Source organism: Podarcis raffonei, chromosome 5 (genome assembly GCF_027172205.1).
Source record: "Podarcis raffonei isolate rPodRaf1 chromosome 5, rPodRaf1.pri, whole genome shotgun sequence".
In the NCBI taxonomy this organism is placed as follows: domain Eukaryota; kingdom Metazoa; phylum Chordata; class Lepidosauria; order Squamata; family Lacertidae; genus Podarcis; species Podarcis raffonei.
Genome location: NC_070606.1, coordinates 101,303,232 through 101,442,851, shown reverse-complemented (window position 1 = coordinate 101,442,851; position 139,620 = coordinate 101,303,232). Strand labels below are relative to the sequence as shown.

Sequence of the window (139,620 nt, the reverse complement as noted above, 5' to 3'; positions counted from 1 at the left end):
CTTGATCTGGCAATAGCTGTTTCTCAAAGTCTGAGGGTCATTTACACCTCCGGTGCCCCCTTGCCTCTAACCAGGTCTTTGGTTGACCCTTTTAAAATGTGGCTCTTTGGGGGGATGTGTGTTATTGGGTTAGTGTTCTTACTTTGATTTTATATATTGTGATCTTTTCTGTGAATTGTCCTGACCTCCGGGTATAGGTCAGTATATACCGTATTTTTCGCCCTATAGGACGCACCAGCCCATAGCACGCACCTAATTTGGGGGGGGAAATAAAGGGGGGGAATTTATTTCCCCCCCAGGCATGGGGCTGGGGCGGGGGAAGCCTGAGCTTCCCCCAAACCCAGCCCCCAGAACAGGCAGCTCTCCACAAGCCGTGGGAGCCCAGAGCCGTGTTCTTATGGCTTGCGGAGAGCTGCGCGAAGCTAAGCCTGGGCGCACTGCGCCTCCCAGCTGTCCCCCGAGCTTGCGGGGCTGGCAGTGGGGAGAAGCACGCTTCTCCCCACTGCCAGCCTCCAAACCAGATCGGTGGACAGCGGGATGGCGTGCTGTGCCTCTGCGCTGTCCCCCAAGTTTGTGGGGCTGGCGGCGGGGAGAAGCGTGCGGGGAGAAGCGTTCATTTTTGGAGGGGAAAAAGTGCGTCCTATAGGCCGAAAAATACGGTAAATTCTATTAATAATAATAACAATAATGATGATGATGATGATGATAATAATAATAATGGGCCCCCAGGGAATCTTGCTGCCTCTGGGGGGTGCTCTACCAAGTGGTACGGTCCTAGGTTTGCTATATTTCAAAAAGTGAAAATCTGGACACAAAAGTTGTTGAGCTTTTCCCTGGACATCCCGGCGATTTCTGCCCGGACGCTATTTCCGATGGTCAAATCCCGACTCTGTCATATGGCAACCCTCTACAGCCCCGCCCCTGCAAGCTGCTTGGCTCCTCCCCTCCCCTCAGCTCCGCCCACCAGAGGCTCCTCCCACTCTCTGCTCTAGCCCCGCCCATAGAAGCCTCTTCCCATCATCCTGGGTAGCCAAGTGAGCCTCTGAATTATCCCCGGAGATGCCATGTGCTTTCCAGAGGGGTCTGGCTGTGGCTGGGAACGCAACCCCTGGATGAGGGCTGTGCTTGCTGTTTCTGCCGCCCTGCCAGGTCATTTATTTATTTATTTTCCAAAAAAAAAATTGATTTTCCAAAATTTTAGACAGACAAACAAACATAAATCTTAACTGTACTTGATCTCATCTTAGTGACATTGTTTAGTGACTTCCTCAAATCCCCCTAGCTGAATTTCAGTGTATATCATTGTAAGTTTTCCAAAATCAATTTTTCTCATAAAATTAACTTAATCACTTAACATCTTTCTTTCTTTTTGTTTTAACTTTAAACACATTATTTTCTAACATCACATAATTAAATCCTAAGCCTATCTGATATTTGCAAGTTTTTCCAATTAAATTATCTTAGCGTATTTAAGTCAATAGTCTTTGAATTTCATCCAGTCCTCCTGGTGCTCCTCCTTGCCAGGGTGATTTATTGTTCTGTTTTACTGCATTAATGCTCCACCAGCTCCCACCCTCTTATGCGGGGGTCAGCAAACTTTTTCAGGAGGGGGCTGGTCCACTGTCCCTCAGACCTTATGGGGGGCCAGACTAAACATTGGTGTCTCTGGTTGCGAACGGGATCCGTTCTGGAGGCCCGTTCGCAACATGAGCAGAACGCAACACACCGCGGCATGTCTGTGCACGCACAGGTTGCGATTTACCGCGTCTGCGCATGCGCATGTTGTCATTTTGCGCATCTGTGCATGCGCGAGCGGCAAAGAGCAGTGAAACCCAGAAGTAACCCTTTCCGGGACTTCCGGGTCGTCGCGGGATGCAACCTGAAAAAATGGTATTATTTTCTGTTAAACAATAAACCTTACTATTTACCAACTCTTAATTTAGCAGCTTTTATTACAGCTTAATTATATTCTGTAATATGTAGGGTCAGTGACCTCAGCCTTTTTATGAGCGCAATAAACCAGAGGGGCCCTCTGCCCAAGAGCTTGCCAGCTGCCTGCTGGTTTCCTGCCTCGAAAGAAACATTTGTGAATTTAAGCTCATTTTTAAGATACAACCTTGATCAAAAAATATAAGCCTTGATCAAGAATACAGGCTTTGATCAGATGCCTCAGTGGGGGACCCAAAACGAATTCCTATGCCCCACAAATAACCCAGAGCTGCATTTTAAATAAAAGCACACATTCTCCTCATGTAAAAACACTCTGATTCCCGGACCATCCGCGGGCCAGATTTAGAAGGCGATTGGGCCGGATCCAGCCCCCGGGCCTTAGTTTGCCTACCCCTGCTCTTATGCATCACCAATGCTGGCTGGCAAGACTTGGAGGATGGCATCCTTCAAGGGACGTGTTTCAGAAGGAGGCTGGGGTGCAGGGCGTTGGTGGAATCCCAACACCCCGAAATAATAGATCAGAAAAACGAATGCGTCAGTCGTGGCTTCTGAGCGGAAAGGGAAAAGGGGCTGGACTCTGCCGGGAACAATGTCTCAGCAGAGGAGTTTGGTCCTGCGAGGAAGGCTGGCTGGGGCCGAGGGTCGTGCGGTGGCTCAGAGCCTCACCTGCAGCCCCAGAAGCTCCCCGTTCGAATCTCACCTCAGCCACCTGCAGCTTTGAGAGCAGCCAAGAGTGAGGACAGCTTTCCTCCCTCTTTTTTTAAAATAACTTTTTATTCAAAATTAAAACAAATCATATTATCCAGAAACATATCATCCTTATTTCCCCCCATTTTCCCTCCCTCTCTCCTCCCACACAAAACCCACCTGCCCCCACCCCCGACTTCCCTCAGTTCCAGTATTTGATTTCTCTAAAAATGCTGTTTTCTGTATGTTACACAGTTGTATAGATCCTCAACTATTTCGCTGATTAGTACCAATAAAAAGTTTGTGAATGTTTATTCAAAACCAGCCAAGGAGTCCAGTTCGCTTTGTTGCTTCTTAAAATACTTTCTAAAGGGTTCCCATTCATCTTTAAAGTCACAGTTATCCTTGTCCCGTAGCTTGTATGTCAGTTTTGCTAGTTCTGCACAGTCCGTCAATTTTTCTTGCCATGATTCTTTAGTTGGAGTTTCTTCAGTCTTCCATCCTTGTGCTATTAAAACTCTCGCGGCCGTTGTCGCATACATGAAGATGTTTTTCAGCTTTTTTGGCAGATCTTTCCCTACAATCCCTAACAAAACTTCTTCCGGCTTTTAAACAAATGTTAAATGGAACAGCTTTCCTCCCTTGACACTCGCGCCCATTGTTTGGTTTTCCAGGCGAGGTGCCTCCAAGTGCAGAAGATCCGATATGCCTGGGACTTTTCTGCCAAGCGGTTCGTGAAGGTCGGGTGAGTCACCTTGCGCCCGGCTGCCGCCTGTCGCCGGCAAAGCACTGGGCAGGAACAAAGGCTCTCTTGTGGTTCTACGGCCGGTCTCCTTCTCTTGCAGGGTCCTCGAGGAGACACACACCTGCGCAGAGATCCATGCAAAGTTTGGGTCTGGGCTGACCAGCGCAGAGCAGGGCATCAGGTACTAGCTTCACAGAATCCTAGAGTTGGACGGGACCCCCAGCGCTCATCTAGTCCAGCCCCCTGCAAAGCAGGAATCAGAACATGCATGCATCCAATATGAAAGAAGTTGTGGTTGGTCTAAAATCAGCCGCTCAAAGCATCACCATCATCATCACTTTTCGTTTGTATACCGCCTTTCTATCTTACAATACTCAAGGCGGTTTACAAGCTGAAGAAACAAAGAATGTACACCTTATAACAATCTAATGCAATACAAAAATGTGATAATAAAACAGCTTTAAAATAAGCAATCAAATAAAGTAACATTCAACAATCATATATGGAATAATAATATCAGCATATAAAAATTAAACAGAAACCCACTCTTAACAATTACAATAAATAATTTCAAAACTACAATCAATAAAACAATGACAAGCCACAGAGCATAAAATAATACAAATTGAGAAGCAGAGACTGGAGGGTGGGGCAAGGCAGGTGGAAGGAGGCCTTCCTGGTGGAGTCTCTCCCCTCACCTTGGCAGGAGCAGCGGGGGTCTCCGAAAGGGCAGGCAGGAGCCCCACACAGGGCTAGCTCAGTCGGTAGAGCACGAGACTCCGAATCTCAGAGTTGTGGGTTTGAGTCCCGTGCTGGACAAGAAGATTCCGGCATTGCAGGGGGTGGGGCTAGATGGTGACCCTCGTGGTCCCTCCCAACTCCTATGGCCCTCACATGCCATCCCTCTGAGGTGCAAGCCCCAGAGTGTCGGGGGGGGGGACAGAACCCCCATGGAGGTCCCTTCTCCAAGGTGGCACCAACAAGACTGCAAGCAGGCATCCTCCAAAGGGCACAGCTGGGTCATGTCCCTGATGAACCAGCGCCTTACGGGGTGTGGAACATCCTCCTGACGTCTGCCCCCTTTCTGTCCCTTAAAGGCTCCTGCCTCCCCCTTGCCCCCTCCGGAGTGGGAAGGGGGAGCAGGTGCCTCAGGAGCCCCTTGTATTTCAATTAATTGCTTGTGATTTTATGTAAACTGTGTTACTTTGGCTGTTGTTGGCCGCTCTGAGCCTGGCTTGGGCTGGGGAGGGCGGGATATAAATAAAATTATTATTATTATTATTGGTGGACCAGCCATCCCATGGACTCCCTTTTCTCTCTCTTGCTCATCCGCAGGAGCGTCATCTGTGGGCCCAACGCCATTGACGTTGAGATTGCACCAATCTGGAAGCTGCTCTTCAAAGAGGTGCTTCTTCCTGCCCAGAGGCAGCTATCTTGGTTTATCTATATCTATCTTGCTGCAAATACTCTTATCTTTTTTTTCTACAGTGGTACCTTGGTTCCGAAACTCAATCTGTTCCCAGAGTTCATTCCAAAACTGAAGCATTCCAAAACCAAGGCACGCTTTCTCATAGAAAGGAATGCAAAATGGATTAATCCGTTCCAGACATTTAAAAACAACAGCTAAAACAGCAATTTAACATGAGTTTTACTCTCTTGCAAGACAATTGATCCATAAAATGAAAGCAATAATCAATGTGCTGTGCTATAAAATAAATAAGACAGTATTGCAGATGATAAAAATTAAAATTAATTTTTTTCTTGCTTTCTCTGATGATAGTCATTGTTTGGGTGGGGGGCTTTTATCCATTTCCGCAGTCACACAATCAATCAATCTACTGAACTGGATTCCACACAGTCACAAAAACAAATTAACTGAAAAACCCTCAAACACAAAATAAATAGCAAAACCAAAAGCACCAAATACAGTGGTACCTTGGTTCTCGAACTTAATCCGTTCCGGAAGTCCGTTTGACTTCTGAAATGTTTGAAAACCAAGGCGTGGCTTCTGATTGGTGCAGGTGCCCCAGAAACAAGAGCCGACAGCCACATCGGTAGTTCGGCTTCTGAAAAACATTTGAAAACCAGAACACTTAATTCCAGGTTTCCGGTGTTTGGGAACCAAGGCTTTTGAGAACCAAGGTACCCCTGTAAAACACTTTGAGAGGGTTTTTGTTTTGTGGTGTATAAATCTTTACAAGATGTCATGTTCTTTATTTATTCTTTATTAAATTTATGTACTGTACCTCCCCATCACAGGGCGGTTTATGGTATCAAGGCCCACGAATGCAGAACATAATAGGCAGCTGAATAATCGTCCTCTCCTGCCTCTTTCCTTGAGGTCCTCCTTGTCTCCCGCTGGTTGGGCCCCGTTAGCTTCTCCCCATCTCCAGGGTGACGCTGCCCGGCTGGGAAGCCAAGGCAGGCAGATTAGCCCTTTAATCAACAAGAGATTTAGCCTGCTCCCGCCAGAACACCCTGCTCTCAGTCCTGCCACCATCGCCATTCGGAATTTGGAGATTTTGGGAACTGACCGAGAGCCAAGTCGGTCTCATGAAAGCCTGGCTTGCAAAGAGGCCTTCGGGGAGGAAATAGGCCCCCCATGCTGGGCCAAATGGGAGGTGGAGGGGCGGCCTTTTCTGCATCATGGTTGACCAAAGGGGGGGAAGCAAGTTCCCAGGGGGCAGGGAGGCTGAGCCCCAGTGGGGCACCCCAGGAGTTGCCCATCTCCCATCAGCCCCAGGACGATGCCAGCATGGCCAGGGGTCAGGGAGGGGAAGAAGGAGAGGAGTTGGAGCCCCCCACCCACCCAATGATCTTGACTTTTCTGCAGGGCAGAAGGATTCAGAGACTCCCCATTTCCTTCCCCTCCAAACAGACAGCCCAGTCCTCTGAAAAGCACCCTAGTTTCTGGTTCCCCCACGTCTATTTCTTTATTTTGTTTAGTTCATAAAAATGATATACCACTTGATTGCAAAACAACAACACCACCCTCAAAGCAGTTTGCAAAAAGTTTAAGCGATCAAAATCCAGAGAAAGTGCTTGCATGCCAGAGAGAAGGTTTTGCTTGGGCTAGTTTGGTCTCGCTAAGAGAGCGCCGCCAATGCGTTCAGGGTGGGGCGAGGCTCCTGCTCTTGGTGGTGTGGCCAAGGGGTGGGTCGTGGCAGAAAGCCGCCCGAAAGTGCCCCTCACCCAGCCCTCCCTCTCTTTTCTGTTGCTGGGCAGGTGCTGAACCCGTTCTACGTCTTCCAGCTGTTCAGCGTCTGCCTGTGGTTTGCAGAAGACTACGTTGAGTACTCCGTGGCCATCATCCTCATGTCTCTGCTCTCCATCTCGCTCACAGTGTATGACCTCAGGAAGGTGAGCAGGAGGGAGGGGCCTCGCCCAGGCAGGCAGGCAGGTGTGTGTGTGTGTGTGTGTGTGTGTGTGTGTGTGTGCCTCATCGACCTCAGGCAGTGCCGGAATTACATATACAGTGGTACCTCGGGTTACATACGCTTCAGGTTACATATGCTTCAGGTTACAGACTCCACTAACCCAGAAATAGTGCTTCAGGTTAAGAACTTTGCTTCAGGATGAGAACAGAAATCAGGCGGCGGCAGCACAGTGGCAACGGGAGGCCCCATTAGCTAAAGTGGTGTCTCAGGTTAAGAACAGTTTTAGGTTAAGAATGGACCTCCAGAACAAATTAAGTACTTAACCCGAGGTACCACTGTAAGCTAAACAAAGTCAGGGCCCCACTCTTGGCCCCCCCAAAAAAAATTAAAGGAAAAAAACACCTGGATGTACATTCCCAAAATATAAGATATCATCATCATCATCACTATTATTATTAATTATTATTATTATTATTATTATTATTATTATTAATACCCTGCCCTCCCTAGCCAAGACCGGGCTCAGGGTGGCTAACACTAAATATAAAAACGATTGAAATACAGCTTAAAAAACAGGATTAAAATACAAAATTAAAACATTAAAATGTAGCCTCATTTCAGTGGAAACTAAATCAAAAACTTTGGGGGGGATAAAAACATCAAGTCTTCACCAAGGCTAACTATCCAAACTGGTCCTACATGGGCCAGAAAAAAGCCAGGGAAGTCCCCAAAAAGGAGTTCCAAGATAAAAAAACAAATAAAATAAAACCTGCATACAGCAGTTTTTTGTTGTGTAGGCTCCTATGATGCAAGTCATGGGCCCCGCCTGCTCGCCTGGTCCCTGCAGGATCTGATCACAAGAGCAGGACTCTTCCCTCCTGTGGTTTGCGGCAACTGGCACTGCCTCCAGCTGGGAAGGGCGTGTGGCCAGCAGCCATCCCTGGCCCTCTCCCCCTTCATGAATTTGCCCAGTCCTCTTTGACAGCCATCCAAGTTGCTGGCTGTCTCTGTCTCCAGTGGGAGGGAGTTCCGCAGTTTAACTTTGTGCTGCGTGAAGAAGACTTTGCAGCTGGAATCCTGCGAGGTCGGAAGGGCCCCCTTCAAAGCAGGGAGCTCACCTCCCCACAGCTGCTGCCTGGGCTGTAAACTGGTTGGCTGGGATTCCAATCCTGTTCCCTTTCCTGGCGCTGGAAGTGCAGCAGGGAAACGGGGGCCGGGGGCCGTTGGGCGGCTCCTGGCTGCTTCCCAGAGAGATGCACCTCTTTTCTTTCCATGTCCACAGCAATCCGTGAAGCTGCACCGGCTGGTGGAATCCCACAATGGCGTCCTGGTCAAGGTCCTCAGGAAGGAAACAGGTGAGCCCAGGACCAGGGCAGGTCCCTCTCCTTGCTGCACCACTCTGGGCAGGGAAGGTCTGGATCTCCTCTCCCCCTCCCTTCTCTGCCTCCCCTCCACCTCCACTGCAGCCCAGGAGTTGGAAGGGATCCCCAAAGGTCCTCTAGTCTAGCCCTCTGCAAGGCAGGAATCGTGGCTGAGGTTGAGGTGCGGAAGGGAACTGTCTTATGTGGGAATGTTGTAGATACTAGGAGAGGATACAGCGGTACCTCGGGTTACAGACGCTTCAGGTTACAGACTCCGCTAACCCAGAAATAGTACAGTCATACCTCGGGTTAAATGTGCTTCAGGTTGAGCGTTTTCAGGCTACGCTCCACGGCGACCCGGAAGTAACGGAGTGTGTTACTTCTGGGTCTCGCCGCTCGCGCATGCGCAGACGTTCAAAATGATGTCACTCACATGTGCGGAAGCGGCGAATTGCAGACGTGGGTTGCATTCACTTCAGGATGCGAACGGGGCTCCGGAACGGATCCTGTTTGCATCCAGAGGTACCACTGTACCTTGGGTTAAGAACTTTGCTTCAGGGTGAGAACAGAAATCGTGCTCCGGCGGCGAGGCTGCAGCGGGAGGCCCCATTAGCTAAAGTGGTGCTTCAGGTTAAGAACAGTTTCAGGTTAAGAACGGACCTCCGGAATGAATTAAGTACTTAACCTGAGGTACCACTGCATATTGATTTAATAGTATCCTTCCTCTCTCACACTTGTGAGTCAACAGCAGAGTGCATTCCCCAATACACACAGCAGTGGAGGAAGCTGCAAGGGCGCCTGGGGCGGTGCACCCCTGGGATGGGGCGCACTGCGGGGCGCCTGTAGTCTGCCTGCCTCCTCCCACTCAGCCGCCCTATAGTTGGGGGGGAGGCAGCAGGTGGACTGTTTGGGCAGGAGAGACACATGGCTCAGGTGCACTACAGGCTCCGTGGTGAGTGCCACCCGGCATTTTGTCACCCTCCTCAGTGGTGACACCCGGGGCGAACCGCCCCCCCCACACCTCCCTTCCTCCGCCCCTGAATATCTAGCAGGAAGCTAGTTGGTAGATTCATTTGAATCTCTTTACTTTAGCAATTCAATCTGGCTTCGTTCAGACTGGAGTATATTCCTGGTAAGACCCCTTTTATCCCTCCTAAAAAGAAGAAAGATACAAGAAGCTTCTTTTTAAAGTAACAAGAAGTTTACTCACATTCAGTTCACAGTTGGATCCCTGAAGGCAGGCTTCAGCTTGCAGTTACAGATACAGTGTGGCTGACATCCTTGTAAGGATGGGCTCATGTGCTGCTGGCAGAGAGCCAGCAGTGCAGTCCAAGAGAAGAAAAGGCATCAAAAGAGAAAGGGTGACTGGAGCTTTTGTGGGGTCTGCAAGGGTCACACCCATCTACCTGGTCACTAACAGTAGCAGCAGAGAAAACATGATCCCCTCTTTATTTTCAGCTTTCTTGGGCACATGAAACTAACCACAATTACCTTGAATTTCTGCTTAACCCTCAAGAAAGAAGGGCATTTTTGCTGGCGAGGTTTAATTCAAATCCATCAGACCTCCTTTGGGGAAGGTTCTCAGGCAGGGTGGAAGGAGAAAGAACTTGCCCACGTGAAGACCACCTGGCGGAAACTCTCACACATATGGTTCTCAGTTGTAAACTATATGCTGATCTCGGTCAGCAATTTTTAGATCAACTCTGTATCCCCAAATGGAAACCAGAGTCAGAGGTCATACATTTTCCATCACTGGGGAATGATCAGGAGCTCACCAAGTTAGTGGCTGAATATCTCTGTTTGGGGTTTTTTGTGGTCGAAATACACTGCCGATGTCTGATCTCCCTGGAGACCAAGAGATGTGATGACAGACTGCTCTGCCTCCTTTCTTTTAGCAAATGTTTTGTGGCACTGGGGAAGTGGCAATTCTGTATTGATCTGTTTTGGATGTTTGAATGTGATGCCAATAAAAGGTTTGATGATGATGATCTACCTGGACACATGCAGCGGAGGATGCTCCAGGAAGTTCAACTGCCTGGACAAACATCCCCCTGTCTGTGTCCACTCTACGCAAACAAGGAATGTTGTATTTGGCTGCTCCAATGGATTACCTTCCACATTTTAATGCACCTCCCCTCCCCACCTGGCAATACGCAGGGGCCCTTGATATGGGTGTTTCTGTTTGCCCATCTGCTCAGCTCCAAGGAAAGGAACGTTTTGTCTTTGTTTAGGTAGGACAATGGAGTAAAGTCAGTAAAGGACTGGGACATTTGCAGGGAAACCAAAATGCCTATTTACAAAGCTATTGTACTTCCCACCTTACTATATGCTTGTGAAACATGGACCACTTCTAAACAACATCTCCAACTCCTTGAAAGATTCCATCAACGGGGTCTCCAAAAATTTTTACACATCGCTTGGGAAGACAGGCGAACTAATACCAGTGTACTGGAAGAAGCAAAGATCACCAGTGTTGAAGCAATTATTCTTCAACATCAACTTCGTTGGACTGGTCATGTTGTGCAGATGCCTGACGATCGTCTTCCAAAGCAATTCCTCTATTCCAAACTTTAAAATGGAAAGCATAATACTGATGGTCAACAAAAGAGATTTAAAGACTGTCTCAAGGCAAATCTAAAAAAATGTAGTATAAACACCAACAATTGCGAAACACTGGCCTGCGAACAGCCTTGACCAAAGGTGTCATGGGCTTTGAAGACACTCGAACTCAGGACGCAAGGGAGAAACGTGCTAAGAGGAAGGCGCACATGGCAAACCCTCACAGGGATCAACTCCCGCCCGGAAACCCATGTTCCCACTGCGGAAGGACGTGCGGATCCAGAATTGGCCTCCACAGTCACTTACGGACTCATTGTTAAAACCGTGTTTATGGAAGACAATCTTGCTTGGCTACGAGGGATCGCCAAAGAGGAAGAAGGAAGAAGGACAATGGAGGCTGCACAGTTCAGTTAGGGCAGGTGCTGCTACACTAACAGATCAATTTCCTCCAAATGATTAACCATGGAACCGGAGACCTGATCTGCAGCCCAGGGAGAAGCCCAGTTGCTGCTGCCTGATTTTAAGCAGAAAAACCTGAGGTTCCGAATGCCAGAGGAAATGTACTGATGTGCTAAATACTTTGGTGGTTCTTTGTTTAAATTCACTGGTCCTTCCTGTGCAAGGAGCTCATGTTGGCAGGGGACCCGGGTTCTAATCCTTGCAGCTGCCTCAGGGCTGTTAGCAGAAGCTGCCAGTTGGCTAAGGGTGCTGGGAATTATGGCTGGGGGGGGGGTAAACTACAGTTCCCTGAATTCCCAGGGTGGTGGGGGTAGGGAATATGCTTTAGACGTGTGGGGTGTGTGCAGCCAGAATCGAGAAAGTGTGGGGCATGGCAGACTTTCCTGAGTCACCAAGAGGGTTGAGAGTGAAACTGGCACAGCAAGGCTGCGGTAAATAACAGTTTGCAGACAAAGTCCTCATGTGGAAGCAGGGAGGGGCATTTTCGGTTTCTATCAGTTTCTCCATTTCCCACATTTCTGCACCAGTCTACAAATTTTGTTTGTTAAAGTCCAGATAAAAATTCACCAGTGAATAGCACATCAGTATGCAATTTTGCCCAACGCACATTTCTGCAAAGCAATTTCTGGCTGTTGCTTTGAGTAATATATGCACTTAGGATCACACATTACCCAAGCCTGAGCCGTTTAAGGCTTTAAACACGAACGGGAGCACCTTGGATTGGCTGCCGAAATGAACTGGCAACCAGCCCAGCTGTTTTGAAGGGGGGGTTATACAACATCCAAATTAACTTCAAGTGGAATAAAGCTCTTGTCCGTCTAGCACAAGAAATCTTCCTTTTGCAGCTAGGAAAGTGACTGGGAAATGCACAGGAAAGTGTGTGATGCACAAACAATTACAGTGGTACCTCGGGTTACAGGCGCTTCAGGTTACAGACGCTTCAGGTTACAGATTCCGCTAACCCCGAAATAGTGCTTCAGGTTAAGAACTTTGCTTCAGGATAAGAACAGAAATCGGGCTCTGGCGGCGCGGCAGCAGCAGGGGGCCCCGTTAGCTAAAGTGGTGCTTCAGGTTAAGAACAGTTTCAGGTTAAGAACGGACCTCCGGAATGAATTAAGTACTTAAACCAAGATACCACTGTAACAGGAAGACCTCCAGTCGCCCCACAAGTGAGTTGGGGTGAATGCGGGGGGGAGGGGCTCCTGCCCCACAGCTTCTACTCTGCTCCTCTTGATATTCCAGAGAAACCTTTGCCTCTCTCCACTCCAACCAGGTGTCCAAGAGGTGGAGTCTCGCCATCTGGTGCCCGGAGACACCCTGGTTTTGGGAGGGGGCAAAAGCCTGCTGCCCTGTGACGCCGTCCTGATCCACGGCCAGTGTGTTGTGAACGAAGCCATGCTGACAGGTGAGGAGGAGGAGGGTGGTGTTGCCTCGTGCGGCTGAGGGGTGCTCCCAGGGCGCAGGGGTGCCCTGCCTGGGTGAAGGTGCCCAGGGAAGCTGGCAGCCCCAGAGCCAAGCGCCAGGAGCCAGGCTCAGCAGCGCAGGAAGAGGCAGAAGCTGCCATAGAATCGGGGCCGGATTGAGATTGGATGCGGCCCTCAGCTCCTGAAGCTAATTGGGCCCTTTACATGTCCAGCTGTCCTTTGTCAACAACAAATTGTCGCTGTTTTTTTCATGTTGAATACATGCTATATGGTAATTGATGGACCTCATAGGTATCTCAGGCGATTTGCACATCACAAAATATGTATTTTATCAAAACAATTGTTGAACTGAAATGCAATTAAGAAGATTAATGGTGAAATAATTATTAAGCTCTAACTTAAAATTATTTTTTATTCATAACAAACTTAACAATGCAAACACATTGGAATTTGGCAATAACAAAAGTTCATTTAGCAACGCAATTTACAAAGACTCAGAAACAAGTCTCTAGAAACTTGCTATAACATGAAATAATAATACAGTGGTGCCTCGCAAGACGAAATTAATTCGTTCCGCGAGTTTTTTCGTCTAGCGAATTTTTCGTCTTGCGAAGCACGAAATCCCATAGGAATGCATTGAAAATAAATTAATGCGTTCCTATGGTCAAAAAAAGTCCAAACAAAGCCAAATTTGGTACAACAAGAGTTTATTAAGTGCTCTTTAAAGTCACACATACTGTAAAGAGCATTTCAAAAATTTAAGGAACAATAAATTAAGTTTCTAAACATGACAGAAAAACATTTAAAAATCAACAAAGTGTACCGTACATTTTCTAAGACTCTGGGGGACCACTCGAAGAAGGTTCCTCTTCCACTCTTTGCTTCTTGCTGAAGAACCTGTCCATGGTCTGCTGCTTCATCCGCCTTTTCAGCACCTCCCTGTAAGGCGACATGACCGTCGTATCAAAGGTGTTCACAAGGTCATGTGCCACGTGCTTGTCAGGGTGGTGCCGCTGTGCAAAAGCCTGCACATCCTTCCACTTCAGGCAAATGTCCCTCAGTTCTTTGGAGGACAGCCGTTCCTCAGTTGCTTCCTCCTCTTCCAGCGAGGCCTGCTCCTGCGCAGCCTCTGCCTGCAGTTCGACCAGCTCCTGGGTGGTCAGCTCGTGGTCGTGCTCCTCCACCAGCTCGCTGACGTCCTCCTCTGTGACCTCCAGGCCCATGGTCCTCCCCAAGGCAACAACGTCCTGCACCACTGTTGACTCTGGTGCATCAGAGTCACTTGGTGCCACACAGTCCGGCCACAGGCTGCGCCAAGCGCAATTCAAATTTCTCTGGCTGACCCCGTTTCAGGCCGTGGTGATCATCTTCAAGCAGGTGACGATGTCGAAGTGGTCCTTCCAGAATTCCTGCAGGGTGATGGTGGTGCAATCAGTCACCTCGAAGCATCGCCTGAAAAGCTCCCCCAGCCCCTCCCCAACTGTTGCAAACCCCTCCCCAACTGTTCCCCCAGCCACCCACCACACAGAAATTCAAACCCAGAATTTTTTTCGTCTTGCGAAGCAGCTCGAAAAATGGAAAACCCTTTCGTCTAGTGAGTTTTTCGTCTTGCGAGGCATTCGTCTTGTGGGGCACCACTGTAGGTGTAAATATATGATGCAAACTACTAATAATTATAAATAGCAGAATGTAGGCACCCTATATATAGAAAGGAGCAAAGCAGTGATATTTTAGGGAGCAGGCTAGCAGGCGGGGGCCATGAGTGACATCATAGGAGCCGACACAACACAAAACACGGTTGCTCTATGTAGGTTTTATTTTATTTGTTTTTTATTTTATATTTTAGAAATGTGCATCCAGGTTTTTTCCCTTTAAATTTTTTTGGGGGGGCCACCAAGAAAGTGGGGCCCTAAGCTAGAGCTTTTTAGTTTATACATAAATCCGGCACTGCACAGAATCCTAGAACTGGGAAGGGATCCCCAGAGGTCCTCTAGTCCACCCCTTTGCCCCTTTAATGCAAGTCTGCTCTCCTCCAGGAGAGAGCATCCCAGTCACCAAGACCTGCTTGCCTGGGGACGACCAGGACAGCGGCCGGCCTTGGCGAGAGAGCTGTGCTGAGGATTTCCGGAGACACCTTCTTTTCTGTGGGACGGAGGTCATCCAGGCCAAGGGTCCAGTGAGAGCCGTCGTTCTGCGGACCGGTGGGTGACACCATTGGCCGGGAGCAGGGCGTTGGGGGAGGGGGGGAGGGGGCTTCTGCCCCATTTGCTGAGCGTCACCCTGTCACCTCCTGGATTGTAGAACTGTAGAGTTGAGAGGGACCCCCAAAGGCCATCCATCCCAACCCCCGGCAATGCAGGAATCGCAGCTCAGAAATCCCATCTCCTTCCCTCTCTCCTCCGTCCCTAAGGTCAGTGCAGAGAGGCCTCTGGGTTGGCCCAGTCCAGGCACCAGATCTGAACTGGGAGGGCACGGGGGCCCTTCTCCCAGATGAGCGGGGGGGCTCTGGCATGGGCTCAGGGCTTTCCAGAATCCCTTAACGTAACCGACCCCCCCATGGACATGCTCTCTTCATGTGCCCCTCCCCTTTGCCAGAGCACATGGTGCAGTCCTGGGTTTTGGTCTGCAAAGAGGGAAGGGGGTGGTATTCTGCCCTCCATCAAGCTTCCTAGCCCAATCCATACAGGAGGAGCCAAAAGGAAGACAACTTTGCTATGTTTGAAATTATGTAAATCTTTTCATCTTGTAAGCCGCCTTGAGCATTGTTTTAACTGTGGAAAGGCGGCATACAAATAAAAAGTGATGGTGATGATGATGATGAACTTGCCAAGGTTTATTTGTTATTCATCTACAAAAATATTTATATGCCTCTAGTTCACAGAGGGGACGGGACGCGGGTGGCGCTGTGTTCTAAGCCACTGAGCCTCTTGGGCTTGCTGTTCAGAAGGTTGGCAGTTCAAATCCCCGCGACGGGGTGAGCTCCTGTTTTTCGGTCCCTGCTCCTGCCAACCTAGCAGTTCGAAAACACGTCAAAGTGCAAGTAGATAAATAGGTACCGCTCCGGCGGGAAGGTAAATGGCGTTTCCGTGCGCTGCTCTGGTTCGCCAGAAGCGGCTTAGTCATGCTGGCCACATGACCCAGAAACTGTAACCCTCGGCCAATAAAGTGAGATGAGCGCCGCAACCCCAGAGTTGTCTGTGACTGGACTTAACTGCCCTTTTGCCTTAGTTCACAGGGGAGAAAAAGCAAAGTGGTTCACAGTATTTATTGCATAAAGGCATATAGCAAAAACCATATTTTTTTTAAAAAAAATTAACCATCAATTAACCATTCAGAGAAACCCAGCCTCCACTATCTCCATATTCCACTTCTCATCTTCTGCCCTGAACCCTCACTTCTGGAACTGCACCCCCAAACTCCCAAGACCTCCCTAACCCCACCCTCAGCCCAGCCCCACATTTAGGGACTTGTAACTCAGAGCTTAAAAGAACCTTTTAATGAGGGTGAAAGAGGAGAGCGCAAAATATGGTCTGAAGCTCAACATCAAAAAAACGAAGATCATGGCCACTGGGCCCATCACCTCCTGGCAAATAGAAGGGGAAGAAATGGAGGCAGTGAGAGATTTTACTTTCTTGGGCTCCATGATCACTGCAGATGGTGACAGCAGCCACGAAATTAAAAGATGCCTGCTTCTTGGGAGAAAGGCGATGGCAAACCTAGACAGCATCTTGAGAAGTAGAGACGTCACCTTGCCAACAAAGGTCCATATAGTTAAAGCTATGGTTTTCCCAGTAATGTATGGAAGTGAGAGCTGGACCGTAAAGAAGGCTGATCGCCGAAGAATGGATGCTTTTGAATTCTGGTGCTGGAGGAGACTCTGGAGAGTCCCATGGACTGCAAGAAGATCCAACCTCTCCATTCTGAAGGAAATCAGCCCTGAGTGCTCACTGGAAGGACAGATCCTGAAGCTGAGGCTCCAAGACTTTGGCCACCTCATGAGAAGAGAAGACTCCCTGGAGAAGACCCTGATGTTGGGAAAGATGGAGGGCACAAGGAGAAGGGGGCGACAGAGGACGAGATGGTTGGATAGTGTTTTCGAGGTTACCAACATGAGTTTGACCAAACTGCGGGAGGTAGTGGAGGACAGAGGTGCCTGGCGTGCTCTGGTCCATGGGGTCACGAAGAGTTGGACACGACTAAACGACTAAACAACAACAACAACTCTGAGCTATTGGGCATTGAGGCTCCCCTTTTGCTGTTTGTATTTTGGGTGCTCTAGTTGAACTGTGGAACTCCATCCCACTGGAGGCAGCAATGGCCACTCATCTTGATGGCTTTAGAAAAGGATTGTGCAAATTCATGGAGGAAGAGAAGACTAGCCAGGATGGCTGTTGGTCTGTCCCCAGATATTATTACATTGTATCACATTATTATATGAGGCAGCCATGCTTCTGAATCCTGTGGGAATGTTCAGGGTGGCAGGAGAGGATATATTGTTTATTAATATCCTTCCTAACTTGTGATAGCAAGATCCTTTACTTAGCAGAGGTCCATTCCCCTTTTACATGTATACCAGATAGCTGGTTGCAGGCTCGTGTGAGCCTCTCACTATTATACAATTCAGTCTGTCTCAGATTGAATTGTACAGTGGTACCTCTGGTTACCTACTTAATTCGTTCCGGAGGTCCGTTTTTAACCTGAAACTGTTCTTAACCTGAAGCACCCCTTTAGCTAATGGGGCCTCCTGCTGCTGTTGCGCCACCGCTGTGCCATTTCTGTTCACATCCTGAAGCAAAGTTCTTAACCCGAGGTAATATTTCTGGGTTAGCAGAGTCTGTAACCTGAAGCGTATGTAACCTGAAGCGTATGTAACCTGAGATACCACTGTACGTTCCTGGTATGTTCCCTTGAATCCCTCTTAAAATAATAAGGATGTGACAATCTTATTCAAAATCAATAAAAAAGTTTACTCACATCAGTTCACAGTTGGATTCATGAAGGCAGTTGTTGTTGTTTAGTCGTTTAGTCGTGTCCGACTCTTCATGACCCCATGGACCAGAGAACGCCAGGCACCTCTGTCCTCCACTGCCTCCCGCAGTTTGGTCAAACTCATGCTGGTAGCTTCGAGAACACTATCCAACCATCTCGTCCTCTGTCGTCCCCTTCTCCTTGTGCCCTCCATCTTTCCCAACATCAGGGTCTTTTCCAGGGAGTCTTCTCTTCTCATGAGGTGGCCAAAGTCTTGGAGCCTCAGCTTCAGGATCTGTCCTTCCAGTGAGCACTCAGGGCTGATTCCCTTCAGAATGGAGAGGTTTGATCTTCTTGCAGTCCTTGGGCCTCTCAAGAGTCTCCTCCAGCACCATAATTCAAAAGCATCAATTCTTCGGCGATCAGCCTTCTTTATGGTCCAGCTCTCACTTCCATACATAACTACTGGGAAAACCATAGCTTTAACTATACGGACCTTTGTTGGCAAGGTGATGTCTCTACTTCTCAAGATGCTGTCTAGGCCTGTCATTGCCCTTCTCCCAAGAAGCAGGCGTCTTTTAATTTCGTGGCTGCTGTCACCATCTGCAGTGATCATGGAGCCCAAGAAAGCAGACTTAGTTACAAATATGTACATGTGGATCTACCCCATATGGGGGAATAATCCCAGTGCTCCTGCCAGCTGACAGCTAGCAGAGCAGTCCTAGCTAGAAGCTGGTCAAATGAAGATGGGAGTCAAAGGGAGAGAGGTGTGCTTCGTGACTCGTCCTTTTGTTACCTGAACAGGTAAGGCCACACCCACCTTCTATCACATGCAAAAGGAAGGATGCTCCAGCCAGGAGGAACAGGAAGTTTCTACTGGCTGGACCAACATCCCCTTGCATGTCCACTCTAGGAAAACAAGGAATGTTGTACTTGACTGCCTCTCATGGATCACATCCCACAAATCCCAGTTGCTGGAAAACAAAGGCGGGGAGAGTTGTCCTTGTGCTCAGATCCTGCCTTCAGGTTTTCCCCACTGGGGCATCTGCTCGGCCACTGTGAGAGCAGGGTGCTGGACGGGGTGGGCCACTGGCCTCATCCAGCTCAGGCTCTTCTCAGCTTCTCCTGCTCTGCCTTTCCAGGTTTCAACACAGCGAAAGGCGACCTGGTGAGGTCCATTCTGTACCCGAAGCCCCTGAATTTCCGCCTCTACAGGGACGGCATCCGCTTCCTCCTCTGCCTCATTGGGATCGCGGCCATCGGGATGGTCTATGCCGTCTGCGTCTTTGTCCTCAACGGGGTGAGTGGTGGGTGCCCAAAGAGCGGATCTCCTGTGGGATCCTCCGGGGGAGGGGGGAACCCTGCTCAGAAACCCCTCCCTTCAGAAACCAGGGAGACACTCTTTGCGCAGATGCAACACACACACACACACACACACACACACACACACACACACACACACAGTTTTTATTTATTTTCCATTTAATATTATACATTCACATCATTATTATCTACTTTTCCTCCCTGGCTCTTTAGAGCCTATCAACCTCCTTCCCTCCAGCCTCAGGGCTTTCAAAATTAACCCTTATATCATTGCATTTTATACATTTTCCAGTTCTAATTACACTCATTACAAAAGGGCTCAAAATTTAAATAAAGGTAGAGACATAGAAAATTTCTCATTGCAAGTCTTCAGACACCCCTGCTGGTGATGTTAATTGCTATAATAATAATAATAATAATAATAATAATAATAATAATAATAAATAATAATTTATTATTTATACCCCACCCATCTGGCTGGGCTTCCCCTGCCATTCTGGGCAGCTTCCAAAAAAATATTAAAATACTGTAATACATCAAACATTAAAAGCTTCCCTAAACAGGGCTGCCTTCAGATGTCTTCTAAAAGTCTGGTAGTTGTTGTTCTCTTTGACATCTGGTGGGAGGACGTTCCACAGGGAGGGCGCCACCACTGAGAAGGCCCTCTGCCTGGTTCTCTGCAACCTCACTTCTCACAGGGAGGGAACCGCCAGAAGGCCCTCGGAGCTGGACCTCAGTGTCCGGGCAGAACGATGGGGGTGGAGACGCTCCTTCAGAAATACTGAAATATCTTTCAAATATTTCCTGCAATCCTTTTGGAATACTCGATCAGGCGGGTTTGGGATTTTTCCCATCAGCTTCGCCAGTTCTGCAAAGTCCATCATCTTCATCTAGATGTGACGGCTGAGCACTTTGCATCGTGGCCATTTTGACATTTTGGTTTTAGTACTTTTGCGGCAGCACCATATTGCTGGTTTCTCTGAGACGCCTGAAAGTTCATCAGAATCTCATATTAAAATGAAGGCAGGAGACTTTTATTTTTCCAAACACATTCCAACTTTTGCCCATGTGGCCATTTCCCTTTTCCCTCTGTTCCTTGTATTTGTTGACAGGAAAACACATGGTCCTTGATCCCCTAAGCAGTGGCGCCGCCATATGTGGAGGACTTCTAAAAGGGTAAAAGAGTATTGGGAAATGATCCATAATGAATTGAAAAAAATGTTTAAAAGTAATTTCCCCCCAAAACCCAGAGTCCTTTCTGTTGGGGATAATTCAGGCTGAAATTCCCTGGTGTCAAAAAAGGTTATTTATGCATGCTACCACTGCAGCCTGTGTTTTGTTGGCCCCCAAAATGGAAATTGAGCCAGGTCCCAACCAAAGAAGTGTGGCAACTTAAACTGAAAGAATATGCACAACTCGCAGACTTAACATATAGAATATGACAACAAGAAGAACATATGTTTAGAGAAGATCAGAAAACGTTTATTGAATATATGGGAAATAAGTGTGTATAGCTGAAAATGTTGGCAGCATTAAGATAAATTCAACAGTGTAAATTGTTTTTGATGGATGCAATAAATGGTATAGTTTCTGTAAAATATGCTGGGATTTATGATATGTAAAATGAACCATGGAAAGAGAAGAAGGGAAGTCATTGATATCTTAAGGATGTAAAAATGAGTATTTTAAATTGTAAAACAGATATCTATCTATCATCTATCTATCTGTCTGTCTATCTACTGGGGGCCCCTGAATTTTGAACCCTCTACTTGGGCAGCCTTCTTGGTTGGTATCATTAGGGATGTTTTTTTTGTTGGTTAGTTTTTGTTACTATTATTATTATTATTATTCCTGCTGTGGAGGCAGAGCATAGCCATTGTGGCTGGTAGGAGCCCTGGGTTTCACGTGGCCGTTCCAACCTGCCCTGCTGCTCTGGGTGCTAATTCTGCTCCCTTCCCTGAGCCAGGAGGAGGCTGGCGAGGTGGTGAAGAAGGCGCTGGACGTGATCACCATTGCGGTCCCTCCCGCCCTGCCGGCTGCGCTGACCACGGGGATCATTTACACCCAGAGGCGGCTGAAGAAAAAAGGGATCTTCTGTATCAGCCCCCAGAGGATCAATGTGTGCGGCCAGCTGAACCTCATCTGCTTCGACAAGGTGCGCGGGGAGGGGGAGCCCGGCTGGGGAGTCAGCAGGGAGAGGAAGCCCCCTTGGCCTGGAGGAATTTGGGGGTCTTTAAGGCTCTTGGCTTGGCTGATGGGAAGCCGCAGAATGTTCACAAGCAGTTGAGGTATGGCCACCCCAGCCTAGTGCAACACCCTCCTTCCGTCCAGCGTCCAGTCAGAGGCTTTAGGGAAGCCAATCTGAATTCCGACTGATCTTCAGAGCTGCAGTGCTCCTGCTCCCGGAGGATAATATTTCTTCCCACTTTGAGACAACTAGTAGTAGTACAGTCATACCTCATGTTACACCCGCTTCATGTTACCTTCTTTCAGGTTACATCCCACAGCGACCTGGAAGTACCAGAAAGGGTTACTTCCAGGTTTCACCGCTCGTGCATGCGTGGAATGATGTCATGCACATGTGCAGAAGCGGCGAATCGCAACCCACGTGTACGCAAATGCGCTGCTGCGGGTTGCACTCTTTTCATTTTGCGAATGGGCCACTGGAACGGATCCCGTTCACAACCAGAGGTACCACTGTAGTAGCAGTATTTCATTTCTATACCGCTTTATATTTTAAAGAAAAATCTTAAAGTGGTTTACAGCGTATTAAAACATCCATAAAACATTCCAAAGAAAGTCAAATATAGAGCATACAGACAAAGCTACATAATTCAGAGAAAATTAAATATTAAAGATTTCAAAATAAAACATTACAAGGGAGGTCAACATGTTTAACACAAAGTTAACCAAAATAAACTTAAACATTTCAAAAAACACACACCACATTGCTAAGTGAAGTCAAATATAAAATGCACATTTCAAACAGTGTAAATGCCTATGAAGCTAAACCACACTTGCTCTCAGCCTCCGGCCTGCGTCCGAAGGAGCACAGCACCCAAGGGAGAAGGGGCCCTTGAGCGCCAAGTGGGGAGCCCTCTAGGAGCCCGGGGGGTTACCTCCATGCTGAGCTCTGTGGATGAGGCCCCTGTCCCCCAAGGAAGGTCCCCAGGCCAGCTGCCCTTTCCCCCATGGCTCCTCTTCCTCCTCCTCCAGCTTCAGGTCTTGCAATGCCTTGTTTTGTCCTTGCCCGCCATCCTGGCACCCTCTGACCAATTCCCCTGCCCCTCCCCAGACTGGCACCTTAACCGAAGACGGACTGGATCTCTGGGGGCTGGTCCTGGCCAACGGAAAGAGGTACCTGCCTGTCTTGTATTTCTACCAAAGAAAATCCCCTGTGTTGCCAAACAGAACACACTGAAGAACACCAAGCAACACGTCGGCTAATAATATACTGACAGTATTTTTTATAACAGTACAGTGGACCCTCTAAGTTACGTACCGCTCTGGATACATAACTTTCGGGTTATGAATGCGGCAAACCTAGAAGTGTATACTTGGGGTTTCGCCCTGCGCGCATGCGCAGAAGTGCTCTGCACACCGCATGCGTGCGCAGAAGCGCTCAATCATGCCACACACGTGCGCAGAAGGGGTTCCTCTGCCTGTGGACTTTTCGGGTTGCAGACGGACCCCCGGAATGAATTGAATTCATATCCAGAGGGTCCATTGTTTCAAAATTCATACACAGAAGATGTATAATATGTGCATGGAGTCACAAACTAATAAGGATCAAATCAATGTTCCATGAACAGGAATGGCAGGAGTCGGAAGTCACTGTCAAAGATCACTGCAAAGGAGGCAGAAGGCCTTTCCACAGTCAATGTCCTACAAACGTGAGAGGATGGGTCGCGATAGGGTGCTCCGAGCACAGCAGCAGACAGGACAGGTCTTCCAGGATAATGAACTGTTTCAATGATAATTCTCCATCTGTTAGCAATAATATAAAATGAAATCCATTATGTTCAAATACAATACAGTCATACCTCGGGTTACAGATGCTTCAGGTTGCGTTTTTTCGGGTTGCAGACCGCCGAAACCCAGAACTACCAGAACAGGTTACTTTCAAGTTTCGGCGGTCACTCATGTGCACAAGCGCTAAATCACACTTTGCACATGCACAGAAGTGTCGAATCACAACCCACATGTGCGCAGACGTGCTGCTGTGGGTTGTGAACGCTGTGAGTTGCGAACGTGCATCCCTCACGGACCACGTTCGCAACCCAAGCATCCACTGTACTGAGAATGAAATGTCAGTATATTATTAGCCGACGTGTTGCTTGTTGTCGTCTCATATTTCCATGCAGCTCTTCAGCTTCCAGGGTGGTTTAGAAGGACTAATAATATTCTGCACTGTGCTAAGATTTCTTCATTGCGGGGGTTGGACTTGATGATCTCTGGGGGCCCCTCCCAGCTGGACGGTTCTGTGATTCTTGACTCAGAGACTTCTTGCAGGCTCAGAAACACACCTGGGCCGCCCTTCTCCAAGGCAGCTGTTGGGCCGCTCCCTCTGGGCGCCCTGCTTGCCTCATGCCCCCTGCTCTCCTCTCTCCCCGCAGCTTCCAGGCTGCCCACTGCCTCTCCTCCGCCCCCCCGCTGCCCTGGGGCCTGGCCTGTGGAGCCATGGCCAGCTGCCACTCCTTGCTGCTCCTGGACGGGAAGATCCACGGAGACCCACTGGACATGAAGATGTTCGAGGCAACCGGCTGGGTGAAGCTCTCTCTTGGCTGTGCAGAAGCTCAGGGCTCCCCTCGGGGGGGGGGGGTGCCAGCGCTGGAGGGGGGGCAGTGGGGGGGGGAGCGCTGCTTGGCAGGCCAGGCTGGTGGGAAAGCCCTTTGCACCGGGTGGCTCCTTCAGGAGAGCATCTTTCTGCCCTGCTCTCCCCTCCTATGTTAATCCTAAATGGGATCTGCTGTTGTATTTAACTTGAATATACAGGAAATTGAGGATTCCAGCAGAGAAGATGGACAATGGGCAGGTGCCGTGATAGTCAGGCCTGGAGTCAAGGCCCAACAGGTGAGCCCTGGTGTCTGTCACTCACCTTGGACAGGTAGAGTGGGGGGGGGCAGGCAGATCAGGCAACTTGCTGACCCAGAAGTCCGTCTCCCTCCACTTCTGCATTCATCTGGGATTAATGAATCTCTTCCTGGCCAAGGAGAGGCAGCGACTAGCCCAAGGTCGCCCAGGGAGTTTCACGGCTGAGCAGGGATTCGAACCCAAGCCCAGCACTTTAACCACTGCCCTTGCTCTCCAGGTTCTAGATTTAAATGCCCCCCCGTCACTGTCAGGGGGGCTTCGGAGTGTGTAATTATAATCGGGAAAATTCTCCATGTGGGTGGGGGGTTGAATAATTCCCTCCTCCCGTGGTGACACGGCCCTGATCCAAGTTGTGCCCCCTGGGGTTGCTCCAGGGCATAGCTGTCAACTTTTTCCTTTTCTTGCGAGGAATCCTATTCGGAATAAGTGAATTTCCCTTTAAAAAGGGGAAACGTTGACAGCTCTGCTCCAGGGCCCCTGCCGTCCAACCCCTGGGCCCCCTGGCCAGGAGCCCCTCTCCCTCCTCTCTGCACCCGCTGCCCTGTTCCTCTTGCCTGTCTCCCCAGGGTGCTGCGGCCGTGGGCGGCATGGCCATCTTACGCCAGTTCCCGTTCTCTTCAGCCCTGCAGAGGATGTCTGTCGTTGCCCAGGAGTTTGGTGGGGAGCGCCACGTCTACATGAAGGGGGCTCCCGAGAGAGTGGTTGGCTTCTGCTGGCCAGAGACAGGTGACCGACAGCTTTGCAGGCATTGCCCCTTCACCCCCCACCCCATGCCAGTTTGGGGCAGTCGTCTTTGCGGAGAACCTGCTCAAGGCCTCTCAGGACTGGGACTTGCCCCACCCCTCCTTGGTTAGCCGAGTTTGGAGACCCGCCCTGAGCCAGGATCCTGCCCTGCCATGGAGGGCTGCTCTCCTTCTAGACAGGCAGAAACGGAGGAATGGAGAGGCTCTGGCCTCAAGCACTCTGCACATGGGCAGAAGGGTCTCTCAGGAAAGGCAGAGATGCTTCTGAATCTCAGTTGCTGGAAAGAGCAGGAGGGAGATGCGCTCTTGTGCTCTGATCCTGCTCACAGGTTTCCCTCCGGGGCTGCTGTGAGCAGGGCCGGATTGAGGTTTGATGAGACCCTAAGCTACTGAAGGTAATGGGGCCCTTTCTATGTCCAGCTGTCCTTTGTCCACAACAAATTGTCACTGTTTTTTTGTGTTGAATATATGCTATGTGGTAATTTATGGCCCTCATAGGTATCTAAGCGATGACAAACCTAGACAGCATCTTAAAAAGCAGAGACATCACATTGCCGACAAAGGTCCGTATAGTTAAAGCTCTGGTTTTCCCAATAGTGATGTATGGAAGTGAGAGCTGGACCATAAAAAGGGCTGATCACTGAAAAATTGATGCTTTTGAATTATGGTGCTGGAGAAGACTCTTGAGAGTCCCATGGACTGCAAGAAGATCAAACCTCTCCATTCTGAAGGAAATCAGCCCTGAGTGCTCACTGGAAGGACAGATCCTGAAGCTGAGGCTCCAAGACTTTGGCCTCCTCATGAGAAGAGAAGACTCCCTGGAAAAGACCCTGATGTTGGGAAAGATGGAGGGCACAAGGAGAAGGGGAAGACAGAGGACAAGGTGGTGGGACAGTGTTCTTGAAGCTACGAACATGCGTTTGACCAAACTGCAGGAGGCAGTGGAAGACAGGAGTGCCTGGCGTGCTCTGGTCCAGGGGGTCACAAAGAGGTGGACACGACTAAATAACAACAATAGGTTATCTCAAGCCATTTGCACATGTTGCCATGCCACCAGTCCATGCAGAATGTAGGCACCCTATATATAGAAAGGAGCAAACCAGGGGTATTTTAGGGAGCAGGTGAGTAGGCGGGGCCCATTATTTACATCCGAGGCGCCTATACAATACAAAATACTGTTGCTGTATGTAGGTTTTATTGTATTTGTTTTTTATCTTAAATTGTTTGAAATGCACATCCAGGTTTTTTTCTTTAATTTTTTGGGGGGCTCCAAGAGAGTGGGGCCCTAAGCTGGCCCTGCCTGTGAGAGCAGGGCCTGGGGCTGGAGGGGCCACTTCTAGCAGACTCTCTTTCTGTCCTTGCCTTCCCAGTGCCCGACACCTTCACCAGCAAGCTCCAGCATTACACCTCTCGGGGCTTCAGAGTCATTGGGCTGGCACAAAAAAGTCTGCCGGCGGGAATGGAAGTGGCTTCCCTGACGAGGTAAAAGAGAAAGCCTGTGTGTGTGTGTGTGTGTGTGTGTGTGTGAGAGAGAGAGAGAGAGAGAGAGAGAGAGAGAGAGAGAGAGAGATGGATTCCCTGAAGTGGACGGTGCCGACCAAGGCTCTCTGCCTGAGGTCCTTCTAAAACAGGGGTCAGCAAACTTACCGCGCCTTGGGCTGGTGTCTCCAGCGCCGATTGCGTGGCGGGCTGGAGGACAGGGGAGCGTGTACCCATACGCGTGCGCACATGCTATTTCAGGTGCACTTCTGAGTTGAAGGAGCACCGGAAATAGCTTGTGGGCATGTGCACGGGCCTCCTCTGACCCAGATGTGCACCGGAAATAATGCTTGTGCATGCGCAAATGATGTTTGCACATGCGCACAAGTTATTTCAGGTGCTCCTCTGACCTGGAAGTGGGCAGCTGCACAGCACAGCGCCAGTAAGAGCGGGCGGCGGAGTTCACCATGGGCTGGATAAACGAGTCCCTCGGGCCTTATCCGGCCTGTGGACCTTAGTTTGGGGACCCCGTTCCATTCTAAAAACTAGCTAAACCCAGAGGGAGTCGGGAGAAAGTCATGGGTCCAGCAGAGCCAGAAAGCAAAGCCCAGACTCCGTAGCAGCGCCTGAGGAGTTAGAACTCGCCTCTGAGGCTGGAGGTGCTGCCTGTTTTTTTAAGGCAGCAAAATCCATGTGGTTGGTTGGTTCCCACTCCCTTGCCATTTCCACATTTGGAGACATTTGGATTATGCAGCCTTGAAAACTCATGGAGTCATAAGCCTGTGGGGATGGGTCACCTAGTTCCAAAGCCTGCAATGCTAGAATCTCAACTCAAGAAACCCTGGCAGGCAGCCCTCGCAGGAAGGAGAGTCCTCCGCCATCTCAGGGAGGTCCGTTCCCCTCTCTGTTACCATCCAACCGTCATTCCTGATGTTTCATCAGAATCTCCTTCCTTGGTCATCTTGGCTGCCCACTTCTGCACACAAGCAGAGGCTGGATGGCTGCTGCTGTGAGGTCCGTGGAGGCAACTGGTTGCCCGCGGTGGGAGGCAGAATGCCGGACTGGGCAGCCCTCCCTGGCCTGATCCAGGAAGGCTCCCAAGAAGAGCTCTGCAGCAGGACCAGACCAAGGGCTTCCCAGGTCCAGCATTGGCCTTTTGCAATCTTCTCTCCTAGTTCAAGGGCAAAGGCCTGACTTATTTTGCTCCCTGCCAGCTTGGCCACTTCAGGATGCGGCCAGCTGGATCTCCGTAGCCCTGACCCGCCTGCTTCTTCCATCCCAGGGAGCAGCTGGAGTCTGGCCTGACCTTCCTGGGACTCCTGATCCTGGAGAACCGGCTGAAAAGCGAGACGAGGCCCGTCCTGGAGGAGCTCAGCGCCGCTTGCATCCGGAGCGTGATGGTTACAGGTGGGATAGCCGGTTGCGGGTGCTGGAAGCCAGAGAAAGAAACGGAGGGGTCCTTTCGGTACTGAGCTCCCTGCCCCAGTTTCAAAGGCCCCTGGGCTGTCAGAGCTCTCCAGAGGTGGCTGGGAATCCTTTCCCCCAGCACCAATCAGCCTGCAAAGTGCTTTACATCCCTCGTTTCATTTATTTACCCCAAGGCTGTCCCTCAAGCTTCCCAGCTGTGCACGGCCTTGAACCCGTAACGTGGGCCAATAAACCTGGAACACTTCAGCTTGGAACGGGCTCTCAGAAGAACATGCAGCCTGCCTCTCTCCAATCTGTGGGAAAGTTCAGGGATGCAGGAGAGGATATATTGTTTGATTATAGCCTTTCCAACTTCTGTAAACAGGTTCACAATTTAGCAGAGTAACATTTCCCTTTTTAAATTCACAGCAGATGCATTTGCTCAGGCTCGCTAAAGCCTCTGTAAAAACTGTTCTGGTATTTTCCCCTTATTCCCTCATAAAAGATAAGACATGACACAGCCTTCTTTAAAAGTATAAAAAGAGTTTACTCACACATCATTCTGTTCACAATCGGATCCCAGAAGGCAGACTTTGCTTAGAAAAGTAACATACACCTGGAAACTATCTCATAAGGAAACAGTCCCTTTGTCCTCTCTTGACTGGAGGCCAAGAGGGCATCTTTGGCTAAGCAGATGTTGCTTCTTCAATGTCAAAGAGAGAGAGATGGCTGCCCTGCCCTGTGCTTTTGTCGTTACCTGCACAGGTGAGGCCACGCCCACCTCTAGTCACATGCAGAGGAAGTCTGTCCCAGCCCAGAAGGAAACAGGAAGTTGACCTGCTGGCTGGACAAACATTCTTCCCCATGTGTCAACATGTTCACTCTAGGAATGTTGTACTTGACTGCTCTTGTGTTTCACATCCCACAAAATCCAATCCCTTGTCATTGTCTTCTCTCTCTCGGGCTGCCCGCCATCATAGAATGGTAGATTTGGGAGGGGTCCTCTTGCCCAGCCCCCTGACACGTGGCCATCCAGCCTCTGTCTAAAAGCCTCCATGAAGGAGAGTCTGCCCCCTTCTGAGGGTGACCGTTCCGTTGTCAAACAGCTCTGATAATAATAAATAAATTAATAATAATAATAATAATAATAATAATAATAATAATTTTTATTATTTGTACCTCACTCATCTGACTGGGTTGCCCCAGCTACTCTGGGCAGCTTCCAACATACCGTATTTTTCGCTCTATACGAGGCACCAGACCATAAGGCGTACCTAGTTTTTGGAGGAGGAAAACAAGGGAAAAAAATATTCTGAATCCCAGAAGCCAGAACAGCAAGAGGGATCGCTGCGCAGCGACCCCTCTTGCTGTTCTGGCTTTTGGGATAGCTGCGCAGCCTGCATTCGCTCCATAAGACTCACACACATTTCCCCTTACTTTTCAGGAGGGAAAAAGTGAGTCTTATAGAGCGAAAGATACGGTTTATAAAAACATAATAAACATTAGAAAATTCTTCCTGCTGCCAGAAAGTTCTTCCTGACGTTTAGTCTGAAGGAGCGCAGCCTGTTCCCCCTGGCAGAGCCGAAGAATTTGTGCAGAGTGCCTCCTCTGGACGTCAAGATCCCAACGTGCAGGGGATGACGCCCCTGTCTTGACTTTCCAGGTGACAACATTCAGACGGCAATCACCGTCGCCCGAAATGCCAGCCTGATTCCTCCGGGCAGCCGAGTGATCCTTGTGGAGTCGAGCGGCCAGCCTGGGCTTCCCTCGCCCTCCGTCACCTGGGAGCTCCTGGAGGAAAGCAAAGAAGACCAGGGCGACAGCAGCGAGTCCAAGGTAAGGGTCCCGGGGGCTCCCTGGAGGGGGTTCCTTCTCGCCACTTTTGGATCTTGGGTGGGGCTGGCAGAGCAGAGCAAAGGATGCCAGGCAAAAGAGGGCATGACCCAGGGGTGTCCTAGCTGCCCTCAGCACCTTCTGACGCAGCACAGAGCCCCCGAGTCTGGCCTGGGCATTCGTCCCAGGGCACCTCTGTTCTTTTGGTCTTTGTTTTAATTAATCTTTATTGGTTTAAAATCAACACATACACACAAAGAAAATTCAGAAAAAAGAGCAAAGAAAAAAAGAAAACAAAGACACGACAAAATTATACAAAAGGGGAAAATATAGAATACATCATTTACAAACAAACAAACAAACAAGAATATGTAACACTGCTTCACAAATGCACAAAAATATTTCCATCATCAACTTTCGACTTCCTTGATGTGGGTCCTTTGTTTCCTCGATTCCTTGCCTCTGATTTTCCAATAGATTTGATCTATACTAAATCTTGTTTGTATTCTTTTTACCTTATTTCAATTCGAGAGTTATTCGAACCATTCTAAAGTTTCTATACAGGGACCCTGTTCTTTTAGATACTGTTTATACATCTCCCATTCCTTTTTAAACTTTTGGGTCAAGCGATCTCTATTCCCCCCCGACATATGCGCTAATTCCATGTATTCTGGGTGACCTGCCTCTGCCTGGTGGGATCCTGGTCTGAGGCCGCAAGAAGCAGGTGCCTCATCCCTTCCTCCTCTTTTGCAGGAGAGATACCTGGAAGTGGGAGGAGGAAGAGGGCCTGATCCTGCAAGGGGCAGGTACCACTTCTGCCTGGATGGGAGAACCTACGAGGTCCTCAGTCAGCACTTCAGGCACTTGCTCCCAAAGGTGAGTCCGGACCCTGGGGGCGTCTCTCTTGGGGTGGGGGCACAGCACATTCAGACAGAGCCCTTTTTTTGGGGGAGGGCAACAGAGCCTCTGTTTGGCATGCAGAAGGCCCCTGCTTCTGCCCTCTAAGGCAGCATCTCCAGGTAGGGTTGAGAGAGCTGCTGCTGCCAGTTGAGTGGGCAATACGGCCCAATGCTCTGACTTGGAGCAAGGCAGCACCCTGTGCACCATGCCGTGCTTCCGAGGAGGCTGGTCGGATCCAGCCAGGCCTGGGAGCCCCCCCCCCCAGGCTGCCTCTGCCCTTTTGCCCGCCCACCTGGGCGCTGGCAAAAGCCGCTGTGCCCGACTCCTTCCCCAGCCTGCCCCTGAGGCTGGGCCTGGACTCTGCGCCCTCTTTCTCCCCGCAGCTTCTCCTGGACGGGACGGTGTTCGCTCGGATGTCTCCTCCGCAAAAGGCCAGCCTGGTGCAGGAGCTCCAGAAGATGGAGTGAGTGAGCCCAAGCTCAGGAAACACACAGTTGGGGGTGGGGTGGGGAGGCAGTGTGGTGCAATGGTTAGAGCGCTGGGAAAGGCCAGGGTCCAAATCCCCATTCAGCCCTGAAGGCCACCGGGTGGGAGGTGGCCTGGGCGCCCGCTCTTGGCCTGGTCTACCTCACAGGGTTGTTGGGAGAATAAAACGGGGACTTGGAGAACCACCTTAAGGTGCCCTTCAAAACCTCCAGAATTTAAGCCACGTGTATTGAGCTATTATTGCCACCTGGCTGCAGCAGAGGGAATGCAGTGAGCCTGCTCTAGATCATTATATATATTATATATTATATATTATATATTATATATTATATATTATATATTATATATTATATATTATATATTTACTCCAGGCAGCTTACAGATAAAAATAAGAGCAGCTAAAAACATGGGGGGGGGAATCATTAAAAGACAATTAAACATTGGTAGAATTAAATCTATCTCTATACCATGTGGTTGGCTTTCCTGATTTTTGTACAAGTGCCCAGGAACATTAGCAGCAGAGGACTGTTAAAGGGCTTCTGTGCCAAAATTCCTGCTAGTGTTTCCCGTTCTCTGCTCAGAAGGCAAAAGTTGTGCTGCAATTTGCCAACGCCTCACCTGACCTGCGTGATGTTGGGCTTAGCCAGGCTTCCTTTTGTACTGTGCTTTCCAGCAACAGACTTCAAAGCTCTGGGTTTTGTTTGGTTTGGTTTTTTGCCCTCCGCATAAACCCACGTTATATTACCACTGAATCAGAGCAAATGTCAATCTGCCGAAAATGCCGTTGCCGTTTGCTCTGATGGCGGGTTTCCCCGGGAAAGTGCCAGGGCAAATAATAGTAGTAGTAGTAGTAGTAGTAGTAATAATAATAATAATAATTTATTATTTATACCCCACCCATCTTACTGGGTCTCCCCAGCCACTCTGGGCGGCTTCCAACCAAATATCAAAAACAATACAGTGTCAGACATTAAAAGCTTCCCTCAACAGGGCTGCCTTCAGATGTCTTCTAAAAGTCTGGTAGTTGTTCTTCTCTTTGACATCTGGTGGGAGGGCATTCCACAGGGAAGGCGCCACTACCGAGAAGGCCCTCTGCCTGGTTCCCTGTAACTTGGCTTCTCCCAGTGGGGGAACTGCCAGAAGGCCCGCAGCGCTGGACCTCAGTGTCTGGGCAGAACGATGGGGGTGGAGACGCTCCTTCAGGTATACAGGACCGAGGCCGTTTAGGGCTTTCAAGGTCAGCACCAACACTTTGAATTGTGCTTGGAAACGTACTGGGAGCCAATGTACCGTATTTTTCGCACCATAGGACGCACCGGACAATAGGACGCACCTTGTTTTAGAGGGGGGAGAACAAGGGAAAAAAATTCTTCCGCTCTCTGCCCAGCGCCCCTTCAGCGAAGCGGCAGGAAGCGCTGCGCAGAGAGTGGGAGAATTTTCCCCGTCTTGTTTTCCCGCTCTAAAACAAGGTGCCGTTCAGGCGGCTACCTTGGAAGCCTGGAGAGCTAGAGGGGTCAGTGCGCACCGACCCCTCTCGCTCTCCAGGCTTCAGGTTCCTTTCGACCTGCTCTTTGGGGCTGGCGGGGGGAAGCCCACCACCAGCCCCAAAGAGCAGGTCAGGGAGCAGCGGAAAGGCGCAGCAGAGAGGCTGCTGCCATAGTCACGCGTCACTTCTCCAGCTGGGAGAGGATCGCGGGGCTATGGCTTCTTTAGCCCCGCACGCGCTCTCCCGGCTGGAGAGGTGACGCCACGGCTATAGAGGCTCCTGCCATAGCCGCGCGTCACCTCTCCAGCCGGGAGAGGGTCGCGGGGGGCTGCTTTAGCTCCGTGCGCGCTCTCCGGGCTGGAGAGGTGACGCGCGGCTATGGAGGCTCCTGCCATAGCCGCGCGTTACCTCTCCAGCCGGGAGAGGGCCGCGGGGCTAAGGTGTCTTCGCTCCATAGGACGCACACACATTTCCCCTTCATTTTTGAAGGGGAAAAAGTGCGTCCTATAGAGCGAAAAATACGGTAGGTCTTTCAAGACCAGTGTTATGTGGTCCCGGCGGCTGCTCCCAGTCACCAGTCTAGCTGCCGCATTCTGGACTAATTGTAGTTTCTGAGTCACCTTCAAAGGTAGCCTCATGTAGAGCGCATTGCAGTAGTCCAAGTGGGAGATAACCAGAGCATGCACCACTCTGTCGAGACAGTCCGCGGGCAGGTGGGGTCTCAGCCTGTGTACCAGGTGGAGCTGGTAAACTGCTGCCCTGGACACAGAATTAACCTTCGCCTGAACAGGTTAAACAACCCTGAACACTCTGCTCAGACGCGGAGCTTTAAAGCACAAATGCTGTGCCAAGAAAGACGATGCCAAAGGAAGTCTGGGTGAGCCCTTTCTGCATGTCTTTGCGTGACTTTCCCCCCTTTCCTTCCCCAGCTACTTTGTGGGCATGTGTGGAGACGGTGCCAACGACTGCGGGGTCAGTATACTGAACTATATTTTGAAACCTTCCAAAGGGGTCCATCATCTCCAGGGAGGGGCAGCCTCTTCCAGGCCAGGTGCAGGACAGACCAGATCCATGGGCAAATGTCACCTGCAATTGCTCCTGAGCAAGGCTGAGAGCGGTGGCTCCTCCGAGTCCATGGGCTGCTCCGGAGCTCCCAGTTCCTTTCTCCCTCCTGGGCTGCAGATGCCTGTTTTGCCCAGCGATGCCCATGGAGCTGCCGCTCTGCTCTCCTCTTTTAGGGCAGCCTGCACTTTGGAACTCCTTGCTGGTGGGTATCCGCCAGGCGCTTTTGCAATTCACTTTCTGGTGCCCACTTAAAGCCCTCCTGCTTAGACAAGCCTGTTCAGGTGCTTGGAAAATCAATGCAAGCTTCAATCTGTTGTAGTCTGCTGCTATTTTAACTTTTCAAAAGTTATACATAATAATATATATATATATATAAGTTTTTGGAAAAAAATATACATATAAAACAAAACCATTTCAAACATTAAAATACCCTTAGACCGCCTTCCCTCCCTTCACGGGTTCCATCTTTAAGATTAAATTTACTGCATCTTTTACCCTTACCTATCTATTATATAACCATAATTACCATTAAAAAAATCACATTACAAGTGTCTTTACATCCCTGCCAAAGATTTTTAACTGTTTACAGTGGGCTTTAAAATAAATTAGAAAATACTTGATCTTCCTGGTTTCGGATCTTTCCCATCAGTTTTTCAAAAGTCTTAGGAGTGCTGCTGTCAATTTATCTTATTGATAATTTTACTTGCTCTGTCTTTTTTTTTGTTTTGCTTTGTTGCTGTTTTTATTTTTATTTTTACAATCCTAGAATCGTGGATTTAGGAGGGACCCCGAGGACATCCAGTCCAGCCCCCTGCAATGCAGGAATCTTTTTAGCCCACGTGGGTCTTGAACCCACAGCCCTGAGGTTAAGAGTCTGATGCTTTACCCGCTGAGCTAACTAAAATAAACTCCCAGGCCTGGCACACAGTTCCTTCCCCCACGACCGCCCCAGAGTACTGCCAGCTGCTTCGAGGGGTTGCTGGTCTGCCGGTTCTGCAGAGCGCAAGGTGGTGTGTGTCTGGGGTGCTGGCAGTCGCCCAGGGGTTCCTGCACCGCAAGCGCATCCTTCCTTGTCCCAAGTCCTGAGACTGCTGTTGCCTTTCAGGCCCTGAAAGTGGCCCATGTCGGAATCTCCCTCTCTGAGCAGGAGGCCTCGGTGGCTTCCCCCTTCACCTCCAAGACCCCCAACATTGAGTGCGTCCCAGAGCTGATCAGGTGAGCCCCAGAATCCTGTGGGGAAGGTGGGGCCCTCTATCCCCCTGGTGAGCAGAGTCAAGCTGGGGTGGGGACACAGTGTTGAGATTTCCATTCCCCCTTTAAGTAACAGACGTGTGGGATTGTTACGTGTCACGTGTCTGTTTACATTCCAGCAGAGCTTGCTGGGAACTTCCGTTGTGTATAGCTTTTGCTTTTCCCATTCCCTCTGAGACGACATGAGAGAGAGAGACGACATGTTTCTTTGTCCTGATTTATGATTAATAAATCCGTAGTTGTAGCATGCTTCCACAAGCCTCAGGCCTATTCTGTGTGTGCAGTTCTCTCTGCTGATAGCATGCCCTGGCTTTGAAGCCCGGGGCGCTGATTTACGTCGGAGCACGGGCTGATGGAAGGAGACGGCACAGCTGGGGCTTGCCATCTGGTCTCCCAGCCCCCTGCATGTCGACACGCAGAGTGGGGGGGCTGAGCTGGCACAGGTTGGCAGGAGGCCATGCAGAGGGCTGGAAACCCCCCAAGAGGCCCCACTTTCCTCCTTTGCCTGGTTCCCAGTTCTCTAAGTTGGAGGGGATCCCAAGGGTCCTGTAGTCCACCCCTGCTGCAACGCAGGCCTCTCCAGGCCCTCCTTGCCAACCCTTCTCCCTCTCCTCCTTCTCCCCGCAGGCAAGGCCGTTGTGCCCTCGTCACCTCCTTCTGCATGTTCAAATACATGGCTCTCTACAGCACCATCCAATACCTGGGAGTCCTGCTCCTCTACTGGGTACAGGGCCAGGGGAAGGGGGGGCACGGGGAGGGGTCTCTCCGATGGCTGGGTGTCCTCCATGCCTCATCCGGAGGGCAAGGGAGCTGCTGCACTCCAAACCAAGGGATTCTACCACCTTCGGGAGCTTTTACCCTCCAGAAGTTCTTCCTGATGTTGAGCCGAAATGTCCTTCCTCTCAAGTTGACTCCATTGGTTTGGGTGCTGCCCTCTGGAGCAGGGGGAATCCGGCTGGCTCCAGGCCCCCTTTCCAGCCAGCACAGAAGGGGCCACGTGTGCGGTCATGAGAAGCAGCGGCGGGTGGGGCGTGGGGGGTCCCTGGGCCCTGGACCCTCAACCTGGCTCCCTCCTACTCTTCTCTTCCAGCAACTGAACTCCTTTGGGAATTACCAGTTTCTGTTCCAAGACCTGGCCATCAGCACTCTGGTTGGCATGACAAGTAAGCTCTTCCTGGCGGCTCCGGGTTAGGGTGCCGGCCCCTCTGGGCTCCGGGGGGCCTTCTGGCTGCCCCAGGGACGTCCCCACCACCCACCTCTCTCTTTGCAGTGAGCCTGAATCATGCCCACCCCAAGCTGGTTCCTCACAGGCCCCCCGCCCGACTTACCTCTCCGCCTCTGCTGCTCTCCCTGGTGCTGAACCTGCTCCTCAGCCTGGCCATGCAGGTCTGTGGCTTCGTCTTGGTGCAGAAGCAGCCCTGGTACTCCACCAGAGACCTCCTCAGGTAGGGAGGCCTGGCTGCTGCCTGGAGATGGGCTGGGGGACCCTCCTGGGGGGAAGGTGGGGGAGAGAAGGCTGGCTCCTGGCATCCCTGACTCCATCCCCGGGGTCCTTTTCAGCGCCTGCTCTCCTGGGAACAAAAGCGACGCCGCATTCCCTGCCTCCCCCAGCAACCGGACGGAGGCCGATGTGGACAACGGGTACAAGAGCTACGAAAACACGACCGTGTGGCTTCTCTCCACCTTCAACTGCCTCCTGGTGGCCCTGGTCTTCTCCAAGGGGAAGCCCTTCAGGCAACCCGTGTACAGAAACCGTAAGAGCAACGAGACCAGCTGGTGGGGTTGTGGGTGGAGAGAGACGTGGTCCCTCGGAGACCCCAAGAGCCAGGATCCCCACCGGAGGCTTCGTGCCTCCCTCCCGAGAGTTGGAGGTGGGCTGCATCCAGACCCTCCCCGCCTTCCAGAAGCATCGCAAGTCCTCTCCCTTTGGGTCCGCCTTTCGACAATGCTTAGTCCGTTTTTATTTTGACGTGGTTGGTTAGAACTCTAGGACCCTCATACCTACGGGACCGCCTCTCCCGATATGCCCCACGGAGGACCTTAAGGTCCATAAATAGCAACACCCTAGAGGTCCCAGGCCCTAAGGAAGTCAGATTAGCCTCAACCAGAGCCAGGGCCTTTTCAGTGATGGCTCCGGCCTGGTGGAACGCTCTGTGTGCTGGTCCCGTGGGTTACCCAAGAGGTGAGGTCCAAGTCCGTTCCGTGGTCAAAGGTGCAACGGGGAGGCAGTCGGTAGTAGCTGAAGCTGGGTGCAGGGCAGGGAGTCGGGTGAAGTCAGGAACCGGCTTGGAAGCAGGGAGCCAGGGCGGGTCAGGAGCTCAGGCAGGAAAGCAGGACAGGGTGCAGGAAGGAACTAGCAACCAACAATGTTGCTCTTGGGACTGGGGTTGGCCGGCTTTTATCTGCCCTGAGGCACAGGGCGGCCCCGATCCTCTGGTGACTCGCCTCTCCTGGCCTGGAGGCCAGCACTCCTCCTGCGGGAACTTAGTTCCCTCCGCCTCTCTGCCCTGAGCCTCTGCAGCTCAGGAGAGGCTGGAGGGTTACCGGACCCAGAGGCAACCTCAGCTTCCTCTGACGGGGCTGATAGTGGAGCACCTGCAGGCAATGGGTCCTCCATCACCTCAGGAGCCAGAGCAGACTCAGCTGGTGCCTGCACCTGAGGATCCAGCACAGGTGAGGACCCTTCAGGCTCATGCCCTAGGCCCGGCTCAGCTGGTTCTGGAGGCCGGGAATCCTGTGCAGGCTGGGATTCCTCAGGTTCAGCCTCCGAGTCCAAATCCCAGACCATCACACCCTGTCTCATGAGAGCAGGGCCCTGCAGGATCTGATTTCTTTCCGCAGGGCCTGTAAGACGGAGTTGTTCCACCTGGCCTTTGGCTTGGAATCAACTTGATCCCCTCCCCTTCTTTCCTTTTTCCTTCTGTGATGGAACTCCTATTCGGGGACTTCCCTGGCTTTTTCTGGCCCACGTAGGACCAGTCTGGATAGTTGGTCTTGGTGAAGATTTGATGTTTTCATCCCCCAAAAGTTTCTGATTTGAGTTTCTATTGAAATGAGGCTGCATTTTAATGTTGTGATTTAATCTTGTTTTTAAGTTGTATCTTAATTAATTGTTTTATATCTGGTGTTAGCCGCCCTGAGCCCGGTCTTGGCTGGGGAGGGCGGGGTATAAATAAAATGTATTATTATTATTATTATTATTATTATTATTATTATTATTATTATTATTAAACCATGAATCATGGAATTGTAGAGTTGAAAGGGACTCTGTAGGGAAGCATCCATGACCGAGGGCCATCCAGCCTCTGCTTAAAAAGACCCATTGAATAACAGAACCATAGAATTGCAGTGTTGAAAGGGACCCCGGGGGGTCATCCAGTCCAACCCTCTGCAACGTAGGAATCTCAGCTGAAGCATCCATGACCGGGGGCCACCCAGCCTCTGCTTAAAAACCTGCAAGGAAGAAGAGTCCACCACCTCCTGAGGAGACCCTTCCCCTGTGCAATGGCCCTTCCTTTTGGAAAGTTCTTCCTCATCTCTATTTGGAATCTCCTTCCTTGACTTCAGATCCCTCAGTTCAGATCCCACCCAGAAAACAAGCCTGCTCCCTGCCAGCTCTGCAGGCTGCTGAAGCCCCCAGGCCCTCTCTCAACTCCCCGTGATTCCTGCATTTCAGGGGCTTGGGGACCCCCCGACTCTCCAGTTCCATGGCTCTGTGCCCCCCTCTCCCCAACGGCCTTCCTCCACCAGTTCACCCCCAACCGTCTTTTCCTTCCAGATGTCTTCGTCCTGGTCCTGGGGGCGCAGCTGGGCGCCTGCCTCTTCTTCCTCTTTGCCCACATCGAGGGGCTCTATGCCACGATGGATGTGAGTAGAAATGGCCCCCCTCGCCCCAAGTGCTGCAGCTCGTCCCTAGTCCCCCCCCCCCCCCCGCTGCCCCTCTGGGGGTCTCTCGGTAGGCCTGGCATAGAGACCCCTCCCTCAAGCCCTGCAGAGCCACTGTGGGCAGAGCCCTCTTTCAGGCAGCTTATAAGGTTCCTATGTGGGAGGGGCCCCACTTAACACCCCCCCTCCCTTAAAATAATCCTCCTGCCCAGATGCTTAGGAAGTTATTTAGAATTTTAACCTGGTTTAGCATTTTAACTTTTCACACGTTTTAAAGCAATGTGAATTTTTCGGGATCATTTTTTTCTTTTTTAAATAAACCACTTTGAGGGTCCCCCCCTTTTACTGTCCAGCACTGTATAAAACTTATGAAAGAAAGAAATACTTAAAAAAAAGTACCCCCCCCCCGCAGGATCTGATCCCCTGTGCATCTCCTTCCATTGCTGTCATCCCAGACGTATGTTTAACTGGGGTTTGAAAACAGCACAATTAATCACTAGCTCCACCCCTGAGTGGATTGAGGGCCAGATTCAGGGCAGGTGGTGGCCCCCAAGCCATCTCAACAACCTGCAGTGTGCAAAGGCAGCCACTAGGTGGCCTCATAACAGAAGTTTCCCCTCTGCTCCTTGCCTTAGATTTTAAAGCAAGAGAAATTATGTACCGTTGTGTTTTGCACCGCTTTTAAAAACACCCATTTTTAACTGTTTTTTCGGTGCATTTGTAAATTGCCTCGAGACACGTGGAGAAGGCGATTCAGGAATATTAGTTAATAACAAGCATAAAAATGAAGAATGGTATCTTTGTAACACTGATGCTCAGGAGAGCTGGTGGGCTTAGCGGTTAGGAATGCTGGGCTAGGGACCTGGGAGAGACCCAGGTTCGAATCCTGCCTCCCCGCTCACACATCAAGCTCTCCCTGGGTGGGCCAGTCCCTGCCTCGCAGCCTGACCCTACCTCACAGGGCTGTTGTGGGGGGGGGGTTAGAGACGGGGAACCAATGCCCACCCCCTTGAGCCCTTGGGATGAAAGGCAGGGTATAAGTGCAATACATGAAATTAAATTGAAATAAATGATAACAGCAACTGATGCAACTACACCCACTGGAGTAAAATAGAGCACCCCAGAGGCAGGAGGGGGGAGACTGCAAAGTGGGCATGGAAAGGGGGTCTTTGGACTGGGCATGCTTGGCAGGGGGCATGGCTGGCAGTGCCACGCCTGCCCTGGATGTGCCTTCTCCCCCTCCATCCTCCCATGTCTCTGACCTGCTTCTGCCTCCACCCCCCCAGCTTGTCTGCACTCCCATCCTTTGGAGATTCTCCCTGCTGGGCCTGCTGCTGATCACCTTCGCCGTCTCCCTGGTCGTCGAGGTGAGTTGGATCCATTGGCTTCCCCCACCTGGGCTGCTCAAGGCCCCCTGAAGGGCTGCAGGGGGTGTGAGAGCCCAGGCCATTCCTCCTCCTCCTCTTGGGATACGCGTGGGAATGTTCAGGGAGGCAGGAGAAGATATATTGTTGAATAATATCCTTCCTAACTTGCGCTAGCAGGTTCTATAACTTAGCAGAGTTCTAACATTCCCCTTTTAAAATGTGCAGCGGTTAGCTTCCAGCAGGCTAGTTTTAGCCTTTCAATATAAGATTCCTGGTAATCCCCTTTAAGGTAAAGGTAAAGGGACCCCTGACCATTAGGTCCAGTCGTGGACGACTCTGGGGTTGCGGCGCTAATCTCGCTTTACTGGCCGAGGGAGCCGGCGTACAGCTTCTGGGTCATGTGGCCAGCATGACTAAGCTGCTTCTGGCGAACCAGAGCAGCGCACGGAAACACCGTTTACCTTCCTGCCAGAGCAGTACCTATTTATCTACTTGCACTTTGACGTGCTTTTGAACTGCTAGGTTGGCAGGAGCAGGGACCAAGCAATGGGAGCTCAACCTGTTGCGGGGATTCGAACCGCCAACCTTTTGATCGGCAAGTCCTAGGCTCTGTGGTTTAACCCACAGCGCCACCCACATCCCTGTAATCCCCTTTACTCCTCTTTAAAAGGAATAGACACGACACAGTCTTGTGTAAAAAGTATAAAAGAAGTTTACTCACATTCAGTCAGTTCACAGATGAATCCCTGAAGGCAGACTTAGATATAAACAAGTATAAACATGTAGAATCTATCCGATAAGGAGATGGTTCCTTTGTGTTCTGTTGGCTGGAAGCTGAAGAGATGTTGCTTCTTCTATAAATGGAGTCAGAGACAGAGAGAGAGGGCTTTGTGACTTGCCCTTTTGTGTTACCTGGACAGGTAAGGTCATGCCCATCTCTGGTCACATGCAGAGGAAGTCTGTCCCAGCCCAGGAGGAAACAGGAAGTTTTTCTACTGGCTGAACCAAGCATCCCCTTGCACGTCCACTCTAGGAATGTTGTACTTCACTGCTACCTGTGTTTCGCATCCCACAATACAGAGCTTGTCCCGGCTGCACCCCAAGAATGGCAAGGGGGTTCTTCCCAACTGCAGTTATCGTGGCTGCCTGTGTTTTGAACGGATCTCTTTGAAATCCATACAGTGGTACCTTGGTTCTAGAACTTAATCCATTCTGGGAATCCGTTCGACTCACGAAACCGTTCGGGAAACCAAGGCACGGCTTCCGATTGGCTGCAGGAGCTTCCTGCACTCAATCAGAAGCCGCGTAAGCCGTGTCGGACATTTGGCTTCTGAAAAACGTTTGCAAACCGGAACACTTACTTCCGGGTTTGCGGCGCTCAGGAGCCAATTTGTTTGGGAGCCAAGTCATTTGAGTACCAAGGTACCACTGTATTTTAATTCTGCTCGTGTTCAGTTACATTTTCATGATCATCTCAGTTTTTGGCACTTTCTGTTTTATCTGCAGAAGCTGCCTTGATTCCTGGGCTGGGGGAAAAGCAGGCTATGGATAAATATAATCTATCTATCATCTATCTATCTATCTATCTATCTATCTATCTATCTATCTATCAATCATCTATCTATCTATCTATCTATCTATCTATCTATCTATCTATATCTATATCATCTATCTATCTATATCAGCTTTATGCCAACAGCCATTCGTCCGAAGGACACAGGATAAAAATGCAAGATGAAAACACAAAACACATGACTCAGTAACAAAAACAAAAGCAATCACTCCATTCCCACACACAAATTATTATTGTTACTACTACTACTATTATTATAATTATATGAATATGGGGCCTGCTGAGGCTTCAGTTCTGCTTGCTCTGCCTTTTCCCCACGCAAGGGCCTGATCCCCCCTTCTCTCTTGCAGGAGGCCGTCATTGAGAACAGAGCCCTGTGGGCGCTTCTGAAGAGAGCCTCTGGCTACCAGTCCAGGAGCCGATACCAGAAGCTGCGGAGGGCCCTGGAGAGGGACCCCTCTTGGCCGCCCCTCAACCGAACGGACTCCGCAAGCCCCGGCGTGGTTCGCGTGGCTGGCTTTGGGGCGGCTTACGGCAACCCGGCGTTTGTGAGCCATGAAGAGCCCGTCTGCGGGCCGAGCGTCTGAAGCGAGGTTGCCGTGTCTGCTCCTCAAGGGCCGCCTCCTTGCTCCCTGGTCAAAAGCGGGTGCCATTAGCAGCAGCAAGGGACAGCCCTGAGGGCAGGATTCCTCGGCCGACGGAGAGGCACAGGCCTTGGCTGCTGCTGTTTGGACAAAGCTTGGGAGGTCAGAGCCGGCTCTGCCACTAGATGCCATCCGAAGCCCTCAAGATGGCAGCCCTGTGCGTGGCCGGCTGGCCGGCCGGCCTGCCACCTCCACCACCAGCACAGCAGCAGTGCCAGAATCGAGTCTGAAACGGCACGAGATCCTGCGGAGCCTGTGGGTTCTCTCGCGATCTTGCCCCAAATGGGCACTGATGCCAACTCTGCTTCTCTGCCCATGGTGGAGGTGGCAAAGCAGGCAGAGAAGCAGGTTCTGCATGCGAGGAGTTTATCCTACGTCACTTCACGCTGTTACCCTGCCCTGCTCCAGAGCAATCTCCTGTCACCCCTAAGAAACCTTGATTTTTCTAAAAAATAAAAAAGAGTGTTGCAGAAGCACACCAGATGCAGTTTACTGGCACAGCCTGAAGTTCTTCCTTTGCAGCTCAATCTCACGACAGTCTGGAAGCAGCCTTGGAATCAGACCATAGTTTGTGGCAGTGGGGTGGGGGGGCAAGGAGAGTTGGGGGACGGCGACTCATGGATGAGTCTCTGAATAAAGCTTCTTCCTGGGACTCGCAGGTGGGGAGATGTGCTTGCGATGTCCCTTTGGGGCTCCTGGTTGTCTACTGGGAAAAGAGGTTGCTGGACCACCTGAGCCATGGACCTGATCCAGTGGAACTCTGTGTACAGAGATAGACTGAGACAGCAGAACCTCTGTGGCAGGAGTAGCCTACCTCTGAATCCCTGTTGCTGCGAGGACAGGATCCTGGACCGGATGGGATCCCCGCTTGGGCCAGGCCCAGCTGCTGCAAAGCTCTCTGAAATATACTCGGAGTCGAGTGTGGATTTCATGCTCTTTATTCAGCTCATAGTGGTGAGGAGGAATGGAAGTTCCCCCAGAATGTCTGCTTTATATACATTATTTACACAATGGGCCCAACGTGATTGGCTAATTCTGGGATTCTCCTGTAGGCCAATCAGGTTGCAGATTCACTTCCACCTGGAGCTGGATTGGGTGGCTCCTGTGGACCAATCAGACTGCTGCATTCTAGACCCTATTGTTCTAGGACCAATCAGACTGCTGCATTCTGAATCCTATTGTTCTAGGACCAATCAGACTGCTGCATTCTGGATCCTATTGTTCTAGGACCAATCAGACTGCTGCATTCTGGATCCTATTGTTCTAGGACCAATCAGACTGCTGCATTCTGGATCCTATTGTTCTAGGACCAATCAGACTGCTGCATTCTGGATCCTATTGTTCTAGGACCAATTAGACTGCTGCATTCTGGATCCTATTGTTCTAGGACCAATCAGACTGCTGCATTCTGAATTCTATTGTTCTAGGACCAATCAGACTGATGCATTCTGAATCCTATTGTTCTAGGACCAATTAGACTGCTGCATTCTGGATCCTATTGTTCTAGGACCAATCAGACTGCTGCATTCTGAATTCTATTGTTCTAGGACCAATCAGACTGCTGCATTCTGGATCCTATTGTTCTAGGACCAATCAGACTGCTGCATTCTGGATCCTATTGTTCTAGGACCAATCAGACTGCTGCATTCTGAATCCTATTGTTCTAGGACCAATCAGACTGCTGCATTCTGGATCCTATTCAACTCAGTACATAACACTCTCCTTTTGGCTTCACGAGGTGAAGGGGGGCTAGTAAGGGGGTGCAGAGCCCACAGGAGGCAGGAAAGCCTCTTGCAGCAATTCAGGGAAGCCGCTCAGCCTGAGCAAGAACTGCCTTCCTTTTATTATATATAATAAACAAAAAATTATATTATATATAATATAACAAAAATAATAGAAAGAAAAGACAAGCAACAACAAATGTAACAACTACAGCAACTGTAAGAAAACTGTAAATAAAAACAATATCAAATCCATGAAATTGGATTCTCTGATTCCCATGACTTCCTCTCCACCCCGGTTCCTCCCCCCCCCCCGCATATCATTTCCAAGAACCGCCTTCCTGAGCCAGGAACACCCGGCTACTCTGTCTCTGCTGTGTCTACTCGAGAGCAACCAGGAGGGCTGCTGGAGGCCAAACAGGTGGAATTTTCCTAGCTCTGTGCTGCTATATAGCATAGGCCTGAAGAGGGCGCTGTTCCCCCACGTCCTTGGGCAGTGGCTGCCCTGGAGGGCCTGGCTCAATTCGAACCCTATGCAGAGGACCCCAGAGACCCCCCAGCACTGATCAAGGCTTGGGCCATGCAACTGATCCTCTGCCGGCCTCACGGTCTTCTATAGGACGTCCTCCCCAGCACCCACCTTGCGCTTACGAGGCTTCCCCTCTGTCCTGCTGTGGCAGCAGAATTCTAAGCCTTTATTCCTTTTAGGGAAGAACATTGAGAGACATGAGAGCTCAAATTAGGAAGGCAGCATGTTCCTGTCTGTGTGCAACAAAGGTCCCAATTCTTCCCGAGCAGCACGCAGGTGGCCCTGATGTTTGGCTCACAAATACATGCCAGTCCCAATCTGGACGGCGTACAATGTGGACCCCAGATGCAAACCCAGCAGTCTTTTGCACAGAATTGGGGCCACAAGCAGGTTGCATGCTGCTTGTGTCCCACCCCCTCTGCCAGCCCCCCAGGGTCGAGATACTGCCCTCCCCACCTGCAGCCTCCCAGCCAGCCTGTCCACTCTCTGCTTAGTTCCTGCCAGGTCTTCTTTAGCTGTGACCCCTTCATTGCAGGGGGGCTGGACTAGATGATCCTCAGGGGTCTCTTCCCACTCTATGACTCCATGCTTTAGAAGCAAACTTCTCCTACCTGGGCAGTTATCTTTCCACAAGGGCCAACATTGATGCCAAAATCCAGCATCGCCTGAGCTCTGCGAGTGCAGCTTTCTCCCGATTGAAGTACAGAGTGTTTGATGACCGGGACATTGGCAGAGAAACCAAAAAGCTTGTTTACAAAGCTATTGTACTTCCAACCTTACTATATGCTTGTGAAACGTGGACCACTTACAAACACCATCTCCAGCTCCTCGAAAGATTCCATCAACGGTTTCTCTGAAAATTTTTACACATCACTAGGGAAGACAGGCGAACTAATACCAGTGTCCTGGAAGAAGCAAAGATCACCCGTGTTGAAGCAATGATTCTTCAACATCATCTTCGTTGGACTGGTCATGTTGTGCAGATGCTGATGATCGTCTTCCAAAGCAACTCCTCTATTCCAAACTTAAAAATGGAAAGTGTAATGTTGGTGGTCAACAAAAGAGATTTAAAGATCTCAAGGCAAATCTTTAAAACTGTAGTATAAACACCGACAATTGTGAAACACTGGCCTGCGAGCGCTCCAGTTGGAGAACAGCCTTGACCAAAGGTGTCCTGGGCTTTGAAGACACTCGAACTCAGGACGCAAGGGAGAAATGTGCTAAGAGGAAGGCAGGCTTGGCAAACCCACACCGGGATCAACTCCCGCCCGGAAACCAATGTCCCCACTGCGGAAGGACGTGTGGATCCAGAATTGGCCTCCACAGTCACTTGCGGACTCACTTTTAAAACCGTGTTTATGGAAGACAATCTTACTCGGCTACGAGGGATTGCCAAAGAAGAAGAAGAAGACTCCCTGTTTTTAGAAGCACAAGGGGCTGCAGCAGAGGTAGGGGGCCAGGGGGTGGGCGGGGGGAGGAGAACCTAGAGAAGAATTGCTCAGGTTCTCACTTCTGCTCAGTTGCCCAAGAAGGAGAGGAAGAAGGAGCAGCTCCTCTCTGCCGGCTTTGAGGTTGAGATCCAAAGCTATGGGAAAGTGCTGGAAAACACAACCCTGGTAATTAGGCCAGTTAATCGGCTTGTGCATTTCACATCCTGACTGGCAGGCAAGCGTGGAGGAAGAGAGGGATTTGCCTAGAGGAAATCAACTGGGCATGGGACGCCCTTTTCTTCCCTTGAAGAGCCGGGGAAACACTGATCATTGCCAGAGAACTCTTTAGAATAAATGTGTGCAGAGAGAAAGGTTCTTTTGCTATTAATCCATTGGCGCCTTGATAGCCACGTGCAAAATAATAACGGAACTCTTTCTCTGATGAGCACACAAGGTGTGGCAACACAGAAACCAGCAGTTGGTCCCCAGAAAACACTCGGAAAGTTGCAGGGATGCTGTTTGCAGGGGAGCGTCAGGAAGGCATGAGGTCATGGGAGGTTACTGGTGCCTTGCAACATGTGGTTTATGCGCAGAGAGAGGCAGGTGCGCCTCCCAAGAGGAGGAGAGGGCTCTGCTTTGTCTTCGCAGTTGCAGGCAGTGATGCTTCTGAATCCCAGTTGCTGGAGAATGTTGCTCTTTGGCTCAAATATTGCTTGCATGGTCCTATTGGGGGACAGGAGGCGGGCAGGTGTGGAGGACTCCCTGGTCCTGAATGGGGTAACTGTGCCCCTGAAGGACCAGGTGCGCAGCTTGGGAGTCATTTTGGACTCACAGCTGTCCATGGAGGCGCAGGTCAATTCTGTGTCCAGGGCAGCTGACTCCCAGCTCCATCTGGCATGCAGGATGAGACCCTCCCTGCCCATGGACTGTCTTGCCAGAGTGGTGCATGCTCTGGTTATCTCCCGCTTGGACAACTGCAATGCGCTCTATGTGGGGCTACCTTTGAAGGTGACCCGGAAACTGCAATTAATCCAGAATGGGGCAGCCAGACTGGTGACTGGGAGCAGCCGCCAAGACCACATAACACCGGTCTTGAAAGACCTACATTGGCTCCCAGTACGTTTCTGAGCACAAGTCAACGTGTTGGTGCTGACCTTGAAAGCCCTAAATGGCCTCGGTCCAGTATACCTGAAGGAGCGTCTCCACCCCCATTGTTCTGCCCGGATGCTGAGTTCCAGTGCCGAGGGCCTTCTGGCAGTTCCCTCCCTGCAAGAAGCCAAGTTACAGGGAACCAGGCAGAGGGCCTTCTCGGTGGTGGCGCCCGCCCTGTGGAACGCCCTCCCACCAGATGTCAAGGAAATAAACAACTCTCTGACTTTTAGAAGATACCTGAAGGCAGCCCTGTTTAGGGAAGTTTTTAATGTTTGATTCTATTTTAAATATTCTGTTGGGAGCCGCCCAGAGTGCCTGGGGAAACTCAGCCAGATGGGCGGGGTATAAATAAATTATTATTATTATTATTATTATTATTATATTATTATTATTATTATTATTGGGAAACTAGGCTTTATTTCACCTGGGCCAGTTTGGCACTCCCTGTGTGGATTTGCACACCTGCACAAACATGCTGGGAGCCTCAATGGCACCCCTCTGGAGGCTTCATTCGGGTCAGAACTTTTGGCTAGCTCCCCTGTAGCTGCGGACCTGATCCAGCATGGTTCTTCTTACTTTCTGAAGCTGCCTCTTCACCTTTGCTGGGCTGACTCCGACAGAAGCCTCATATTCCTGCTCCTCCTCAGGCTTCCAAGGGAACTCCCAGCACAGTAAGACGCTTGCAGAGAGCCCCTGCGCCCGCCATCTCTCAGCCTGACCCTGCGCCTGTCTCAGCTGGGCCTGCGTGTTTTGCATTTTGCACAGACAGAGACTGAGCATATTCTGCAGCTGGAGGAGGGAGGAAGCATCTCGGTCCCCTTCTCTCCCCCAAAGCCCCTCTCCTTCCAGGAGAGCCCAGGCAGAGAAAGCAAAGGGCTCTTGCCAGGCTGCGGGCCATTCAAGGTAATCTCCAGCAGCCAGACCAGTTTGACCAGTCTGGCATAGTCCCTCCTACACTCAAGCGCCTCAGGACAGGGAGGGAGCAGGAGGTCATCCTCTCAAGCCCCTAATCCTATTAGGGGCAGCCAGCGGAATATTCCTACCAGGGATGGAGAGTTTGTGGTCCCTCACATGTCCCTGGACTCCAACATTCCCTCTGCTGGCTGGCAGAAAAGAGGCGCACGGCTACCCAGAGGGCAAACAGGGTTGCCAGTCCCTGATTCACACCCCTGTGCAAAGCAGGCAGTTGCATGCCAGCCTGGGAGTCACCTGGGCTTTTGGTGGAGGGGCGGGTGTGACCTCACGCGATGACAAAGAGCCGGATCAGGAAAGAGGAGACCGGGACAGGGGCTGCCCCAGCTTCTCCTTTGGCTCCCATTTTCCCACACAGGGGCTTGTAGGGCTCAGAGGATCTGAATGGATAAGAACCTGCTTTCTTCCATGACGGGATGCAGCACAAGTCATGAGTTCACAGCAGGAGGAAGAAGGAATGCCATGCAAACTCTTCCCAAATGCCACCCCCTTTCTTACGCTGGAGGGTAGAAGAAGAAGAAGAAGAAGAGTTTGGATTTGATATCCCGCCTTTCACTCCCCTTCAGGAGTCTCAAAGCGGCTAACATTCTCCTTTCCCTTCCTCCCCACAACAAACACTCTGTGAGGTGAGTGGGGCTGAGAGACTTCAGAGAAGTGTGACTGGCCCAAGGTCACCCAGCAGCTGCATGTGGAGGAGCGGAGACGCGAACCCGGTTCCCCAGATTATGAGACTACCGCTCTTAACCACTACACCACACTGGCTCGAACCCATGACTTCAAGCTACAAGACAGGAGATTCCAACTGAACATCAGGAAGAACTTTCTGACACTAAGAGCTGTTTGACAGTGGAACAGTCTCCCACAAGAGGTGTGGACTCCCCTTCCTTTGAGATTTTAAGCAGATTTTAGGCAGGCCTCCTACCAGGGATTCTGTAGCTACCGTATTTTCTTGAGTGTAATATACACCTTTTTTGGCCAAATTATGTCGCAAACATTAGGGTGCAGGTTAGATTTGATGGTGGACTTACATTCCTCAGCAGATACTTCCTTGGTTTCAAGGTTTAGAAAACAGAGGTGCACATTCGATTCAATGGTGCATTCAATTAGTGTAAATGCGGTAGGTTTCTTGCAGAGCAGGGGGTGGACTAGATGACCCTGGGGTCCCTTCCAACACTCACAGGGGAGTCACTCTGCCCCCAGAGCCAGCTTCCTCAGATATACAATTGTTCCATGAACAACTGGGCCACACTTCAGGGAATGTCTTCTTCAGCATTCAGCAGGCACAGGGAAATCCCCATTTACGCAGGAGTTCTGTTCCTGGCCGCCGCCCATGTCCCTGGGAGCAGGTGAGCGGGGATTCCCAAGCTCTGCGCCACCTGCTTCCAGCGCTGAAAACATGCGCAAACTCCACACGAACGTAACACTTCATGCATCAGAAGGGAAGGGAGGCTCTCATGCTCAGAGACTCTGGTGCAAATCGGTTGTCTTTTAAGGTGCACTACAAAAGTCTGGGGTCAACCACCCTTCCGCTTGCACCGTGCAGTAGTAATTTGCTTTTCCTGGTAATCACTATATTTCTTCCAATCTTTTTGAAATTTTTGTTTGCTATAACCTCTGATCGCATCTGTCAATCTTGCCAGCTCAACATAACTAAATAATCTATCTTGCCATTCTTGTTTTGTTGGAATTATTTCTCCTCCCCCCCCCCAATTTTTCGCTTTGTCATTTCAGGCAAATGTCCAATGGCCCCCTGAGAAACACCGCCTGGGAGAACTTAGGGGGCCAAGACGATTCCCCACGTGAGCGTCGCTCGCTGACCCTTCTTTTAAATCAGGCAATCATGCTTTTTGCTTTACAAAAGCAATGTATGCAAGTTAATACATTAGCAGGGTTTTTTTTGGGGGGGGGGAACACTTGTAATGTGATAGACAATGTTTAAATTTGGAGGGAATTAGAGATAAAGATTCTATAGACATGTATGAATGAAGATAATACAATGGAATCAAGGGAAGGAATAGAGGGAAGTTGGGGGGTTCAAGTAACCCCAAAATGTTAATATTGATTGAGTATACAGTTGTTATAAATGTTTTATTTTGTGTTTTTGTTTTTCCTTTAATGTAAGGATTTTGTGTGTGTGTGTGGAAACTAATAAAAATATTTTAAAATAAAAAATAAATAAACATGGAACCATGGAACTGGAGTTGGGAGAGACCCCAGGGGCCATGCAGTCCACCCCCTCCTGCCTTGCAAGATTCCCGGCTAGTGGATCCCTACCTGGGACAGCCAGGAGTGGCTCTCAGCCGCAAGGACGCAGCCAGTCACACATTTCCCAAGCGCCTTGACTCGCTTGGCTCCTCGAAGCTCAGGTGAACTTCCTTTTGGAGAGGAATACTCACCTAACCTGTCCGGAAGCAAAACTATATACAGCAGCTCCTGCGGGGAACTTGGCAGACAGAAGTTGGACTCTGGTGGCACAAGTTTAAGAGAGATGTAATTATTGTTTAGTAGTGTATGCTTGTGTAAATAATTTTTTTCCTTTTTAAATAATCTGTGTTAATTTAAATTACACACATATACAAAGAATTTACAATCTCATACTACAAAAAGGAAATTAAAGAAAAAACAATGAAGAAGAAAGAAAAGAAGAAAATACAGAAAAAAGAAAGAAGGAAAAGCAGATTTACGTGCATAAAAAAACTTAATCTTCCTAATTAATACTTAAATAAACACTTAAATAAAAAAGACTTCTGACAAAACGAGTCTTCCAATCATTCTCATTGTACTGCTTATACTGTCGTTTTTTCGCACAGTTTTATATTCTTTAATATTATTCCCGTCTACTCCACAAAGTAAGTAAAATGTTTTTCCCTCCAAGGAGTGGGGGGAGAAATGCACAATTTAAAAGGCTATGGCCCACATAGACTCATAGAACCAGACAGCTGGAAGGGAACCCCAAAGGTCCTCTAGCCCAACCCCCGGCCGTGCGGAAATAGCAGCTACAGCAGCTGACGGATTGGCCGTGCCCAGAAGATTGGCTGCCCTGGTCCCGGCTGCTGCCTTGCACAGCTGCTTTGGGATACAGATTCTGGCACAGCGTGGGCAGGATCCAGCCCAAGGCCTCCTTCTCAGGAAGAGCCTGCGCTGCTGCTTTGGGAGTCTGTCTGGGTCAGCAGCGCTGCCCGGTTCCTGGGAAGGGAAGCAACCGCCCTGCGCTGAGTCAGACCAATAAATCTTCTGTGAAATGCACAACAACATTTGAAGAGGCTGATGGCACCAGCCCCAGCGGCCCCATCCAGGCCGGGAGCTTTTGCTCAGAGGGTGCCCCCGGGGAACCCCGCAAGCAGGATTGGGGCTCTCCTGTGGATTCCAGCCACTGGCATTCTGGAGCATGGCTTCCTTCGGCTATGGAGGCAGAGCGCGGCCTTCCTGGCTAGGAGCAACCCAGGAATTGGTCCAGCCTTCTTTGAAGGCCATCTAGGGTAGTGGTCATCCCTGCCTCCAGTGGGAGGGAGTTCCACAGCTGAACTCTGCACTGAGTGAAGAAGTCCTTCCTTTTGTCTGTCCTGAACCTTCCAGCGCTCAGCAATGGAGGAGGCAACTCTGGGCTTGATAAAGCAATGCCCTTACTAGCCTTAAAAGGTAAAGGGACCCCTGACCATTAAGTCCAGTCGTGACCGACTCTGGGGTTGTGACGCTCATCTCGCTTTACTGGCCGAGGGAGCCAGCGTACAACTTCCGGGTCATGTGGCCAGCATGACTAAGCCGCTTCTGGCGTACCAGAGCAGCGCACGGAAACGCCGTTTACCTTCCCGCCGGAGCGCTACCTATTTATTTACTTGCACTTTGAAGTGCTTTCGAACTGCTAGGTTGGCAGGAGCAGGGACTGAGCAACGGGAGCTCACCCCATTGTGGGGATTCGAACCACCAACCTTCTGATCAGCAAGTCCTAGGCTCTGTGGTTTAACCCACAGCGCCACCCACGTCCCTTATTAATTAATTAACTACAGTCATACCTCGGGTCGCGAACGTGATCCGTGCGGGAGGCACATTCGCAACCCACAGCACTGCGTCTGTGCACACGTGTGACACGATTAGGCACTTCTGCGCATGCGCATGACGTCATTTTGCACTTCTGCGCATGCATGAGCGCTGAAAGTGTTGGAGCCTCAGCTCCAGGATTTGTCCTTCCAGTGAGCACCCAGGGCTGATTTCCTCCAGAATGGATACGTTTGATCTTCTTGCAGTCCATGGGACTCTCCAGAGTCTCCTCCAGCACCAGAATTCAAAAGCATCCGTTCTTCAGCGATCAGCCTTCTTTGTGGTCCAGCTCTCACTTCCATACATCACTACTGGGAAAACCATAGCTTTAACTATACGGACCTTTGTTGGCAAGGTGATGTTTCTGCTTTTCAAGTTGCTGTCTAGGTTTGCCATCGCCTTTCTCCCAAGAAGCAGACGTCTTTTAATTTTGTGGCTGCTGTCACCATCTGCAGTGATCATGGAGCCCCAGAAAGTAAAATCTCTCACTGCCTCCATTTCTTCCCCTTCTATTTGCCAGGAGGTGATGGGACCAGTGGCCATGATCTTTGTTTTTTTGATGTTGAGCTTCAGACCATATTTTGCGCTCTCCTCTTTCACCCTCATTAAAAGGTTCTTTAATTCCTCCTCACTTTCTGCCATCAAGGTTGTGTCATCTGCATATCTGAGGTTGTTGATATTTCTTCCGGCAATCTTAATTCCGGTTTGGGATTCATCCAGCCCAGCCTTTCACATGATGAATTCTGCACGTAAGTTAAATAAACAGGGAGACAATATACATCCTTGTCGTACTTCATAGCATTACAGGATGGCAAAATCCCAAAGAAGGGTCGTTCACAACTAGAGGATTTCTGTGATTGTAAGTCGTTTCAAACTTCTTGTTTCTGTTGTTGTGTTTTAATGTTGCGACCTGCCCTGAGCGGTTTAGGGTGAATGGTGGGCAATTCATGCTGGCACCAGACCTGTTTTCTCTACCCGCTCAGGTGAGGCCCAGGTGAGTCACAGGGGATGAGTGCCAATTGCCCAATCTGCACTTCGCTCATAATTCCTCACCCTCAACATTCCCAGGTGTTGACATCTCTCTCCCACAACCAGACCTGCTTGGCAGTCCTGGGCTGCCACCCTTAATGATTCCTGGCCCACGACCTTTGCTGGCCCTCGCTGAAAGGAAACCGATCCTCGCGGGAGAGATCAGATCCTCACAGGGAGATCAAATCTCAGGTGCTCAAAGGGATTAGCAGCAGCGAGGGCAGCTCCTCCCTTCAGGCTGGCACCACCTTGGCCTCCGTTTTCTTGAGCACCCAGATCTTAAAAGGAGACAAGGAGACAGAGAGTGAGGTGGGCGGGCGGGATGGGCACCCTGGCAGGGAAGGGCAAGGGATGGGAGTCGTGTGGAACTGGGTGCTGGCTCCTTTGGCAGAAAGCAGGAAAAGCGTTTGTGTCCAATCCTGGCCACCTTGCCTCAAAAAGGACATTGGGGAGTTGAAAAAGCTTCCTAAAAGGGCAACAGAAATGCTAAAAGGAAGGGCTTCTCCATGCAGCACATACCGTATTTTTCGCTCCATAAGATGCACCTAGTTTTTAGAGGAGGAAAACAAGAAAAAAAAAATTCTGAACAAAACAGTGGATGTATGATTTTTGTGGTTCATGCTGTGGCCACAGACATGTGATTTGATGGTGAGTTTGGGGTAGCCCAATGCAAAAATCCTGTGAATCCATGTGGATCCGTGCTTTGTAACCACGTTTTTGTGCCACTGCGGCCCCAGGAAACAGTGGATGCGTGATTTTTTTGGTGCAGGCTGTAGCCATGGACATGCTATGTGATCTGATGGTGAATTTGGGGTGACCCAATGCAAAACTCCTGAGGATCCATGGGCTTTTACCTCCCCCCTCCCAGGCAGCCTCTTTTATCTCTAGCCTCCCTTATCTCTCTCCCAATCGCACTGATCAGCTGCTTCCTTTCAACACCCCCTTCTCTCTTGTTTGCATTAGTGTCTTTTCCTTAGCTGGAGCAGTTTTTTGCTCCTCCTTTTCTTCTCATTTCTCTCCTCATTGATTTAGTCTTCCTGTCTCCTCTCCTTGCAAGTTCGCTTCTCTTTTCCTCCCCCCTCCCAGGCAGCCTCTTTTATTGCTAGCGTCCCTTATCTCCCTCCCCGATCGCTTGCCGATTAGTGGCTTTGTTTCAACACCCCTCTTTCAAAAAAAAAAAAAAGGGGATGATCTGCTTTTTGCCCCAGGGACACGCATTCGCTCCATAAGACACACAGACAATTCCCCTTACTTTTTAGGAAGGAAAAAGTGTGTCTTATGGAGCGAAAAATACAGTAGTTAAACTATGGAACTCCCTGCCGCAGGAGGAAGTGACAGCCACCGACTTGGATGGCTTGAAAAGAAGATGAAAAGAAGATGCTCTGAATCCCAGTTGCTAGAGACCACGGGAGTGGGGAGCTGGTCCCGGGCCCGAATCCTGCTTGCAGGCTTCCCTATTTGGAGCATCTGGTTGACCCCTGTGAGAGCAGCAGGCTGGACTAGGTGGTCCCCTGGCCTGATCCTGCAGGGCTCTCCAGATGTTCTTTGTCCCTCCTATGGAGTCCTGGAAGAGCCCCCACTCCGAGGGAGGTCCTTGAGGAAGACTGCCTCCAAGTCCCCTGAGCCAAAGGCTGAGGGCAGCCAATCTCAGCCTGGAATTTCTCCCAACCTTTCACTGCTCCTGTGACTATTAGCCAAGCTGGAGGAGAGCTTTGCAAAGGCAGGAAGGAGCAGGGGGAGCCCCTTTGGATGCCGGAGAGTTTAGCATCTTTTCCAGCTCTTTTATCAAAGGAAATGGGGGTCTGTTATCACCCAACCCTTTTCTGCGATGTCTTGTCTCTGCAGTTCAGTCTGTCACACCACATCCCGCTTTCCAGGCAGGAACGACTTGTGAACCACGGAGAGTTCTTGGGGAACATATTATGGTCTGTCAGGGTCCTTAACAACCTCCCCTTTTTTGCAAACTCATGCAAGCAGTTCCGGAAACATGGAACTGGAAACATGAAGCTTCCGTCGATCGCACACCATACACTCAGAGCACATTTTCTCCCTTATTTATTCAGTTTATATCCCTCCCAGGGGTTGTGCTTATTGTTATACTGAAAAAAATTAATTAAAACATTTACAATATTATTATTATTATTATTATTAGTATATCGCTCTCAGGGAGGTTCACAACATAAAAATACCAGTGAAAAACACAAAATACATAATAAAAACAAGAAAAGAACAAACCAATAACCCCCACAACACGTTTAACAGGGTGTCAAATGTCGATCATAAACAATATTTAAAATATTATATCCCTCACTCTCAAATGACCCCTTTCCCCCAAGAATCCTGGGAACTGTAGTTTGTTAAGGGTGTTGGGAGTTGTAGTTCTGGTAAACCACCATTCCCTGAATTTTCTTTTTGGGGGTTGGGGAGGGAAGTGCTTCAAATGCACAGTACCTACACATCTCTCTCCTCTTCTCCTTCCAAGATGTGGCTCTGAGATGCTTCAGCTGGAAGGGCTGAGGGTGAGGCAGCCAAGAGCTGAGCGACAGGAGTCCAGCGAACAGGTGAGCCCTTCTGCATGCCAGGCACCTCCAGGCTGGAATTTCTGTCTGGGGCAGAGGCGGTGGAGGTGAAGGGTCAAAGGGCACCTGGACAGGGCATCCCTCCTCAGGTGTCTCCTGCAGGGTCTTGCATAACACCGGAGGGAGAGAGGGAGAAAGGCTGAAAGGCTCCAGAGGCTGGAACAGGTTTTTCCCCGCTGCAGGTTTGTCTAAAAGAAGGCGTGTTCTCTTAAAGGCAGGAGGCAACACCATGGAGACAGTGACTGCTCTGCCCCGAGTTCAGATCAGCCGGAGCTTCGGTTGCTGCTGCCATCCTTGGGGGAGAGGACGCCCTGGACTGCTTGACAGCCGCCAAGTTTGATGGGGGAAGACCTTCTGAAGGACCACCGCCACCTCCTCAACCAGGGAAAGGAGGATGAGCTGGTAAGAGGCAGCGGAGAATTGAGCTTTCTGGCTCCCCAAATCAGCTGCGTCTTCAGGAACCTCAGGAATTCCTTCCTGCTCTTGGCTCCAGAAGAAGGCTTGCTCCTCCTGGCCCAAGGCTAGCTCACTGGGAAAGCGCCCCTGAGCGCACAACCGAGGGGCTGGGGCTGGGGGACGGGGGACGGGACGACATTGGATGGCTTGCTCTTTTCTCCCTGTGCATTTCAAGGCTTTGGCAGGAATCCACAGGTGGATGTGTCCTCTTTAAAAAGGATGGATTCAGGCCAGGCGAGTCGGCCGAGAATGAAAAGGGGGACTGCAGCAAAAGGTTGCAGCATGCAGTGCTTCCAGGCGGGCTGAGCAGGAAGTGGGTCCTCAGCTCCAGGGGGTTCTGGATGAAATGCAGAACTGTAAGGTCCATTTTGATCTGAGCCCTGCCTGGGTCACCTTCCTGGGATCTATACCAGGAGGCGTGTGTTGGTTTTCCTAGACTTCTCAGTAGCTTTCAGTCCCATTCAGCACAGTGTCCTTCTGGGTATGTAGTGGGGTTTGGGGAGACTCAGCATTGCAGCGGTCCCACTCCTACCTTGAAGGGAGGGCGTAGAAGGAGGTTCTGGGCGACGCCTCCTCTGCCCTGCGGGTCTTGACTTCCTCACTCCGTTCTTTAAGAGCTACCACAGAGACTGTGCTGGGTGTGGGTGACAGGGCACGCTCTGTAGGAGACATCCAGCTCAGGTTGGACAGACGCCTTTCAGGGATGCTTCAGCCGAGATTCCTGCACTGCAGGGGGTTGGACTAGATGACCCCTGGGGGTCCCTTCCGACGCTACAGTTCTGCGATTCTTCCTGCCTCGGTAGACAGGAGACCATCTTGGGCAACTTCTTAAGCTCAGTGCTGGACTGGATGAGGGAGAATGAATTTAATCTTGATCCAGAGAAGATGCAGGAGCCTTAGGCAAATTGTTCGGCCGACTTTAATTTTGGACAAATGTTTCCTGGGGGTTTAGGGTAAACGCCTTTGATGGGGTTGCATTGAATCACAGAATTGTAGAGTTGTGGGCCCCCTAGTCTGACTCCCCGCAACTCAGAAATGCCAGCTAAAGAATCCCAGACAGTGGGCATCCAGCGTCTGCTTCAAACTCCCCAGTGAAGGAGAGCCCACCTCCTGCCCCCCAATTAAAGAGCAGGCTGGCATTTGGGGAGAGTTCCTGAACCTGGCATTGCTATTTTTGGATGTTTGGGGGGCAGCTGTGGTTGGATGTGCATTCAGCTTCAGGCTACATGGTTACCTTACCTGGGAGTAAGGACCACTGAACACGACGGGGCTTCCCTCGGCAGAAATGGGCAAGATTGCATGTTGAGGACACCATCTGTGCCCAAGGCTTTTGCCATGGTTGTGCATGCTGCGGCTGCTTCTTGACTAGACTACTGTAATGCATGTCATGTGGGGCTGCCCTTGGACGCGTTCTGGAAACTTTAGCTGGTCCAGAAGGTGCCAGCACTATTTTTGTCTGGTGCCAGGAGCTGGGAGCAGGCGGCTCTCATCCTTCATGGACTCCACAGTTTGGCACTTTCTGGCTAAATTCCAGATGCGGCTGCTGATCAAAGCCAGCTATTATTGCCTGAGCCTGGGATCCTCTAGGGAGCTCCAGGTCCACTAGGTGACCACCAGCAGGTCCACCACTGTGAGTTGAGGGCACCAGAGAAGGTCTTCCTCAGGCGCCTCCAGCCTCTGTGGTGAGACTCTCGCCACCAGAGTGAGGCCTTTGGGGTGCAGAAGACCAGTGAATGTGGTGCATCTTACAGAATGAGATATAAACACCATAACATCCAAGACGAATCATCAGCATATTATACAGGAGTGAGTCTTGGGGAAGGGAAAAGCAAGGAACAGGATATGCAAATAGCAGACGATGATCCATCATAACTCTTAGAGGAACTGTATGCAACTTAACTTAGAACTGTACCCCCGCAGCCAAAGGCCTTGCCCGCATTTCTGCTTCTTACGGTCTGGATGGAAAAACACGTCTGCCCTCCAGAGATTCAGAGCTGCTCCTGTCATGAGCCAGAGTTTCCTGGCCAACGTTTTCTTCAGTTCCACGGCTTCTGGGGTGATCAGCTTCACCGTTTTGGCAGTTTCCCCCCAGTCCCCCAAACTGAGCTCAGTAACACCCCGTTGAGGTGAGGAAACGGTCTGTAAGTTTAACTACAGTAGTGAAATTGTAGAATTGGAAGGGATCCCAAAGGCCATCTAGTCCAGCCCCCTGCAATGCATGAACCATACCTTTAAAAAGTCCCTGGCAGATGCCCACCCAACCTCTGCCTCAAAACCACCGAGGGAGGAGAGTGAACCACTTTCAGAGGGAGTCCCTTCCGCCATCGAATGGCTCTTACCGCCAGTGCTGAGTCGGAATCGCATTTCTTGCAGTTTGAACCCACTGGGTCAGGTGGATTCTGAACCAGCAGAAAACAAGCTTGCTCCATCTTCCCTGTGAGGGACAGAGATAAACACACGAACTCTTTCCACCCCCCCGCCCAGTGGAAGGACTGGAGACATCTGTCCACACCTTCATTTTTTGGGAGTCATCCGAAGGCCTTGGCTGCTCTCTAATGAAGTTGGAGTTCTTGTTATTAAATATACCAAGAAAAAAGCACAGCAAGAACTCAGGCCAGTATAAGTTTCAAGAGTGGGGAAAGCTCAAGATACACACACTTAGTTGTTACCTCTGAGAAACGTAGGAAATAACAGGATATATTTATATGAATTCTTCAACTTCCATGACCCCTTAAAAATTAGCTGATGAAGGTGAATACATTGAAACAGGGTCCTGTCCTGGTTTCTGATCCATAACTGACTTCTGCTCAAGGATTGAAACTAAGATCTTCACGTCAAATCTGACTATGGACTAACATGAATTTATCTCTACTCATAAACTCTTATCTCTAATACTGTAACAAATTACAGTGGTGCCCCACAAGACGAACGCCTCGCAAGACGGGAAACCCGCTAGACGAAAGGGTTTTCCGTTTTGGAGGCGCTTCGCAAAACGAATTTCCCTATGGGCTTCCTTCGCAAGACGAAAGCCCATAGGGAAATCTCCGGGACAGCGGGGAAGCGCAGCGCGTGTTCCCCACTGTCCTCGGACCTCCTCCGAAGGCTGGCGGTGGGGCGGAGAGACCTCCTCCCGCCGCCAGCCTTCGGAAGGCTCCTCCGAAGGCTGGCGGTGGGGCGGAGAGACCTTCTCCCCGCGCCAGCCTTCGGATGGCTGTCCTGAAGACTTGCGGTGGGAGGAGGGTTTTCCTTTCCACCGCCAACATTCAGAATGCTGTTCTGAATGTTGGCGGTGGGGAGGAAAAACCCTCCTCCCACCGCAAGCCCCGGGAACAGAGGAGAAGCGCTGTGCGCCTTCCCCTCTGTTCCCCTACCTGTCCTGAAGGCTTGCGGTGGGGAGAAAAGCCCTTCTCCGCACTGCCAGCCTGGCAAGCGGTCTCCATAGGAACGCATTAATCGATTTTCAATGCATTCCTATGGGAAACCGTGCTTCACAAGACGAAAAACTCGCAAGAAGAAAAAACTTGCGGAACGAATTAATTTCGTCTTGCGAGGCACCACTGTATTGTGTTATACATATCCTTATGAGTTTGAGTTTGTAATCTCTATTTGAGCTTGTAATTGTTGTCAGAATACATACTTTTGAATGGATTAGTTTTTGCAAATAGGGACCACTCCCACTATTGAAACTTATATTGGCCAGAGTTCTTGGTGTGCTTTTTTCATGGCTGCTCTCTCACCTGGGAGCGTCACCCGGTGCCTTGATGCCGTGCCAGGGCTGTGCCACGCAGGCCGGCTGTTCCTCTGGGGCAGCGGCGCCACTGCTGGCTTCCTCCACCAGGCTTCCCTCCGCCTTGCCTGCGTGCTGCATCGACGCTTCTGAGATCAGTCGCTTTTTGAAATGGGCTCATTCCCAACCTTCCACTGGAGGATCCTGTCCTGCGGCCCCAATGGTGGGAGTGAGGGAGGGCCACTGGGGCTCAAGTGTTGGGGTGATGATCTGTGGCAAGATGAAGGCAGATCATAACAACAACTGGGGAGGAGGGAGTTTGTGCCGCAAAGCTGGAAGGCTGAGCTCTCTACCAGGCGCTGCTTCAAAGCAAACCTGGCCACCATCTTGGCATCCTCTTGGTGAAGCTGTCATCTTCCTTCCACCATCATTGCCGCTGCCTCCAGGAGGGGCCAGCTAAGTGTGGAGGGAAGAGCTCACCTACAAAACAATCCCCCCCCCACTTGGCTCTTGGGTGGAATCTACACACATATAAAAAACACTGTGAAAATGTTTTTTTAAAAAAAGTTTTGAAAAACATATTGAATTTGACATGGCTCACCCTCGCCATCTAGTGTCACATTTGTGTATTGCACTTTGCAACACACTTAAACGTTTTACAGTGGTATCTCGGTTTTCAAACGTCTCCATTGACGAACATTTAGGTTTTTGAACGCTGTAAACCCAGAAGTAGATGCTTCTGTTTTTGGACGGTCCTTGGAAGTCGAACATGCCGCGTGACTTCCACTGAGCACAAGATCCTGAGACTATTGAGTTTTCGGTTTCCAAACGTTTCAGAACTTGAACGGTCTTCTGGAACAGATTACGTTCAAAAACCGAAGCACCACTGTATTTGCAGGCGTATAGCTGAGTCCTTACTTTGATTCATCTGGGAGCCCTTTTTGCCGTCTTTAAACTTTTTACAAAAAATGTTGCAAATACAAGCCAACCCATTGCTCTTAAACAACTAGCAATGCAGTCCAGTTTTCTTAAGTTCTTACTTTTTGGTCCAGTCCAGAACTCTTCTCTGTTTGGTCCCAGCGAGAGAGCGAGACAGACAGTGGCAAGTCCTTTCCCTGACCTCCTGGCAGCTTCTGAGACAGACCCAGACTCTCAAGGATGAGTTGTCCATTAACCCCAGACTCCATCTTCTCCCCACCTTTTCCCCACTCCCAGCTTTAGCTTCTGCTCTGTTCTCTGCAAAAATCACAAGACAGAGAAGCCAGGAGGAGAACACTTCAATCTCCTGGGACATTCAATACAGGGTGTCAGAGCAGCTGTTTTATTGCAAAAGAATTTCAGAAACAGACTTAAAAGGCAAGTTGTTGAATTACAACTTATCACTAAACTGAAAACTATGGAGAGAATAGAGATATTGGATTCTTGTCTCATTACACGTGATAATCTGCATACTATCCCTTGCTTTTTCCTGTAGGACTAATTGCAGTCGTTAACAGTCGTCAACAGGTTTACCATACCCATTGAGTTAATCACCCATCTCCTACTACCCTCCTGAGAAAAACCCCACCCTCCCACTATATACAGTCATACCTCGGTTACAGACGCTTCAGGTTGCGTTTTTTCGGGTTACGCACCAGCTGAAACCCGGAAATACTGGAAGGGGCTACTTCCGGGTGTCGGTGGCCGCGCTTGCGCAGAAGCGCTAAAGCGCACTTTGCGCATGCGCAGAAGCGCCGAATCACAACCCGCATGCGTGCAGACGTGCTGCTGCAGGTTGCGGACGCTGCAGGTTGTGAACGTGCATCCCACACGGATGACGTTCGCAACCCAAGCGTCCACTGTATATAGGTCTGGTGACTTCTGTTTCGGTGTATCTGAAGAAGTGTGCATGCACACGAAAGCTTAGACCCAGAACAGACTTAGTTGGCCTCTAAGTTGCTACGGGACAATTTTTTTAATTTTTAAATTTATTTCGTCTGCAAACAAAGCCATTCTGCAAATGCAAACCTCCACACAAGGTTTTGTGCACATTAAGCATAGCTTTTGCAGAGAGGCCTTATCCCCTGAACCACGTGTCTTTGCTGGAATAAAATAGCCATTTCGTTTTTTGAAGTGGAGAGGGCTAAACCCGCAGGTGCCCCCCCGCCAGGGCAGGCGATTGCAAGAGATAAAGATCCTGCCACAGAGGCAGGCGAAAGCTGTCAGCAAAATGCAACCATACCAGCCTAGCTTGCTCCTGGCCTTTAACGGGAGCTTGGTATGCAGGAACCAGGAAGGGATTAATTTATTTTAGCAGCTCCAGGTAAGCATTTAATCACCTGCTGTTATCTGAAGGCAGAGGAATGTAAACAGAACCTGCTCCTTTCCCCTTATGGGGTATGCAAGAGCCCGCATAGAGTCCAGAAGTGGGTTCCCTTTATTCTGGGTTCCTCCTCCCTCCTGCGTGGGGTGAGTGGGGACCCTGTTGCAACAGTTTAATACAGATCAGGCTTACTAGCTGCTTTGCTTCTCAATAATCTCTGCTTGGCCTCTGTTCTTTTCTCCTACCCATAGGGAACCTACTTAAGGACTCTAGATGGCTCTTGGGTACCCCATAAAGCAGGGGTGGGTAGCCTGGGGGCCGGATGTGGCCCAATCGCCTTCTCAATCCGGCCCACGGACGGTCCAGGAATCAGTGTTTTTACATGAGTAGAATGTGTCCTTTTATTTAAAATGCATCTCTGGATTATTTGTGGGGCGTAGGAATTCATTCATCCCCCCCCAAAAAAATATATAGTCCGGCCCTCCAAAAGGTCTGAGGGACAGTGGACTGGCCCCCAGCTGAAAAAGGTTACTGACACCTGCCATAGGGAACCCACTTCAGGACTCTATATGGCTCTTGAATACCCCATAAGCCAGGGGTAGACAACCTTAGGGCTGTGGCCGGATCCGGCCCAATCGCCTTCTCAGTCCAACCCGCAGACAGTCTGGGAATCAGCATGTTTTTACATGAGTAGAATGTGTCCTTCTATTTATGTATTTGTGGGGCCTGCCTTCAGGGATAAAGGAGCAGTTATTTTCTTATAGCCCTGCGGGGCTCGCTGGGCTCCTTCCCTGCATCTCTGGAGGCCTTGGCCTGATCCAGTCCCCGGCGGCCTTCCCAAGGTGTGGGTCACGTGTGTTTTGGGCCCCCCTTTCTGCGCTGTCGTGCTGTGGATGGGGGGCAGCGCTCTGATATAAGAAGCCCAAGTCGTCATGGCGATGGAGATGCGGGCGATGGAGACGGATGGGCCGGTCCTCGCTCTGAGCATCCTTCCCTGGGCCCCCCGGCCTCCCTGCCTGGCTCGGATTCTGCTCCGGAGGCTCCTCCTGGCTGTGGGGCACGGCCGCTGGCACCGTGGAGCCCGGTCCGAGGGGGCTCCGCTGGTTGCTGCCCTGGCCCTGGGGGGCCAAACGGTCGCCGTCGGTGGCCACCGCCAGCTCGCGGGGCCGCCTCCTCAGCATCAGCTTCATCAACAGCGGAGCGGCCCCCTCGACCCCCGAGAGGCTGCCCAGATGCCCCCAAGTGCGTGCCAGCATGGGGGGCAGGGGGACCCCCCAGGGGACGTGGAGACATGGGGGGCAGAGGCTGGAATTGGGGAGCCAACAGGCTTGGGAAGCAGGAGGGGGCCGGGGGGGGCCTTTGGCAGTGGCTGCATGGGGTGGGCAGGAAATAGAAATAATAAATAATAATAATAATAATAATAATAATAATAATAATAATAATAATAATAATAGTGTCATTTATTTGCCGCCCATCCGACTGGCTTCGCGCCTCCAGTTATTTTTAAATCAGTTTTTTTAATTGGATTCATCCAGGGCCCTAAACCCAGAGGTCCCAGGGCGGTTGGCAGAATAAAATCAAAATAGAAAACCACAAAATACACCATCAAAATAGAAAACAATCTCCCAGTAGCAACCCCTCCTCCCAAAAACCCCACACATTTTTAAAGGGCTCTCTCTGATTTCTTTTTCTTCCTCCCCTGTTTTTAATGTTTGACGTTTTCTTCTGTTTAATATTCTGTTGGGAGCTGCCCAGAGTAGCTGGGGAAACCCAGCCTGATGGGCGGGCTATAAATATATTATTATTATTATTATTATTATTATTATTATTATTATTATTACAATATCATCATAATTATTATTATTCCCCCCCTTTTTTGCAGAAGGGGGATTTTTGGTGCCACTGTAAACGCAAAGACAGCATGAAATATAGAAAGCATAACTGGAAACAAATTCAAAATCAGCCAAATGCCGGCTAGTCAGACACCATGAAGGAATTTCTTGCCTCTTCAGATCTGAACTGGGCAGATTATCCTACACTGGTTTTCCTATGATTGCAGCTAATTGTTGTGCCAGTGTTTGTCCTTAATTTCGAATTTCCACTCCTGGTGGGTCGCTGACTCGTTTTATTTGTCTCTGTTTTGAGTTTGGGGGGCACCAGGAATGCAAACGCAGGCATTTCTGCAACGGTTTCTCTGTTTTAATATTCTCAACCCCCCCCCCATTTTTACGCCCCTTTGAGACTTCTGTCCGTGTAAGCGGGAGAGAAAAATTAGCAAATAAATAAATGCTGTGTTGGGGACACTCAGAAGTGGCCAAAGGCATCCCTTCTGACATTTACAAGACATCTGTATTGGGAGGTTTTTAATGACTGATGTTTTTATTTTTTTTAATCTTTTGTTGGAAGCCCCCCAGAGCGGGGTAGAAATACATGGGCGGGGTAGAAACAGCAGCAACAACTTACCATCATCATCATCATCACATTGGTACCTTGGTTTGCATACGTTTTGGATTACAAACCCGTCAAACCCAGAAGTGTGTGTTCCGGTTTGCAACCTTTTTTTGGATTACAACCCCCCCCCTTTTTTTTGGATTACGAACCATTGGTGAAAGCGCGCCTTGAGTTACAACCTGTTTTGGTTTACGAACGGACCTCCGGGACAGATTCTGGTAGTAAACCAAGGTACCACTGTATTATTATCCCGGGGGCAGCAGGAGGAGTTTGGTTCCTCAGGTTCGGTTTCCCTTGAACGCTTCCACCCTGAATGACCTGCCGTGTGTGATCTTCTGATGAAGGGAGGCATACAAATTTAATAAATAATAATCATAACGATAGGAATAAGTGCATTTTCTTTGAAATCCTATTGTTTTGATGGATGTAATTTTCAAGGAAGCCTGTTAAGACGGACACCTTATTTTAAATTTTCCTGGTTTGGGATTCAGTTACAATTTGCGTGTGAATAATGCCTTTCCTTTGTGTTGCCAAAAGGGCCAGAAATTCAGAAGGGAGAAGGAAGGAAGGGGGGGAAACCTTTGTAAAGGATTGTAAAGGAGTGTCTTTCTCCACATAAACTGCTGTAGAAACAGGGTGTGTGTGTGTATAAATATATAAAAATATATTTATATATAAATATATATTGTGTGTAAGGGAATTGGTTTCAGTAGGAGTGACACATCAACTCCCTCCCCAGCAAAAAAAAAAAAAAAACCATTCTCCGAAAGAGGACCTTTATTATTATTATTATTTATTAAATTTGTATGTCACCCTTCATCTGTAGATCTCAGGGCAGTCCACAGCATAAAAATACAGGATGAAAACACAAAATGCGGAATAAAAACCAATTTGCCTAACAGCTTCACGCGCTCCTTGACATGCACCGCTAGATGCACATTTAGACATCGTTTCTGCAATTGGAACGGAATAGAGAGAGGCTTCCTCTCTCCACTGCCACAAAAGCAGAGGCCAGGTGACTGGTGTGCCTGCTCTCAAGGTGCAAAGGGTGGATCAGGGCCCTTCCGGCTGTGGTCCCGAGACAGAACAAGTGGTTGGGGCTTCTCCTCACTCCGGCTTGCTTTGCGCCAAAGCGCATGGCTCTGAGCACTTTCCCGCTTGTCCTGAGCTTTCAAGACACGTATCTGAGCGGGTACCCTCACCCACCCCCCAAATATAATTTTTATGAAGTTTCCAAAACTTCTCAAATAAATTTCAAATTAGATAGCAACTTTGTTTCCCAGACTGACTTCCCGCAGAGTTTTTATTCAAACCCTTACCTATTACGAAAACCCTCTAATACCATTATTTCATCATTTCTTCCGGTGAGAGGTTTTGACTTTGGCCCACCGCTTTGCCCCAGAAAGCTCACTCTTTAGCAATAAATCGGAAGGGGCTCGACTAGTATTATGCGCAGGGCCGGATTGAGGTTTGATGGGGCCCTCAGCTCCTGAAGCTAATTGGGCCCTTTCTATGTTCAGCTGTCCTTTGTCCACAACAAATGGTCACTGTTTTTTGTGTTGAATATATGCTATATGGTAATTGATGGACCTCATAGGTATCTCAAGCCATTTGCGCATGTTGCCCTGCAACCAGTCCATGCAGAATGTAGGTGCCCTATATATAGAAAGGAGCAAACCAGGGATATTTGAGGATGCAGGCTAACAGGTGGGGGCCATTACTTACATCAGGGGTGGCCAACTCCCTAGAGACTGCGATCTATTCACAGAGTTAAAAACTGCCAGTGATCTACCCCCTTTTTGGGGGTTCAGGTCCAAGTTGTTGAGTTTTTTCAGGGAGGAGGTAAAATGTTGAGCTTTTTTTAGGGGAGTTGTTCAGTTGTTCAGCTTCTTTGGGGGGAGCCAATGATCTACCAGTGATCTACCGCAGACGTCCAGTGATCTACCGGTAGATCACGATCTACCTGTTGGACATGCATGACTTACATCATAGGAGCCTACACAGCACAAAACATGGTTGCTGCGTGTAGGTTTTATTGTATTTGTTTTTTATCTTCTATTTTGGAAATGTACATCCATTTTTGGGGCCCCCCAAGAGCATGGGGCCCTGAGCTATACCTTGTTTGGCTTATATGTAAATCTGGCACTGATTACGCGAGAGGGAGGAACACTTCTCTCTGTCCATTTCCTCCACCTGCAGCTCTGATGATGAAGGGACATTGATACTGATATACACTGATCTTTCCCCCCAGGATATATTTGGCTACAAGACTAAAGGGTGCCGGAGGGCCCTGTGCCTCGCTGGGTACGTCCTGTCCTGCGGAGTCCTCCTGCTCCTCTTCTACTGGAAGCCCGAGTGGGACGTGTGGGCCAACTGTGTGCCCTGCGACTTGGAAGAGGCCGACGTCGTGCTCTTGCGGACAACGGTGGGTGCCTTTTGCATCTCCCAGGCAGCTTCCCCAAGTTCTTATCCCCAGAGGTTGCAGCCAGGCGGGGAATCGCGGAGATTCCTCTAGGCCGAGTCTCCCACATCTCACTGGGCAGTAACCCAGGAATTGGTGAACCTGCGGAACTCACTCCCACAGGAGGCAGTGATGCCACCAATTCAGAGGGCTTTAAAAGAGGATGGGATAAACTTTGGGAGGGTTTTTTCTTTCTTTGGTGATCCCTCGTAGCCGAGCAAGATGGTCTTCCATAAACATGGTTTTAACAGTGAGTCTGTAAGTGACTGTGGAGGCCGATTCTGGATCCACACATCCTTCCACAGTGGGGACATTGGTTCCCGGGCGGGAGTTGATCACAGTGAGGGTTTTCCAAGCGTGCCTTCCTCTTAGCACGTTTCTCCCTTGCGTCCTGAGTTCGAGTGTCTTCAAAGCCCATGACTCCTTTGGTAAAGGCTGTTCTCCACTTGGAGTGCATGTTGAAGAATCATTGCTTCAACACTGGTGATCTTTGCTTCTTCCAGTATGCTGATATTAGTTCCCCTGTCTTCCCAAGTGATGTGTATAAAATGAGTAATCCGAGAATTTGCTTGGGCTCAGACCACCACATCACAGAGGTGCTAGATGTGTTATCAATAGTGTTATAAGAAAAACCTGCTCCTTTTCCCTTATGGGGTCCCCAAGAGCCCATCTAGAGTCCTTAAGTGGTTTCCCTATGGGTAGGAGAAAATAACAGAGGCCAAGCAGAGAATATTGAGAAGCAAAGCAGCTCATAAGCCTGATCTTTATTGAACTGTTGCAACAGGGTCCCCACTCACCACACGCAGGAGGGAGGAGGAACCCAGAACAAAGGTGTTTCTCCCTTGTGTCCTGAGTTCGAGTGTCTTCAAAGCCCATGGCGCCTTTGGTAAAGGCTGTTCTCCAATTGGATAGATCGCAGGCCAGTGTTTCCCAATTGTTGGTGTTTATACTACATTTTTAAGCTTTGCCTTGAGAATGCTAAAGTGCGGCCCTCAGCCTGGAAAGAGCAGGGCAGAAGTTGAGTGTGGAAGAGCCCTCAGGCTTGTATGAGTAGCTGCATTTTTGTCCTGCTTTAAACGGATTGTGATTACCAATGGGATTCACGCTGTGTTTTCCCTCCCCTAGGATGAGTTTCAGAAATATACCAGGAAGAAGGTGATCCACCTTGATTTGCAGAGCGTCTTGGACAGTGAAAAGCTGGACCACCTCCTTTTCGGCGCTGACCAGGATTCCGTCATCAGCCGGGCCATCATGAAGCCTGGAATGACGGTGAGCTTTCCTTGGCACAAGCCGGCAAATGAGTGATGGGCACCAAAAAGAGGCTTCTTTCCATCCCCTCCTTCCCTGCCCCTTCCTTTCTAGATCGGAGGAAATTGTTTTCTTCTTTGGCGGTCCCTCATAGCCTAATAAGATTGTCTTCCATAAACACAGTTTTAACAGTGAGTCCGTAAGTGACTGTGGAGGCCAATTCTGGATCCACACGTCCTTCCACAGTGGGGACATTGGTTTCTGGACAGGAGTCGATCCTGGTGAGGGTTTGCCAAGTGTGCCTTCCTCTTAGCATGTTTCTCCCTTGCGTCCTGAGTTCGAGTGTCTTCAAAGCCCATGACACCTTTGGTCAAGGCTGTGCTACCGACTTCCTTTCGTCTGCCCTGAATCTTCCAGCAAAAACCTTCCCTTTGCATCCCAGGGTAGCAGATGCGCAAATGAAGCTACAAGGCTCCTTTGCCCCAGAAGCTCTTTCACTGAGCGGAGGCTGTGATGCCAGCCGCCCCCTGCCTTGCCTGCTCCCCCAGGATGCTCCGCCAGGGCGGGGGCCGCTCAGGGGCAGGTGCGGCACTTACCTGGGTGGCACTGCTGTCTGGCTTGACAATGGTGCGGCTCACGCTGCCTTTGCTCTCGTCCGAGCTGGACTCCTCCATTTTCTGTAAGAAGGAAGGAGAAGAACACACATTGCGACTGGGAGAGTCTCCAGGACCAGATTAGCGGGTGGCAAAGATGGTGAAAGGTCTGGAAGCCAAGTCTTAGGAGGAATCCTTCAGGGGGCTGGAGATCTTTAGCCTGTCTTGACACGCTTTGGCTGAGATTCCTGCCTTGCACGGGGTTAGACTAGAGGACCTTTGGGGGTCCCTACCAACTCTACAGTTCTCTGTGTTTTTGAGAAGAGGTCCATGTTTGTGGAAGACAATCTTACTCGGCTATGAGTGATCGCCAAAGGAGAAGAAGAAGAAGGATGACGAGTCCTGCTGGATGAGGCCAATGGGGGCCTATCAAGGGCAGTATCCAGTTCTCACCGTGGCCAACCACATGCCTGGAGGAAATCTGCAATCAGGATTCGAACACGAGATCCATGTTCTCCCCTCTTGTGGCTTCCAGAAGCATCGCTGCCCCTCGACCCCCTCCCCAAATCCTGCCGGCCCTTGTGGGGAACGGGGAAAGGCAACTGTCCTCTGCCCACAATCTTGGGCTGCAACTCTTTCCGTGTTGCCACGCTGTGGGCTCCCTCCAGGGGCTTTTGCCAAGCAGCAGCGGAAGGACGGACACACCAATGGCACGAGATGCAAAAGCAGGTTCTGCTGATACTGGAGCAGATTGACAGATTGTGTTGCAAACTGACAGGAAAAACCACGTCCTGGAGCGAAGCCACAGGGCCTGAGTTTTGCTCTGGCTGTTAGGAGAGGGATGGAGCCGAGGGAGGGAACCTCTGGGGCAACGTTCCCACGCTCCTCCCTGCTGGAGGTGGCATGAGGACATGGCCTTCAGCCCCGTGAACGTGCCGCGGAGCGGGTCCCCGGTGCCAGCCGCGTGACCGCAAGGGTCAAGAGCCAGGAAGGGCAGCCTCCAAAATCAAGGCGGAGGGTGACGCAGTGTTTACGCCAGATTTCCTCTGACAACGGAACAATGGCAGAGGATCTTTGGCAGGCCCCAGACTCCTTTCTGAGGAAGCCCCGGGCTTTGCACTGCAAACCACAAGCGCTCTGCTCAGTGGAGTGTGTTTACAAACCACTTGTGTCCCCAGGGCCTCCCTCCATCGCTCAGTCACACCGTCCCAGGGTCCTGGCAGGCCCCCGGTGAGGGTGGCCTTGATTTCGGCGAAGCATGGAAGCAGGAAGTGGACCAGGAGGGGCAGCCAAACACAGGGCAACTTGTGCATTCCCAACACTTTGCTAGGCTAAGAAACCCAGGATGAACAAGGGCTGCAGATTCTTGGATGTTTCCGCTCACTGCAGTCAACTCTTCCTCCTGGAAGCTGTCCCTCCCGGGTGACCGTCGGAGGATAAGAGCCTGATGGATCCAGCCAAAGGCCCCCCTGAGCCATCATCCTGTATCCCAGTGGCCATTCAGATGCCTCTGCAAGCTTCATCTTCTTCTTTGGCCATCCCTCATAGCCGAGAAAGATTGTCTTCCATAAACATGGTCTTAACAGTGAGTCCGTAAGTGACTGTGGAGGCCAGTTCTGGATCCACACCTCCTTCCACAGTGGGGACATTGGTTTCCGGGCAGGAGTTGATGACAGTGTGGATTTGCTAAGTGTGCCTTCCTCTTAGCACGTTTCTTCCTTGTGTCCTGAGTTCGAGTGTCTTCAAAGTCCATGACACCTTTGGTAAAGGCTGTTCTCCAATTGGAGCGCTCGCAGGCCAGTGTTTCCCAATTGTCAGTGTTTATAGTACATTTTTTTAGCTTTGCCTTGAGATCTTTAAACCTCTTTTGTTGACCACCAACATTACGCTTTCCATTTTTAAGTTCAGAATAGAGTAGTTGCTTTGGAAGACGATCATCAGGCATCCGCACAACATGACCTGTCCAACGAAGTTGATGTTGAAGAATCATTGCTTCAACACGGGTGATCTTTGCTTCTTCCAGGACACTGTCATTCGTTCGCCTGTCTTCCCAAGTGATGTGTAAAATTGTATACTGTGTCTCGCAGAGGCTAGAGATGGCAACTGGTCCTCTGGACCCCAAAAGGATTTTCTGAAAATTCTTCCCTGGGGCAAATTTCCTGACTTCTAGGTCTCCCAGCCCTTGTCATGCCAAGGTCACTGTCAGAGCACACTGGACTTTGACAAAGACGACAAGCTTGCGCAGTGGGTCAAGGGCACCATCCTCGCCCCCTGCCGACACGGCAGAGTTATATGGGGCACAGCAGAGAGGTCCATATCTGCTTATGGGCTGGGATGCTTCAGTGGGCAAGCAGGGCTGTAATGGCTTGGCTCTCCCACAGAAGCGAGACACCGGCAGCAATTATCTCAGGTTTATTGCTCAAACACATAAATCACTCCGGAGCTCCTTCACTCCGTGTCTGACTCCCAAGTTTGCAGTTGCCAAGTCTAAACTCTGTCCCTTCCTCTGCCCCTTGGCTTCCACTCTTTCCCCCTCCTCTCACTGACCTTTTCGCGCCTGAGTTTTTGGGCTAGCTATTCCCGGCCTCTCCCCTTCTGTCTCTGTGCTATCTTCTGCTTGCTCTCTGAGGTCGGCTTCCCCTCCTCCCTCTCTCATTCCAGTTCACATTCCAGTGTCCTTATCTCCCTTGGCTTGCTTAGATTCCCAGCCTCTGTCAGCTCTGGAACAAGGGCACATTCAGAACCATGGAGCATTGTGGGAGCTGCTTGGGAACTCCACGGGAGGATCAGGACCCCCCCCCAAAAAAAACCCACCTCCCTGTTTACATGGGGAAGGTGGGGTGAACAACTAATAATAATAATAATAATAATAATAATAATAATAATAATAATTTATTTGTACCCACCCATCTGGCTGGGTTTCCCCAGCCACTCTGGGCGGCTTCCAACAAGGATTAAAAATACATCAAAATGTCACACATTACAAACTTCCCTGAACAGGTCAGCCTTCAGATGTCTTTCACGTTTGTGTACATAAGCATGTGGTTTCAAATGTTCCTGCTTCTTTTTTACTTAATTACAATGGTAACTAAGGAAATGCTGTTCCTCTACTCCTGATCTAACCAACCCTCCTTCACAACTACCACCCCCTCTCACTCTTCACTCCACCCTCCATCAGTCTCTCCTGAAAAGGCCAAAAACCATCTTGGCTGCGAGTCCTGGAAGACCGTCTCCCTTTCCCCACCTGGCCTGGGAGAGATGGATGGAAGGAGAGACTCCAGCTACAAAAGCTGAGGCTGCTCAACAGACTCTTTGGCTTAGGATAATTTGGGGGGGGGGGTTGCTGTAAGGTTTTGTATATTTATTTTAGATCTTGTTGTGATTTATGTGGTTATTCTTCTTCAATTTGGATGTGTATTCTACTGTTTTATTGTTTACGACTGCTTTGCTATTTATTACATTTGTGTGATGACTTTCACCCAAAGATCTCAAAGGTTGGGTGGCCATCTGTTAGGAATTCTTTTGTTGAATATCCTTCATTGCAGGGGGTTGGAGAAGATGACTCTCGCCATCCAGTCCAATGCAACAATTCAAGCATTGAAGCTACAGCTTTTTAATTTTTAATTTTGGATTCAGTAAAGTAGACCAAAGAAATATTCATAAAGACAGCATAGGGCGGAACATTATCATGAAACTTAATCATTCCGAAACATGAAAAATACCCAAAATTTCCCAAGAAATCTGATGATTTATATGTATTTGCTCACATTAATTTATAGGTATTTATAGGTATCATTTCACAATAAGTTAATTTAATCATTGTTCCCATTTGCCCCCCATCCATTCATTTTACAGATGCTTCTAAATAAATAACCGTAACCGTAACCGTAACCATTCATTGTTCTAACAGGTGAGATACATCCATGTACAAAAAATCCGTTATGTCTGGGACTTCACGGAAAAGCAGTTCCTGAGAGTCGGGTGAGTTTTTAACTTGACTTTTTTTTAACTTGGAGACTCTGAGGGGTTGGAGGGGCCCTGGCTGAAATTCCCTCTCACCTTTCTGCCTTGTCTCCTTCTAGGTCGCTGGAGGACTCCAACACTTGCTACGAAATCCATCACAAATTTGGAGACGGGCTGACGAGGAAGGAGAAGGCGCTCAGGTGTGGTGCACGGGGCAGAGCTGCTCCTCATCTAGTCCAACCTGCTGCAAAGCAGGAATCAATTTAATCCCTCTTTCTTTTTGTAATACATTTTTATTCCATTTTACAATTTAATATTCAACACATTTATCATATGAAAGAAAACAGAACAAAACAAAACTCTCCCCACCCTGCGACTTCCCTCAACTTCCCCTTCTGGTTCTTTAACTTCTGCTTAAATTTTTCCTTATTTCCCCTCTTTTAGCCGAATGCTCTTACATTCTTATTATTTTCATACCAAATTTTCTTCCAGTTACTTCTTACATTTAATTAATTTCCGTATTGTTGTTTCTTGACCTTTACTCTTGCTTTCTTAATTGTCAGTGTTTTACTCAAACCCTGCTAGTGAGTCCATTTCTTTACAATATTTCTGTAAATACAGCACAAACGATTCCCAGTCTTTTTTAAAATCTCTGTTGTCTTTGTCTCTGACTCTTCCTGTGAGTTTCGCCATTTCTGCATATTCCATAATTTTAACTTGCCATTCTTCTTTCATTGGTATCTTGTCTTATCTTGTCTTGTCTTTCCTTTCCTTTTTCCTTTCTTTTTTCCTTCCCCTTCTCCTTTTCCCTCCCCCTTTCCCCTTTCCCTTTCCTTTCTATCACTTCTTAAATACCATATTTTTCACCCTATAGGACTCACTTTCCCCCCTCCAAAAATGAAGGGGAAATGTGTGTGTGTCCTATGGGGCCAATGCAGGCTTCGCGCAGCTCTCCGCAAGCTGTGGGAGCCTGCGCCGGGCTCCCGCGCCTTGCGGAGAGTTCCCTGCTCTGGGGGCTGGGGGCCCTGCACCTGGGGGGGAAAAATAATTTCCCCCCCTTTATTCCCCCCCCAAAAAACTAGGTGCGCCTTATGGGACGGTGCGTCCTATAGGGCGAAAAATATGGTATGTCTCCACGCCTCTGGCACTATCCAGCGGGGAAGGAGCTTAGGAGATAATTTTCTGTGGGGGACCAACAACCTGGATGGCTGTAAAAGAGGATTAGACAAATTCATGAAGAGAGGATTATGGATGGGCTCCCAGCCAGGACGGCTCTGCTCTGCCTCCACAGATAGAGGCAGCAATGTTCCTGAATCCCTCCTGCTGGAAACCTCAGGAGGGGAGAGAGTTGCTCTTGTGTTCAGATCCTGCTTTGGTTGGTTTCCCTTTGGTGCATCTGGTCAGCCCCTGTGAGAACAGGATGCTGGACTAGATGGGCCCCTGGCCTGATCCAGCAGAGTTCTTCATATGTTCTTGAGATTGGACAGAAGGAGCAAGACGCCCGCCCTGCCAAGTCCCTGCCTTGCCCTGGAGGTCTGGGCTGCTTGTTCCTCAGGTCTAAAGGGGTCTCCTCATCTCTCCTGTCTTTCTCAGGAAGTTGGTTTGCGGCCCCAACGCCATTGAAATCGAAGTCCGTCCCATCTGGAAATTGCTCTTTAAAGAGGTAACGGGGATCCCTTTATTTTGGTTATCTGTTAAAGTTACTGTATTTTTCGCTCCATAGGGCGCACCTAGTTTTTAGGGGGGGAAATCAAGAAAAAAAAATCTTATTTCCCCCCCAGCCCCAAAGAGCAGCGTACAGGCTGTGCGCAATCTCTCCCTTCCGGAGGGGTTGCGCGCGTCTATGGCACAAGCCAAGAAAGCCAGCGGGATGGGTCCCGCTCACTGTTTTGGCTTCCTCTTTAGCCCTGCGCAACCTCTCCCTGCCGGAGGGGCTGCGTGCGGCTATCCCTGAAGCCTGGAGAGCGAGAGGGGTCGGTGGGCACTGACCCCTCTCGCTCTCCAGGCTTCAGCGAAAGCAACGCGAAGCCTCCGGAGCACGGCGGGAGTGCTCCCTCTGCGCTTCGGAGGCTTCGCGTTGCTATCGCTGAAGCCAAGGAGCCTGCATTCGCTCCATAGAATGCACACACATTTCCCATCAATTTTTGGAGGGGGAAAAGTGCGTCCTATAGAGCGAAAAATACGGTATATGCCACTCTTCCTCCGAAGATTGCAGGGAAAGAGGCAGCAGCCATTGCAGTGGCAGGGTGGATGGGCGGAGAGGTTGTGCTAAGGCTCCTGGAGAGACCGATTTATTTGTTGCACCTTTTCCTCCGAGGAGCTCATGGTGGTGCGCATGGCTCTTGGGCCCCCACAACAACCCCGTGAGGTAGGCTAGGCTTAGAGAAGGCAGCGACTGGTCCCCAAGGTCACGCTCAGTGAGGAGCATCATCATCATTTATTATTTCTACCCTGCCCATTTGGCTGGATTTCCCCAGCCACTCTGGGTGGCTTCCAACAAAAGATTAAAATTACATTAAAACATCAGGCATTAAAAACCTCCCTAAACAGGGCTGCCTTCAGATGTCTTCTAAAAGTCTGGTAGTTGTTCTCTTTGACATCTGGTGGGAGGGTGTTCCACAGGGCGGGAGCCACCACCGAGAAGGCCCTCTGCCTGGTTTCCTGTAACTTGGCTTCTCTCAGGGAGGGAAGCGCCAGAAGGCACTCGGAGCTGGATCTCAGCAGAACGATGGGGGTGGAGATGCTCCTTCAGGGATACTGGGCCGAGGCCGTTTAGCGGGGATTCGAACCCTGGTCTATCCTAGGTCCTAGTCCAGCACTCTAACCCCTGCGCCACACTGCCTCTCTAGTTGGCAAGAGGCACAGCATGGAGTCCTGGGACGCTCGTCGGTCAGAGATAGGCAGGCAGGCAGACTGACGTTCTCTGGCCCGTGTTCTCTCTGCAGATCCTGAACCCTTTTTACATCTTCCAAACCTTCACGCTGACCCTCTGGCTGGTCCAGGGATACATCGAGTACTCCATTGCCATCATCATCCTGTCCGTCATCTCTATTGCCCTCACGGTGTACGACCTCCGACAGGTGAGTCTGCCGCTCAGGGCTTCTCCATGTCTGAGTGCTCTTTTGCTGCTTGGGTTTTTTTTTGCTCCAGAGATTTCCCAGCAAAAACCTGCTCTTTAAAGCCAACTTGGAGCAAACAGCAGTCTGTGGAAAACCCCAACGGCCATTTGTTGCGCTTCAGTTTTAAAGAGTGAGTTTTCACAGGGGCAAAAAAGGGGGGGCACTCAGACACAGAACTTGAAAGCCTGGAACTCAGGACAAGAGGTCCCTGCTGCCTTTAATCCGTCAGATTTGTATAGAGCTTTAATTCTAAGCAAAGGATGGGAGTGCCTTAAGCCTCCTGGAAGACCTCGCCCTCTCTCACGCCGCAGGGCACCACCCTCTCAGAGGCACCTCTTCCACTCAGCCTTTGGTTTATTTGGCCAGCTTTTCTGCCTGGCTTTTCCCATCCTGCTGACCCCCTTAGCCATATTGTGCTGATGGAAGTTGCATGAGAGAAAGTGGAAAGAGAAAAGTTTCCCTCCCTCTCTCCTAACGCTAGAACGCATGGGAATGTTGGAAGATTCAGGACATGTTTTTTTAAAAATAAAAAAATCCTGCTTCACACAGCACATGGTTGAATTGTGGAACTCCCTGCCACAAGGTTTCCCACAGTCACCTGCTTGGCCTCTGTGAGAACAGGATGCTGGACTAGATGGGCCCCCTTTAGCCTGGTCCAGCAGGCTCTCCTTTTGCATGTGATTGAATTTTACCCACTAAAGAGGAGCCAGCTGGAAGGCAACCCCCCAGGGACCAGCCTTCCCTGCTCAGACATGCTCAGCGCCTAAGTCTCTTCTTTCCGCAGCAATCAATCAAGTTGCACAACCTGGTGAAGGAGCACAACAAGGTGGAAGTCCTGGCCTGGACCAAGAATGAAGGTGTGTGGGTGTGTGTTTGTATTGGGGTCCTGAGACAGCTGCCTTCTTCTCCTGACCCACAGCCTCCCCTTCCTCTCCTGGCACTATCCTGCTTCCCCATCTCCCCGCACTGGGCAGCCTCAAGGCCTTTAAAGGAAGGGTTCCCAAACTTTTCTGGGCCACCCGGGGCCGGAATTACACCCATGGCCGGATAAGCTAAACAAGCTGTAGCTTCAGGCCCCACTCTCTTGGGCCCCCTGGAAAATTTAAAGGGAAAAAAACTGGATGTACCGTTCCAAAATAAAAGATAAAAAGCAAATACAGTGGCACCTGTATTGTTCCGGAGGCCCGTTCGCAACATGGAAAGAGTGCAACCTGAAGTGCCGTATCTGCGCAGGTGCACGGTGCAATTTAGCGCTTGTGTGCATGCGCGAGTGGCGAAACCTGGAAGTCACCCTTTCCAGTACTTCCGGGTCGCCGTGGGATGTAACCTGTAAGAACATAATATGAAGCAAACATAACATTGAGGTATGACTGTACAGTGGTCCCTCGGTTTATGAACTTAATCTGTTCCGGAAGTCTGTTCTTAAATCGAAACCGTTCTTAAACCGAGGCACTCTTTCCCGAATGAGGCCTCCCGCCACCAGTGCCCTTCTACCATTCAGATTCCATTCTTAAACCAAGGTAAAGTTTGCAAACCAGGACACTACTTCCAGTTTTGCTGAGTTTGTGAACCAAATCATTCGTAAACAGGACTTTTCTTAAACCGAAGTACCACAGTAAAATAAAACCTACATACAGCAACAGTGTTTTGTGTTGTGTAGCCTCCTATTTATTATGTGCAAATGGCTTTAGATACCTATTAGGTCCATAAATTAATATATGGCACATATTCAACATAAAAAACAGCGGCAATTTGTTGTTGACAAAGGACAGCTGGACATATACAGGGCCCCATTACCTTCAGGAGCTCAGGACCTCATCAAACCTAAATCCGGCCCTGGGGCCACTCCGCCTTTAAATCCAAAAACAGATTGGAAAACTGGGCCCTAACCAGGAAATAATAATAATAATAATAATAATAATAATAATAATAATAATAATGACGACGACACCCTGTCTTTCCCCCTGAAATAAATTTCAATAGGGACAAGCATAAGGTTCTATCCAGACTTTTAGGCCCAGCTCAGCGCTTTAAAGCTCTGCGCCTGAGCGGTTGCTGTTGCTGTTTGTCCCGGCACTTATCCTGGGAAACCTGCGCTTTAACAGAGCCCCTTTTCCCGCAGGGAGCTGCAAGGTGGAATCCTGCCAGCTGGTGCCAGGAGATGTCCTTCTCTTGGAAAGCCAGAAGTTTTCTCTGCCCTGCGATGCCATCCTGATAGAAGGGAGCTGCGTGGTCAATGAGGGGATGCTCACAGGTACACAGAACTGTCCTGGCCTCCCTTTGCCCTTCTCCCACGCCCTCCTTCTGCCCGCTCTGCTTTCTTTCTCACGCAGATGAAGGGATTTGGAGGGAGGCAGCCTGAAAGGTGAATTTAAAAGGGGGCAGGTAAATTAACCTGTGGCACTCTCTCCAGCAGGAGACAGTGATTTGGCCGCCAAATAGAAGGGCTTTAGAAGAGGATGGCGCAAACTCATGGCGGGGGAGTGGGCTGCCACTGGTTCTACTCTGCCCCCACAGTCAGAGGCAGCGATGCTTCTGGATCTCAGTTGCCAGAGGAAAGAGGGTGATGGTGCTCAGATCCTGCTTGCCCGTTTCCCATTGGGGCATTTGAGACCTTCGGGTGTAGGGCAGTGTAGAAATAAAAAATAAAAATAAACATTTGGATGGCCCCTGTGAAAACAGGATGCTGAACTGGATGGGGATATTTTCACCCCCTCCCATTGCAAGAATCCCCCGATGTTTTCAGAAAGGAGGGGGCGGAAACTGCTCTTCGCTTCTTCCACTCCTGCCTCACTCTGTGGCAGTCTCTGTGTTATCTATGTAGAGATGAGACAGTTGTGGGTCCAGTGCACTTAGACCTGCTGTCCAGGAGTGGAAGGTCTCTGGAAGTGCTCCAGTTCGCCTAGTCCAGTTGGGGCAGATCCAGATATTGAGCCCAGTCGCTGACACTGGCTCAAAGGCATACTGACACTTCTTACCTTTTTAAGTAACGTATTTTTCACTCTATAGGACGCACCCGACCATAGGACGCACCTTGTTTTAGAGGGGGAGAGCAAGAAAAAAAATTCTCCCGCTCTCTGCACAGCGCCCCTTCCATTTCTCCTCCCGCTTAGCTGAAGGGGCGCTGCGCAGCTCTCCCTCTCCCACATTGCCTCCTCCTTCAGCGAAGGCAACCCGAAGCCTCCAGAGCGCAGCGAGAGTTCCTTTGGCTTCCTTTCACTATCTTTGAAGCCTGGACCCCTCTCGCTCTCCAGGCTTCAGCAAAAGCAACGTGAAGCCTCCGGAGCGCGGCGGGAGCGCTCCCTCTGCGCTTCGGAGGCTTTGCGTTGCTATCGCTGAAGCCAAGGAGCCTGCATTTGCTCCATAAGACGCACACACACACACCCGTAATTTTTGGAGGGGAAAATGTGCGTCTTATAGAGCGAAAAATACGGTACAGCCTTTTCGGCCGAGGGGAACACAAGATTCATGGGCACCATCCCCTTGGCAGCTCCTTCCGCTCTCTGCAGTGCCACCTCAGTGTGTGCCATTGCAAGGAAGACAACGCTCTCCCCTTGCCTGGCCCCACCCTTAGTTTTCTTCCCCTTGTATCGCATTGCCGTTTGTAAGCTCCTTGGGGCAGGGCCTCCCCTGAAGCGCTGTGCATGTCGATGGCTCTGTGCAAAGTAATCACCATCATTAGTAATAATCCATGCATACTGATTCAAGCTGCAAGAAAGGCAGTTTTGCGTAGACATTAGGAAGAACCTATTCTGGTTCTTCAAGATCCTGTTTGATGGCGGAACGGTCTCCTTTGGGAGATGGTGGACTCTCCTTCCTTGGAGGTTTCTAAGCAGAGGTTGGGTGGCCATCTGTCTCGGATGCTCTAGCTGAGATTCCAGCCTTGCCGGGGGTTGGTCTAGATGACTCTGGGGATCCCTTCCAACTCCACGATGCCATGATTCTGTGGCGATGTCCACTGAGCGGGTGGGATTTGGGCTGCGTTTGCAGGCGAAAGCGTTCCCGTGATGAAGACCCCCTTGCCCCAGACGGACAACACCAAGCCCTGGAAAGTTCACAGCGTGGAAGACTACCGCCGACACGTCCTCTTCTGCGGCACAGAGGTCATCCAGACCAAGCGAGCGGGAAAAGGCCCTGTCAGAGCCGTTGTGCTGCAGACAGGTGAGTCAAGCAGCTGTTGTGTAAAAAACCCTGCTCCCTTTCCCTTATGGGGTATGCAGGAGCCCCATAGAGTCCTTTGTAGGTTCTCCATTGGTTGGAGAAAATAACAGAGGTCAGGCAGAGAATATTGAGAAGCAAAGCAGCTAGTAAGCCTGATCTTTATTGAACTGTTGCAACAGTTTCCCCACTCACCCCACACAGGAGGGAGGAGGAACCCAGAAGAATGGTGTGCAAGCCTTTATATAGACTTTTGAAATTGCCCACCCTGGAGCCCAAGACCACCCCCCAAAACATCATACATGCCTCACAGAAAGAGGTGGTCGCCAGCAGAAACTGGAGTGTGTTGCTTCTCTCCTGTCTGCCAGGATACCTGATCCTGCCTGATCTGATTGCCTTTTCTGGGTAGCCGCCCAGAGTGGCTGGGGAAACCCAGCCAGATGGGCGGGGTACAAATAATAATAATAATAATAATAATAATAATAATAATTCCTTGGAGATGGTAAATCCTTAGTGCCTGAATCTCTTACGCATATTGAGAGTGTGCTCAGCTGAACAGATACTTGCCAGACTGTACTTGGAGGAAGGTGTAAGACGCTGCAATTGGAAAGCTTTCCCCATTTCCTTCCTCCTTGCAAACACTGTACTGTTTCAGGCACTACACTTATGCATGTGTGTTTGCCTTGTACATTTATGTATTTTTATATATACCATATATTTCGCTAAATAAGACCATACGATGCACCTAGTTTTTGGAGGAGGAAAATAAGAAAAAAAATATTCTGAATCCCAGAAGCCAGAACAGCAAGAGGGATCGCTGCTTTTGCTGCACAGCGATCCCACTTGCTGTTCTGGCTTCTGGGATAGCCGCGCAGCCTGCATTCACTCCATAAGACGCACACACATTTCCCCTTACTTTTTAGGAGGGAAAAAGTGCGTCTTATAGAGCGAAAAATACGGTGTGTGTGTGTGTGTGTGTGTGTGTGTGTATGTGTATGACCTTAGAATTCCTATAACACAGCTTTGTGATTTTGCACCTCTTTAAGGTAGGGAGATGGGTGACCCTGAGTGTGTGGGGGCGGAGAGAGAAATCAAAGCTATTTTTGCAATTAGGACTCTTGCCAGTTGGTCCCTGGAAAGGTCATGGCCTCCCTTTTCCCTTCGTTCATGCCCTCCTTCTGCCCCCACCCCCGGTTTCTTTCCCATGCAGATGAAGGGATTTGGAGGGAGGCGGTTTTGCAGGTGACAGGGGTGTGGTGGTGGGGGGAGTGGAAAGTTAAACTATGGAACTCTTCCTGAAGTCAAGCATGACTCTCCTTTCTTGAAAGTTGATGGCGCATGTGATGAGTGCATGCAAAATCCTAAATTGAGCTTGTCTCACCTGGTGCCAAGAGGAAGCGCTTTGCTTTTGAATACTAAGAATAGCATCCAGGGAGGCGGGAGAATGTAGACCTGCAGGTTGTGCCAAAGAGCCTCTTCTCCAGGCCTGATTCTGGTGCCCCGAAAAGGGTAACTGTGTCTTGGGCAGCTCAGTGATAAGCAAAACCTTTATCGTCAGGAGTATTTAATCCGCTCTGTGGAGCGGGAAGGGGGTTCACTGGCATCCAGGAATGAGAGATGTCCCTTTCCATGGCCTTTTTTTGGCCTTTCCACCCCCATTGTTCTGCCCGGACACAGAGGTCCAGCTCCGAGGGCCTTCTGGCGGTTCCCTCCCTGCGAGAATCCAAGTTACAGGGAACCAGGCAGAGGGCCTTCTCGGCAGTGGCACCCGCCCTGTGGAACGCCTTCCCTTCAGAGGTCAAGGAGATAAAAAATTACACAACTTTTAGAAGACATCTGAAGGCAGCCCTGTATTGGGAGGTTTTTAATGTTTGATATTTCTATTAAGTTTTTAGATATGCTGTATGTTGCCCAGGGTGGTTGGGGAAATGCAGCCAGGTGGGCGGGGTATAAATAAATAAATAAATAATAATAATAATAATAATTATTATTATTATTATTATTATTATTATTATTATTATGGCAGGAGATGCATGTTTGGCCCACCCCACAGCCCACTCTGTGGGCTCTCCCCACCTGCCTCCCTGTGGCTGGTTATCACGCAAGAGGATTAGCACTCTCTTCCAATACTTGGAGAGGGAGGCAGGTGGCGCTGTGGGTTAAACCACAGAGCCTAGGACTTGCTGATCAGAAGGTCGGCGGTTCAAATCCCCGTGACGGGGTGAGCTCCCGTTGCTCGGTCCCTGCTCCTGCCCACTTAGCAGTTTCAAAGCACATCAAAGTGGAAGGAGATAAATAGGTACTGCTCCGGCGGGAAGGTAAACGGTGTTTCCATGTGCTGCTCTGGTTCGCCAGAAGCAGCTTAGTCATGCTGGACACATGACCCAGAAGCTGTACGCCGTCTCCCTCGGCCAGTAAAGTGAGATGAGCGCTGCAACCCCGGAGTTGTTCGCGACTGGACCTAATGGACAAGGGTCCCTTACCAATATCTGGAAGGAGGAGCAAGCCTTCTTTCTGCTGCTCCAGAGAATAGAAGCTGAACCAAAGGATTCAGGCTGCAAGAAAGGGGGTCCTGGCTCAACCACAGAAAGAACTTTTGGAGGGTGAGAGCTGTTCCACAGTGGAAGGGTCTCCCTCGGAAGGTGGTGGCCTCTCCTTCCTTGGAGGGTTTGAAGCAGAGCTTGGACGGTCGTCTCTCAGGGATTCTTTAGCCGAGATTCCTGCATTGCAGGGGGCTGGACTAGAGGACCCTCGGGGTCCCTCCCCACTCTATGGTTCTATTGCTGGGAAAGTGTGCCTGCCCTCTGGGTTCCTTCCAAGTCACTGTTCTTAGAGCTAGTTTCATATGAGGCTGTTTCTGGGACCGCAGGCGCATGTCATCTTACACACTCCAAAGCCATAAGAAATCCAGTCATAAACACCTTTATTAGAATCACTGACCTGCAGAGGGTGGTCTGGGCCAAGCCCCTGACAGACGGCCAGCTGCATTTGGGCTCCATGGAGCTTCCTCCCGAGTAAGCACGCAGAGGATCGCAGCCTAAATCCGAGCGCAAGAAGGATGGAATGTGGGGCTCTTACCTTGAATGCCAAGTTCTCTGGGAAGCCAAAGGACAAGGCGTGGGGATAACTCCTTGGGCCGAGTCTGTGTCCTGCGTTCGAGTGTCGCCCATGCCACGTTTTGCTGCAGGTTTCAACACCGCCAAGGGAGACCTGGTGAGGTCCATCCTTTACCCCAAGCCCCTGAACTTCCGCCTCTACCGAGAGGCCTTCCGCTTCATCGTGGGCCTGGCTCTCATCGGCATCCTGGGGCTGGTCTACACCATCGGGGTGTACGTGAGCCGCAAGGTGAGTCTCGGAGAGACAGCATGGTCTAGTGGTTAGAGTTCTGGGCTAGGACCCAAATCCCCATTGGGCCGTGACACCCACTGGTTGGGACCTTTTCTCTGCCCCTCCTACCTCACAGGGCTGTTGTGGGGATGGAAAGGGGAGGAGGAGGATCAGGAGGGGCTCCTTGAGTAGCCTGGAGGAAAAGGTGGGTTTGAACGCAATGAATTAATAGATGGGGCTGGGCGGGGGGGCTTGGATGGAGCCCCTTAAGGCAGAAGTGCATGGCTGACCCGCTGACCACATCTGTCCGGTGTGCGTTTGTGTCCTCCCAGCAACCCGTCTCGGACACGGTGACCATGGCGCTCCTCCTCATGACGGTCGCGGTCCCTCCGGCCATTCCGGCCGCCTTGACCACCGGCATCGTCTACGCCCAGAGGAGGCTGAAGAAGAAGAAGATCTTCTGCATCAGCCCTCAGAGGATCAACATCTGCGGGCAGATCAACCTGGTCTGCTTCGACAAGGTGCCGTCTCTGGGGAATTCCCTTGGCCTTTCAAAGTCCAAATCGGCCAGATTTTGTCATAAAACGGGAGAGTTGGAAGGGATCCTAAGCGCCATCTGCCGCAATCCCTGATGGAGGGACACCCCAAGTCTGCTTGAAACCCCCCAAGGAAGGAGAGACTTGGAATCTCTTTCCCTGTAGTTTGAATCCTTTGGTTCTGGTAATGCGGTAATTTGGGTTTCAGGCACTGCTTTTGCCAATGCATTGCAGGGTAGAGCCCAGAGAGGACACTTTGCCCTAGGACACAAACTTTATAGGGAAAATATACATCATTTTGGCTCTTTCATCCTCTTCCCAACCGCTGTCTGCCACCCCATCATCTCTCATCCAACCAGTTCTTGGAAACACTTTCTCAACCCCTTTTTTAAAAAATGTACATGCAGAGACATGTTTCTCATTCCTAACCTTCAAGGATTAAGAGTTTGGGGGTCTGGCCGCACTCTTGGGTTCGTGACTCTGGCCTTGCTGGTAATGGGCTTTACAGAATTTCTGCCTCAGGCCCCAGGAGGGACCATGGCTTAGTACAGCGGTCAGCAACCTTTTTCAGCCGTGGGCTGGTCCACAATCCCTCAGACCTTGTGGTGGGCCGGACTATATATTGGGGGAAATTGAACAAATTCTTCCCCAGCCACTCTGGCCAGCTTCCACAAAGACCCAAAATACACTAAGATGTCACACATTAAAAACTACCCTAAACAGGGCTGCCTTAAGATGTCTTCTGAATGTCAGGTAGTTGTTTATCTCTTTGACATCTGATGGGAGGGCGTTCCACAGGGTGGGCGCCACCACCGAGAAGGCCCTCTGCCTGGTTCCCTATAGCTTTGCTTCTCGCAATGAGGGAACTGCCAGAAGGCCCTCGGCGCTGAATCTCAGTGTCTGGGCAGAATGATGGGGGAGGAGACACTCCTTCAGGTATACTGGGCCTTTGAGGCCGTTTAGGGCTTTCAAGGTCAGCACCAACACTTTGAATTGTGCTCAGAAACGTACTGGGAGCCAATGTAGGTCTTTCAGGACTGGTGTTATGTGGTCTCGGCGGCCGCTCCCAGTCACCAGTCTAGCTGCCGCATTCTGGATTAATTGTAGTTTCCGGGTCACCTTCAAAGGTAGCCTCATGTAGAGCGCATGGCAGTAGTCCAAGTGGGAGATAACCAGAGCATGCACCACTCTGGCAAGACAGTCTGCGGGCAGGGAGGGTCTCATCCTGCGTACCAGATGGAGCTGGTAGAGAGCTGCCCTGGACACAGAATTGACCTGCGCCTCCATGGACAGCTGTGAGTCCAAAATGACTCCCAGGCTGTGCACCTGGTCCTTCCGGGGCACAGTTGCCCCATTCAGGGGTAACTGCCTTGAAGCCTTTGGAAACCCCCAGAGGCACCCTGTGGGTGCCAAGGATGCTTCACGCCTCCAGCGCTTTCATTCCTGGAAGGTTTCTAGTCCTCAGGAGTTCTTTCCTCAAGGCTCAGCGGCACCCAGGGGCTGGGCTTCCACTGGGCAAGGGAGAAGGAAGCTTGCGCCCCACGGAGAGCTTCCCGGTTCCCCCAGGGGCCTTCCTGTCTCTCTCTGCCCCCCTCCCCGCTTTGTGGGTCCATCCCTCGCCTTCCCCCTCCCACAAGGAGATCTGTGCCTGAGCTGAGCATCGGGGCCTCCGCCTTCTGACCAGGGATGTCCTGTGTGTGTTCCCCCCACCTAGACTGGCACGCTGACAGAGGATGGCCTGGATCTGTGGGGCGCCGTCCCCTGCGAAAAGAGGAGGTAAGCCCCCTAGAATGGTAGCGTTGCAAAGGGAAGTTGGGGTTGTCGTTGTGGTATCCCAGTGATCATCTGGTCCAACTCCCCGGGGTGGCCAGAAAATTCCTTTTAAGTGAACCTGAGTACAGAGAGATTAATGAAGAAGCGCTGCCCAGCCAAGGGGGCTGCAAAGCCTCAGGCACAAGGTGGGGCCTCTGCTTGGCTCCAGCCCCAGAGGGAGAGGGGGTATTTTGCTGCTGCCCAGCTTCCTGCTGCCAAGGAGAGGCTTCGGGGAAATCTAGCAAGCCAGCCCTGCTCCTTTGCAGACTCCGGCAGCGGAGAACAGTGGAAGGTTTAGTCCTTTTGGCAGCGCCTGCTTTGGGGACGACAGTAGATTCATTTCAGAAGTCTTTCACTTCTTAAATACAGAAGATTAAGGTGCCAACGGCCCATCTAGTCCAGCAGCACAATAATCTTTCTTTGGGTACAGTTCCTTCCTTCCTTCCTTCCTTCCTTCCTTCCTTCCTTCCTTCCTTCCTTCCACTCCTCTCCTCCTCCTCCTCCTCCTCCTCCTCCTCCTTCTACACCCCTTTGGCTCAACGCCCTGTGTGAGGGAAGCCCTAAATCTTGTTCTGAAGGAGCCACTGTGTGTTTGGCCTCTGGAACGAAAGGATTAAGGAGGTTATGTTGACAGTTTCCAACAAGGGCCAGATTGTTTGTGGAGTAAAGACTGGTGCGGAGGGGGTGAGCAGTGACTGGAAGGCGGATTTAGGCGCTCCAAAGCCTTCCTCCTGACTTACTTCCCCCTAACTTGGAGGAGCGGGTGGGGATCATTCCCTGGAAGCCAGCAGGATGCAGGACCTCGTCCTTCCTGGGAGACCAGCGAGAAAGTGAGAGATGGAAAGGTTGCTGGAAACCGCAGGAGGGGAAAGGACTCTTGGGTTGGACTAGATGATCCATGAAAACAAGAAAATCAAGAAAAAATTACAATACTTCAAAACATACCAAACGTTAAAATGCTGAAACAACAAGCACACCAGCATTTCTGAGCCTCTGATTCAGCGAAATCTTTCCACTGGGGAAAGCAGACATTTTGCATCCTTCCTTGGCCTGGGGGTGGACTAAACTTCATTTTTACTGCTCTCTTTTCCTCGCCCCTGAACTCCAGGGCTCCAGAGCTCTATGACCTCTTTTCATAGACCACTCTGAGGGTTTGCTGTTCTTGGTTTTTTTTTTGCAATAAAACAATGCACAAATTTTATGAAACAAATAAATAAACAAATGGATTGGTTTACCCCCAGATTGGGCAATCTGCATTTTCAAGGGGGAGACCAGCGGGAGGGCGGACAAGGCAAATGAAATAGGCTTTCAAAGAGCTGCAACTGTGCAGTAAACTCTGCTGTGGGGTAGCCCTTCGCCTTAGACCCAAAGACGGGCTTCTGCTTCCGCCCTGGCAGCCTTGCTGCTCCAGACAACCCTTTGAGGCTCCTCTTGTCCAGTTGGGCTGCAGAGCTTGGACCCCAAGCAATGCCTGCTGTGTTTTGGGAGAGAGTTTTTATTTATTTATTTAATTTTTATACGCCGAGAAGAAAGAAAAGACAAAGAAAAACAGAAATGAAAATGAAAATGAACACAATATTATTTACAAAAAAATGACGCAAAAATTGGTCTTTGAACTATAGACCCAACCTCCCATCTGTTTCTTACTTCAATTATATATTGCTTGTTGCCAATACACACTTTTATCCTAATTTGACTAATTCTTAATTTATCTTAAATCTGATGTCTTTCTTAAAGCTACTACTGAAATTACTCGAATGCTGCGACAGAATTTAAATTACTGTAATTATTTTTCAAATGCACTTTAAAGACCTCCTGTTTTGGTTTATTCTTTATTTTTCTGATAAACTGTCTAACTCTGCATATTCTGTCAGTTTTTGAATCCATTCATGAATACAGAGGATTTTATCACTTCTGTTTTGCAGCAATAAGAACTCTTGCTTCAACTGTAGCATATAAAAATATACCCTTCGGTTTTTTTGTGGGATATCCAAATCTGTAATTCCCAGCAGATAAGCTTCTGGTTTTCTGTTAAAAGAGATCTTTAACCTTTTTTGTAATTCTGAACGGACGCTCTCCCCAAATACCTGGATTTTCTTACATAGCCACCACATGTGATAGAGAGTACCTGATTTGCCTGGGAGAGAGTTTTGAAGGCGCCCTGGCTAGTGTGGCTAATCGGCACCCCGGACTCTTTCTCCCTCTGGCGAGAGGGACCCTGGGGCTCATGCTCTGCTTTCCCTCCCAGCTTCCAGGCTGTGCACAGCTTCTCCAGCGGCTGCCCGCTGCCCTGGGGGCCCATCTGCAGAGCCATGGCCACCTGCCACTCCCTGCTGGTTTTGGACGGGAAGATCCAAGGGGATCCACTGGACGTCAAGATGTTTGAGGGCACCAACTGGGTGAGTCGACTTTCGCGCTCAGGGCTGCCGAGCAGGAAAGAGCTGGGAAGGCAGGGAGGCAAAGGCAGGGCATAATAATAATAATAATAATAATAATAATAATAATAATTTTTGTTTAGTCATGTTTGCCTCTTTGTGACCCCCTGGACCAGAGCACACCAAGCCCTCCTGTCTTCCACTGCCTCCCGCAGTTTGGTCAGACTCACGCTGGTAGCTTCGAGAAACTGTCCACCCATCTCATCCTCTGTCATCCCCTTCTCCTTGTGCCCTCCATCTTTCCCAACATCAGGGTCTTTTCCAGAGTGTCTTCTCTTCTCATGAGGTGGCCTGAGTATTGGAGCCTCAGCTTCACGATCTGTCCTTCCAGTGAGCACTCAAGGGAAAGACATGCTAAGAGGAAGGCAGGCTTGGCAAATCCACACCGTGATCAACTCCCGTCCAGAAACCAATGTCCCCATTGTAGAAGGACGTGTGGATCCAGAACTGGCCTCCACAGTCACTTTCGGACTCACTGTTAAAACCGTGTTTATGGAAGACAATCTTACTTGGCTATGAGAGATCGCAGAAGAAGAGGAAGCTTGTCCTCATGCCACCTCCAGCAGGGAGGAGCGTGGGAACGTTGCCCCAGAGGTCCCCTCCCTCGGCTCCATCCCTCTCCTAACAGCCAGAGCAAAACTCAGGCCCTGTGGCTTCGCTCCAGGACGTGGTTTTTCCTGTCTGTTTGCAACACAATCTGTCAATCTGCTCCAGTATCAGCAGAACCTGCTTTTGCATCTCGTGCCATTGGTGTGTCCGTCCTTCCGCTGCTGCTTGGCAAAAGCCCCTGGAGGGAGCCCACAGCGGGGCAACACGGAAAGAGTTGCAGCCCAAGATTGTGGGCAGAGGACAGTTGCCTTTCCCCGTTCCCCACAAGGGCCGGCAGGATTTGGGGAGGGGGTCGAGGGGCAGCGATGCTTCTGGAAGCCACAAGAGGGGAGAACATGGATCTCGTGTTCGAATCCTGATTGCAGATTTCCTCCAGGCATGTGGCTGGCCACTGTGAGAACTGGATACTGCCCTTGATAGGCCCCCATTGGCCTCATCCAGCAGGACTCATCATCCTTCTTCTTCTTCTCCTTTGGCGATCACTCATAGCCGAGTAAGATTGTCTTCCACAAACACGGACCTCTTCTCAAAGACTCAGAGAACTGTAGAGTTGGAAGGGACCCCCAAAGGTCCTCTAGTCTAACCCCGTGCAAGGCAGGAATCTCAGCCAAAGCGTGTCAAGACAGGCTAAAGATCTCCAGCCCCTCAAGGATTCCTCTTAAGACTTGGCTTCCAGACCCTTCACCATCTTTGCCACCCGCTAATCTGGTCCTGGAGACTCTCCCAGTCGCAATGTGTGTTCTCCTCCTTCCTTCTTACAGAAAATGGAGGAGTCCAGCTCGGACGAGAGCAAAGGCAGCGTGAGCCGCACCATTGTCAAGCCAGACAGCAGTGCCACCCAGGTAAGTGCCGCACCTGCCCCAGAGCGGCCCCCACCCTGGCGGAGCATCCTGGGGGAGCCAGCAAGGCAGGGGGCAGCTGGCATCACAGCCTCCGCTCAGTGAAATAGCTTCTGGGGCAAAGGAGCCTTGTAGCTTCATTTGCGCATCTGCTACCCTGGGATGCAAAGGGAAGGTTTTTGCTGGAAGATTCAGGGCAGACGAAAGGAAGTCGGTAGCACATAGTTAAACAATGGGACTCCCTCCCACAGGAGGCAGTGATGGCTGCCAGAGGGTAGGACCGATTTATGGAGGAGGAGGAGGAGGAGAGGGCTAGCGATTCTGCTGTGCCTCCACAACTGGAAGCAGTGATGCTTCTGAATCCCCATTGCTGGGAACCACAGAAGGGGAGAGTTGCTCTTGTATTCAAATCCTGATTTCTGGTTTCCCACTGGGGCATGTGGTCGACCACTGTGAGAACAGGATTCTGGGCTCGATGGGCCACTGGCTCTTCCTCTGCTCTTAAGAAATACATAAAAGCCAGCAGGGATCTTCTGTTGCCATTCTGACCTGGGAGGCATGGAAGGAGGCAGTTTAGAGACAGGCAAGCCCAGGGATCAGGACCAAGCCAGAAAGAACTTTCTGTGGATAATTTTAAACAAGGAAAAGTCAAATGCACGACTGCAGGGGGAACAGTGGACCGGCAGCAGCTGCTGGCGGTTGTTCTCTTTTAGGGCAGAGCCACACACCTTCGCATCCTGGCACCGCAGTGCTCAGTCAGTTGCCCCAAAGCCCGCAAGGCAGACATGAGCACCATCTCTCTCTCTCCCAAGATTGTCTTCCCAGCCATTGGTGTTCAGAGGCAGGGGATGGTGAGGACTGACTGAATTGATTGGCAGTCCTTCCCTGGCAGGTCCCAGGAGTGGGCTGCAACCTTTTCAAATTCAGTATGAAAACAAATTACAGGCAGAGGAAGAGGGTGGGTCCTGGCAAAGAACAGAGAAGGTGTCAGGTGCACCTCTGGGGGGGGGGAGTTCCACATTTGGGGGGCTGCTGCAGAGAAGGCCCCCTTCCAGGTTTTCAGCACCCCAAATTTCGGTGGTGGCAGGACTAACCAAGAGGGTCCCCTCTGCCAGTCTTGACACCCAAGGGGGTCTCTAGGGAAGGAGGTGGTCTCTCGTGTTACTTCTGGGTTTCGCCGCTCATGCATGCGCAGATGGTCAAAATGACGTCACGCGTATGTGCAGAAGCGTCAAATTGTGACCCGCGCACACACAGATGCGCGGAGGCAGGTTGCGTTCGCTTCTGGATGCGAACGGGGCTCCGGAACGGATCCCGTTCACATCCAGAGGTACCGCTGTACCTCCGTGAATGTGTGCCTTGTCTAGCGTCCATTCCGGCGAATGTCCGTGGCAAACCCAGAAGTACCAAAACTGGTTACTTCTGGGTTTGCCACTCGCACATGCGCAGAAGCGCAGAAGTGCTTTGCCCTGCGTCCGTTTCAGCTATCGTCCGGGGCTCTGGAACAGATCCTGGTCACAAAACAAGGTGCGACTGTATGCGGCTGTTTTAAAAAGGGGCTCGTGTGAGTTCTGAAGGCAAATATGAGCGCTGCATTTTGAGTCTGTTGATGTTTCCAAGCCATCTTCAAAGGCCTCCCCGAGTAAGGGCACATTGCCCTAATCTAATCTGCTCCTTCCACAAGACTTCTGTCTTTTCAGGATTCACTTTCAGTTTGTTGGCCCAAACCCAGCCCATCGCTGCCTCCAAAACCCTCTCTGGCATCTCAGCTCCTTCTCCCAATTCAGATAGGTCAGAGAGAGAGGGCGGGGTGTCATCTGCGTATCGACAACTCCTTCTTCCCCACCTCCCAGCAGCTCCATAAAGAGGTTCAAGAGTGGGGACCGAGAATGGGGGGGGGGCAAGATGGATCCTTACAGGGCACCACAGGACAACTCCCATGGGACCAGCCATGGACAGGGCTCTAGAGGCAGAAGCAAAACTGCTGATGTACAGTCTGCCCAGCCCTCCTGAGATGCTCTAGAAGGATGCGGTGGTCCATGGGGCTGAATGTCAGGAGCTCGGCCTACTCTTGAGTAGGACCCTGGCAGAGACACATACCCGACTGGCATGTTCCCTCCCTCCTGGTCGATCATTCAGGAGCATCAAGGGCTTTCTTATGCCCGAACATCACAGCGACCGATGCCAACAGACACCGGCACACTTAGGGATCCGCATTTTGCGTGACAGACCTCAGCAACTCAGCATTTTGGCCAATCTACTTTATTTACATATAAACACACAAGGAGCACTGCAACACGGCTTCCTCTCTCTCTAGCATCAGAGAGCAAAGAGAGAAAAAGAACAAAGGACAATAGTCCCCCTTCACGGAACACAGGAACACAAACATCCTGTCTCTGTCACTTCCAACTCTATGGAGTCAAAACATACACCGTCATGTGATAGACAACAATCCCATGACCGCAATCATGGAGCAGGAATTCTAACACTGAAAGCCACTGCAAGATCAATAAAAATACACCCACCCATCTCTCTCCCGACAAATGCCCTCAGCCGGGGCGACCAAGGCAGCCTCAGTGTCCTGGCTGGGCCAGAAGCCTCTAGACTGAACTGGTTCCAAATCTTCAGTCTCCTCCAAGCACATCTGAAACTCGCCCCCAAAGGGAGATAGTAGCCAATGGGTGAGAATTATCTAATACTTCCGTGTCCAGGGAGAGCTTCTGAAGGAAGGGGCACATCACCATCTCCTTCAAGGCGGGCAATACTTCTCCTTCCTCCTTGGACCCACCCAGCCATGAGGGGCAAGGGGGGCTGGCACTTGGGCACCCTTCTTGAAGCAGCTTCTCTGCATCTTCAGGATGCCGTAATATTTCTTTATTTATTGTTTCATTAGTGAAAATTACAGTGTAGAAAAACCTCAAACCAGTTAATAAAAAAGATAAAGGAATTATCGTCAAAAAAACCGTACAGGAGTAATTTAAAGTTAAAGCCACAGGAAAGCAGATTAAAACTCATGCCAACTTTCTAAGCGTGTGGGTGCAAATCTGAGCAGTTTTGTCCCTAAAGCGCCTGGCAGAGTTTCTACAACCACCAGGGACTCTGGCGGGGTCAGAGCAATGCTCTCTTGGCCAGACGACCCAAACCCGTTGACCGGTCGGAAAAGCTCTGCCGGACTGCCGCTCGGGGAGGCGGAGAAGTCCGCTCTTTGCCGCTGCCGCCGCATGTCAGGGTGTGGCAATGCAGCCTCCCACATGTTGCAGCCATCGACCCTCCTGTTTCGTTGCACGCAGGTCATTAGAGAGCCAAGGCAGCCTACGTTCTTCACAGTGACGGCGGGACCGTTCAAGCGCAGGCCATCCAGGCTACCTCTGATCCTGGAGGTAGTATAGAATCATAGAGCTGTAGGATAGTAGAGTCGGAAGGGGCCTCGGGGGGTCATCTAGTCCAAGCCCTGCAATGCAGGAATCTCAACTCAAGCAGATTCAAAACCTCCAATGAGGGAGTCCGTTCCACTGTCAAACGGAGTTTACGGTCAGAACGTTCTTCTGGTGTTTAATCCGATTCTCCTTCCTTGCAATGTGAATCCATTGGTTCAGGTCCTACAGTTTGGACCAGCAGAGAACAAGCTGCCTCCCTCTTCCATGGGGCTGCCCTTAAGATACTGGAAGATCACTCTAATGTCACCTTGCAGTCTCCTGCTTTCGAGGCAAAACATACCCAGCTCCTTCAAGTGTTCCTCCTAAGTCTTGGTTTCCACACCCTTGATCATCCTGGGCGCCCGCCTCTGCACACCACCCAGCTTGTCAAGTTTCTAGCCCTCATCACACCTATTAGTTCAGCCCCTACGCAGATGCCTTGGGTGTCGTGGTGCTGAATAGAAGCCACCCGCTTGCGGGGAGACCTCGCACTAAGAGCCTCCTGTTCCCGCCACCCCCAGGCCCCCTTGGAAGGCATCGCGATCCTGCACCAATTTCCCTTCTCCTCCTCTCTGCTGAGGATGTCTGTCATCACGCAAGAGATTGGGAATGACATCTATGACCTCTACATGAAGGGAGCCCCGGAGACGGTGGCCGGCTTTTGCAAAACCAACACCGGTAAGGCCCCGAGATCCATGTCCCTGTAAGGTAAACAAGGTAAAGGACCCCTGGACGGTTAAGTCCAGTCAAAGGCAACTGTGGGGTTGTGGCGCTCATCTCGCTTTCAGGCCAAGGGAGCCGGCATTTGTCCACAATAAGTATCCACACAAACAGCTGGGTCGGACTTCAGGGGGAGCCGTTTTAAATGTCCGTCTCCGAGGGCCTTCTGGCAGTTCACTCCCTGTGAGAAGCGAGGTTACAGGGAACCAGGCAGAGGGCCTTCTCGGTGGTGGCACCCGCCCTGTGGAACGCCCTCCCATCTGATGCCAAGGAAATAAACAACTAGCTGACTTTTAGAAGACATCTGAAGGCAGCCCTGTTCAGGGAAGTTTTTAAGGTTTGATGTTTTATTGTGCTTTTAACATTTTGTCAGAGCCACCGAGAGTGGCTGGGGAAACCCAGCCAGATGGGTGGAGTATAAATAATAAATTATGATTAAATCATTATTATTTTAAACAAGCACATCCTTGGTTAGCTGCCTCTGCTGCTCTTTGACTGGCGCCTCTCTTCTCTCCCCCTCCTCCCCGCCCGGCAGTCCCAAAGAACTTCCTCAGGGAGCTGAAGTGCTTCACGTCTCAAGGCTTCCGCGTCATTGCGCTGGCTCACAAGGAGCTGCGTCTGAACAGGGGCGTCAACCTGGACAACTTGGAAAGGTAAGGCTGGCTGAGGTTGGGCCCCCGGGGCTGATGCTGGCCTGACTCCACCAGGCATGGGCTCCATTTATATCGTTCATTATCAAGAGCGCAGTCATCTCCCTTCCGTGTCAGGGGTCATCACCACTTACCTTTCTGCCGCAATTTCCAGGCAGGGTCTGCAGTTTAAGGCTCAGGGTCTGCACGCCCCCCCCCCACCCACCTTGCTTCCTGCTCTGGAGCTTTCCTCACAAAAACTTGCATTTTGAAGGTCAGTTGGCGCAAAGAGCAATCTGCAGAAAACACAAATTGACATTTGCACCGACTGGGCTTTATAGAGCCAATTTTTGCAGGGAAAACTCCAGGGTGTGTGTGTGTGGGGGGGGACCCCATCAGCCCTCAGACACAGAACTTTTAAGCATGGAAAGAGCAGGGCCAAAAGGTAAGTGTTACAGGATTCTAAGGTCTCATATATATAAATCATATGTTCATAAATTTACAAGGCAAACACATACATAAGTATGTAAACTACGTGTCTGAAATAGTACAGGAGAGAAATCCTGAAGCCATTTTGACTCTTCCAAATGGACCTCAAATGTTTCTCTGCAAGGAGGAAGGAAATGGGGAAGCCTCCCCACTGCCTCTTTGCTCACAAATCCTGTCTTAAGGGCATATCTGTGTATGAATAGGGTGAGCCTGTGACCTGGAGTCAGGAACTGAGCGGGGCTGTCTTACCCACAGGCACTAGGGGTGCTGCCATCTCAGGGGCACCAGGCTGAGAGTCCGGGGCCCGAGAGTTGGGTCTGGGGAAGAGCCCGTCCGTCGGTTGGAGCTCTGCGGTGGGGGCTCTGTGCTGCAAGTTGGGGAGCGAGTGAGCCAGCGAGACGCTGAGGCGGTTGGCACTATTTTTCTAATAACGTGGATGAGCCTCACTGGCAGCCAGCGGCATAGTGGGGGACGACTTCATAGAGGACTCTCTGTGGGGCCGGCCACCCCAAGGCCGTGCTCCAGAGCAGCCCCCAAGCCTCTCTGAGCCTCTTCAGAAGCCCCTCACTCTCCCCTCTTGCCTCCCAGAGACAAGATGGAGTCCGGCCTGACCTTCTTGGGTCTCCTGGTCATGGAGAATCGGCTGAAGATGGAGACTCAGGCTGTCCTGGAAGAACTCAGCTCTGCTCGCATCCGCAGCGTCATGGTCACAGGTAGGTAGGTTGTGGTTGTGTGGTTGTGCGTTTGTGAAGGGTTTGCAAGGGGTTCTCCCTCACTGGGGTTTCCCAAAGGCTTTAACTGGGGGGGGGGGAGACCAAGCCTTTATTGATGCAAACATACGTGGGGCTCAGTCTCTCTAAAAATCATAGGCGGGGGTGGAGGCAGGCTGAAACTGCATTGTAGTTGACAGATTTCCCAAGAAACGAAGCTTTTCTTTTGTGGTCGTATACTGGCATTTGCAAACCTTCGGCTAAATGCACGCAGCGTTTGAGCTTTCGAGTCCGATTCTCCCAACCGATTAAGCCGTTCTGGATGGTGTCAAATAGAAACAAGATGGTGGTTCAAAGGGGGGTTCGGTTCAAGTGTTTTCGGCCACCTGCAGACTGCCAGTATTTTGTGGGGTGCTGGTGTGCACATTTCAAGCCCAGGAAAGTTCTCTCTTGGCCCAGAGCCACAAAGAAACACACTTTTCTTCCCGTCTGGAAAGTGACCGCGAAACCCATTGAAAAATGTGGGCTGAATGGATGATGAATGGCGAGACGTGTCAACACCCTATCAGAGAATCAGGATGAGAGAAGTCCCAGCGGCCTTTGGGCCTTCAAGAGGAAACCTTCAGTTAGTTACTGGCAATGGGAGGGAGAGTGTGCTGGTCCCGAGGGTTAACCGTGTGGCGAGGTCCGAGTCCAGTCCGAGGTCAAGGGTGCGGTATGGAGGCTGTCCGTCAAAGCTGAAGCTGTGTCCAAGGCAGGGAGTCGGGTGAGGTCAGGAACTCTGGCAGAAGAGCAGGACAGGGTGCCGGCAGGAACGGGCTACCAACAATGTTGCTCCTGCAACTTGGGACTGGGGCTGGCCAGCTTTTATCTGCCCCGAGGCATAGGGCGGCCCCAATCCTCAGGTGACTCGCCTCTCCTGGCCTGGAGGCGAGCTCTCCTCCTGTGGGAACTTAGTTCCCTCCGCCTCTCTGCCCTGAGCCTCTGCAGCTCAGGAGAGGCAGGAGAGTTACCAGACCCAGAGGCGACCTTAGCTTCCCCTGACGGGGCTGAGAGTGGAGCACCTGCAGGCAATGGGTCCTCCATCACCTCAGGAACCAGAGCAGACTCAGCTGGTGCCTGCACCTGAGGACCCAGCACAGGTGAGGACCCTTCGGGCTCAAGCCCCAGCCCTGGCTCAGCTGGTTCTGGAGGCGGGGACTCCTGTGCAGGCTGGGATTCCTCAGGTTCAGCCTCCGAGTTTGAATCCCAGGCCATCACACCCACAGACTTTCTCCCTTCCCCTCGCTTCCAGGTGACAATCTTCAGACAGCCATCACAGTCGCCAGGAACTGTGGGATGTTCTCCTTTGGCACCAGAGTGATCCTCGTGGAAGCCAGGGAGGCAGAGGGCTCCAACCGGGCATCCGTTACCTGGCAGCTGATAGAGGAGGTGTTCAATTCAGACGAAAACACGGTAAGGCAGGAGCTCCAGAGCTTTTTGAATAGCTCCAATCTGGGTGGAATGGATGTGCCCCCAAGCTTCTGACCCCGTTTGGCTGAGATGCTTCCAATTGCGCAAATTCTGAAATAAGTCACTGGGGCGTAATTCCTGACTTCCAGACTCCCGACATCTCCATTGACATCTCTGACGCTAATGGGAAAGACAGCGACTTCCACTTCGCCTTGAACGGGGACACCTATCACGTCCTCATGAAACACTTCGGCAGTCTCCTGCCCAAGGTACGCTGTGGGGAAGGCGGTGGGTGGTCCCTAGGGCTGGTGGCAGGGAGGGAATGAGGAATGGGCCCCCCATTGAGACCAGGACGCATCCTTAAGGGCGCTTCCTTGGAACCAGCCTGCAATGTGGGACTTTCTTTGGGCGGAAGGGGCCTCCAGGTGTGTGTCTTGTGAAGCAATAAGCGTCCTGCGCTTTCAGGGTGGGCTTGTACTGGACCGTCTTGATCTTCTGTCCACGACGCAAATGTTCTTTGGCGCTCCCAGATTTCTCCTGTGTCATTGACTCCTCTGCACGGCCTCCCTGGACTCCTCCGGGACACAGTTTCATAGAATCGTAGCATTCCGAACAGGAGGGATCCCCTAAGTGCCATCTAGTCCAGCCCTCTGCAGTGCTATGACATGACATAACATTCCCCTTTTTAAACTCGCAGCGGATGTGTTTGCTCAGGCTCACTAAAGCCTCTATAATAACTGTTCTGGTATTTCCCCCTTATTCCCTCATAAAAGATAAGACGCGACACAGTCTTCTATAAAAGTATAAAAAGAGTTTACTCACTCACATTCTGTTCACAATCGGATCCCAGAAGGCAGACTTGTCTTAGAAAAGTAACATACACCTGGAAACTATCTCATAAGAAGACAGTCCCTTTGTCCTCTCTTGGCTGGAAGCCAAGAGGGCATCTTTGGCTAAGCAGAAGTTACTTCTTCGATGCATGTAGTCACAGAGAGAGAGATGGCTGCCCTGCCCTGTGCTTTTGTCGTTACCTGCACAGGTGAGGCCATGCCCACCTCTAGTCACATGCAGAGGAAGTTTGTCCCAGCCCAGAAGGAAACAGGAAGTTGACCTGCTGGCTGGACAAATATTCCTCCCCATGTGTAAACATGTTCACTCTAGGAATGTTTTACTTGACTGCTCTTGTGTTTCACATCCCACAGATCCAACCTCTGTTAATAATAATAATAATAATTTATTATTTATACCCCGCCCATCTGGCTGGGCCTCCCCAGCCACTCTGGGTGGCTTCCACAGAAACCAAAAATACAGTAAAATATCACACGTTAAAAACTTCCCTGAACAGGGCTGCCTTAAGATGTCTTCTGAATGTCAGGTAGTTGTTTATCGCTTTGACATCTGCTGGAAGGGCGTTCCACAGGGCGGGCGCCACTACCAAGAAGGCCCTCTGCCTGGTTCCCTGTAGCTTTGCTTCTCGCAATGAGGGAACCACCAGAAGGCCCTCGGAGCTGGACCTCAGTGTCTGGGTAGAATGATGGGGGTGGAGATGCTCCTTCAGGTATACTGGACCGAGGCCGTTTAGGGCTTTCAAGGTCAGCACCAACACTTTGAATTGTGCTCGGAAACGTACTGGGAACCAATGTAGGTCTTTCAAGACAGGTGTTATATGGTCTCGGCAGCCGCCCCCAGTCACCAGTCTAGCTGCCGCATTCTGGATTAGTTGTAGTTTCCGGGTCACCTTCAAAGGTAGCCCCACGTAGAGCGCATTGCAGTAGTCCAAGCGGGAGATAACCAGAGCATGCACCACTCTGGCGAGACAGTCCGCAGGCAGATAGGGTCTCAGCCTACGTACCAGATGGAGCTGGTAAACAGCTGCCCTGGACACAGATTTGACCTGTGCCTCCATGGACAGCTGTGAGTCCAAAATGACTCCCAGGCTGCGCACCTGGTCCTTCAGGGGCACAGTTACCCCATTCAGGACCAGGGAATCCTCCACACCTGCCCGCCTCCTGTCCCCCAAAAACAGTACTTCTGTCTTGTCAGGATTCAACCTCAATCTGTTAGCCACCATCCATCCTCCAACTGCCTCCAGACACTCACACAGGACCTTCATCGCCTTCACTGCTTCCAATTTGAAAGAGAGGTAGAGCTGGGTATCATCCGCATACTGATGGACACCCAGCCCAAACCCCCTGATGATCTCTCCCAGCGGCTGCATGTAAATGTTGAAAAGCATGGGGGAGAGGACAGAACCCTGAGGCACCCCACAAGTGAGAGCCCAGGGGTCTGAACACTCATCCCCCACCACCACTGTCTGAACACGGCCCAGGAGGAAGGAGCGGAACCACTGTATAACAGTGCCCCCAGCTCCCAGCCCCTGAAGACGGTCCAGAAGGATGTTATGGTCGATGGTATCAAACGCCGCTGAGAGATCCAGCAGAAAACATTCAATGAAGGAGATGCCACTAGATGAGGCTTAGAGTCCCTTCAAACTCTACAGTTCTATAATTCTGTGTTTATTTGGTGTGGCGTTTTTTTCCCTATCCACAGATTCTTCTGAATGCAACAGTGTTTGCCAGGATGTCTCCAGCACAGAAGTCCAGCCTCGTGGAAGAATTTCAGAAGCTAGAGTAGGTTCCTTGCTTGCCATCGTGATTCTGGGAGCGGAGCTCAGGGGAGAGGGAGAAGGACCTTTTTGCCGTCACAGTAATGTTTAAGCTATTCCTTGAATATAATCCATTCTTGATTTACCTTTTGCATCGAATACCCTCATACCCTCCCTGTCATTTTTGCCATTTGCAGATATTCTCATAGTTTAACTTGCCATTCAGATTTTGTAGGTATAGTTTCATTTTTCCAATACCTTGCAATAAAAATCCTGGCTGCGGATGTTGCATACATAAAGAGAGATCTTACTTCTTTTTTTATTTCAGTTGACATTATCCCTAATAAGAAGGCTTCTGGTCGTTTTGTGAATGGGATTTTTAACATATTTTTTTTAAAAAAACAAAACAAAAACCTGAACTTTCAAATGATGTTCCCTCCTGTCTCCTAGCTACTACGTGGGAATGTGTGGCGACGGAGCTAACGACTGCGGGGTACGTAATTAGATTTGTTAATGATGATGATGATGATGATGATGATGATGATGATAATAATAATAATAATAAAGCTTGTGACCCACCCGGATCCCTTTCCCCACGGATGTGGCGGGTCCTAAGTGGAAACCAAAAGGCGATTCCTGTTGCTACAATTCTCTTGATTCCATCTGAGATTGAATGGGGGCGATGGCTGATGCTGATGCTCTTTCAGGCCTTGAAGATGGCTCACGCCGGGATCTCCCTCTCGGAGCAAGAGGCTTCCGTCGCGTCTCCCTTCACCTCCCAAATCCCGAACATCGAGTGTGTGCCGGAACTGATCAGGTGGGTTTTGCCTCCTTCGCTTCCGTGGCTTTGTTCCCGCCACACCAAACCTCTCCGGAGGTGCCTTGTGGGACCCAGTGTGGCTTTCCCTCGCTGCCTCCTTCCTCCTGTTGTATAATAATAATAATAATAATAATAATAATAATAACGGACCCCACTCACCCCACGCAGGAGGAACCCAGAACAACGGTGCGCAAGCCCTTATATAGACTTCTGAAATTGCCCACCCTGTAGCCCAAGACCCCCCCCCCAAAAAAAAACATCATCCATACATCAGAGAAGGAAACGGTCTGCCACACAAATCCTGATAATGGTCACTGATTGCTTTACCTGGGCAGCCTGGCCATTCTGTTGTGATGGTCAATATTTTAGTTTCCTGAATCCTGGTCACAGGCTCACCCTATTCATACACAAATATGCCCTTAAGACAGGATTTCTAAGCGAAAAGGCAATGGGATGGCTTTCCCCATTTGCCTCCTTTACTGCAGAGGAATACCGTATTTTTCGCTCTATAAGACACACTTTTTCCCTCCTAAAAAGTAAGGGGAAGTGTGTGTGCTTCTTATGGAGTGAATGCAGGCTGCGCAGCTATCCCAGAAGCCAGAAGAGCAAGAGGCATCGGTGCACACTGATCCCTCTTGCTCTTCTAGCTTCAGCGAAAGCAACGCAAGGCACCTTGAGCGCAGGGGGAGCGCTCCTGCCTCTTCCCCTAAGAGGCTTTGCGTTGCTTTCTTGTTTCTTGTTTTCCTCCTCTAAAAACTAGGTGCGTCTTATAGAGCGAAAAACACGGTATTTGAGGGCATTGGAAGAATCCAAATGGCTTCAGGATTGCTCTCCCATACTATTTCAGACACATCGTTCATATGTTTAGATATGTGTGCATTTATGAATTTTTATTCTGTATTTGAGACCTTAAAATTCTTATAACGCTTCCTTCTGTCCTGCTGCCACTGGCACTGCTGCCCTGGCCTCCATGCTGCAACAGGGACCGCATGGCTAACGTGGTGCCACCCACTGGGACTGGCACACTCCTGGCACTTGCCCTGGCAAGCCCAGCTGCTTGCTGAGTCTTTCAGCCCCAAGTTGTCCTTCTGCACTTGAGCTGCCTCTTTCTCTTCCCCAGGGAAGGTCGTGCGGCCCTCGTGGCCTCCTTCTCGGTGATTAAATACCTGACCCTGTACGGGATGGGCCAGTTCATTGGCACTGCTCTGCTGTATTGGGTACGTACATATGTAAACATTGACAGATGTAGATGTCAGGCGCTCGCCCTACACTCGAGTAGGACCAGGCAGAGACACATGCCCGACTGGCATGTTCTCTCCCTTCTGGTCGATCATTCGGGAGCTTCAAAAGCTTTCTTCAGCCCGAACATCACAGCGACCGATGCCAACCGACACCGGCACACTTAGGGATCCACAGAGTCTTCACAGCTTGCGTGACAGAGCTCAGCAACTCAGCATTTTGGCTAATCTACTTTATTTGCATATAAACACACACAGAGCACTGCAACATGGCTCCCTCTCTCTCTAGCATCAGACAGCAAAGAGAGAAAGAACAAAGGACAACAGTCCCACTTCACGGAACACAGGAACATAAACATCCTGTCTCTGTCACTTCCCACTCTGTGGAATGAAAACACACACCGTCATGTGATAGACAACAATCCCATGACTGCAATCACGGAGCAGGAATTCTAACAGTAGCTTCCTCCAAAGGCCAAATGGTGGGTGACTGACAGCATGTGCCCCTAAACTGTAGTTCTAACTTGGAGGTAGACAATGGCTTCAGTTGAAGAGAGTCCTTTCTTTCCTTATTTTTATTGCTATAATTAATTAATATACTAATACTATTAATTACATTCCCTCCAAGGAGCTCAAGGTGGTTTCTATCTTCTCCTCCTCACCCACAGCGAGCTGCATTTCTGAGTGAGGGATTTGAACCCTGGTCTCTCCCCAGGTCACAGCCAGATCCTTGATCCACAGTGCTTCCCGTCTTTATAAAAAGCCTCCACCTAAAGGAGCAATGGGTTTGTTGCCTGGGATCCTGTAAGGCAGGGAAGTGATTTTCCCGCAATGGAGCGTGGACCCGTGTGCGAATCCAGGCCCAGAAAGACATCTTTGGGTGCCGTTGCAAAGCCCCCTAGACTCTCCCACTTGGTCTGAGTTAATTCCATAACAATCCGAAGTAACAATCTGGGTAACAATCTGTCCACAAGCGGCAGGACTGAGAGCCCTCCGTGAACTCATTCTCTCTCTCTCTCTCTGCCCCACTTTTAGCAAATACAGATCTTTGGGAATATCCAGTACCTCCTTCAAGATGTCGGCATCACCCTAGTCGTGTGCCTAACAAGTAAGCAGATCACTGTGTTATGGGGTCGTGTATTTATCAGGCGAGTTCCCTTGGGGGTTTGGGGCCGCTGCTACAAGGAAGGTGCACAGTCAGATGTGAAACACGCCAATTCCCTCTTGAGCTGAAGGGAGCCTGAATTTGACTTACCCCAACCTGAATGAGCAAGGGACACGGGTGGCGCTGTGGGTTAAACCACTGAGCCTCTTGGACTTGCCAATCAGAAGGCCAGCAGTTTGAACCCCCGTGATGGGGTGAGCTCCTGTTGCTCGTATGGAGGCCAATGGCGTCCGGCACCCTTCTTAGCTGCGTCACTGCTGTCCGTGCCGGTAATAATCTCTTCCCAGCCTCTTTGGCCTTTGTAGCAGAGTTTACACAGCGGGGGAAACTGCTGCTTGTGTGGCCAATAAATCAGACTGCACACAGGCTTTCCTCTTATCTCCAACAGTCTTTAATGAGTAGAATAACATCGTACTTCAGCCCGGAGAAAAACCAGACATGATCTCCGCTTCTCGGTCAAAACCGAAAGAGAAAAACACACAGAGAAACACTCCCCTCTGTAAACATAGCCACGCCTCAGAATGTGAGACGTCACTCAGAACTTCTTAACCCTGTGAGTTCTGAGCCTCTCTCCACACCCCCTCTCGAATCACATTCTGAGAGGACTTCTGAGTGTTCAACACTTTCCCCATTGCCTTCCGCCCCTTCCTGGCATCGTTGTTAGGCACCTGTTGAACCTCACAAACCTCAGGTTCGCACTGTGCGAAACCAACCCACGCATTGGTGACCTGAAACCTCTCAGGTGGAATTCCCTTTGTAGCCCGTGAAGACCGCCTGGGCACAAACTGGGGTGCTCCTCCTGACCCACTGGGGCCAGCATTTGCGTCTTCCTCATCAGAAGACTCCCCCTCTGACTTGACGCGTCTGTGAGCTTTCTCCATTATGCGCACAGGAGATGAGGGCTCACTCTTGGACACTCCCTTAACAACCTGTGGAGACGCCCTACTCTGTTCAGGGACCTGGTCTCCACCAGCAGGTTCAGGCTCTGGCTCTCTTTCCTCCTCAGAGTCGCACAGACAATCTGAGTGAACGTCAGAGCTCGCTTTGCGCCTTGCCCAACCATCCTGCTCATAGAACTCAGCCTGTTTACTGACCAGAAGCTTGGTCTGATCACCTTCTGGATATGCGAACCTCCATCCCTTTGTCGCAGGCTCATATCCACAGAAGATCATTTCCTGGTACCTTGGGCCACCCTCCTGCTGCAGAAACTTTGGTACAGGCACCATGGCTCTGCTACCAAAAGTGCGAAAGAAATGCACAAGCGGCTTCTGTCGATGAAGCAGGAAATACGGGGTGTCACCTACCACTGAATTGTAGCACCTGTTCATCGTGAAATTGGCTGTCTTTACCGCCTCCCCCCAAAAACTTTGAGGCAAACCAGAGTCATCCAGTAGGATCTCGGATGCTCGAACCAGAGCTTTACTCCTAAGCTCTGCCACGCCACTCTCCTGAGGAGAAGTCACTTTGTGACGTATCCCTCTCTGGCGAAAGAAACCCTTTAGAGCAGACCCAGTGACCTCTGAACCTCGGTCACACTTGAACCCCTGCACCTTGGTGGAGAACCTTAGTTCCACCTCTGCAACCCAATCCTTGGAGCCTCTGCAGATGTCCTCTCTGGTTGTCACGGCAACAGACTCCCCCCGGCAGGAAGACTTGCCCACGACCTTCACAGCTTCCGTAGATGCAACTCTCTCAGTTGCCTTGGAGACCGGACTTATCTCAGCGTTCCCACACAACTCCATAGCTCTTATCTCTCCTTGCTGCAGGTGGCCGGCCTTGAAGCCTTTAGCTCTTTGCAGCTTCCCAGGCTCACGACGTAAACAGCTCTTGGCAGCTTTTGGAGCTTTCAGAGGCGTCTCTGAGCTTTCACTGCTCACTGCCCCCCCACTTCTCACGGGGCTCCCAGGACGCTTTCCTGCACCCCCTCTGGTGGGTAAAGGGCTCCCAACACTTGGCCTCTCTCCTGGCTCCTCACACAGACACGTTGCAGCATCCACACAGCCCCCAGGCTCAGCATTGCCAGCAACAGCAACAGTAACAGCAACAGTCCCTTCGCCCCCCCGTGAGGGCTCACAGCTCTTCCCAGCTGTGTGTCGGCTTTCAAGAATGTGGCCGGCGCCATCTTGCCTCTCCCCTTCGGATGCAGCCCCATCTTGGCCCTTGCTTCCCACCCCAGCTTCACAAGCTTCACGGAGTGCTAGCCAAGCAGCCTCAGGCCTCTCAGCATCCAGGACAACCGGCACCAGATGTGCATCCACATTCTCTGCCAAAAAAGCAAGCACACGCTTCTCAACTTCACTTTGCTCTGCAGCTCTTTCAGTCTCTGCGTTCCCAGTAGCCTTCAGTGGGCGCTGTACAACATCCCACAGCTGCTCCCCAACTAGCCAAAACTCTGCTTGAAAACTCCACTGCAGCCAATTATGGCTAGTCAGTTTCTGGCATGGCAGCTTAAGCTGAGCCATTTTCCTTCTCCCCCGGGGCTGAGCCTACTCATGTAACAGAAGCTCCTCAGCTGGCTTCTCCCACACGCAGGCACATCTCAGCAACAGCTTCCAAAGCTTGGCTGACCTCCCATAACCTATGGAGGCCAATGGCGTCCGGCACCCTTCTTAGCTGCGTCACTGCTGTCCGTGCCGGTAATAATCTCTTCCCAGCCTCTTTGGCCTTTGTAGCAGAGTTTACACAGCGGGGGAAACTGCTGCTTGTGTGGCCAATAAATCAGACTGCACACAGGCTTTCCTCTTATCTCCAACAGTCTTTAATGAGTAGAATAACATCGTACTTCAGCCCGGAGAAAAACCAGACATGATCTCCGCTTCTCGGTCAAAACCGAAAGAGAAAAACACACAGAGAAACACTCCCCTCTGTAAACATAGCCACGCCTCAGAATGTGAGACGTCACTCAGAACTTCTTAACCCTGTGAGTTCTGAGCCTCTCTCCACAGCTCGGTCCCTGCTCCTGCCAACCTAGCAGTTCGAAAGCACGTCAAGTGCAAGTAGATAAATAGGTACCACTCCAGTGGGAAGGTAAAGGGCATTTCCGTGCGCTGCTCTGGTTCGCCAGAAGCGGCTTAGTCCTGCTGGCCACGTGACCCGGAAGCTGTACGCCAGCTCCCTTGGCCAATAAAGGGAAGGGCAACCTTTCTAAACTCTTCGCTTTCTCCATGCCATCTCTTCCTCCCCACAGTGAGCCTGACCCACGCCTACCCCAAGCTGGCCCCCTACCGACCCCCCGGGCGGCTCCTCTCCCCGCCGCTCCTGCTCTCCATCATCCTCAACGTCCTCTTCACCCTCACCGTCCAGGTCTTCGCCTTCCTGTATGTGAAGCAGCAGCCCTGGTACTCTGTCCTGCGCAGCCACAGGTGAGGTCCCCATCCAAAGAGCGCACCTCCCAGGGAGAGGCTTAGACATGGGCTGGGGTGGGGGGCTAGGGGGGCGTTTCCCTCTTGCTGGTGTCTAAGAGTAGAGGCTCCCCTTATTCCCAGAGGCAGCAGTGGGGCTGGAATCTCCCTTGGAACTCACCCAGGCCACATCTCATGGAGAATACCTCCAATTTGCTCACGGCGAAGTCATACGAGATCCTCTCTCGGTGGAGCCTTCCTTCTGATCTGTTTGTGGGGAGGTTAGATGCCTCATCCTTTTGAGCTGCAAAGTATCTCCTTAAAATAAAGAATTGGGAGGTGGTGCTGGGTGCTGAAGGGGCAACAGGGTTTAGTGAGCAGGAAGAACCTGTGACGGGGGCAGTTCAGACTCTGAGGCTGGAGCAGAGGAGTGGGTTCAAGAGGCTGCTGCAGAATCCAGAGAGGCTGCGATATGTGAGATGCGATCCATGAGAGGCAGTCAAGTACAACATTCCTTGTTTTCCTAGAGAAGACATGCGAGGGAATGTTTGGTCCAGCCAGTCGAAACTTCCTCTTCCTCCTGGCTGGAGCATCCTTGCTTTGCAGGTGACTAAAGGTGGGCTTGACCAAACCTGTCCAGGTAACAAAAGGACGAGTCACGAAGCACACCTCTCTCCCTTTGACTCCCATCTTTGTTTGACCAGCTTCTAGCTAGGACTGCTCTGCTAGCTCTCAGCTAACAGAAGCCCTGGGATTATTCCCCCATATGGGGTAGATATGATGTACATATTCATAACTAAGTCTGCCTTCAGGAATCCAACTGTGAACTGATGTGACTAGACTTCTTTCATCATCTTTGAATAAGATTGTGGCCTCTCTATTCATTTAAGAGGGATTCAAGGTAACTTACCAGGAACGTACAATTCAATCTGAGACGGACTGAATTGTATAATAGTGAGAGGCTCACACGAGCCTGCAACCAGCTATCTGCTGTGTGTGTAAAAAGGGGAATGTAAACTCTGCTTAGTAAAGGATCTTGCTAGTGCAAGTTAGGAAGGATATTAATTAACAATATATCCTCTCTTGCCACCCTGAATATTCCCACAATCTCCCCTTCCCCTGTTCTCCCAGAATAAGGAGGGAAGCAGAACAGAGACCAAAGGTGCTCAGGCGCAGTTTGAGGCGGCTTGGGAAACATCCGGGAGAGGAGGAGCCTTAGGTGGAAGGCAGGGACCTTCAGCCTGGCAACGGTTCCATGGGGCCAAGACCTGCTGGGAAGGGTTGCTGAGACCACTAGGCCGAGTTGCCTGCCATTTCCTTGAATGAAGAGTTAACTTGGCCAGCATCTGCCTCTGCCTCTTCATTCTGACCTGCATCTGACCAGGACAATGAGGCAGAGGAAGTAACTCCGGGGGGGGGGTGTCTTCCTTCCAGGGGGTGCCCTACCGCAGACCACCCTGTGCCCCTGGGCAACGGGACGGCCAGCAACGCCACAGCCCCGGAGCACTCCGTCCTGAGCTATGAGGACACCACTCTCTGGCCACTGGTCACCGTCAACTGCATCATCGCAGCCTTTGTCTTCTCCAAGGGGAAGCCCTTCCGGAAGCCCATCTACACCAACTGTGAGTTAACGGGGAGGGGGCAGCGGACCCTCACGCCCTTTTCTGCCTTTTCGGTTCATGATGACTTCTGCCCCAGCCAGCCCAGCAGAGACCCCAGAACTAGCCTCGCCAGGGGTCTGGTTGTGGGCGCAGCCCAGGGAGCGTTTTCCTGCAGTGCTCAGAGAGCTTTCCATGCATTCTCTCTTTGCTCCTTATCACACTCCGTGGAAGGAAGTGTGATGGTTCTAGGGGTTGCTCGTGCATAAGCCGGTGCAAACACCTGGCTGGGTTGCCTGAGTGAACCTTTTCTGTCCGGACAGCCACTCACCCATGGCTGTTTCAAACGCTGGCAGAATCCGTCAGTGGGCGTTTCTTAAACTTCTTCCAGCAAAGAAGCTCTTTGACGCCTAGTCTCCTCCTACTCTCCCTGCGCGGAAGCCTTCTGCGCAAGGAGGGTGTGGGCAGTGGAGGACCTCTACTCTCCCCGCTGGTCCCCGGCAAGGAGTCATGGGACCGCCTCGCCGCTTCCCCCATCTGCCCCCCTTCTCCACTGGTGCTACGCTGATTCTCTTCCCCAGAAGATGGGCTGCCTCTCCCCATCCCGGGGCACTCTCTGGAGTCCCTCTGGAGCTTGCTCTCTCCCTCCGGCACTGATGGCAGTTCCCTGACAGGAAGGAAGGAAGGAAGGAAGGAAGGAAGGAAGGAAGGAAGGAAGGAAGGGCTCATCAACATTGTCACTTGACCCATATTTTGACTGCATTTTGTACCAATGGCTGGACCTTGTGAAAATCAGATCTTACCTGTTGAATTGAAGCTCAGGGGAGCAAGATTTCTGCTCCGATTTTCCGTGCATCTGACTAGGTCGAATGATTCAACGGGTTCAGTTCTTGGACTCAGGGGAATTAATCAGTGCAAGATGTGATCAAAATATGGGCCAGGCAAACATGGAAGAAAGGAAGGAAGGAAGGAAGGAAGGAAGGAAGGAAGGAAGGAAGGAAGGAAGGAACCCATTGTGGTGGCAGCAGGAGCAGCCCCAGTGACCAGTCGCCCTTCCTGAGGTCCAGGGGCACATGGGAACCTGCTTGGTTATAACAATAACAATAACAATAACAATAACAATAACAATAACAATAACAATAATTTATTATTTATATCCCGCCCATCTGGCTGGGCTTCCCCAGCCACTCTGGGCGGCTTCCAACCAAATATTAAAATACAGTAAAACATCAGTCATTAAAAACTTCCCTATACAGGACTGTGTTCAGGTGTCTTCTAAAAGTCCGGTAGTTGTTGTTCTCTTTGGCATCTGGTGGGAGGGCGTTCCACAGGGCGGGTGCCACTACCGAGAAGGCCCTCTGCCTGGTTCCCTGTAGCTTTGCTTCTTGCAGTGAGGGAACCACCAGAAGGCCCTCGGCGCTGGACCTCAGTGTCCAGGTAGAACGATGGGGGTGGAGACGCTCCTTCAGATACTGTTGTTGCCTCCCATCTCCCGTTGCTCTTCCTGATCCTAGAGGCCCCCCGATTCCTGGGCTTCACTGGGGGCTCTTCCTCTTCTTGATTCCCCAGATATCTTCTCTGGCCTGCTGTGTGTCCAGCTCGGAGTTTCCCTTTTCCTTTTCTTCGCTGACCTGGACCCCATCTACAGAGGAATGGAGGTGAGTCGGAAGTGCCTAGCGGGAGACTCCAAGGGAGGGTGGGAGGTGAACCCGGAGCTCCCCTCAGCCGGCACCAGATTGAAGCGCCATGCTCTGCGCTTGGGGCAAAACGCAGAGCCCTGGGCCGGGCTGCAGGGGTGTGGGGTGTGGAAGGAGGGGGCAGATGCCAGGCAGGCTGACCTGAAGGCGCTGCGGAAGCTTAACCAGCTTGCAACCTCTTTCCTCACAGTTTCTCTGCACCCCAACCATCTGGAGGGTGTATGTTCTGCTGATGCTTCTGGTGGCCTTCTCCGTCTCGTTCTTCGTGGAGGTGAGCAGGCGAGCGTGATTTCAGGAGTCTGGCTGCTGGCCCATCTAGTCCAACGCTGTCTACACGGACTGGCAGCAGCTGTCCACGGTTTCAGGCAGGGGTCTCTCGGTCCCAGCGGGGATTGAACTTGAGAGCTTCTGCTTGCAAGGCCAACGCTCAGCCTCTGAGCTACAGCTTTTCATTTCCCCAGGAACTGGCTCAGAGTTTTCCCTTCCAGCAGAGCGCTCCCTCCTCCCAGGGGTTGTGGGAATCTGCTGGTGGTGGTTCAGGGGATGCGGAGGAGATTTGGGGGGTTAAAGAGGGTCGGGAAAGCGATCCCTCGGGCTCAGCATCCTCCTCCTGCTCACCAACAGATGATGATGATGATTAATTAAATTGATATACTGCCCTTCATCTGAAAATCATAGGGCGATTTACAACATAACAAATACAAAATGAAGACACAAAATCCCAATAAGCCCCCTACTCCAAACACATTTTAAAGGGCATAGCATGTTGTTCATCCCAACGCCTGGTTGAAGAGGAACCTTTTCGCCTGGTGCCTAAACATGTGTAATGGAGGTGCAAGGTGAACTTCCCTGGGGAAAGCATTCCACAAGCGGGGAGCCACCACAGAAAAGTCCCTCTTCTCATGGGGCCACCCCTCTTGCGGAGCAGGCACACGACAACAGGCCTCAGAAGATGATCTTAGGATCCGGGTCGCTTCACGTGGGGAATATTGTGGTCCTGAGCCATTTCAGGCTTTAGAGGTCAAAAGCGGCGCTTTGAATGAGGCCCGGAAACTAAGTGGCAGCCGGTGCAGCCGGGCCAGGATCGGTGCAATAGGATCAAACCGTCTTGCCCCCGGTGATTAAACTAGCCACTGAATTCCCAATGAGGCAACTTTCCCCTCATAAAACAAGGACCGCAAATAGAGCAATATTGGACCTCTGAGAAGTAAAAGCATGCATATGTACTCAGTATTTGGTTTGGGCCCCTTTTGCATCAATTACTGCCTCAATGCGGCATGGCCAATCAAGCACAGTAATCCCATGGGCATTGAACAAGGTTTTGGTACTTTTGGCAGTGTGGGCAGGTGCCAAAGTGCTGCTTTGAAAATGAAGTCAGCATTACAATTAATATTCTAATTTTCTGAGATTGTTAATTTGGGGTTTTCATCAGCTGTAAGCCATGATCATCACAATTATAACAAATAAAGGCTTGACATTTCTCGCTTTGCATGTCATGAGTCTATCTCATATATGAGTTTCACTTTTCAAGCTGAATTACTGAAATAAATGAACTTTTCCACGATATTCTAATTTTCCGAGTTTCACCTGTATAATACCAAGTAAAAATGCTTCTGGTGTTTTTAAGAATGGATGGGCCCCTTTCTCATGCTCCCATGTTCTTTGCAGGACGGCATCCTGCAGAACCACCGCCTCTGGCTTCTGATCAAGGCCCTCTTCCGCTTCCGCTCCTCCAGCCAGTACCGGAAGCTGCAGCGGCAGCTGGAGGAGGACGCAAAGTGGCCGCCCACCAGCCAGAAGGACTTTGCAGAAGAGCCCAAGAGTGGCACTTACGTCAACCCCGTCTATGATGAGGCAGGAGAGAACTACCTGGAGAGGCCGCAGGCTGGCCCAGGAGGACTTGCCAAGAGGGACTTTTTGTGTGTGGAGAGACTGATGGAAACCCACGGGAGATCGTGCTCCTAGGAAGCCCCTCTGACGGTGCGCACAGAGCCTGCCTTTGCTCATCGAGCTCAAGGAGGTTTGCCAGGGGGGCATTTTGCTGTTGGCTCTGCCTGAGTGGGGAAATCTAGGGCTTGATCCTGTGCCCACGCAAGAGATCTCAGCCTCTTCCACAGGGACCAGGCTGCTCCAGCGGAAGGGACACATGAAGGAACACCGTCCGCCATGTGGAAAACAAAGACAACTCTGTATTTTTGCTTTCCAAAAGAGAATAAAGTGGGTTTTTTTTTCTCTTTTATGATCGTTGCCAGCCATTTATTTGGGGTTCTGCTACTTGCAAAAATGTGCTGCAGAGTTGGTGCATCTGTGTGTATATGGAAGGCAGGACAAGATTTGGGGGGTTTGGGGAGGAGAGGGAAGACTTCACAGGCATTAAGATGAACGTCATTGAGTTGTCGGGTTGGAAGGGACCCCAAGGGTCATCTAGTCCAACCCCCTGGAAGGCAGGAATCTCAACGACAGAATCCCTGAGAGATGGCCGTCCAACCTCTGCTTAAAAGCTTCCAAGGAAGGAGAGTCCTCCATCTCCCAAGGTCATCCGTTCCGCTGTCAAACAACAATCACTGTCAGAAGCCTGTTCCTGATGTTGGGTCGGAATCACCCTTTTGGTAACTTGAAGCCCTGGGTTCGGGTCCTGCCTTCTGGGGCAGCAGAAAACCTTCCATGGGGCAGTCCTTGAAGTGTTTGAAGACACTGGCTCTCGTCCTGCATCTCAGTCTCCTTTTCTCCAGGCTCATCCCGACCCGACTCCCTCGACCATTCCTCATAAGGCTTCGGTCCTAAATTCAATCATTCTCTCTCACACAGTCAGAAAGTTGGTGTTTAACGTGCTCATCCTCCATGTTGTTATAGGAATCCAAAGGTCTCAAATATAGAATAGGTAAAGGTAAAGGGACCCCTGACCATTAGGTCCAGTCGTGACCGACTCTGGGGTTGCAGCGCTCATCTCGCTTTATTGGCCAAGGGAGCCGGCGTACAGCGTCTGGGTCATGTGGCCAGCATGACTAAGCCGCTTCTGGGGAACCAGAGCAGCGCACGGAAACGCCGTTTACCTTCCTGCCGGAGCTGGACCTCTTTATCTACTTGCACTTTAACGTGCTTTCGAACTGCTAGGTTGGCAGGAGCAGGGACTGAGCAACGGGAGCTCACCCCATTGTGGGGATTCAAACCGCCGACCTTCTGATCGGCAAGTCCTATGCTCTGTGGTTTAGACCACAGCGCCACCCGCATTGATAATTGCACAAGGCAAACACATATATATAAACCACATGTCTAGAGCAGTGCAGGACAGCAATCCAAAAGCCATCTTGGCTCCCCGAAAGACCCCACAGGGGCAGAAAGCCATCTGGGGAAGTTCCTGAAGGGATTCCTCTCCTAGATCAAGGGACCGCCTTGGCCTTAATGGTCGTGGTTTGCCCAATGCAAATGTTTTGTGTAAACTGTGGCTGGAATTAGGTGAAACTTGCTTAATCCTCAGGAATATCACCCCTTGGCCTGCCTGAGCCACAGAAATCTGGTGTGTGATGTGATTTCTGACTCTCCAGGCCAAAATGCCAAAGCCAACTGTTATAAGAAAAAAACTGCTCCTTTATCCCTGACGGGGTACCCAAGACCCTATATAGAGTCCTTATGTAGGTTCTGTATCGGTAAGAGAAAATAACAAATCCATATTCTCTCTTTGGCCTCTGTTAAACACAATTGAAAGTTGGTACCAGTGACTGGGGTGATAAGACAATGGGTCAAGGTCGGAAATATGAAATTGGGGAAAAACAAGAGAGGAACAAGTAGGAAGAAGTAAAAGAAATATTTCTCCCGACCAGCCAGAACATGGGAAGTCCCCTCAAAAATTTTAATTTGGAATGTATAATTGTCTTTATTATTTGTATTATGCTGTGGCAAGATTTGATAGAGTTGACCTGAATTGCCTTCCTTGGCTTCTTCCACTTGGCTACGTCTCCAGTGGCAAATCTCGATCCATTTTGTTGCACAAAAGCCGATCCATTTTGCAACGCCAGTCTGTCCAAGCCAGTGCCGGATTTATGTACATACGTAAAGCTAAACAAGCTCTAGCTTAGGGCCCCACTTTCTTGGGGGCCCCCAAAAAATTTAAAGGAAAAAAAAACTGGATGTACATTTCCAAAATATAAGATAAAAAACAAATAAATTAAAACCTACTTACAGCAACAGTGTTTTGTGTTGTGTAGGCGCCTATTTTGTTATGTGCAAATGGCTTGAGATACCTATTAGGTCCATCAATTACCATATAGCATATATTCAACACAAAAAAAGCGACAATTTGTAGTTGACAAAGGAGAGCCGGACATATAAAGGTCCCCATTGTTAAATATGTAAAGAGTTTTGAAATATGTCAGAAGGAAAATAAGAAAAGTTCATCATGCCAGATTTAAAGTGTTCATAAGTGAAGTAGCCAAGGAAATTATTTTAAAAAGAAAAAAATCAAATAAATTCAGCTATAACAATTAGTTGTTTAACAATACAATTAGAAACGTTTCCTCTCTATCTGTGAATTTGGCCCCACAATCTTCTTTTGGGTCTTGAAGAGTAAATCAGTTATCGAATGAGTGGTTTCCGTACTTCGTTGAAGGTTCCTTGCCAATAGTCATCAGTGGAAAAGCATGAATTCATCAGAAATACATTAATTCTGGTCATTTTGAATATCAGCCAATGTTCACTGGCTACAAGATTCATTAGATAGGAAGAGAGGGGAACCAGCGCTAGCACAGTGGTTTAATCGTTGGTGGTGGTGCTCTTGTGTGCAGATGCTGCTGCAATTCCTCCTATTGTGAGAAATAGCAATGGTTCGTTAATTCAAGGCTACATGCCCTGCTATCTGCAGGCTCAGGGAAGAAAGGAGAACGACTCAAAGGAGCAACAGAGACATAAGCAGAGCCTTTCAATATGCAAGCCCCAGTTGAACACACAAACACGGCCAGGCTAAAGGTGCAGCAGACCACCAGGAGAAGCCAATTCCCCAAATTCTTTGTGCACCCTTCATGCTCATCCAGGGCTGTCTTACCCATGGGTGCTAGGGGTGCAGGGCACCTGGGCGCCGGGCTCTCAGGGGCGCCAGGCCGAGAGTCCGGGGCCCGAGAGTTAAGTCCGGGGAAGAGCTCGCCCGTCGGTCGGAGCGCTACAGCGCGCTCTGCTGCTAAGGGCAGCTCTGCGCCACGAGTTCGGGGGCAACCGAGCCAGCGAGACGCTGAGGCAGCCGGCCGGCTCTGCCCTTCTGCGTGCCTGGGCCTGGGCAACCGGGCAGAGGGGGGTGACTGGCAGATCTTTGTACTCCGGCGCCGCATATGCTCAGTCTCACACAGGGCTGGTCATCTTGCATGACCTCAAGGACGTGCTTTACAACCAAGGATGAGTGCTGAAGCACTGATATGAAACGGCAGGGGACTTCTTCGTTCCTTTAGCCACCCCAATTGCCAGTCAACCATGCCATTCTAGTATAGCTAAGCCCAGGCCCACCCTGAGGAACCTTACTTGGTGTGTGGTGAGGGTGGCTTACCTGGGCAAAATCCCTCTTCTAAGGAAAGGTCGTCCACAGCCATGTCACTGTGGACGTCTTCGCCCCGCATACCTTCGAGGATTATCTAGAGAGAAGCAGCATCTTTGGTCAGGATCCTAGCCAGGCGAGGCTCCCGTGCTGCTGGTTACACCTGCAGATGCATCACCTTACCGTGTCCCCCTTACCTGCATGTTTTCTCCATGAGCCACACTGACTTCACCTCTGTGCCACTGGTCCCCTTTGTTCCCGGTTTGACTCCAGAGCAGCACAGGCGCGGCGCCACCAGAGATGACTAAAATGCGCAGTGCCATTGTTTGAGCTGCCCCGTACATGTGATACCAGAAGCGGAGGCAGTGGGGCCTGGAGGAGTCACAGACGGGGCTGACCAGGTGTGTGGTGTCCCCTGTGTTGGTGGCACTGCCGTCCAGGTAGATAAAATGGCCCTCTGAAAAAGAAATTCACATGTGCAAGAGACAGACCCCTACATGGTCTGATGGCTGGGGGGTCGGCAGCTGCTATGCCACCCGTGGGTCTTCCAAAGTGGTGGCGCTGAGTGCAGCAGAAAACAGGCCACACAGTGACCTCATCTAAAGGTAAAGGTAAAGGGACCCCTGACCATTAGGTCCAGTCGTGGCCGACTCTGGGGTTGCGGCGCTCATCTCGCTTTACTGGCCGAGGGAGCCGGCGTACAGCTTCCGGGTCATGTGGCCAGCATGACTAAGCCGCTTCTGGCGAACCAGAGCAGCGCACGGAAACGCCGTTTACCTTCCCGCCAGAGCGGTACCTATTTATCTACTTGCACTTTGATGTGCTTTTGAACTGCTAGGTTGGCAGGAGCAGGGACTGAGCAACAGGAGCTCACCCCATCACGGGGATTCGAACCATCGACCTTCTGATCAGCTAGCCCTAGGCTCTGTGGTTTAACCCACAGCACCAGCAGCAGCCCTCATCTGGTAGGTTGCTATTATTACAAGGAGAGCAGGATTCCAGCTTCCCCTTTTGCGTCTGCAATCCCTGGTGGAAGCCTCTGGAATGTCTAAGACTGGTGGGCTCATGAGGGCGCAAGGGTTTCTTATCTGTCCTGCTCCCCCAGTGGGGATGCCCTCATCCCTCCTCACCTCCTGAAGTGTGGTCTTGGGTTGGTCCAGTGTTTAGCGAGGGCGTTGGGCCTTTGTGCCGCCTCCAGTTAAAGGCGTTGGAGGCCAGCTGTTTCCAGGAGCAGAAGTCCACATCAAAAGAGCAAGAGAAATTGCATCGAATGGAGGAAGCTGACAGAGCAAGAAGGAGAAAGGTGGATGTGTCCATCTTCAGCCTGATGTAGAAGGCGCTCCCCTAAACCTCTTTACGTTCCCCATTCATGCTCAGGCTGGTGCGCGGCTGGTCTTGCATCATCTCAGGGTCACGCTTCACAACCCAGCGTGAGATTTACAATACTAATAACGTGCTGACGTAAAAAGCCAGGGATGTTTCTCTCCCCTTCCTCCTGCCATCCATGGCCACTAAAATAGCCCACACTAATAATAATAAGGTCCATGAATAACAACACCATAGAGGTCCCGGGCCCTAAGAAAGTCAGACTATCCTCCGCCAGGGCCAGGGCCTTTTCAGTGATGGCTCCAACCTGGTAGAATGCTCTGTCCCAGGAGACCAGGGCCCTGCAGGATTTCACTTCCTTCCTCAGGGCCTGTAAGACAGAGCTATTCTGCCTGGCTTTCAATCTGAACTTAGTTTGATCTTTTATTCCCCTTCCCTCCTCCTCTCCTTTTTATGAAGATTCCCTGCTCTGAGACCCCACAGCTAATTCTCCCCTGGTCTCCGCGCTGGCCCAAATAGGACTAATTTAGCCAACTAGCCCTGGTGATCATCTAATGTTTATTGGATGGATTTCCCCCCTAAATTGATTTTTGAATTCTGAATTTATTGTTATTCACGTTTTATACTGTATTCTAAGCTGCTTTTTGTTGCATCAATTAAGTGTTTTAGATTTGTTTTTCTGAATCGGGAAGGGCGGGGTAGAAATAAAAAATTATTTATTTATTTACATGATTTAATAAGGTACAGCCAAACTGGAACAGACTGGGGAGTCTCACCTGGGCAATCTTCCGCTTCTATCGAGAGGTCATCCACAGCCACAACACTCTGGGAGTTTTCCCCCCACACCCCTTCCAGGAATATCTAGGAAGAAGAAGCATCTCTAGTCAGTTTCAGGGGTGGACAAGACTCAGGTGCTGCTGGTCACACCTGTGGTTTCATTACCTGCAAACCTCTTCCCTGAGGTACACTGACTTCACCTCTGTGCCACTGGTTGCCTTTGTTCCCAGTCTGAGACCAGATCAACTTAGGTGTTCCAATATCAGAGACCACATAAACGCGCAGCGCCATTTTTGGGGATGTGCCATACATGTGATACCAGAAGGAGAGGCATTGTGGTTTGGTGGGGCTGCACTTTGAGCTGACCAGGCGTGCCACCTCTTGCGAGTTGGTTTGGTTAACTTCCAGGTAGATGTAGTAGCCCTCTGAGAAAGAGAAGCACATAGGAATGTGAGGAATCCTTACATTACCTGATCCCTGGTGAGCTGAGAGCTGCAGTGCCGTAGGACTTCTGAAGTGGTGGCACTTGATCACCACAGAAAACAGGTAATAGTAAAGGTAAAGGACCCCTGGACGGTTGTCCAGTCAAAGGAGACTATGGGGTTGTGGCGCTCATCTTGCTTTCAGGGAGAGGCAGCCGGTGTTTGTCCGCAGACAGCTTTCTGGGTCATGTGGCCAGCAGGACTAAACCACTTCTGGCATTACGGGACACTGTGACGGAAACCAGAGAGCATGGAAATGCTGTTTACCTTCCTGCCACAGCGGTACCTATTTATCTACTTGCACTGGTGTGCTTTCGAAGTGCTAGGTTGGCAGGAGCAGGGACAGAGCAACAGGACCTCACTCTGTTGTGCGGGTTTGAACTGCCAACCTTCTGATCAGCAAGCCCAAGAGGCTCAGTGGTTTGGACCACAGCGCCACCCGTGTCCCAGGCAATTGTGCCTCATCTGGCAGGTTACCACCAGCGATTGGAGGAGAAAGTTTGAGCTTCCACTGCTGCATCTGCAATCCTTGGTGGAAGGCTCTGGGGGGCCTGAGGCTGGGTGGCCCCTGGATTTCATGGAGAGTGTGAGCGTCTCCTATCTGCCCGTCTTCCCTGCCCTGGAGATATTGATCCCTCCCTCACCTCCAGAGGTGTGGTCAGAAGATGGGCCTGTGCCGGGTGAGGCTGTTGGGCCTTTGTGCCGCACCCAGTCAAAGGTGTCGAAAATTGATTGTGTCCAGGAGCAGAGGCCCTCATCAAAGGAGCAGGGGAACTTGCACTGAAGAGGAAACTCTGGAAAAAACAAGAGGAGAAAAGGTTGAGGGGCCTCCCTGGAAATGTCAGTCCAGCAGGACCGAGTGTGCGTGCGTCCAGCTTCTGTATGCAGTCACCCCTCTTGGAACTGAAGGGGCACTACCAACCCCTTGGTCTGTTGTGGGCCACAGAAGCCAAAGTACACATAAGAGGAGCAAGAGAAATCATAGTGAGAGTGGGAAAGGTGGACATGCGTCCTTGGAAGGCCCATTAAAGAGGCCCACAAGGGACAAGAGCTGCACGCAGTGGGCCCCGTGCAGTCTCTGTGTTGCTCTTCCTGCAGCTGGGTGGCCACTGCAGATCCATTGTCACAAGAGGGTCACGGGAAGCCCAGAACGTGAGGAGGGAAGGGCAGTCTGGTCCCTGCATCATCAACAATGCGTTTGGAGAAGAACCTCCAAGGATGAGTGAGAGCTTTTGCTTTTCATGTGATGGGCTTATCTTAACAGATGTTTCAGCATCTCGTCAATCTTCAGTGAAGAGAAGTACTGAAGGATGTGTTAAGATGGACCAACCATGTCACATTGGTACCTTGGGTTACAGACGTTTCAGGTTACAGACTCCGCTAACCCAGAAATAGTACCTTGGCTTAAGAACTTTGCTTCAGGATGAGAAGAGAAATTGCCCGGCGGCAGCACAGCGGCAGCGGGAGGCCCCATTGGCTAAAGTGGTGCTTCAGGTTAAGAACAGTTTCAGGTTAAGAACGGACCTCCAGAACGAATTAAGTTCTTAACCCGAGGTACCAATGTATAAGCAAAAGCTCTCGTTGATTATTGCAATGTTTTCTAGACTCACAGTTAAGGAAATAATATATCTAATACTTTGGGAACTGGGCGAATCCAAGGTCAGCGGAGGAGAGATTCATAACCTGAAATGTAGGCTTTGGTACCTTCTCCCATTGTCCTAGAGGCCCCCCGCTTTCCCCAATGCAGCCGATTACCACTGTTGACCCTGCGCTCCTTCTGTGGACTTCCAGGGCAATGTCTTCAAAAATGCAGAATGCAGCAGGAGAAGATTTCAGTGTGGAAGACCACCTCCAAAACCACTCCTGATGCTCCTCAGTGCTCTGCACTCCCCTTAACAAGAATCCAGGTGTGTATCCAGAGGAAACATTGGAAAATGAAGCAGAGAACGGAAAGGCCAGCAAAAGCCACAGGGGAAAATCAAGGGGATCTTTATGCCAGGGAAGCTCACCTGTGGCTGGAGGGGCTGTGCTGCTGCTGGTGGTGGTGGTGATGGGGAGAGGTGTGAGAGCTGCTGGGGTCAGTCCTATGTGGAGAATTGGAAATGGAAAATGTGTCAAACCAAAATGGTTAGTTTCCAAAGGTATTGATGCCAGTTATGCAGGAGACTCCAGGAGAAGCCGGTGCCTGAAGCCTCCTTCTGGGTTCCAGACACGCAGCCTTCTGCTTGGCTGATCTTCCGAGACCAGGGACCCCTTGCTGGGACTGAAGAGGAGGCATGTTTGGCAGATTGAGCCTGTGACACAACCCAAGGTGGGCTGTGAAGAACTGACAATTGACATCACCAGCAGGATTCGTTAATGTATCTATTGCTGAATGTCAAAATAACCTACTGTGAAAAACCAATTAGACAAATATTAGCATATAAACATGAAACATGTATTGTAACAACTTGGATGTTTCTCTCTCATACACACAGAGCACAGCATTGCCCAAAAAACAAGCTATACCGGGAATATTCAGAGCTCTGATGATGCTCTGCTCTTCCATCTAGACACAGCATTGATCTTACCTGGGCAATCTCCCTCTTCCATGGAGAAGTCATCCACAGCCACGTCACTGTGGACGTCTTCCCCCGGCTCGCCTTCCACGATTATCTAGGGAGAAAAGGCATCTCCCATCAGCTTCATGGCCAGACAAGGCCACACCTGCAAGGGGCATGCCCTGCTGGGGTCTCCGTTACCTGTGCTTTCTTCCCTTGAGGCATGCTGACTTCGCCTCTGTGCCACTGGTCCCCTTTGTTCCCAGACTGTGACCAGATCAGCTCACGGGATCCGCCCTCAAAGGCCAAATAGACTCGCAGGGCATTTCTTTGGGCCGCACCGCGCATGTGGTACCAGAAAGAGAAGCAGTGGGGCCTGGTGAAGGTGTAGAAAGGACTGGCCAGGCGTGTTGCATCCCCTTCTTTGGCCACATGGCCTTGCAGGTAGATGAAATAGCCCTCTGGGGGGGGGGAGGAAAGAACCACACATGTAAGGGAGCTCCTGTGCAGAAGGAGCAGCACCTTCTATTGGCAATTTGCCACCAGGCCATGTAGAAGGAGGTGCCAAGTGCAGGACCCCTTGATATAAGGCCTTTGGAGGAAAGGCTGGCTGCCCCATTTCATTGAGAGCTCCAGGTGCCAGTCCAGGCCAAAGTGGCCTCCTGGAAGGCTTCTGGACATGGCGATAGTTTGACCTTCCTCACCTCCTGTGGTGTGGTTGGAGGACGGTCCAGTATCTGCTGTGTGTGTCGGACCTTTGTGCCGCGTCCAGTTAAAACTGTTGGAGGCCATTTGTCTCCAGGAGCAGAAGTCCAAGTCAAAGGAACAAGACAAATCTGGCTGAAGGCAAGGCTCTGGCAAAGCAAGGAGAAAGGTTGGTGTGGATGTTTGGAGGGGCGGGTTGTCCAGTATGGCAATTTGGGACAGGAGGACTCCATGGTCAGTGGGGCTGCAGTTCATTACCAGAAATACACAATTGGTTTCCTTCTCCCCCTGTCCCCATCCCCCAGACCACAGCTGAGGAACACGATCCAACTGTATGCCAGTGCTAATGCTGTCCTGGGCTTCCAGAGTGACACCTGCCAAAATGCAGAGTTCAGAAGGAGAAGCATTCAATGCTGAAGTCTAGCTCCGAGTCCACTCCTAATGTTCCCCTTAGCCAGCCGTATTTGTTTTTTTTAAAAAAATATATTTATTAAGAGTTTAAAGATTACAAAAAGAAAAAAAAGAGTTAAACAGAACAGAACAATACAATACAATACAATACAATACAAGAAAAACAAAAGCACTACTTATCTTAACAAAACAAAAACAAAAACAGAAACAATTAAAAACACATCCAATATTTCCATATCTTGTCTTTCATTTACTTGTTTCAACGACCTCCTCACACCTCCCTTTTTTGTATTCCAGTTCAGTTAGCTATTTCAGCAAATCCTTTCCATCTTTCTCAGTTTTTGTCCTATAATTTATCTTAACACAATCTAACCTTATTTTTCCCTTTAGTCCATTAACAATCTATTTTTACTTAACTCTTTATAACATTTCTGCTAAAGCCATATAACTTCATTCCAGCATCCTTCTAACATTCATTAATTTTACAGTGTTTCTGTAAATAGTCTTTAAATTTTTTCCAATCTTCTTCCACCTACTCTTCTCCCTGGTCTCGGATTCTGCCAGTCATTTCCGCCAGTTCCACTTAGCCAGCCGTACTTGAATCCAATCTAGTACCCAGAGGAAATCTCAGAAAATGTATCAGAGAACTGAAATGGTGGTGATCTTGACTCTAGAAAACTCACCTGTGGTAGGAGGGGCTGTTCTGATCGTGGTGTTAGAGGTGCGAAATGAGGTGGTTGACAATGTTTCTGCAATGATGAGAAACGGAATAGATTCTTTAATGCAACCTTCCCTCCCATGCTACCTGGAGCAGAAAGGAGAAGCCCTAAAAGCAGTCACAGAGTGGCTTCCAGAATGGTTTCCATAGAAAGTCTCAATGTTAAGATACTTAGTTTAGGGTGGAATTCAACGCTGTGATGTGATGCAAGTTCCACCTGGGAAAGCGCTGCAATTTGCTGGGTGAAACAGGGACTTCCGGGTTAGCGCCATCAACTAATGGCGGATTCCCTCTGAGCTCCGGGGGGAATCGGCTCCGCAGGATCGGGTCTTGCTGCTGCGGCGACGCGGGGACCCTTAAAAATCACAGGCGCTGAAGCCTGTGAGTGTGGTGACTCGGCGGGCACCATTTGCGACCCCCGAGCTGCGAAGGAGCCTTTTTAAAGGCTTCGGAACGGAGACGGGGTGAGCGGCGCGGTGCTGAGAGTCGACTGCTTCTCCTGCGGAGTGAAGCCGCACTGCCGTGGTCGGAGAGCACTGACTTCTTCTTGTGAGCAATTGGACTTTAAAGTAACAAGCCGTGAGTAATACGGAAATTGGATTGCAAAGAAAATTTTTATGAATTAGGTACGATCGGGGAAGGCGCAAACAGGAAGTCTGCCTCCCCTCCTTGTAAATAATTTAAAGCAAGGACCTGCTAACTAAGGTCAAGAGAAACCTTTTTTCTCCTTTTTTGGTAAAAGACTTTAATTTCACGGTTTGGCAGTATAAGAAATCTTACTGGAGGATAAAGAGCTAAATTTGGGAGCTGAAGTGCCACCCTCCCGGACCCGGGAGTGCTCCACGAGAGAGCCTGTTGATAAGGTATTGAAGAGTTTGACAGCTGTCAAATTAGCTGTCAAGACGGAAAAAGAGAACTTTGTTTCTGTTGTTTCTGCTGGCTATATTTGCTACAACTTTGTTATAATTTGTTGAAAACAAGGAAGAGCTGATACAAACTAACTTGATTTTTGGACTTGAACTGGAATGAATAACAAGGAACCAAAATCCCTCCAGAGGGGGTTTTGGGACATTACAAGAATGGCTGGAGGAGGGAAAATTCAGGCTGAATTGGACAGAGCATTTGTTCTCTTGGGAAAGTTACAATTAAGTGATACATCTTTGTGTTGATTAATTGCCTGCCTTTCCAACAATTAATCAGTACAGTTTGCACTTTACCAAAACCTCAGATGGGACGGAAGGATTTCTTAAGGTGGCCCATCATGTTATAAATAAAAGCTCTTGCTGATTCCTGCATTGTTAAGGAAAAGCCAATCTCTTAAGGTTTCCTTCCAGGGGGATTTGGGAATCGGAAGGTCAGTGAAACTGCAGTTTAAGACCAGGAATGCACAATATGGTTCCCAATCTAATATTCAGAGGAATCCTCAGAAAATGAAGCAGAGAACCAAAATGCCAGCAACACTCGCAGAGCAAATTCATGGGCATCTCGACTCATGAAAACTCACGTGTGGTAGGAGGGGCTGGTCTGATTGTGGTGCTGGCGGAGGAGCTGCGATGTGAGGTTGCTGCCGATGTTTCTGCAATAAAGAGAGCAGGAACTAATAGTTTCATCTTAGCTTGCGTCCCACGCTGTCTGGGGCAGGAGGTGTGTGGACCGAAAGCAGCCAGACATAAAGAATGCTTTTGTACACACAAAGTAGCTCAAGGTACTGAGACTGGAATTCAATGTTTTGGGTCCACTCACCAGTCCCCTGTGATTGTTTTCCCAATCTAATATCCAGATGGAAACTCAGAAAAGGAAGCAGAAAACTGAAATGTCAGCAACATTCTTGACCCTGGAGAACTCACCTGTGGTTGGAGGCACTGAGCTGATCATGGTGGCAGTTTCTCTCCATCCCCCATCAGTTCTCTCCATCACCCAATAATCACCCATCTCCTATCAATCACCCATCTCCATAACCCTCTTTATTCTCACCTGGGATCAGTGTGGCTGGTCTGCTGGTGGTGGCCGGGGTGGATGTTGCTGGTGTATGTCCTACGAGAATGAGAAATTGCATTTGTTCCTTAAGAATAAATCTCAGGTTAGTCTGGGGTTCAGGGGGGAAAGGTCCTTACTAAAAGGGCCCAAAGAGAGACACACATTGCACATAGGCAGACACAAAACACTTAGTTTCCAAATGTGTAAGGGCTCAGGATGTGGGACCCTCTGGGAGCAGCCAGTGACCAAAGCCTGGTGGGTCTTTCATCATCTGGGGACCTTGAAGGGACCAAGGAGGAGATGGGGAGGGCGGCAACTTTGGGAGGTAGACCAGGGTAGGCTCTGGTGAAATGACATCAGCAGCCGCATTCATTATGATCGGTATTTTTTATTGCCAATATAGCCTCCCAAGCAGTTGACAAATATAAAAAATCTGTTCTATAAACATTAAGAGGGTAAAGGTAAAGGACCCCTGACAGTTAAGTCCAGTCGCAGATGACTCTGGGGTTGTGGTGCTCATCTCACTCTATAGGCCGAGGGAGCCAGTTTGTCCGCAGACAGTTTTATCCGGGTTGTGTGGCCGGGTCGTAAGCCGCTTCTGGCAAAACCAGAGCAACACACGGAAATGCCATTTACCTTCCCGCCGGAGCAGTACCTATTTATCTACTTGCGCTTTGACGTGCTTTCAAACTGCTAGGTTGGCAGGAGCAGGGACCGAGCAACGGGAGCTCACTCTGTTGTGGAGATTCGAACTGCCGACCTTCTGATTGGCAAGCTCAAGAGGCTCAGTGGTTTAGACCACAGCGCCACCCATGTCCCCTCTATAAACATTGTTGTTGTTGAGTTGTTTAGTGGTGTCTGACTCTTCGTGACCCCCTGGACCAGACCACGCCAGGCCCTCCTGTCTTCCACTGCCTCCCGCAGTTTGGTCAAACTCATGCTGGTAGCTTCGAGAACACTATCCAACCATCTTGTCCTCCATCGTCCCCTTCTCCTTGTGCCCTCCATCTTTCCCAGCATCAGGGTCTTTTCCAGGGAGTCTTCTCTTCTCATGAGGTGGCCAAAGTCTTGGAGCCTCAGCTTCAGGATCTGTCCTTCCAGGGAGCACTCAGGGCTGATTTCCTTCAGAATGGATCGGTTTCTTCTTCTTGCAGTCCATGGGACTCTCAAGAGTCTCCTCCAACACCAGAATTCAAAAACACCAATTCTTCAGCAATCAGCCTTCTTGATGGTCCAGCTCTCACTTCTTTATAAACATTAAGCACCCAAAATTTAAAAGCCAAGTTTGTTTCTCTCTCTCACACACAAATACTGCAGGGTCATTAAAAACAAAAAACCCACTTCAGCAAAACTGAATGTTCCGTTGACGCTCTCCTCACTCCCATACAGAAGCAGCCCCACTGAGAAGCTTTGGTTGTGGGGTGGGGTGGGATCTCACCTGGACAATACCCCTCTTCCATGGAGATGTCATCCACAGCCACATCACTGCGGAAGTCTTCCCCTTGCCTGCCTTCCAGGACTATCTAGGAAGAAAAGGAATCTCTGGTGAGTTTCATGGCCAGCCAAGGCTCAGGTGTTGCTGGACACACCTGCCGATGCCTCACCTGCGAGGGTTTCTGTTACCTGCATTTCTTCCCTGGGAGACACGCTGACTTCCGCTCTGTGCCATTGGTTGCCTTTGTTCCCAGTTCGGGTCCAGATCAGCCGAGGTGACGCACCTTTAAACACCACATAAACTCGCAGAGCCATTGCTTGTGCCGCGCCATACATGTGGTACCAGAAGGAGAGACAGCGAGGGCTGCGGGAAGTGCAGGTGGGGCTGGCCAGGTGGGTTGCATCTCCTGGGCTGACAGCATTTCCTTGCAGGTAAATGAAATAGCCCCCTGAAAAAGAGAGCCAGACGTGAAATGGACAGATCCCTATATTGTCTGGTCACTGGAGAGCTGGCGACTGCAATGCCACCTTTGGGCAAATTTTGGTCAAGAATTGCTGGCTCATGGTTTTCAAAGGCCTGTTTTTTGGGGTGAGGTCCAGATTTTGCCATTCCAATTTCAAACGGGAAAATTCCTGTGCACGGTGAAGGTGACTGCCTCAGAGAACTATGGAGTGGAACGGAAGCAAATTTTGGTCAAGAATTGCTGGCTCGTGGTTTTCAAAGACCTTTGGGCCACTGGCAGGAATAATGCTCTAGTCCAGGGGTTGCCAACTCCCAAGAGACTGCGATCTGCTTACGGAATTAAAAACTGGCAATGATGGGTTCAGGGCAAAGTTGTTGAGCTTTTTTCATGGAGGAGAAGTAAAGCCCCATTTTTTAGAGGTGCCAGGCAGCAAAGTTTTTGTTATGTACTAAGCAGGTAGGATCCTAGAATACAAGTATTGATTGACCTGCCCAATCAGGTTCCAGGAGGGAAGCAGAATCAGCCAATCAGATGGGACTCATTATGTAAATAATAATAATAATAATAATAATAATAATAATAATAATAATAATTTATTATTTATACCCCGCCCATCTGGCTGGGTTTCCACAGCCACTCTGGGCGGCTTCCAAAAGAATATTAAAATACATCAAACATTAAAAGCTTCCCTAAACAGGGCTGCCTTCAGATGTCTTCTAAAAGCCTGGTAGTTGTTGTTCTCTTTGACATCTGGTGGGAGGGCGTTCCACAGGACGGGTGCCACTACCGAGAAGGCCCTCTGCCTGGTTCCCTATAACCTCACTTCTCGCAGGGAGGGAACCGCCAGAAGGCCCTCGGAGCTGGACCTCAGTGTAGAACGATGGGGGTGGAGACGCTCCTTCAGATATACTGGAGCCTAAGGTTTTGGGGGAAATTCAATTACTGTTTTACAAGCTGCAATAGAGAGCATGAAATCACTGCAGGACTCCGAGTATATTTCAGATGCTGAGCTACTTTTTGGGAGGAGGACAGCCCCGTTTGAGGGGGATTTTGGGGGAGGAAGAGGAACAGCCATCCACCAACAGAATGCTGGGGAAACAAGCAGCCTCACTGAGTAAACTCCATCTTCTGTTCTGCAGATCGTGAAACAATGGTGGGCGGGGCGAGGGGGCAGGGCCAGATTCTATTTTGCAAACGCTAAGGAAAGGGACCCAGCGATCGACCGCGATCACTGCAATCGACCAAAACCTCCCAGGGATCTACCAGTAGATCGCGATTAACCTGTTGGACATTCCTGCTCTAGTGCAGCAGGGAATTGCACCCTCGTCTAGCAGTTTGCCAGCACTGTATGTTGAATAAGGTGCCCAGATTCCAGGGCTGCCGCTGCTGCAATCTAAGAAGTCTAAGTAATAATAATAATAATAATAATAATATTGATACTCTGCCCGTCTGCCTCTGCTGCCCCAGCCTCTCTGGGTGGCTTCCAACATAATAATAACACAGCAAACCTCAAGCATCGAAAACATTCTGCCTCCAGCTGTCTTTGGGGAGGTCTCACATTTCTTTTAGAATGTCAGGAGCAAATGGCTCTCTGGAAGGCTTCCTGCAGTGGCGACGGTCTGCCCCTCACCTCTTGAAGTGTGGTCATAGGGCGGTCCAGTGTCTGTTGAGGATGTGGGGCCTTTGTGCCGCTTCCAGTCAAATGTGTCTGAGGGCAGCTGTCTCCAGGAGCAGAAGTCCACATCAAAGGAGCAAGAGAAATTGCAGTGAACCCAGGGATCTGGCGAAGCAAGAAAGAGAAGGGTTCATGTGCATCCATGGAAGGCCCAGTCTCATCGGACTGGGGAAGGGTGGAATTGCTGGGTGAAGTGGACCAAATGCAGATGGCCACTTCTGTTCCACTGGATGCTGGTGGGTTCCCCGATGGAAACTCTGGAGGGAAGCCCACTTCATTCTGTGCAGCTGCCCCCTTCTCTCTCCCCTCCAGCTGATGGTCCCTTGTCCCCCTCCCTGCATGGACCCAGCTGGGAGGAGGGAGCTGCTCCCTGTTAGAGCCAGCCAGGCAAGGAAGATTGCCATCTTCTAAGGGACCAGGTGGTCCATCCCTGAGCAAGACAAGTAGGGGAGATGTGGGGTTTCTACCAGGGCAGAGCGCTGCTTCCCTCTTAGTGCTCCCCGCCATGGGCTCAGTCTCTAGGTTCCCATCGTGTCCACATACCTGGTGCCTGAGTTGGCATGGCTGTCCAGAGTGGGGTGGTGAAGAGAGGAGCTGAAGAATGAAGGACAGGGTCAACTTAGGGATGTGTCTTTGAGCTCACCAGTCACCCGCCTTCCTACTGATTAATTGATCGCTTCAATTTGTGCATTTCCAAAACCTCAACTGATGTGTGATACTGAATGGCCGTTGCTCAGTGGCAGAGCGCTGAGTGCAGGAGATCTCAGCATCAATCCCCAGCATCTCCAAGTAGGGTTGGATGAGTCCCCTGCCTGAAATCCTGGAGAGCTGCTGTCAGTCAGTGCAGACAATACTGGGGTAGATGGACTCTGTTCCCAAGATGGGTTCAGATAGGCTCAATCCAAAGCAACACAGGGGAAAAACCGGGACGCCATCTTCCAAGTCACATGACCCACATGAGATCACAGTCCTGGAAAGTGCTTTTCTAAAGGCATGGTGCTTCATAAGACCACAGCTCTGGAAAAGTCCTTTGGGGTGGCAAGAATGCAGCCCCAAATCACACGAGAGCACGGCACCCCAAATGGCCGCCGTGCTCTGCCATGAAAACATGGGACAGATGAGGGGTATGTGGTCACCAGGTGATAAGTCCCCGCTCGCTACCTGCTGTAGGTCTCTTAACTTATTGTTAATGGAAAGGCCACAGCAATGTAACAGGAGGAATCACACTGAACAGAAGGATCTGACAAACTGGGAAGCAAGCAAAAGGCAATCTCGCTGTTGCATTGTTCTCTTAACTCATGCGTAGGCAACCTAAGGCCCGGGGGCATGTTTGGCAGATTGAGCCTGTGACACAACCCAAGGTGGGCTCTGAAGAACTGACAATTGACCTCACCAGCAGGATTTGTTAATGTATCTATTGCTGAATGTCAAAATAACCTACTGTGAAAAACCAATTAGACAAATATTAGCATATAAACGTGAAACATGTATTGTAACAGCTTGGATGTTTCTCTCTCATGCACACAGAGCACAGCATTGCCCCAAAAACAAGCTATACCGGGAATATTCAGAGCTCTGATGATGCTCTGCTCTTCCATCTAGACACAGCATTGATCTTACCTGGGCAATCTCCCTCCTCCATGGAGAAGTCATCCACAGCCACGTCACTGTGGACGTCTTCCCCCGGCTCGCCTTCCACGATTATCTAGGGAGAAAAGGCATCTCCCATCAGCTTCATGGCCAGACAAGGCCACACCTGCAAGGGGCATGCCCTGCTGGGGTCTCCGTTACCTGTGCTTTCTTCCCTTGAGGCATGCTGACTTCGCCTCTGTGCCACTGGTCCCCTTTGTTCCCAGACTGTGACCAGATCAGCTCACGGGATCCGCCCTCAAAGGCCAAATAGACTCGCAGGGCATTTCTTTGGGCCGCACCGCGCATGTGGTACCAGAAAGAGAAGCAGTGGGGCCTGGTGAAGGTGTAGAAAGGACTGGCCAGGCGTGTTGCATCCCCTTCTTTGGCCACATGGCCTTGCAGGTAGATGAAATAGCCCTCTGGGGGGGGGGGGGAGGAAAGAACCACACATGTAAGGGAGATCCTGTGCAGAAGGAGCAGCACCTTCTATTGGCAGTTTGCCACCAGGCCATGTAGAAGGAGGTGCCAAGTGCAGGACCCCTTGATATAAGGCCTTTGGAGGAAAGGCTGGCTGCCCCATTTCATTGAGAGCTCCAGGTGCCAGTCCAGGCCAAAGTGGTCTCCTGGAAGGCTTCTGGACATGGCGATAGTTTGATCTTCCTCACCTCCTGTGGTGTGGTTGGAGGACGGTCCAGTATCTGCTGTGTGTGTCGGACCTTTGTGCCGCGTCCAGTTAAAACTGTTGGAGGCCATTTGTCTCCAGGAGCAGAAGTCCAAGTCAAAGGAACAAGACAAATCTGGCTGAAGGCAAGGCTCTGGCAAAGCAAGGAGAAAGGTTGGTGTGGATGTTTGGAGGGGCGGCTTGTCCAGTATGGCAATTTGGGACAGGAGGACTCCATGGTCAGTGGGGCTGCAGTTCATTACCAGAAATACACAATTGGTTTCCTTCTCCCCCTGTCCCCATCCCCCAGACCACAGCTGAGGAACACGATCCAACTGTATGCCAGTGCTAATGCTGTCCTGGGCTTCCAGAGTGACACCTGCCAAAATGCAGAGTTCAGAAGGAGAAGCATTCAATGCTGAAGTCTAGCTCCGAGTCCCCTCCTAATGTTCCCCTTAGCCAGCCGTACTTGTTTTTTTTTTTTAATATATTTATTAAGAGTTTAATGATTACCCTAAAAAAAGAGTTAAACAGAACAGAACAATACAATACAATACAAGAAAAACAAAAACACTACTTATCTTAACAAAACAAAAACAAAAACAATTAAAAACACATCCAATATTTCCATATCTTGTCTTTCATTTACTTGTTTCAGTGACCTCCTCACACCTCCCTTTTTTGTATTCCAGTTCAGTTAGCTATTTCAGCAAATTCTTTCCACCTTTCTCAGTTTTTGTCCTATAATTTATCTTAACACAATCTAACCTTATTTTTCCACTTTGGCCCATTAACAATCTATTTTTACTTAATTCTTTATAACATTTCTGCTAAAGCCATATAACTTCATTCCAGCATCCTTCTAACATTCATTAATTTTACAGTGTAAATAGTCTTTAAATTTTTTCCAATCTTCTTCCACCTACTCTTCTCCCTGGTCTCGGATTCTGCCAGTCATTTCCGCCAGTTCCACTTAGCCAGCCGTACTTGAATCCAATCTAGTATCCAGAGGAAATCTCAGAAAATGTATCAGAGAACTGAAATGGTGGTGATCTTGACTCTAGAAAACTCACCTGTGGTAGGAGGGGCTGTTCTGATCGTGGTGTTAGAGGTGCGAAATGAGGTGGTTGACAATGTTTCTGCAATGATGAGAAACGGAATAGATTCTTTAATGCAACCTTCCCTCCCATGCTACCTGGAGCAGAAAGGAGAAGCCCTAAAAGCAGCCACAGAGTGGCTTCCAGAATGGTTTCCATAGAAAGTCTCAATGTTAAGATACTTAGTTTAGGGTGGAATTCAACGCTGTGATGTGATGCAAGTTCCACCTGGGAAAGCGCTGCAATTTGCTGGGTGAAACAATCTCCCCTTGACTTTTCCCATCTTGTACTCTAAGTGTTCTGCTGACCACCACAACCCCTGCCAACACCAGGGGGCACACAGGATGTCTGGTGGGCACAGGAGGGACATTCCCATTGCACAAACTTAAGTATTCCCTCATGGATTCTGCTGACTGGTCTCCTGACGTGAACATCAGTGGGAGATTGCAAACCACAGAGATTGTTCCCACTTTGGTGAGGAAGCCATTGAGCCAAGAGGGTGAAAGAAAAAGCCAATTAAGTGATACATCTTTGTGTTGATTAATTGCCTGCCTTTCCAACAATTAATCAGTACAGTTTGCACTTTACCAAAACCTCAGATGGAACGGAAGGATTTCTTAAGGTGGCCCATCATGTTATAAATAAAAGCTCTTGCTGATTCCTGCATTGTTAAGGACAAGCCAATCTCTTAAGGTTTCCTTCCAGGGGGATTTGGGAATCGGAAGGTCAGTGAAACTGCAATTTAAGACCAGGAATGCACAATATGGTTCCCAATCTAATATTCAGAGGAATCCTCAGAAAATGAAGCAGAGAACCAAAATGCCAGCAACACTTGCGGAGCAAATTCATGGGCATCTCGACTCATGAAAACTCACGTGTGGTAGGAGGGGCTGGTCTGATTGTGGTGCTGGCGGAGGAGCTGCGATGTGAGGTTGCTGCCGATGTTTCTGCAATAAAGAGAGCAGGAACTAATCGTTTCATCTTAGCTTGCGTCCCACGCTGTCTGGGGCAGGAGGTGTGTGGACCGAAAGCAGCCAGACATAAAGAATGCTTTTGTATACACAAAGTAGCTCAAGGTACTGAGACTGGAATTCAGTGTTTTGGGTCCACTCACCAGTCCCCTGTGATTGTTTTCCCAATCTAATATCCAGATGGAAACTCAGAAAAGGAAGCAGAAAACTGAAATGTCAGCAACATACTTGACCCTGGAGAACTCACCTGTGGTTGGAGGCACTGAGCTGATCATGGTGGCAGTTTCTCTCCATCACCCATCAGTTCTCTCCATCACCCATCAATCACCCATCTCCTATCAATCAGGTAAAGGTAAAGGTACCCCTGCCCGTACGGGCCAGTCTTGACAGACTCTAGGGTTGTGCGGCCATCTCACTCAAGAGGCCGGGGGCCAGCGCTGTCCGGAGACACTTCCGGGTCACGTGGCCAGCGTGACATCGCTGCTCTGGCGACCCAGAGCCGCACACGGAAACGACGTTTACCTTCCCGCCGGTAAGCGGTCCCTATTTATCTACTTGCACCCGGGAGTGCTTTCGAACTGCTAGGTTGGCAGGCACTGGGATCGAGCAACGGGAGCGCACCCCGCCGCGGGGATTCGAACCGCCGACCTTTCGATCGGCAAGCCCTAGGCGCTGAGGCTTTTACCCACAGCGCCACCCACGTCCCATCTATCAATCACCCATCTCCAGAACCCTCTTTATTCTCACCTGGGATCAGTGTGGCTGGTCTGCTGGTGGTGGCCGGGGTGGATGTTGCTGGTGTATGTCCTACGATGAGAAATTGCATTTGTTCCTTAAGAATAAATCTCAGGTTAGTCTGGGGTTCAGGGGGGAAAGGGCCTTACTAAAAGTGCCCAAAGAGAGACACACATTGCACATAGGCAGACACAAAACACTTAGGGCTCAGGATGTAGGACCCTCTGGGAGCAGCCAGTGACCAAAGCCTGGTGGGTCTTTCATCATCTGGGGACCTTGAAGGGACCAAGGAGGAGATGGGGAGGGCGGCAACTTTGGGAGATAGACCAGGGTAGGCTCTGGTGAAATGACATCAGCAGCCGCATTTATTATCATCGGTTTTTTTTCATTGCCAATATAGCCTCCCAAGCAGTTGACAAATATAAAAAATCTGTTCTATAAACATTAAAAGGGTAAAGGTAAAGGACCCCTGACAGTTAAGTCCAGTCGCAGATGACCCTGGGGTTGTGGTGCTCATCTCACTCTATAGGCCGAGGGAGCCAGTTTGTCCGCAGACAGTTTTATCCGGGTTGTGTGGCCGGGTCGTAAGCCGCTTCTGGCAAAACCAGAGCAACACACGGAAATGCCATTTACCTTCCCGCCGGAGCAGTACCTATTTATCGACTTGCGCTTTGACGTGCTTTCGAACTGCTAGGTTGGCAGGAGCTGGGACCGAGCAACGGGAGCTCACTCTGTTGCGGAGATTCGAACTGCTGACCTTCTGATTGGCAAGCTCAAGAGGCTCAGTGGTTTAGACCACAGCGCCACCCATGTCCCCTCTATAAACATTGTTGTTGTTGAGTTGTTTAGTGGTGTCTGACTCTTCGTGACCCCCTGGACCAGACCACGCCAGGCCCTCCTGTCTTCCACTGCCTCCCGCAGTTTGGTCAAACTCATGCTGGTAGCTTCGAGAACACTGTCCCACCATCTCGTCCTCTGTCGTCCCCTTCTCCTTGTGCCCTCCATCTTTCCCAACATCAGGGTCTTTTCAAGGGAGTCTGCTCTTCTCATGAGGTGGCCAAAGTCTTGGAGCCTCAGCTTCAGGATCTGTCCTTCCAGGGAGCACTCAGGGCTGATTTCCTTCAGAATGGATCGGTTTGTTCTTCTTGCAGTCCATGGGACTCTCAAGAGTCTCCTCCAGCACCAGAATTCAAAAACACCAATTCTTCAGCAATCAGCCTTCTTGATGGTCCAGCTCTCACTTCTTTATAAACATGAAGCACCCAAAATTTAAAAGCCAAGTTTGTTTCTCTCTCTCACACACAAATACTGCAGGGTCATTAAAAACAAAAAACCCACTTCAGCAAAACTGAATGTTCCGTTGACGCTCTCCTCACTCCCATACAGAAGCAGCCCCACTGAGAAGCTTTGGTTGTGGGGTGGGGTGGGATCTCACCTGGACAATACCCCTCTTCCATGGAGATGTCATCCACAGCCACATCACTGCGGAAGTCTTCCCCTCGCCTGCCTTCCAGGACTATCTAGGAAGAAAAGGAATCTCTGGTGAGTTTCATGGCCAGCCAAGGCTCAGGTGTTGCTGGACACACCTGCCGATGCCTCACCTGCGAGGGTTTCTGTTACCTGCATTTCTTCCCTGGGAGACACGCTGACTTCCGCTCTGTGCCATTGGTTGCCTTTGTTCCCAGTTCGGGTCCAGATCAGCCGAGGTGACGCACCTTTAAACACCACATAAACTCGCAGAGCCATTGCTTGTGCCGCGCCATACATGTGGTACCAGAAGGAGAGACAGCGAGGGCTGCGGGAAGTGCAGGTGGGGCTGGCCAGGTGGGTTGCATCTCCTGGGCTGACAGCATTTCCTTGCAGGTAAATGAAATAGCCCCCTGAAAAAGAGAGCCAGACGTGAAATGGACAGATCCCTATATTGTCTGGTCACTGGAGAGCTGGCGACTGCAATGCCACCTTTGGGCAAATTTTGGTCAAGAATTGCTGGCTCATGGTTTTCAAAGGCCTGTTTTTTGGGGTGAGGTCCAGATTTTGCCATTCCAATTTCAAACGGGAAAATTCCTGTGCACGGTGAAGGTGACTGCCTCAGAGAACTATGGAGTGGAACGGAAGCAAATTTTGGTCAAGAATTGCTGGCTCGTGGTTTTAAAAGACCTTTGGGCCACTGGCAGGAATAATGCTCTAGTCCAGGGGTTGCCAACTCCCAAGAGACTGCGATCTACTTACGGAATTAAAAACTGGCAATGATGGGTTCAGGGCAAAGTTGTTGAGCTTTTTTCATGGAGGAGAAGTAAAGCCTCATTTTTTACGGGTGCCAGGCAGCAAAGTTTTTGTTATGTACTAAGCAGGTAGGATCCTAGAATACAAGTACTGATTGACCTGCCCAATCAGGTTCCAGGAGGGAACCAGAATCAGCCAATCAGATGGGACTCATTATGTAAATAATGCTAATAATGCTAATAATGCTAATAATAATAATAATAATAATAATAATAATAATAATAATAATAATTTATTATTTATACCCCACCCATCTGGCTGGGTTTCCCCAGCCACTCTGGGTGGCTTCCAAAAGAATATTAAAATACATCAAACATTAAAAGCTTCCCTAAACAGTGCTGCCTTCAGATGTCTTCTAAAAGCCTGGTAGTTGTTGTTCTCTTTGACATCTGGTGGGAGGGCGTTCCACAGGGAAGGCGCCACTACCGAGAAGGCCCTCTGCCTGGTTCCCTGTAACCTCACTTCTCGCAGTGAGGGAACCGCCAGAAGGCCCTCGGAGCTGGACCTCAGTGTAGAACGATGGGGGTGGAGACGCTCCTTCAGGTATACTGGAGCCTAAGGTTTTGGGGGAAATTCAATTACTGTTTTACAAGCTGCAATAGAGAGCATGAAATCACTGCAGGACTCCGAGTATATTTCAGATGTTGAGCTACTTTTTGGGAGGAGGACAGCCCCGTTTGAGGGGGATTTTGGGGGAGGAAGAGGAACAGCCATCCACCCACAGAATGCTGGGGAAACAAGCAGCCTCACTCAGTAAACTCCATCTTCTGTTCTGCAGATCGTTAAACAATGGGGGGCGGGGCGAGGGGGCAGGGCCAGATTCTATTTTGCAAACGCTAAGGAAAGGGATCGACTGCAATCGACCAAAACCTCCCAGGGATCTACCAGTAGATCGCGATTAACCTGTTGGACATTCCTGCTCTAGTGCAGCAGGGAATTGCACCCTCGTCTAGCAGTTTGCCAGCACTGTATGTTGAATAAGGTGCCCAGATTCCAGGGCTGCCGCTGCTGCAATCTAAGAAGTCTAAGTAATAATAATAATAATAATAATAATAATAATAATAATAATAATAATATTGATACTCTGCCCATCTGCCTCCATTGCCCCAGCCTCTCTGGGTGGCTTCCAACATAATAATAACACAGCAAACCTCAAGCATCGAAAACATTCTGCCTCCAGCTGTCTTTGGGGAGGTCTCACATTTCTTTTAGAATGTCAGGAGCAAATGGCTCTCTGGAAGGCTTCCTGCAGTGGCGACGCTCTGCCCCTCACCTCTTGAAGTGTGGTCATAGGGCGGTCCAGTGTCTGTTGAGGGCGTGGGGCCTTTGTGCCGCTTCCAGTCAAATGTGTCTGAGGGCAGCTGCCTCCAGGAGCAGAAGTCCACATCAAAGGAGCAAGAGAAATTGCAGTGAACCCAGGGATCTGGCGAAGCAAGAAAGAGAAGGGTTCATGTGCATCCATGGAAGGCCCAGTCTCATCGGACTGGGGAAGGGTGGAATTGCTGGGTAAAGGGGGGCAAGTGGAATTGCTGGGTGAAGTGGACCAAATGCAGTTTATGTGGTCCTCTTCCTGCAACCAGGTGGCCACTTCTGTTCCACTGGATGCTGGTGGGTTCCCCGATGGAAACTCTGGAGGGAAGCCCACTTCATTCTGTGCAGCTGCCCCCTTCTCTCTCCCCTCCAGCTGATGGTCCCTTGTCCCCCTCCCTGCATGGACCCAGCTGGGAGGAGGGAGCTGCTCCCTGTTAGAGCCAGCCAGGCAAGGAAGATTGCCATCTTCTAAGGGACCAGGTGGTCCATCCCTGAGCAAGACAAGTAGGGGAGATGTGGGGTTTCTACCAGGGCAGAGCGCTGCTTCCCTCTTAGTGCTCCCCGCCATGGGCTCAGTCTCTAGGTTCCCATCGTGTCCACATACCTGGTGCCTGAGTTGGCATGGCTGTCCAGAGTGGGGTGGTGAAGAGAGGAGCTGAAGAATGAAGGACAGGGTCAACTTAAGGATGTGTCTTTGAGCTCACCAGTCACCCGCTTTCCTACTGATTAATTGATCGCTTCAATTTGTGCATTTCCAAAACCTCAACTGATGTGTGATACTGAATGGCCGTCGCTCAGTGGCAGAGCGCTGAGTGCAGGAGATCTCAGCATCAATCCCCAGCATCTCCAAGTAGGGTTGGATGAGTCCCCTGCCTGAAATCCTGGAGAGCTGCTGTCAGTCAGTGCAGACAATACTGGGGTAGATGGACTCTGTTCCCAAGATGGGTTCAGATAGGCTCACTCCAAAGCAACACAGGGGAAAAACCGGGACGCCATCTTCCAAGTCACATGACCCACATGAGATCACAGTCCTGGAAAGTGCTTTTCTAAAGGCATGGTGCTTCATAAGACCACAGCTCTGGAAAAGTCCTTTGGGGTGGCAAGAATGCAGCCCCAAATCACACGAGAGCACGGCACCCCAAATGGCCGCCGTGCTCTGCCATGAAAACATGGGACAGATGAGGGGTATGTGGTCACCAGGTGATAAGTCCCCGCTCGCTACCTGCTGTAGGTCTCTTAACTTATTGTTAATGGAAAGGCCACAGCAATGTAACAGGAGGAATCACACTGAACAGAAGGATCTGACAAACTGGGAAGCAAGCAAAAGGCAATCTCGCTGTTGCATTGTTCTCTTAACTCATGGGTAGGCAACCTAAGCCCGGGGGCCAGATCCGGCCCAATCGCCTTCTCAATCCAACCCGCGGACGGTCCGGGAATCAGCGTGTTTTTACATGAGTAGAATGTGTGCTTTGATTTAAAATGCATCTCTGGGTTATTTGTGGGGCATAGGAATTCGTTCATTTCCCCCCCTTCAAAATATAGTCCAGCCCCCCACAGGGTCTGATGGACAGTGGACCGGCCCCCTGCTGAAAAAGCTTGCTGACCCCTGATCTTAACTTTCTGTAAAGGTTTTCTTTTAATAGTTCCTAAACTAAAGACATGGGTAGGCAAACTAAGGCCCCCCATATAGTCCAGCCCCCCACAAGGTGTGAGGGACAGTGGACTGGCCCCCTGCTGAAAAAGTTAGTTGGCCCCTGTCTTAACTCATCCCCTGTTGTACTAACACCCAGTTCCTCGGTCTCTGGCACTCCAGATCTTTGTTTCATTTCCGTTGTTTTGTCCAGGTTTCTTCAACCCTCCATTCATTCCATCCTCAAAGCAGGCCTTTGAGGCTGGTTAGGTTCAAAGTGGAGTGTGGTGGTCACAGGACCATCAAATCAGCTTCATAGCCATTAACTAGTTAATCTAGGATTCCGGCCTGTTCCCTCTGACCATCTTTGAATCAATAATTGTCCACATTTCCCCCAAATTTCTGGCTCACTTGTTTCTGGGATTGTTGTAGGAGGAGTCGTAGAACTGGAGACATCTGGAGGAATAAAGAAAATTATTATGTACTGAGAGTTGAAGAAACTGACCAGGTCAAGATGATTTGCCAATTATTATGTCCATCATCTTCTTTCATAGAGTCCCAGGCTATGACCCAGAAGTTACAAACTGACTTAAGGCCCATGTGAAAATGGGTCAAAAGAGATGTGGGTATTTGGGTATTTGCAAAGTCACAGGTGAGCTGAGGTGGCAGATTTTGGAGAATTCTCTTGGAAATGGAAATGCCAGCAGAAATTTCTGCGCTTTGCATGATCACTCAAGGTCAGGAACAGAAATCACCCAAGTGGATACTGTGTTTGCTATGGTTCTTTTTTCAGTTGGCAAACATTATGCAAATAATCACATGATTTTCCATGTTGCTTCTGATGTTCCCATTCCCTTGAAATGTAAATAATGTAATCAATAACATAAATCATGTAACTGATTACAGAAATAATTACATATGTTTCAACCATAGCAGAGAGTGAGAGGAACAAGCTAAACTGTAGTGGAATAATTTCACAATAAACCCAAAATGGGATGGAAACTGCTGCCTTCTTACATCCCTAGTTGAGATAGACTTGAGCAGCTGTAAGTGGATTAGCTTTAAATTAGCCTGTAAGGTAAAGGTAAAGAGACCCCATCCAGTCACGGACGACTCTGGGGTTGCAGAGCTCATCTCGCTTTACTGGCCGAGAGAGCCGGTGTACAGCTTCTGGGTCATGTGTCCAGCAGGACTAAGCTGCTTCTGGCGAACCAGAGCAGTGCACGGAAATGCCGTTTACCTTCCTGCCGGAGCGGTACCTGTTTATCTACTTGCACTTTGATGTGCTTTCGAACGGCTAGGTTGGCAGGAGCAGGGACTGAACAACGGAAGCTCACCCTGTCGTGGGGATTTGAACCGCCGACCTTCTGATCGACAAGTCCTAGGCTCTGTGGTTTAGACTACAGTGCCACCCGCGTCCCTAAATTAGCCTGTAAAGGTAAAGGTAAAGGTACCCCTGCCCATACGGGCCAGTCTTGACAGACTCTAGGGTTGTGCGCTCATCTCACTTAAGAGGCCGGGAGCCAGCGCTGTCCGCAGACACTTCCGGGTCACGTGGCCAGCGTGACGAAGCTGCTCTGGCGAACCAGCACCAGAGCAGCACACGGAAACGCCGTTTACCTTCCCGCTATAAAGCGGTACCTATTTATCTACTTGCACTTAAGGGTGCTTCCGAACTGCTAGGTGGGCAGGAGCTGGGACCGAAAGACGGGAGCTCACCCCGCCGCGGGGATTCGAACCGCCGACCATGCGATCGGCAAGTTCCAGGCGCTGAGGTTTTACCCACAGCGCCACCCGCGTCCCAAATTAGCCTGTACTAGAGGCTAATTTGTAAAAAGCCA

The 139,620-nt window shown here is 50.3% G+C and overlaps 4 protein-coding genes and 1 long non-coding RNA gene across 6 annotated transcripts in view; 2 read left to right on the top strand and 3 right to left on the bottom strand.

Moving 5' to 3' along the window:
• LOC128414918 (probable cation-transporting ATPase 13A4) overlaps positions 1–42,503 on the top strand; it is a 54,181-nt gene extending 11,678 nt beyond the window's left edge. The window contains exons 4-30 of the mRNA XM_053390885.1: positions 3,312–3,382; positions 3,483–3,563; positions 4,718–4,787; positions 6,608–6,742; positions 8,042–8,114; positions 12,412–12,543; positions 14,599–14,763; positions 18,673–18,830; positions 20,820–21,008; positions 22,149–22,210; positions 23,470–23,620; positions 23,849–23,926; positions 24,514–24,673; positions 26,061–26,172; positions 27,452–27,576; positions 29,240–29,412; positions 30,163–30,285; positions 30,693–30,772; positions 33,211–33,253; positions 34,452–34,561; positions 35,225–35,321; positions 35,688–35,760; positions 35,868–36,042; positions 36,158–36,351; positions 38,376–38,464; positions 39,769–39,849; positions 41,773–42,503. Coding sequence (XP_053246860.1) covers positions 3,312–3,382; positions 3,483–3,563; positions 4,718–4,787; positions 6,608–6,742; positions 8,042–8,114; positions 12,412–12,543; positions 14,599–14,763; positions 18,673–18,830; positions 20,820–21,008; positions 22,149–22,210; positions 23,470–23,620; positions 23,849–23,926; positions 24,514–24,673; positions 26,061–26,172; positions 27,452–27,576; positions 29,240–29,412; positions 30,163–30,285; positions 30,693–30,772; positions 33,211–33,253; positions 34,452–34,561; positions 35,225–35,321; positions 35,688–35,760; positions 35,868–36,042; positions 36,158–36,351; positions 38,376–38,464; positions 39,769–39,849; positions 41,773–42,009 — 3,237 coding nt within the window. The 3' untranslated portion in view covers positions 42,010–42,503. The remainder of the gene's footprint in view (positions 1–3,311; positions 3,383–3,482; positions 3,564–4,717; positions 4,788–6,607; positions 6,743–8,041; positions 8,115–12,411; positions 12,544–14,598; positions 14,764–18,672; positions 18,831–20,819; positions 21,009–22,148; positions 22,211–23,469; positions 23,621–23,848; positions 23,927–24,513; positions 24,674–26,060; positions 26,173–27,451; positions 27,577–29,239; positions 29,413–30,162; positions 30,286–30,692; positions 30,773–33,210; positions 33,254–34,451; positions 34,562–35,224; positions 35,322–35,687; positions 35,761–35,867; positions 36,043–36,157; positions 36,352–38,375; positions 38,465–39,768; positions 39,850–41,772) is intronic.
• Positions 42,504–55,677: 13,174 nt separating this feature from the next.
• LOC128414917 (probable cation-transporting ATPase 13A5) lies at positions 55,678–111,668 on the top strand. Of its 2 annotated transcripts, XM_053390882.1 has the most exons (31): positions 55,678–55,918; positions 66,704–66,877; positions 68,039–68,182; positions 72,665–72,735; positions 72,837–72,917; positions 74,311–74,380; positions 75,663–75,797; positions 76,621–76,693; positions 77,959–78,090; positions 79,827–79,997; positions 83,182–83,339; positions 83,654–83,842; positions 85,572–85,633; positions 87,918–88,068; positions 89,475–89,555; positions 92,843–92,932; positions 93,490–93,646; positions 94,224–94,341; positions 95,395–95,519; positions 96,811–96,971; positions 97,118–97,237; positions 99,519–99,598; positions 100,024–100,066; positions 100,281–100,390; positions 101,514–101,610; positions 102,667–102,739; positions 105,984–106,158; positions 107,572–107,759; positions 109,305–109,393; positions 109,623–109,703; positions 111,101–111,668. In XM_053390882.1, the coding sequence occupies exons 1-31, from the start codon at positions 55,856–55,858 to the stop codon at positions 111,395–111,397; spliced, it is 3,759 nt and encodes a 1,252-aa protein (XP_053246857.1). In that variant the 5' UTR covers positions 55,678–55,855; the 3' UTR covers positions 111,398–111,668. The 2 variants fall into 2 exon arrangements, with proteins under 2 accessions (XP_053246857.1, XP_053246859.1); XM_053390884.1 differs by lacking the exon at positions 92,843–92,932.
• Positions 111,669–113,644: 1,976 nt separating this feature from the next.
• Positions 113,645–120,926, bottom strand: LOC128413460 (MAM and LDL-receptor class A domain-containing protein 1-like). The gene is made up of 11 exons (XM_053387463.1): positions 120,780–120,926; positions 120,277–120,536; positions 120,106–120,190; positions 119,545–119,619; positions 118,180–118,329; positions 117,219–117,478; positions 117,053–117,137; positions 116,081–116,230; positions 115,148–115,407; positions 114,963–115,047; positions 113,645–114,231 (listed from the first exon to the last, which is right to left on the bottom strand). The coding sequence occupies exons 1-11, from the start codon at positions 120,865–120,867 to the stop codon at positions 114,182–114,184; spliced, it is 1,548 nt and encodes a 515-aa protein (XP_053243438.1). The 5' UTR covers positions 120,868–120,926; the 3' UTR covers positions 113,645–114,181.
• Positions 120,927–127,866: 6,940 nt separating this feature from the next.
• Positions 127,867–136,717, bottom strand: LOC128413485 (MAM and LDL-receptor class A domain-containing protein 1-like). The gene is made up of 12 exons (XM_053387485.1): positions 136,678–136,717; positions 136,112–136,261; positions 134,176–134,435; positions 133,991–134,075; positions 132,568–132,627; positions 131,725–131,796; positions 130,826–130,891; positions 129,757–129,906; positions 129,251–129,510; positions 129,080–129,164; positions 128,003–128,053; positions 127,867–127,889 (listed from the first exon to the last, which is right to left on the bottom strand). The coding sequence occupies exons 1-12, from the start codon at positions 136,715–136,717 to the stop codon at positions 127,867–127,869; spliced, it is 1,302 nt and encodes a 433-aa protein (XP_053243460.1).
• A 36-nt stretch (positions 136,718–136,753) lies between these two features.
• LOC128413459 (uncharacterized) overlaps positions 136,754–139,620 on the bottom strand; it is a 4,032-nt gene continuing 1,165 nt past the window's right edge. Inside the window, exons 2-3 of the long non-coding RNA XR_008330356.1 lie at positions 138,191–138,235; positions 136,754–136,804 (exon numbers count right to left, since the gene is read on the bottom strand). This is a non-coding gene — a long non-coding RNA (uncharacterized LOC128413459). The remainder of the gene's footprint in view (positions 136,805–138,190; positions 138,236–139,620) is intronic.

Coding starts and splice junctions, on each gene's coding strand:
- LOC128414917 (XM_053390882.1), top strand. CDS start 55,856: ATGGGGGAAGACCTTCTGAAGGACCACCGCCACCTCCTCAACCAGGGA. Junction 89,556..92,842: donor CAGACAGCAGTGCCACCCAG/GTAAGTGCCGCA, acceptor CGTTGCACGCAG/GTCATTAGAGAGCCAAGGCA. Junction 101,611..102,666: donor GCACTGCTCTGCTGTATTGG/GTACGTACATAT, acceptor CCCCACTTTTAG/CAAATACAGATCTTTGGGAA.
- LOC128413460 (XM_053387463.1), bottom strand. CDS start 120,867: ATGGCCTCCAACAGTTTTAACTGGACGCGGCACAAAGGTCCGACACAC. Junction 119,620..120,105: donor GGAAGAGGGAGATTGCCCAG/GTAAGATCAATG, acceptor TTCTCCACATAG/GACTGACCCCAGCAGCTCTC. Junction 115,408..116,080: donor CCAAGACCACACTTCAGGAG/GTGAGGAGGGAT, acceptor TTTCTTTTTCAG/AGGGCCATTTTATCTACCTG.
- LOC128413485 (XM_053387485.1), bottom strand. CDS start 136,717: ATGGCGGGGAGCACTAAGAGGGAAGCAGCGCTCTGCCCTG. Junction 132,628..133,990: donor GGAAGAGGGGTATTGTCCAG/GTGAGATCCCAC, acceptor TTCTCATCGTAG/GACATACACCAGCAACATCC. Junction 131,797..132,567: donor ACCAGCCACACTGATCCCAG/GTGAGAATAAAG, acceptor TCTTTATTGCAG/AAACATCGGCAGCAACCTCA.